Raw genomic sequence first — 143233 nt, forward strand, 5'->3', positions numbered from 1 at the left:
GTATAGAGCAGACGAGGAATATATTAGGTTATCGTTTGATTATTTTTTCTAGCTACTACTATAAATTACGTCAATAAAATTTTGTTTTCTGTCTCAGGGTGAAAATGTAGATGATAATGGCCAAAACTTCCTCAAAGGAGCTGTTGAACTTTTGTGTGTGGACCACCGTGTCAGGGTTTCAGCGGCATGATCGCTTCAATTTTCGGCAATACTCATTGTAGTTAAAAATTCTCAAATTATTGTTACTACGAGTTTCGCTTACTGCGCATTAGTATACTGACCGAAATTCGTCCTGAATGGAAAACGGTTGCGACATATTTGTATCCTTTAATAAAAAAGATTGGTGCTGAAATTAACTTTATGATGTCTCGCTTTCGTATGGGTTTATCATTGTACATTTGGTACCTCCCAGCGGGACAAGTTATGGGATATCCACAAACGAGACCGAAGGTTGTTTTAAATTTTCCTTTACAATCAAAATGTTACTGATGGTATAATCTAGTTTTCATGTTTACATGATAAATTTATCGCATTTGTAGTGAGATACTCCATAGCCGCTGCAACCCTTGATAGAATACTTCCAAGGTATCCCAGAGCCTACCGCCATTGTGTTCAATAACAAAACCAAGATGGTGTTCGTCGAATGTACTAGTGGATTAATAACAATGAGGTAATGCCCTTATTTTCCCTTATTTTTATTTGTTTTGTATTTAATGATAATATTAGTGCATTTGTGTGTGGCGTGCGTGTTTTCTATATATATATATATATATCCTTTATATTTATCTATCATATATATTTGCGTTGCGATAAAGGAGGGGCCACAAAATTACAGTCGACTTGATGCGTGAGGTGCGTGTAGTACAATGCAAGTAATGGGAAAAAACAAAAGGGGGGCAAATATTTGGGGTGGGTAGGTGGAGGAATCAGGTGATTTTGGGGAAGTCAGGAGTGAAGGATAGAAGGACATGGTAGTGGGGGGTGGCGGGTAGGAATAGTAAAGGTGATCTATTTTTTAATTTTTATATAATTACGATTGCACGTACGCGTTTGCCCAAATTAATATATGGAACACACGCACGCGCGCACACACACCGCACGCTCATCGATGATGGTCTTTTTGTGCACTAACTGACCCCCAGCTATATATACCTACTTGTGAGTTCTACTTTGGCTTGCGGAAAGAAGTTCTGCTTCCATATATGAACCACACCGCACTGTAAAAGATGCTTCCTGTTCTTGATTACCGGCACAGTTAACTCTGTTCGAGTCGTAGATGGAACTGTCTTCATGGATGGCGAACCCGTTAACACATTTGCAGAAGCGAAAGGGATTGGTAGGAAACGTTCTCCCCCGTATCTGTTTGCAAACAGATCACAGGTTCGAGTTGCACTTGATGGAGGCACTTCCAGAGAGCGGGCACACCTGTACCGATCGATATTGATAGTTCATATATGCAAGCAGATCGTCCGCCTTGTAGAGGGCGCGAATGAGCCTCATTCCAACTACATCGGTGCCGATTGGCGTTTGTGATCTACCGCTACATCGTGATGCGAATTGGTTCCGGTACTTTAACCAGAATTGTCGGTTATATCCATGATTATTCCTTAAATTTACTTGACCGGTACGTAGTTTCTTCCATTTTCCATTTCTTGAATTGTGTTTCTGTCAGCGAAATTCGGGAATATTATACAACTATGTCAGAAATTACCGTTGCAAAACGTCTATTATTAAAGAAAGATTTGAATGTTTTTTTCGGTATGCATACTTAACCAGTGTCATTTTATATTATTTCTTATTTGAATATTTCTGATTCACGATCATCCGTACACCTCCCGTATAACCTGAAGATAGAAAGCACTAAAACAATGCTTACATGTAAAATTATAAAGGTATAAATTAACCTATAAAATGAACTAAAATATGCGAAATATCTCCTTAAATATTTCTTCAATTTATAGCTACGATTTGAATGAAACTTGTTTCAACGTATGTGTTCAAACGCGGGATATGAATATATCATTTATTTGTATTATTAATTGTGCTTAAACATTTCTTGACAACCAAATGATTGGTGTAGTCCCACAGCCTTTTATAATCTCTTTTAGATTTTTACCATGTATCATCTTAAATATCCCGAAAAGATCCTAATTATAAGTCTATCCGGAATACTCTTTCCAAATAAACTTATTTCATTTTCAGAGATCGAGGCTGGTACAGTCCGAGTGTGATGACTCCTACTAAAGTCTGTTCAACCTCTGATTTAATATTGATATATCCCAATGTCCATATATCGACAAGTGTACCTACGCACACGGGTTTTAAGAATAATTTAAATAATGAAAACAATTATACTATTTCGACTTTTCGATCTTGTTATTAGGTATGTTCTTGATGGAGATTGTGTTAACCGTCGACCCCTCTTTTTTTTGCAATATCGCGACTTTTAGCGCGTGTATATTTTTATCTAAAATCTTAAATTTTTTCATAAAAAACCTTTTGTAACGATAACTCAACGTTCCCTTTATACGGTGTATCATTTTAAGTGATTCAGCTGAATATCTCTTAAAGTAAAAGAGATTGGAAAAAATGTTCCAGACCAAAGTTGTATGGTTTCAAGGGGTACATAAGATGGTGTCATTAGTTTCACCTTAAATAGTTGCTTGAAGGTCACGTAAAGGTCACCTTCAATTTTTTAAATAGAACCACCTACTTTTTATTACATATTCTTGTAGCTTATCTCGAGGGCTTTCCAAAACACTATAAGAAATATTTTTTCATTAAGAACTTTTGGAATTATAAGGCTTGAAAGTTCTAGTATTTTGACATAAAATACAAAATATCTTGTAAAACATTAAGTTTGCGGTAATGTTACCTTAATACTTTTATGCACAGAATAATGAGACGAATCAATTGATATGAAAAAAAGACAGTTGCTTTTAAGAAAAAGTATGCAGATGCGTGTTGCAAATTACATATTTTTTCTTAAAGGAACTATGCTTTTTTTTATACCACGTGATTCGTCTCATTATTCTGTGCATAAAAGTATTAAGGTAACATTACCGCAAACTTAATGTTTTACAAGATATTTTGTATTTTATGTCAAAATACTAGAACTTTCAAGCCTTATAATTCCAAAAGTTCTTAATGAAAAAATACTTTCTTATAGTGTTTTGGAAAGCCCTCGAGATAAGCTACAAGAATATGTAATAAAAAGTAGGTGGTTCTATTTAAAAAATTGAAGGTGACCTTTACGTGACCTTCAAGCAACTATTTAAGGTGAAACTAATGACACCATCTTATGTACCCCTTGAAACCAAACAACTTTTGTCTGAAACAATTTTTCCAATCTTTTTTACTTTAAGAGATATTCAGCTGAATCACTTAAAATGATACAATCACCCCTGATCTATGTAGACGTAAAATCTTTTGGGTTTAAAAATTGAATCTGAAAATGTCAACGTAACGTACAATATCAGGACTATCATTATAAATAACAAGCAATTTTTTGTAAACTATTAACTCGTTGATAATATATGCGTCTTTTTGCGATAGCTGGTTTTTCATATCTCCAACTGTGATTAAAAGGTTTTTTCCGATGGACGATGATTCTTGGTGGAAACGAATTTTTATTACTTTTTTCCAACTTTTTTCCTCGTTGCTAGCGCGCGATTCCATCTTTCCCACGTCATCGTATATATAACATTTTGTTTGATAGGCATGTTGACGAATTGAATTTTTTTTTCTTGAGACATTAAGAACGAACTTGTGCCGTCATTTTTTGTGGCCATCTCCATAAAGCTGTACTGTGTTCTGTTTTTATAGTTTTTTATCATTTATTATTCGCAATGCGACAGCTTTTTTTGAGTAACCTTTACTTGACGTAATCACACTGTCAGTCCTGTTCTATTTTTATGTCAATCCTTATTGACAAGATTTGACACGACTGACATCCTATCATTTTTTTAAATAATTATATAAATGTTACATATTTAGCACGTTGCCGTGTAACTAGTTTAGGATTCTTACTCTCGATTCTACAGCTCTTATTGCGATGTACAGCTATTATTACGTCCACAATGATATCTAACCTGTACTTCATAGGTATATTTATGTGTTTACTGAAGAGTACGTTTGTTGTTTAAATGGGCTCAAAGTAATTTGTTTGAACGGCGGAATCTCCTTTTGTGGATCCCGATACAGCGTATTGTTTAATAATGCAGCTTTGATCGGTAGAGGCCCAGTACTCTCATCATCTATGCACTGGGCTACGACTGCCCAGCCAATAATTATTTCCATAAAAAAAACTTGATTGAACGTCGCCGCTAGAATCCAGCACTTTTAAATAAAAGATAGACAAACGTTGATTGCATAAAAATTATAAAAAAATATTGAATAGTCTCTCATTTATTGTCAGTTGTTTATAGGTTTTGATAATACGTATTAATTTTGAAAGCACTCTAGATATTTATAATAATTATCAAGATTTTCCCTCTTGATTATTTAGTATTGAATAAATATAATTGACTTTTTTTCCTACTGTTATAAAAGACGTACATTTCTTATTGTTACGACACATTTTATTACAAAAGTCATATTTTATAGTATTATTGTAAAATAATTACAAATACGTATGTTTTATAAATAAGACGGCATATTTACGCAGTAATATGAAAAATGTAGTCGCAAAAATACATTTCTTTTCTTATCACAATATTCGATTAGCTTTCCGACCTTAATATATTAAAGTGCATTATCTATACTATTATTATAATTAAGAATTTTACATACTTTTCAGGCTCCAGAGTATTCGTTGATCAACAGCCTCTCGGAAATCCAACAATTCCTTTTCGCATAACGACGAATTTAAAAGACCGGAAGCTCGCGAAGCAACAGCATAAGCGGGCAGCATACGGTTAATAATGTCATTGTTGTTGCTGCTGTCATTATTCAATCTATGACTTTGTTGTGCGGGGGGGTGCACAGAGTAACGTGGAAAAGTTTATGCAAGCGCACAAAAATAAACGCAAGTTGCCGTCGCGACATAATGCGACTTTAACACATAATAGTCACTTTTTATTTCCTTATTGTAAATTAGTAAACATTGGTACTGATACTAAAATTAATCTTGAGATACACAAGATTGAAGCTATTATTATTTATACACGTCAACAAATTTTGTTTCAAGGTTTACTCTCTTTCCTGATATATATAAGAAAAAGGGCACTTTTGGAATGCAGATAACAGAACCGCGCGAATGGAGCCGAGAGTCGAGATTCGTTCGAGATAATTGTTAACGCACTGTCGATGAATTTCATTTGTTACGTGCCAACAGTTGCGCGCAATTCAAAGTTTTATAACGTGATCTCTGATTTATCTCTGATTTGCACAAGAATACGTCGTATATACACGATCAGTGAGATTCGACGAACGAAAAAGGACTGGTATATATAAGTGGAAGTAACGTGGATTTGTCTAGTGAAAAACAAAGCGTCCTTGGCGTCGATTTATTAAATTTTTTGTCGAGATGTCGTAAATGTCACTTGTGCCACTGATGTATTATTTTATATTCAAAATTCAATCATATTGTTAACGAGTTTCCAGTATGTTGAGAAAGCAAAATTGAATGGCAAAATAAAAATACTTGAGCAACTTCCAAATACCTATATGTCAATATTGCACAATATTATATCTCACGAGAAGCAAAACGACAGACATTAATCATTTCTTCCGAAAGTCCAAATCTTTAGAAACAGATTCGTACCGATCTTTATTCTTAACAAAATATTAAGGGAGAATATTAGAAAAGATTATTGTTAACATTTATTGTCACATATATCTTTGTAATATCCTTATAAATATTATCTATTTGAATATACATTTATTAGACTTTTATTAATATTTAAGAAAAACACGGTCTCTTTGATTAAGATTGATTTCGATTTACTTTGAATGCTCGATTGAAAAATAACAAATAGAAATAATTAAGACGATTTATCCCGTCTCTTTTGCGACTGAAAAAACACACCACGCATTGTGCGCCTATATAAATTATGTATAATAATTTATATGCCGCGCAAGCAAATATGATATCTATATACTTGAAAAATGATATTGCGTCATTTTTCACAAATGTCAACGTCGCATGTACATACATATACGTGTCCAATTAATAATAACATATTTCCTAATCTCTCTCCTCTCTCTCTCTCTCTCTCTCTCTCTCTCTTCCCCATCTTCTATTGCTTGTTAAACTTAAAGAGATTGGCTTTTCTGATGCTGTTCTTAACTGGATTTTTTCCTACTTAACTGGCCGTTCTCAAGCTGTTATTGACGATGCGGGTAATCTCTCTGAATGGTTATTTACTTCGTCTGGGGTCCCTCAAGGCTCCGTTCTTGGTCCTCTGCTTTTTTCTTTGTTCATCAACGACATATACAAAGTTTTGCGTTATGCATTTCATATGATTTTTGCAGATGATATACAATCTATCGCCTTTGCTCACCTGCTGATATTCTCAGTGCTCTAGAATTAATTTCTAAGGATGCCCAAGCTCTTTTTAACTATGCTAATAAGAATGGACTTAAACTCAACCCGGCTAAATCCAAAGTCATTATATTTGGAAATCAGCGTATGTCAATGCAATTATCTTAGTAATTTACCACCTATCCTTGTTAACAATACGCCTCTTCCATTTGTGCATGAGGTGAGAAATCTTGGGGTTATGTTTACTTCCGATCTCTCTTGGGCGCGACATATCTCATTGATTTCACAAAGGGTCCATCATGTGTTGCATAATCTCAAGTTTAACAAGGGTTCTCTTTCCACCAATCTTAGAATCAAACTTGTCTCTACTCTGATTATGCCTCACTAGACTACTGTTGCCTAGTGTATCATGGCCTGAGCGATGGGTTGGATACTAAATTGCAGCGACTAATTAACTGCTGTGTTCGTTTATTTTTAATTTAAAACGTGACGAACATATTACGCCTTACAGGCGTCAGTTGGGTTGGCTTTCTGTTAGGAATAGACGCTTATATTTTCTGGGATGCCAGATGTATCGTATTTTGCATTTGTCTTCTCCTACATATTTACGTGAGCTGTTTACCTCTCCTGATCCTTCTCTTAGAAGGTCCGATCGCTTGGCTGCTTCCTTCACTTCATCTTTCCATATTCCTGCTCATAGAACTGTCACGTACAGAAATTCATTCCAGCTTTCCGCCATATATTTTTGGCACTCACTTCCTAGCAGTATTACATCAGCATCTTCCTTAGCATCATTCAAAGGTCTTCTGCGTCTATTCTTATTTTCATCTGAATTCGAGTGACCACTTCGCTTACGGGTAACCCATGCCATGTTCCCTCTATTTTTGTCTTCGTTACATTTAGTCTTAAATTAGTTTTTAAGTTGCGCTAGTTATAAGTTCTTGTTGAATGTTTGCGTTGCATGTAGGCTGAGAGTGAGCCTGTGTATGCTTGGCATTATTATTATTATTGTTATTATTATTGTTCTGTATTTCGATTTTTGTATTTTACTTTTTGCCCTTTAGCAGTTGCTCGGGCATATTAAACTATATCTATCTATCTATCTCTCTCTCACCTAATATAACTGGTTTCGCTAAATTCATTATTGTTTTTGCCATGTCGATTTTTCGCGCATTGCACATCAGGATAATGTGATGCAACGTGTGCATATACATATGCATATATATATTTATAAAAGAAAATTTATAATTTATAAATCAAGATATCCGTAATTTACATTCTTGAAAAATTCGAGACGATGGAAGCGATTTATAACAGCGAAGGACAATCGTCAAATAATTGTATGCAAACGTGTTGCCGAAATCCGACGATATATTATATCGTAAAAAAACGGTTGAAATATTATTCATATTAGGTGCTTTCCATTTACATCAAAACTCGCATAATTCTCATCACTCGTGACTTCGTTCCAATCCTTTTTGGCAATTAATGAATAATGAAGACAGAATGAGACACGTCACAAGTGAGAATTAATTATCAGAGTTTTGATGTAAATGGAAAGCATACCTACAAAAACTGTAAGACAAAGGGAACGAAAAATTGATTGATACGACTGTACATCTAGATATAAACAGTAAAATTGCTAATACATTGGAAAAATTTTATTGCCTAAATATGCCGTTTTGTATTTATGAAACGTTCGTGTACGTAATAAATCATGAATTTCATTGCATTAAAAATTAAATATTTAGATATATTTTATATTGGCGATTGAAACATTGAAATTAATAATATATGTCGATACTCTTTAATAATTATAATCTTTGAATCCCCAGGGCTCCGCATTGATAATCACAATAATTTGCTGCTAGGGTTAATAGTTTTAAGTAACATTAATTAATTATCAGTGACATACAGTGAAAAATGTGAAAATTTTATTCAGTATATAGAGACTCGAACCTCCACTTAATTCTTATATAAATGAAGAAATAAGCAAATGTTGACGTCAAGTTAAGTTAGCGATCTTCTACTTTTATATAAAGAAACGGCATACGTTTTGTATTAAGGAAATTATTTCTTACAATAAATGATTTGTGTATATAGCATGTATCGCAAATTAATATCTTTGTTATACAATTAACGCATATTCAATTTAATTAAATCATTATTATCCTTAACCAAAGTAGTATTAAAAATTTTAAGTTCTTGTACTTCTTTTTCGCATGCACTACGCGATTCCTCTGATTCAGCCAAACGTTTCTCTAAATCTTTCTCATTTTTCGAATTGTATCCATTTCCACCTTTAAGGTCTGAAGCTCATTAGTCAAAGTAATATTTAAAATCTCAAGTTCTTCTATTTTTTTTTTCGCATGCACTACGCGATTCCTCTGATTCAGCCAAACGTTTCTCTAAATCTTTCTCATTTTTTCGAATTGTATCCATTTCCACCTTTAAGGTCTGAAGCTCATTAGTCAAAGTAATATTTAAAATCTCAAGTTCTTCTATTTTTTTTTCGCACGCACTACGCGATTCCTCTGATTCTTGTAAACGTTTTGCTAATCTTTTTTGCGGATGGCACCCGTTTTCACTGGTCCCCCCGTGGTATTTGAAACTGTTGGAGCTGGTGCGGTCGATGCTGGTCCCCCCGTGGTATTTGAAACTGTTGGAGCTAGTGCGGTTGATGCTGGTCCCCCCGTGGTATTTGAAACTGTTGGAGCTGGTGCGGTCGATGCTGGTCCCCCCGTGGTATTTGAAACTGTTGGAGCTGGTGCGGTCGCTGCTGCTCCCCCCGTCCGTGGCTATTTAATATAAAAAAGAAAAAAATAAATATATCAAGTATTATATAACAATTATAACACAATAATTAAATATCTATACTTACATCAACACATTGTTTCCCATCTTTGAAGCACTTGCAAAGGTTTGTGCATTTATTCCGTGTTTTACACACTTGCATTGATTGTTGGTGTAACAATTGGTATTGCACTGGCAATAATTCCGCGGACCAGGCATAATGCACAATTTTATGCTGTAACAGAGAGAGATAAGTAATATATCTTTTAATTAAACCCTGAATATGAAGAATTAACAGATCTATGTGAAAAACTAAAGTTATGAAAAAATCGTTACAAGTTTTCAAGACCGTACACATGACGCTTAAATTTTTTAAAGACAATGGTTTTTTATTCATGCCAAAGAAAATAATTATTGCATCTTCTCTTTCATTACGCAAACGCAAACAAACTACACAACTATTAACAAAAAAAACGAATATTGAGAGCTGCAACGAATATGCAGCGAGCGGAAACAATCAAGACAAGGGCACGCGCGCAAGTTATGTCGCGCGGATGTCTTCGCCGCGACGTGCGAGCGAGAGAGCGATCACGTGGTACACGCGTGCACGCGTAATGCGACGTGCGAGCGAAAGAGCGATCACGCGTGTGGTCGAGCGAAGGGCGCGCGCGCGAGGGACGAGATCACGCAGGGCGCGAGTACCCGCGCCGATCCGTCGACGTGTAAATGAGAGTTGCAACGAATATGCAGCGAGCGGAAACAATCTCGCTCGCTGCATACTCGTTGCAGTCGTTAGTAGAATCGAATAATCGGCGCGTGCACGCGTGTACCACGTGATCGCTCTCTCGCTCGCACGTCGCATCGGCACGTCGCGGCGAAGACATCCGCGCGACATAACTTGCGTGCCCTTGTCTTGATTGTTTCCGCTCGCTGCATATTCGTTGCAGCTCTCAAATATTCGTTTTTTTTTACGCGATCGCGCAACGTGGCGGTCGTTGAGGACGAGTCGCGGCGTGATCGCGTGAAAATTTTCGCGAAATCGGTCACAACTCGGCGGTTCGGTCTAAGATGACGGCGTCGGCGACGACGTGATCGCCGGTGTTCCTCCACCTCCGCTTCCTCTCTTTTTTAGGCGTCGCGATGTTGCCCGGGACTCGCGAGCCGACGACGCCGACGTTCGCAAGCTCGAGAGCAGGTTCTGGAGTGCGAGTACTCACCAGTCGTTTCAACGTCCAAGAGCACAGCGACCACTTTCGCCTGTACGCCACGCTTCTCTCTCTCTCTCTTGCTGTGTGAAGTTCTTCGAATGACTTGGAATGACTGCGAAGGCTGCGAAGTGCGAACTGCGATGCGAGCCGCCGCCGCACGCCACAACCGCACGCGATGCTTGCCGCAAAATTCGAAAAATGTCAGGCTGGCCAACCTACCTACTTCACCTACTAAAGGGCCGGTCTCACAGTCTCCGATTAACGTGATTCTCCGATTAAACTCACTCTGCATCTCTTTCTAACTATCCCCCTAGAAAGAGACGAAGAGTGAGTTTAATCGGAGAATCACGTTAATCGGAGACTGTGAGACCGGCCCTAAGGGCCAATTTCACACCTCTATGAAGTTGGCCGGACAACTTCAACGTATCGAACTTTCATTAATTGGAATCGATTGGTGGTCGTTTGGTGGTCTTTGGTAGTCTAGTCCGATCGTTTGGTGGTTAGTCGTTTTCCTGTGAAATAAAAATGAAATTTCCGGTGTGAAGTTAGCCGGACAATTTTTATTTTTCAATCAATTTAACTTTATTATAGCTCATTCGACGCGGAATAGTTTGGTGGTCACGAATATCGTCATTAAAACGTTTGGTGGTCAATGGTTTTCCTAAGAAATAGAAAAAAACCGTACTCTCACGCCATTGGTCGCATGACTCCGTGACGGTAGCTCGGTAATTTGATGAATAAATATTATTTATCAATCAAATTAACTTTCATACGGCTCAATCGACGCGGAATCGTTTGGTGGTCACGAATATAATCAGTAAAACGTTTGGTGGTCAACCGTTGGGGCCCTATTCTCTAACGAGAAACGTATACGCAAACTCTGCTCTACAGAAAGGCTGCAAGCTTATTGGCTAAAACTGTGCGATAGCCAATCAATTTGCAGCCTTTCTGTTAGAGCAGAGTTTGCGTATACGTTTCTCGTTAGAGAATAGGGCCCCAGAGGTGATATGTCCGGCATTATGCGCATACGGTTTTTTCTATTTTCTGGGAAAACGGTTGACCACCAAACGTTTTACTGGTGATATTCGTGACCACCAACGATTCCGCGTCGAATGCGAGCTATAAAAAAGTTAAATTGGTTGAAAAATAAAAATTGTCCGGCTAACTTCACACCGGAAATTTTATTTTTATTTTACAGGAAAACGACTAACCACCAAACGATCGGAATAGACTACCAAAGACCACCAAACGACCACCAATCGATTCCAGTTAATGAAAGTTCGATACGTTGAAGTTGTCCGGCCAACTTCATAGAGGTCCATTTGTGCAAGGGGCTTTGAGCGAGATCTGGCGAGATCCTTGGAACGCAGCCTAATAAAAGAAGAAGAAGAAGAAGAAGTCGGTATGACAGGTTTCATAACCTGAATATAGTCGTCAACTTTAACGATAAATATCTCGCTTCACGGAGCAAAAACGCGACGATTGAGCATAATTTCATCGATATTGGAGGTGAGGACCCTAAACTGGATAATTACCCAGATTTTTGCACAGTGGTTTCTACAAGTTTTGAATATCGAGAGAATTTTGTTAGCAATGAACACATTGGCAAATCCTACAGAAACTTAATGGAATCTCCCGTCTGGAAACCATTTGAATGATATACTTTATTTAAATGGTTACAAAAAATGACAGATGTTGCTCGGTTTCTGCTATCAAATTACATTGATAGACTCCGCAAGCAAATTGCTAAATTGCTACCATGATATTGCTTATGTCTCACTTATATTGGGTTGTCTTTTTCAATTGCAGATATTCCAGTTATATATAAACTATAGATTTATAAGTATAGATTAGAATTAATAATGAAGAACATAAACGAGGGAGCAGATTTGTCAAGCTCGGAAGATGAAACATCTACAAATATTCTGAGAGAAGCAATTGATCAGCAATTTCTAAACAATGATATGTACAGCATGAAAAAAGTCCAAGTTACTCCTTCTGGTGAGTAAAACTAATCTTATTTCTATATCACACTTTCATATTTACCAAATAGATCATAGAAACATTATATGTTAATTACTGTTTAAATTTTTTAAAGAAGTACAAACTAACAAACTGGGCGAAAACTCCTTGAGCTCAAAGCAGGAGGATAGATTCACGAATTTTGGTGTTACTGCCACGTTTCAGAGTTTTATCGCTAAGAAACTAGATGAAATTTTGGAACGGTAAACATTAAAGCAAATACTTCAAACGTTTACAAATATTATTCTATTTTTAATTATCATATGCAAATTCCAATTGTAGAACTATAGAGTTGGAAAGCAGGGAAACTATCAACTATTGCGCCGAACAAAAACGGAGGAGAAGCAAAAGCTCTGGGATAAAACTTCTAAGTACATCGAAAAAATTGTTGACGATCACGAAAGTCACAGAGGACTGTACGGAGCGAAGAGATCCAAAAGAGATTGAAAAGAGATCCAAAAGGAATAGACAAATTGCAGAGGATGATGAGGATGCTTTTTCGAAATTTCGAGAAGCCGCTATCGACCCGGAACGCATATTGAGCAAATTAGAGACAAAAGCTTGGGTCAATAAACGTCCAGAATCGGAATTCAAATATAAAAGATTACAAAATGGCATTTTAATCGAGATGTAGCATTACTTTTTCATTTGCAATTGTATATATGTATATGTTGTATAAATATAGAGATAAGATTATTTTCCATAATTTTCTTATTTTTATTGAATCGTTCTCGACGAAATACATGATCTCTCTCTCTCTCTTTCTCTCTCTCCCTCCCCTCTCCTCTCCCTCCTTTTCTTTAATAAATTTTTAATTTTTAACATTAACAATTTTAATTGCTTTTATTGATGATATTAACCCTAGAAGGATTTTTCTGGATCTGAGAGACCCGGCCAAATTTTCGAGGGACTGGCATCGCGGGGCTATTGACATTATGAAGATGGCCCTGCAACGTAAAAAAACTTTGGTCCTTCCTCTACCTCCTCTATCTTTCCGTCTGAATCAATCGTATATTAAAGTTAGCAGTATTGACCAATACTATTGGTTAATTTTTCTTCCCCGAAGAAATTAGATTGTAATTAAGAAAGGGAAAGACAGATTGCAGCCTTATTCCAAACAGACTGAGCTTGTATATGAGATCGACTGTGTAAATTGCAGTTTTTGTTACATTGCGATAATTTACTCCGCGTAAACGAGTGAATTATCGTAAGTTACTATAGAAGTAAAGGCCATTGTGCACGTAACAAAGTTTTAGTCATAATCGAAAGACCGTAAGAAAATAGACCAATCACAGTCGATTATTCTCCTCGATCTCGAAGAATAATCGAGTGTGATTGGTCTATTTTCTTACGGCCTTACGATTATGACTAAAACTTTGTTACGTGCAATGGCCTTAACGCTCGCGCAAACGTAGTAATTGTCACGTTTTTTAAATTTTGGGATTTTTACTTTTCGGGGCAATATACGAGTTTTCAAATTTTGGCACATTTTTTTTTCAGGACTTTGCGTTCCACCGTAAATTCATAACGCAATATAGATATAAAAACGGAGGTACGTATAACTCTTTTTTCACAAAAATAATTTAAAATTTATCTATAAACGTTATGATGCTATACGTAGTATCGCACTATTCTTTTGACCATGGCAGTAGTTCACCTCTTATTTTACGACGCGATGAATCGCCACTTCGAAATTTGAACTAGAAATCTATTCGCCGTTTTCGCATATTTTGTACATATAAAATCTCATGAATCTTCATAAAAGTGTCAAATAAAATATCGCTAATTATCGTAGCTCTCCGAGAAGTGCCAAAAAGTTACAGATTTGAATAATGTGTTTTTCAAATTGTCTCAGCATCGTATAGGCGGCGCGCGCACGACCAGTCGCCAGCGCGCACCGCGCTTCGGCCAGCCGCCAACCAACGCCGCCATGACAGTCTCGGTAGCGCGACCGGTTCGGGTTCGGAACGCATGGAGCACGTCGCTCCGCGGATTAATCGCGGATTTTGCCCGTCGGAAGTGAGTAACGGGTGCGAATTTTGGTCGGGAGTGCCATTGGAAGTGACGGGCGATCGTGTGAGCGTATCAATTACCGTGTGTCTTCGCGATTGACGTCGTTTCGCCTTTCGCCGCTCGTAACAGTCGCCTGCCGGCACTATGCGCCGTGGCTCCAAATTGCTCCCGGCTCCGGTGAGTACATACAAATTCCGATACCATAGACACGCGAAAATGACCCGTACCGTCTTGCCGAGAGAATCGAGGGCTAGGCTGTCTTTCCGTTAGATGTAGTATGTTCGTGACTCGGACCGTCGTGTCACGATCGCGTTTACCGTGCGTAATCGAAAATCCGTCAGATGAAAGAGGATTAATTGATATCAGATAAACGGTATATCGTATTGATAGCAAGTGAATAGAGTGAATACGCGACAGTTCCGTCAAGTGAACTCCGCGCGACCGCCTCGTCGCGACTCGCGAGCACGGTCGGAGTAATGAGAACTACTTTATCGACGTGACTTTATCGACGTGTGAACGTACGAGAATTCCCATGAAATGAACTCCGTGCGATCGTAGCATTATTTGTAGCTTTGCATTTCTCACAGATTACAGTGTATGAGTTAATTGAAATGGATAGTGATTAGTAATAAGGAGTAATCGCGATGACGTGTTCTAATTAGCCGCGATTACTGCTTGTAGGTTTTTTTGTGGATCGGAAAGGTGAAATCGATGTGGTGTTAATATCACGATCGTTATATTTACCGAATTACGTGTATCGATTAAATTTTAAAAATATGGGATAGTAATCAGCAGTAATGGCGATCATTTTCTGATTAGACGCGATTACTGTGCGTATTTTTTTTTGTAGATTAGTAACGCAAAATCGATGTACAGTTAATATTGCAACTGTTATATTTGTAGAATCGTGTGCATAAATTAATTAAAATACGGGATATTAATTGGTAGCGTGATTGCGATCATTTCTTTACTAGCCGCGATCACTGCTTCTAATTTTTTTGTACATTAAAAGATATTGCTATAATTAATGCCGCAACTGCTTTTATTAAATTACATGCATGAGTTAATTGAAAAGTCTTTTCTGCATTAATTTTTACATATTAGTATTAGATACAATTAACAGTTCATGATATCGCGTAATATTTATAATAATAATTTAATATTATTACGAATTAATGTTAGATGAGATGTACATTTTTATGTTGTTGGAAAAAGTATTATTTTAATTTAAAATAACCGTTTAGAATCGGTAATGAAAAAAATATCAAGCACGTGTCATTTTATAACAGTAAATGCCATTGATAACATACTTTCGTGCTTTGAGATTCTTATATAAGAGCAATTTATGCGTCTATACTGCATCTAACAGAAAATTCGCTGGTGTCACGATTTCTCTCAAACAGAATAAACGGATTAAAAAATATAGATCGGTTTGCATGTAAGTTAACGGAATAAGTGCGACTGTGCGCGAGTGCGTGAAATCGTCGTGTGTCGATCCGTGATGTAATCGGGACAATATCGATTGAATCCATCTTAATCGCGCGCGGAGATGGAATTCAGTGACGTAATTAGTTGCTCAATTACGAACTTGCACGAGCTACGCATTTGCAACGGCTTAGGAGTCCTTGAGGATTGGCGCAATCAACAGCTTCTGTAATGATCACTGCGAGGATTCAAGGTAAGAAATTTTTCTTGTTTTTAGGAGATACTTATATATTTACACGCATTATCAATGCAAGATATTTGAAAGTCAAGAAATATCAATTTTTTTTTAAACACAACAGATTATTAAAACTAAATTTTTTCCCATATTACGTAACGTTTAAACTAACATTTTATTCTACACATATCGATATATAGATATAACACAAATTGAAAAGATATTTATATGGCTTTCTATATGAAACTGTAAATATATTAACAAAACGATAAATTCTCCCTGAAATGATTGAATCGACGAATATTGCTCATGTTTGTAATTTAGAACTAAATTGAATATAAGATATGAATTTATAAATCATACTTTTTATCAAATTTAATAAAATATACACTTTTTCTTTATATTCTTGCCGGATATTAAAGTTTATTATCTCTATTTTGATTTGAAGACGTATATAATATAATAAATATTATATTATATAAAATACTTTGATAAAAATGTATACATATATACATTTTATATACTATATATAATGAAAGCGAAGGAAAGAGTTAGAACTCGAGAATATTTCTTTTCATCTTTTATTTAAAAAGACAATAATAAAGTGTACAAATAATATAAAATTTGGAAACAAAACATTTTCGGTGCAAACTATATCGAAGGATAATCGATTGTATGTTCTTGTCACGGATATGGATATGTCACGAATTACTACTGACGATACTTAAAAAAGTTTACGTATGTACGTAGGAAGTATTCGCCAACAAGCTTGCTGACAACCTAAATATACATATGACGGTCTCATGAATAATCTCTACGTAATTGTAATAAATTATATTAATGTTAACGGTATATCTTCGAGTTATAGACATTGACTTAGATCTGATTTATGCTCGGTGTAATCCAAAGACCAGAAACATAAATTCTACGGAGTAAGCTGACAGAAAATAACAGGCAAGAAATGTATAAATTATTATACATATGTATTTTGTGGCAGAACTTTGGTAAACGTTACTCATTCACGTGTGTTTATTTAGGCCTGACAGTATTGCATATCATACATATTAAATTAATTGTGTCGTGTTAAGTACAGAAATTAAAGATATATATCAAGGCTACTTTATACGCGATAATATTAAAAGTCGTTACTTAAAAATAAAGTTAATAAAAAAAGTCAACACAAGTACAGAAAAGAATCTTAACATAATAAAGTATACGCTTTATTAATTTTTCATTTTTTTGTTAATATATTAATTTCTTGTTTCTTTCAATTCTCGAGAATTTCTGCGAAAATCCCAATAATAATTTTTCAAACATTTAGAAGAACCGATCGTTGACTATTCTTAAAGCGATCGATGTACGATTTAAGGTACAGGTAATTTTTTTCTTGATGACTCATCATGAGATACACGGAGCATAAATCTTCGACAATGAGTCGAGTAACTCGTCGTCTGAAACTCCTTAATCGATGTGCCTCTTACGTCTAACATACACACTCAATATGTATCAGCTAAAATGTAAATGCAACTTGATCGCGGATACGAACTTCATTTAGGTTTATTTAGGGCAGTGTTAAGTAATTACTTCCCTAAACGGTACAGCCCACATTCGCAGCGCACTTACAATATTTCGGCATTTGTAGTGTCGAACGTAACTACCTAGGTTTTGATCACTTGAGGATTCGCATGCTATTTTGCATTGCATCATTAGAAACAAGGAGGATTTATGCAAATAATTGAGGATCCGAATTTCAAACCATAGTAATCCAGAAAAATCAAAATTAAATTCCTTTCAGAAAAGATGTTAGACAAAGAAAAAATTTATAGTTTTCTATTTCATATCAAATAAGTCTATAAAAACACATCTGAAATCTAAATTACTCTATGCCCATTTATTATAATCTTTTTCAAGAAACGTCATAATTGAAACAATATATATGTATATTGTATCTTGAAAAATATGAGTCTTTCAATATAAGTTACGTTACAAAAATACTAAATATAAAATAATAAAAAATAAAAATGATTAAATCTGAGATTTCTTCTGTTTTCCGAAAATTTCTTATTTTGAGACTACTACGATTTTGTATTCAGATCCTTTATTCTTGCGATGATAAGCTATTGATACGGAGTCTAGTTACAAAAATCGATCGCCTGCATTTTCTGACTTTGAATAATTCAGAAGTAGGCTGCGTAGGCATCGTCCAATACATGATATTTGATGAGAAGAAGGGATAAAACTAGACAGCCGCTTTTAGCATTTAAAGTGCGCCATAAACGCGGGCTTAAGCAAATCTTGCACTCGTTGTCCAGGTTCGTGTCGCTCGTTTGATGATCCACAAGGAATTTTGGACGTTTATCGTGATGAAGGGAAACGTTTAACGAACGTTGAATCACGGTAGAGTTTTCTCACAAGGCCTCGAGCGATCGAAGCTCTCGAAAGCGACTGATAGGAGGGGGAGTACCCGGTGCGAATACGACGAAACACTGACGAGTATCTAGACGATCAGTCTTCTTTTTATGTTTAAGATAGATCGAGAGTTCAGAGTATTCTAAAATGTCGAAATATTGCATTAAAATCGCATGTCCGTACGTATATATGTGTATGTGCAGATTTGATGTCCGTGTTTGCTCTAACTTCCGCAAATTTGAAGATATCGATCTATTTCTAATTTTATTATATTTCTCAGTCTTTTCTACCCCTATTTCATATATAATTTTTTTAAATTCGGTTGATTAGACTTAGCTTTATATGCGATCAAAATTATGGATATTTGATCGCGTATAAAGCTGGGTCTAATCAACCAAATCTGAAAAAATTATATATGAAATAGGGGTAGAAAAGACTGAGAAATATAATAAAATTAGAAATAGATCGATATCTTCAAATTTGCGGAAGTTAGAGCAAACACGGACATCAAATCTGCACATACACGAGAAGGGAGATTTTATATTATATTGAATTAATTTTTCGACTATTTATTCACTGTTCGAGTAAAAGAAAAGTGCTTAGCAAATTTTACAGTTATCGTTTATATTTTACAGTTATATGTTTACGTTTTACGTTTATAATTATGGCAATTCATGTGCCGCGTGTGCGAAAGCTTTAAGACATTTGGTTTTTAAACTGATCTACTATTATAAACGGGTGAGCCTATACACTTGTTTTCCTTCCATCATGCCCTCTGTATTCGTAGCTATATAGGGATATAGCAGTTCGTACATGCATGAAGGCATGAAATAATATTGTATTGTAAGCTCGCATTTGGTCCTTTGATGACTAGACCTTGAGTTATAGCGCGTTGAATTCATAATGAGAAAGGCTACAATTAAACTTAGGTGTTTAAAAAATTATGCTGCCGTTTAAAAAAATAAAGTTGACCTTTATTTGACCATGATCTCCACCCAAGGTCAAATATTTTAAAATCAAAATATGTCCTTGATACCATATTATGTACAATCTCATAAAAAACAGGATTTCAATCGCCTAATAATGGCTTCGGAGAAATTCAAGTGCGTTGTTTAAAATGCGACACCCTGTAATATAATTATCTATTAATTAATATGGAATATTGTGTAATCTAATCGCAATTTTACTTCTTGTAAAAGAAACAATGCAAAAGTCATTTTTGTAATTATTTTTAAATTATTTCTCTCATTTTTCCTATATGCAGTATATATCTACGGACAAAGATTGTACTAAAAGAGAAAAATAGATAGAAACATATATTACTGGGTTAAAAACTGGGATAAAAACTTATATTACTGGATTTCTCCCTTTCCCGTTTTATGCAAGAATAACTAATCTCAGAAGTGGTTTTAATCCTTTTTATTGCAATATATTATAGACGTCATTGTGTGTATTTACGTTCGATAAATACATCAAGTAAAAGGGTTTTATTTGACAAATTTTCTTTTGTTTCCTTTTCGAACTGTTAAAGCGCGTTATGATGTAACGTACAATATATGATCATATAATATATATCATGGAGTCTTCGCTTTTACCGCCAACCATAACACGAATTTTATTATCTTTAATATAGATACTCTTTTTATCGCGCTCTCGTTCTCTCTCTCTCTCTCTCTCTCTCTCTCTCTCACCTAGAGATTAAATATATATTGTACAAAATGAAGATCCGTAAATTGTCGATAGAACTATAATAGTGTATGCGCGCGTACGCTGGATCGCGATAGTTTGCGCGTCCCATTTTCATTTTGTTCCGCAAATTTCATATTCCAAAAACTATCTCATAGTTTTTTCTTATATATACCTATTATACGACGCACTGTCCAATAAACAGAGAAAAATCGAGGTGGTAAAATCAGTTCGTCGTTTGCGAAATCTCGTGAAATCAACGGCTACATAATAATCTAGCTTTCCTTTTAACAATTTTTTCGACTATTTTCTCTTACATAAATACCTCATATATGCAAAGCAGGCCTTTACTCTGCGCAAAAACAATACGAATTATTATATAATTAGATATACGCCTAAACAGATATATACAGCTTGCTCGAAATCATCGCTTGAAATCAAGTAATCGTACCTTCTAATATATCACCAGTTAAAAACATTTTATAAAAATATATATAAATATACATATATATATATATATATATATATATATATATATATATAATACGTCATATATGTTTTCTTTCTTTTGTATAATCTCTATACCCATATACATACATAGAAAAAATAACAAGAAGATTAATTGAGAAATAATTAGAAAAATAACTTTTGCATTGTTCTTTTTTACAAAACCTAAGATTGCGATTAGATTATACAATATTCTATATATAATTATATATAAGCAAATTTTTTTAATTTTTTTAAACTTTACTTTTTATTTAAGGATGATCTGGAGGCACTATCCCAACCAAAAGTATGCAGGAAATATTAAAAAGCCCGATATTAATTCTCCAGGGATCCAAAGACAAAAAAATGTATATAAATAGTTACGGCAAATCTAATAAAATGTAAACGACATATATTTAGTGACCAAAAATAACTGCTATTTTTTTTAATCTTGAAAAAAAAATTGTGTAAATCGTTTCAAATTTTGTTGCTATATTTTTGTTTGTTGATAATCTATTTGTGTAAAATATCATTATATTGGTAGGACATTTTAATGTTTACACTTTTCTCTGTAAAAAAAACTCGGATATTCAAAAATTGGTAACTTTTTATCTAAATTGTGAATCGATCTGAAATTTGACCCCGAGCTTTGAAAGAGAATACAGAGTATGATATTAAATTTTCATCAACTTCTTAGCATTTTTACAAACTCTCCAGAACATCCTTAAAAAAAAAAAACAATGCGAAAATGGTCTTTTTCTTCCTATTTTTTAATTCTTCTTATTATTATTTTTCCGGTATATACGAACAGAGATTATAAAAGAGAAAAGAAACATGTATGGACATATTTTATATTTAATTGTATATATTTATATATGTTTTTATATGAAAATTTTTTTATTGAGTTACTTTATAAGGATTTCAATTTAAGATTTCTTCAGTGCAAATGCAGTGGAGAAGCGTTATTCGTCTCAACTGTTTCTTCTTTTCCCTTCTGATCAACTTGTAAATTTCTGTTAAATTTACATTCGAATTAAATGAGAAACTGAGGGATTTATCGTTCATTCACAGAGTTTAATTACTCTACCGACACCAGTTTTTGCAATGTTATATGGAAGGTGCGATAATTTTGAGATGCAATATACAAATTCATGCAAAATTTCGAATCTCGAATTGTTAAGTATTTCGGCGTCCCGGAAGCAGCGGATACATTTTAGGCGTTTTATTTTAATCGCGCTCGCGAGAAATCGGGCTGATATGGTTGATCCGATTTCTCTACACGCTTTCGCACAAACTATATTTCGGCAACGTACGCTCGGAAAAATACGGCGAAATACAATACCATCGTCGGAAACTTATGCAAAACGATAAACGCGAATCTTGAAAAATCCTGTGAAAAATACCACACTCCCTCTTACGTTCATATATTTTTTCTGTTTTGTAATATTACATCGTATCCTTATTCGTAGACAATATTAGATAAGTTCGTAATTATGTTTTGGTGTATGTAATTTGTGTGTGTGTGTATGTGTGTATTTGTAGGCGTGAAGGTATAGTTTTATATAATACGTTATAGTCAATTTTATTATTAATTAATATACAAATAATGGAAGACATGGCAGCACCTAAAAGTGCCGGTCGAAAGATTCTTTTATCTAACACGTTTATAGAGTTTTTTCTTTTTTTTCGTCTTTTTTCTCCTTTTTAATTCGAGTTAACGTTTATCTTCATCTCACGTGACTTAGTTGTCCCTAAAGATAATCCCCTTGTCATCATACAAACTTCTTTCGATAGAACGCATGTCTGAATATTCGTTCGTCAAGATCATCAAAAACTCATATTAACAATGGATCAAACAAACGTCGAAACTTCGCGCATCAAACGAGAATTCTTTCACGTAGGATAAATTCGATAAGAAGAATTAATATTAGATTCTCACACACCACGTAGATTGAATTCGTCTCAAAAACGTTTCTAGTTTACAAGTGACAGGCTCTTTCAAGGGACGTCTATCTATTGGGATACCTAACACACGCTATATATCAAGAATAGCGTATCGACAATTTCCCGCCGCGAACTGCGTCATTGGATCTCATTGACACGTCATTTAAATGTCATTTTTAACGATCTGTGTGTATAATCAATAATAAATTTGTATGTCACTGCGATCCAAAACTTGCGACGTTGCGACACGCGTGTACCCACAAGCGGAACAAGAGGTCGCAATGACATAAAAATGGCTCTGAAATGATTATTAAAAGTCACTTCAGCAACATTTCAATATCACTTTGATGTCATAATCTACTGTTCCGCTTCAGGTACGTAAATGTTAACGCAATATTTCCTACTTAAAATCGAACGAATAGTCAACTAAGCTCAACAAGTAGTTTTTCTAGTTCCACCGTTTTCCACACGGGGGGGAGGGGACGCGTAATCTGTACACCGAGATTACTCTGATTCCGATCGGGGTGCGATATTTCGATGACGAAGTTGGTTGTTAGACCGGTACTCTGAGTCATCCCCTAGAATATATGTACAACTATACGTTCCCTTAACAGAATTTAATTTATAAACAATCGTGCTGTTAATCACTGTCCAGACAGCCAAGTCTGTCGAAAGCAGATCTGCTACAAATTTTATCGACAAAAAATTACAGATTTGAGATTTGATGCCGGTTCTGATATATCATATGATGTTGGCAGAACGCCAATAGAAGTATAACAGAGTCGCTAACATAATCAGACAGCAGATTGGCAGTAGAAATCGAGCAGATTCTGCTGGAACTGTTCAAGCTTTGCGCGGTTTCTGCTGTTAATCTGCTTATACTGCTTGTCAGTAAGCTCTGTTTGCGCGATTTTTACTGCCAATCTGTTGTCTGATCTGATAGCAGACTCTGTTGACAGAACATAAGCCGAATGCGGATGCGCAGTTGATGTCAGTCTGATTAAAATCTGTTATTAACCTGCTGACAGACTGCTATCATTTTGCTTACTGGGTGATAAATTAAATTATATACAAGGTGTTCCAGAATTGGTAATGCAATCAGTAAGGGGGTGATTCTACGTGAAAGAATAAGTCGAAAATATAGAATAGATATTTTCTCTACAAAGCTTTTTCAGAAAAACAGCTTTAATCATTCGTCATGGATATTCAAGTATGGGGTCACGTTGAATCTATTGCATATTGCGATAACATCGAGCAATTGAAGGAAAACATCAGTTCAGCCTTTGAAAACTTAAGGACACAAAATACACTGTGAAAATATTCGCACAAATTTAATACGAAAGGCGCAATATATAATTACGTACGAAAACAAATTAATCCAGTCGTAAAACATAGATGACCAACATTTTTTGCAGCAAGAGCTATAATTTAACAATAGTAACAAAACCTGTTATTCTCGTTGCAAAAAATATAGCTCTTGCTTCAAAAAATGTTAGTTATCCATATTTTACGACTAGATTTGCTATAGTAGCTAATCTTTTTTTTCTGTGTAAAATGGACACTTCCAACAATTTTTAAAATGATAAAATAATAACATTTTTAAAAACTAAACACATTATCTTTTTCATATTTGTAACGTTTATAACTGCAAGTGCGTGTCAAAAGCATGTGAATCTGCATGGTGAATATTCCAAGTTGTCTTTCTGTGTGAAGAACGAAATCTCATGTAAAAAAATGTTTTATTTCACACTTTCGACTTATTTTTTCATGTAGAATTACCTTCTTTCCGTTTATTCTGTAATACCCTGTGTATAATATGTCAAAATTATTCTGCTTAATAATCAAATTATCGAAATAAAAATATAAATTTTATAAATAAATTCAATTTTACCAAGTAATTTAATTAAGTAGTTGTAAACTAATTGTAAGTATATATATATATATAGAAAAGATAATTGTAACGTGGTAGCAACTTTTGAAATTATTTTCAAAGACACGCGGCAACGCGTGTGTTGAGTTTATTTATGCAGAAAAATACCGGGTCGTTATAACACATTCTTTTCGACAATGGCCCCTTCGCCTTTCGCGTGATGTAAATCGCAGAATAATTTGCGATTGTAGCACGAAAGATTTAAAGCGGACGTTATTCAGATTCGAAATCAAGATCCTCGTACGTCAAGCGCAATTTTTTATTAATTTTTAATTTTAAGTATTTTGACAGCTAATTGAGATTAAGAGAACGTTTACTTTCACTTAAATTATCAAAGTTCCTATGTTACTCCACAAGAATTTTCGCTTCGAATTCACGCGAATGAAAAACGTGATCTTAATTTCCATACGCGATGGTCGCGAGTCGCGAGATGCTTTGTACTGTACCGAGACGGCCAAAGGTCGAAGACAGACCCTACAAAATGTCTGCTACAAATTTTGCAAGAATGTTAGCAGAAATGTAATAGGATCTGCTAGCAGAATGTGATTACGAATTATATTTTAACAAAAAAAAAATGCACAAGAACGTTAATCGTTTCCCGTAGTTTTTTAGACGCTCAATACGACCCTATTTATCAAATTGCTTTTATTATGTCACAATTTTAGGAAATTTGCAGTTAAAGTTGCAGAAAAACTATTTTAATATTTTAACTAGTATTATAACGTATAAAAGATTATTTTGGCATATTATACATAGGTATAACTTATGTGATATGTTATTATAAGATATATGTTATTATAAGATATGTGATGTATAACTACGAATAAAGTATGTTCTTAATGTTTTCATCCTTAATTTGCCGATAATTTGTAAATTATCGTTAAAATAATATTTACTATTAATACTAGGTTTATTAATATTGTAATATCAAAATCGTAATTTTGACGTAATATAATCATAAACATGTTAAAATAATAAGTTTAATGAAATGAAAACTTCTCAAACACGTTACATATTGTAGTGCACTAAATATTCTTTTAAACAGGATTATATTCAGCATTCGCAAACGGGAAACCATTATCTTTTGTTCTTGTGCTCGAAAGAAAGTCATTTTTTTATTAAAAAGTGTTATCAACAGATTCCAAGAAGAATCTGTCATTCCGTTTAAATGATTATATCAAGAGACACGGTATAGTGTCTCGCGCCAAGTACACGCGGAGCGAGACCGACCGTGACTCTTTTACGCGACGCGACGATTTGCGAGTACTCGAGATGTTGAGATCTCGATTCCATTATACTCCACATTTTTAAATGATTATAAAATGGCAGGTTTCTCTTGGTTTCTGCTGACAATCTGTTCTCCAGTTTATGTCGGTAAGCTCTGTCCGCGAAACACAAGCTTGATGCAAACGCAGTATTGCGATGTCAATACTATTCCGCTTGAACCTGCTGGCAAGCTGCTAAACACACCGCTAACATTTTGCTTACTGAGACTCCAGCTACCCGATCCTCTAGCTTCCCTCTAGAGAACTTTTAAGATCACTTGAACCGACATCTTTGGTCGGAAAATCGTTAATCTCTATCGGGCTCGGTTTAACCGATATCCCGGTGAAAATTTCCGTTACCGTCTTTGTGTATCTTATAATTTATAAAACAATAGAAGAATAGCGTGTCCGCCAACTACAGCAGCGTCCCAAGTAACAAACTGACGTTATTTTTCGTCATTTTAGCGTTAAAATGTCGTCAAAAACGTTCTTTTGACGTTATTTTGTCAAAGTATAATTTTTTTGTTGTTAGCTTGTTACCAAGGTGTTATACGTGATCCGCGTGATATTTCAACAACTACCGCCATTGAGAATTTGTTATCACTTCGTTACAGTAGTTATCGTAATCTCGAGACGTTTACAGAACGCTAGATTATGGAACGATAATAGACGACGATAATAAAACAATTAATTATAATTGTTGTAGTCGGGATTAAGAGCCATTTTCGTCTCGTTACCGCATGCCTGTTGCATTATTTGCGAGTGCACAAGTGATCGAGCTACATGTTCTCTCTCGCATATCGTATCTTTTCCTCGCTAATGAAAAACATTATCTTAGTTATCGTTTCACGTCAAATAAAAAACGGCGAATGTTACATAGATTATGACTCCTTTCTTTTTCTTTTTACTTCCTTATCAATTATTTCGTTGCTCCAAGCGTCGCGTTTTATATTTCCGTAGAAACCCCGTCGTTCAATCGGTTGTATCGATCGCTAATGCGATTCCGCGAAGATTTCCGATTTCCGAGGTATATACATATAATCGGAATACAGGATAAATTTACAAGGTGAACAGTCTGCATTTCTTTTTTTTCCCCTCCTTACACGCGCCCGAGATAGCGTTATCGCGTAACCTCGGATAAAGCAACGGGCATAACGTTACCCTTATACGCTAGATCATGAAAAGGGGGCTAATTCAAGCTATACGCGCCTTAATTTACGAAACAGACGATCGACACAGTCGTCAACGTATCTTTTTTTTATCAATACTTTTTTCTGGAGCAACATAACGTAATTTTCCGTTTTGTGTGCGTTTGTGACACGGATGGAAGATTTCTTTGCGGAGCGTCGATTCTCAGTGCTTGTTCCGTTCTTCACTCTCTCAGAATCGAAAATCTGACGCCAGAATTCGTTTGTCCCGGAAATTTGATTTTCTTTCTTTATGTTTAAGCGAGTGCGAGTGTAAATATATTCGACTCGCGAAATCGCGTGACGATCGTTTCACGAAATTTTCTCCGTGATGTGAATCTAAAAAACGATTCGAACGAGAGCTTTACAGCTTTACCTCGTCCGTTATTTTGTATCTTTTTTTTTCGAAGAACCAGCAAGCTGACCGATAAGGAATAAGCGCGATAATAAAATGGTACTAGTCGATTAATATTTATATGCAAAGTATTACAAATTGAGTAGACGTTATAGGAAAATTAATTAACGAGATTGATACTTGATATCGAAAATGCCACTATACTATTAAGCCGATATTTATCGTCGCGCTTGACGGATTCCTATTGGTTTTGGCCGATCTCTCGCTTGGCGAGAGGCAAACCCGATCGCGAGTGATAGAACCGTTATAGCTGAGAGCTATATACAATATAATATAATAATAGAGCTATAGTCTTGTGGTGTTACACGCAGCAATATTGAGTCATTGTGTTCTTTTTAGGCATTCCAATTACCGTCGTGGTGAACGAAATCGGCTATCAATCTTCGAACGTTTCGTGGAAACCTTCTGGTATCGTTTCATTGTATATTCCACTCAATCGCTCATTTATTGCTCTGCCATTTTGATTATTCGTGACACAGGTTTTCAGCGCTATTCGCATCATACATTTTTTAATTATGTTTTAGGAGCGATAATTACGCTCGTTTCTCGCAAAGAAACACGCGCAAGTGCGTTTCCTTCCGATTTCAATAAGCTTACGCATTTTAATATTAATCAAAATAAGAAGCACGTATCTCTTCATAAGTAGTAATCTCACGCATGTTAAGGAGATCTTTATTGGTTTATTGGTAATTATTTAGAACGAAGAAGTGATCCTGGCTATACATGAATATTTTGAGGAGTTGAATAAATTAAGCTATAATGCTGACATAACTGATATTTTTAGAAAAATGTTGGATGAAGTGCATTGAGTGCAAAAGGTATTATATTAAAAAATAAGTTAGATGAAGTGCATTCTGAACCCAAAAATATGATGTTTTCATTGTCACTTAAGAAACTTTTCGAACTCTCGTATATCAAAAAATACATTTTCAAAAAATCTGAATATCATCTTTGCAAAATATCTTTAAAATCAAACTTTTGCTTAAAACATTTTAATACCGACTATTATTTTTATCTGTATTACAACATATCGAAAGCTCATCAAAATTGGAAGAAGACACTCACACGTGTTTCCTCGTTAGTGAACAAGAATTTTCCGTTTGTACATGCAAGCACGCGCGTGCATTTATGTATACATAAGAAATTCTAATTCGAGAAACGGCAGCGGTATCGTCCTTAGTGTGTGTCAGTCTATGTGTATTTATAGGGCCGATAAAATTCAAATACGACGGGATCTTAAAGGGAGAGGAAGACATTCTTGAGTGAATCTCGTCTATGAGAGAAATCGACAATTTCGCTGGGATGTTTCGCGAGGTTGCTCGTAATCCGCATAACACTAGAATCGCGGAGACAATACACATTTGTGCCCCCCATTACGAAAGTTTAGACTTGCATAAATGTTACTCGAATATACGCGAACGCCTTTTGTTTTTACACAATTTTTCTTAACTTTAAATGTAAAATGCTTCGACGGCAAATAATGGGATATCTTTGACTTCCGAAGCAATTTTCAGTAAAGGAGCGATTCTAGTGACAATTCGAGTCTTTCGCAGCGTCGAAAATGTCATATACTCCTTCGCGAGTATCGGAGTAAAAGCGCCATAATGTTGCCAACTTTGTCATGCTTCCAAATCTCGTCAAGGCATTATCTTCTTCATTTGATCGTAACTGTTTGATTTAGGGCACGACCCGATTATTATCCGGATGTCGTAAATAAATCTGCCGCTGCGAAATGATCAGAGATGTAAAGCGGACGAAATTTAGAAGCCTGATGAAGGATCTCATTCTCTTGTACGTATGCTCGGAGCGTTAGAGAGATCTTAGATATGTAACAGTTTCAGAAACTAAAGAACAACATTTCCAGTATAATCGACATCGAGCCGAATAAAGTCCGGAAAAATACATTCGTTGATTGTTGGAGATGACGTATCTGTGTATAATGAGTAGAATGTGCCTATATCGCGGATAAATGAAAGACAGAGAAAAGAGGAAATATTTAGGGAAACTATTACGGAACTATTCGGTACATAGAAAAAGATGTATTGCTCAATTTAGCAAAGCTACACGGAAAGAATGGTTTTGCTGAGGTATTTAAAAATTAGGCCAGATACAAATCTGAAAATAATTATCGAGTAAACAAACTGCCCACAGTATGACAACAGATTGGCAGCAAATTTACTTAGATATCGGAATAAATCCGGTATCACCTGTGCCTACATTAAACTCGTATTTTGCTGCCAGAGCTTGACGATATAATTTGACAGCAGATACTCGGCAGAAACTCAGCAGAAAATCTGTCATTTCATAAACATTAAAAAGAAATATATTATTTAAATGTTTAGGAATTAAACGACAAATTGTGCTCAATTTCTGCAATCTACCATTATATTCTGCTAGCAGATTTAATTCTATTTTTGTTGGTATTCTATCGACAAAACTTGTACTTTCAAAATCTGTTCTCGACAGATTTGACTATCCGGCTATTTTATGTTGGACTATCTAAATAATTATATTAAACGCTCAAGCATTTGCTAAAATATCGAAATTTTTGTGGCATTGTCATGATTTAAGTCCCACATAATTATTTTGATAATCCAACATAATTATTTTCAAATATGTATCTGATTTAATCTTGATATACTTCAACAAAACTGTTCTTTCCGTACAGGTATATATGTAAATATTTATAATTAAGCAAATTTGATCTCTGATGAACCCAATCACCTAATCATAGACTATGCTGATGACATTATTTTGATCTAGGGAAAATTTACTGACACAGTCAGAGAGCTTATGCACCAAGAATCTTATTGTCATAATAAAACCGTCGTTGCACATTCAATGTAAAGGACACCAAACTTTGCTGTTGTTACTAATACAGTTCGATAATACAGTAAAATCCGTTTTGTTCGCAAAAAGACTTTGTACAGTAAATCCGATCGTAGAAACACTTAATTCGCTTTGAAACGAAATAGTCTGACAAACACATTTTGCTGTTGCAGCAAAGCTACTATTGCGAGATGGGCATCAACTTGTAAAGCGATATAATTTACAGACGTGCACAATTGTTTTCAACAAACAAAATTAATATTCTCAACAAGTTCCAAATCATATCATTATAACGACAAATTGTTTCAGTGCAACAGAAAAATATATTTAGCCAGAAATTCCATCATATATTTTGTCTTAGCAGCAAATTCGCGTTTTTACGAACAAATTTACCCGGCAAATTTCCTCGATAAGATAAGTCTTGTTGCAATGTCAAATAATTGATTGGTAGCGAACTTTAATAAAAACTGCGATTTTCTTGCGACGGCAAAATTATTTCTCTCATTGTACCAACAAACTATTAGTACCAACAAATCTACTTTTTCGTTCTCTTTCATGAGCGTCATATTGCACAGGACACTTATTGCTTTTAGTCCGGCATCGAGGATAAATTTCGTACATGTGACGAGATCGCACACATAAATATTTAGGATTTTCTCGCATAACAAAATTTATAACTGGATATCGTAACACATAGATAGGCATATATATATTATATCATATAATATACCATATCATATAACATTATATTAATAGTTTATTGATATGGATATGATATGGTACCCCATATACTATATAATATATATATATATATATATATATATATATATATTATATACATATGTATGTATGTGTGTATATGTATATATTTCATCATTCTTGTGTCAAGTAGTGACAATTCGCGAACCTAGTACACTGCTCCTCTCTTCTTATTTTTTCCTCTTTATAACTGTTCCATAGAAACGACAACGCTAAATCCATTTTAAAAAGGTAATTTGTAAACACATGTATGAGTATGTATGTGTATGCTTTATGTGGTTTGCGTGCACGCGCTTGGACACGCGCAATTAATTAATCCCGACAGAGTCACGTAAGCCGCACTGTGATGACGAATAAGAGAGACATAAGACTCAACGAGTAGTTAAAGAGACGGCCGGCGCTACCGCAAAATTTGATCTCCATCTCCTCGGGGTGATAATTTATGCATTTCGGTGGTCTTCGTCGATACAGGCGTTCTCTCCGTGCCGTACACGCCCCAGGCTCGGTTAGCGCCTCGATTGGCTCGATGCTTAGCTGCTTACTGCCGCACGGGCACAACGTGTCGACCACCAGCAATATCAGGTTGGTGTGACGGATCTTTTGGACACTAAACGGTCTGCACCGAGACGAAAAACAAGAAGAAAATGTATTCATCACAGATCACTTAGGCCGGTATTTATAATCGGATCTTATATTTAAGACCATCTTAAGTACAATCTTAAAATGTTATGAACCAATCACAGAGCCGTATTAGCATCTTAAGACATTACTTAAGACAGTCGATTCTCTGCATCACTTTCGAAAATAGAGAGATGTAAGTTATTGTGACACAAAGATTTACATATAACGAAGAGAAATTCAGTGACATTATAAGTATGATAAATTAAAATTTATTAAGTTCTAATTGATTTGTAATTATCAATTTCATAAATTAAAATCAAATACTCTAAAAAATAATACAACACAATTAGGGGAGACCGGGGCAGATTTTTCTTTCTAATTTTCGAAATGCGAATCAGTCATTTATATACAATCACTTTCAGATTACCTTTCACATCCGGTTACGTGACAATTGGTGAGTTTCCCTTTTAGAGGGTTGCTCTGGCCGCTGGTGTTGAGTCGCTCGGGTTGCAGGATATACAAATCCGTTTTCTTCTCGCAGGCGCGCAATTTCATCGGATAATGAGCAGAAGTAGCCCGTGTGGTCGGCGGCGAGGCCGGTGTCGCTGGTGCGACCACCGGAAATCTCACGTACACATTGTTCTCATCCGACGTTACCTCGTCCGTCGAGTCGGCAGGCGTCAGCGACTCGAACTCGTGCGTCTCCTCGTCGTCAGAGAACACTAGATCATCTGGAAAAGATAAACGCGTTTCATCAACGTAAAAACGTGATCTTTAATTTTCAAACGCTATATCGGTTTTCCGTTTCTATTCGATAAGGTATGTCAAGAGCAACTGCAAGTTCTTCCTATATATGTTCTCTTTCAAATCGGAATTTTACTTTACATTCCTCTGACGCCAAATTATTTAAAATCTTTGCATGTTTCTGATGATACGTTCATTTTCACGTGGTACCAATAACTTCGTTTATATACTCGTTTATATAGCTTTTTCAGCAAAATTAAAATCGAAAGCAGCAACGTCTAATAAGTTCTCCATCTTATATATATTTAAATACCGTTTGCCGTACGTTACCGTAGCGTCCATTGCGCATTATCTGGGTAGCGTTACGATGAACGATGTTAGATGAAGGCATTCAATTGTGTGAGACTGTGGCCGAATGGTCGTAGGATCCAAAAATGCAGTCGAGAAAAACGCTCTAACTTCGCAACATAATTTACGAATATGGATGTCGTTCGTCGATGTGACTGTTGCTTAACAGTCAAATCGATAAAAATTCAAGACAATGGTAAATCACTGAGAATATCTTTACCATGAAAACTTTTCCTTATTAGGCATTTAAAAAACCATCCTGCTTATTAAGCAAATCTCGAGTTCAGAGTTAGTTCTTGTCAATCGCTCATAATCAATGGACTTTCGATTTAACGCATTATTGTACTGCAATCTCGCTTGCCTATACCGTCACCTGAATAAAGTCTGGTCACAAAATATTATGATGCATCTTGCTTGTGTTTTGTTAGTAGAACCTGCCAATATAATCTGACAGCAGAAATCGAGCAGAATGTACCATTTCGTAACATTTAAACAAATTATATCATTCAAATGATTACGGAATGGTAGATTTTTTTAATAGTCATTTAATATCTTTTTGTAATATTTAAAATTCATATACTGATATTAATCCGGCAATCTGTCTACTGACGGAAAACTGTTTTATCTATCTATTCTGGGCTTATGTCCCTTTCAGATTTCTGTCTGTTTATGAAAATAACAAATCTTCCTTCCACTTATGATACATATTTTGATGACTAATCTAGAATTAGTTTAGTCCTCATTATTTGAGAAATATATTCTATATAACTGTTTGATAGTTTTGATAACTGTGAAATAATAGATTCTGTATTATTGTTATGTCTTTGAAAATAATCTTGATAAAAATGGTTTCTAAAATTAGCATTATATTGTTGAAAGCACAAGAGTTACTCTAGCTTATTTGCACACTATGGTAGAAAAAAATTCTTACAATATTTTTAAGAATTTTTCATATTTTAAATTTTTTATGAAAATTTCTTTAAAAATACGAGGGTCGGTACGAAAGCAATGCCTCCTAATTTATTTCTTATGAATCTGGCGCCATAAAAAATTTTATAAGTTTTACTGAGTAGTTCGAACTGCTCCTGTGACACACTCACGTAAATGATCACAATACCATTCAACGTAACGCAACTAGAGACTTTAAATAACAACTCATTGAAACGCAAAATTTTCTATAGCGCCAGATTCAAAAGAAAAATATTAGAAGGCATTACTTTCATACCGACCCTCGTACTTTTAACTTCTACAGATTTTATAAGTTTTTATTTTCAGAAAGAGTAATAAAATTATAAAGAATTATAAAGAATTTTAGAAAAGCTGTAGACTCTCTCAGCATGTCTGAAAAATGTCTTAATTTATATTTAAAAAAAATAGAAAAAATTTGTGAAAAATTCTGAAATTTATATAGAAATTCTGAAAAATTATGCGGAGTTCTAAAAGAAATCACATTAATATCTCGTAATTTGTATGTATAAATAAAATGGAATGCATGTACTCTTGCTACATAATTTAACGAAATAAATGCTATCCGCTACCCTTGTATTTATATAATTTATTGTTTCATTTATCATGCAAGTATAAATATATTTTTTAAATATTACCGTCCATCACGTCGTTAGCCAACGCCAATGTCGTCTGCCATAAATCTTGAATATTGAGACTCAAAGTCAAAGTCCAAAGAAAGTTGCCGAATGCCGCTGCCGTCGTTATGATAGAATCAGATAGACTTCGCGGCGCCGATGACTGATTAGATTCCTGAGGGCTGCAAGTCCCTTGATAATCGATGACGGTCACTTTTCTGAGAAATATATATCATATAAAATATCTTAATGTCCCGAACTTGTCAGTTCGATTCCGGAATATTGCAGCAATACTTGCAATCTTTCACCTTACAACGCAACGTAGAGATATTGTAAAGGAATAGAGTTGCAAAATTGCGGCAATATTTGAAAATTGATTTATAATGGTAACCACGTCAAAATCATTATAAAAGTATCGCAAATAAATATCTTTGAGTATAATTCCAAATTTTTTATTTTAAGATATTTATGCGCCCTTCAAATTTGTTTCGGTTAAAGTTCATTCTTACTTTTGCTTATACTGTTGCTTGCAGCAACATTATGTTATGTAAGTACATTGTATTCATTATATATGCGTGCGCGCACAATAACTCTTAGCGCGCAATAACTAAAACATATAACTCTCCCTTTTCTTTTTTTGACGTTATATTAAAAAAAAACGGATATTACAACATTGTTGCAATTTTATATACAATATTGCAGCAATATTACGCAACATTTTTGCAATATAGACGCTTTCTGAGATAATAGAACTATTCTTTAATTTATTAGAAAAAATGCAGAACGTTTTGTGCACAAAGGATCTTGAAGATATAATGGAAGATTTAGCAAATACACTTTTAAAGATAGTAAAAAAAATCAATTAAAGTTCAAACGAAAATGAGAAGAATGATCATATAAATTAACAAGCTCTGTACGGTTTTATTGAGATAAATAACGAATTTAATTATACACAATTTGATTTTCATAGAGTTAACTGAGAGAAAAGTTGCGTTGTCCTAAACATGAATCCGAACATTTCGAACAGAATTCAAAGGGCAATGAGTGTATAACATGCAAGAAAAAAATGTAAATCTACAATTACGGAAAGTTAGAATTATTGGGAAAACAAATCGCACGTAGATTTTAACAAATACATCAAAACTAATGAATCTCGAGATGTTTGAAAGGTTAAATTACGAGAATTGCAATAAAAGATTTTTTGAATTCGTGGGGATTGCTGATATCAGCGTAGGAGTCTTCTATTTTCAGTAGCACACAATTCAGAATTTATATTTTAATCGTGCTCCGTATAAATAAACATTTCATCTATAATTACCTATATATCCTATCTTGCACCAAGGAATCCATTATAGTTCCATCTATCTCGCCGAAGAACTTTCCGGTGTGCTCGTGACGTTCGCTTATGATAATAAATCCATTGTTATCAAGAATGTAACAGTCAAGTTCCTCCGAGGCGCAATTCTTTTTACATCCCGTCATACCGGTACACTAAAAAAGCAAGTTTACTCATCATATTCCGCGCGATTAATTATGCGTGGGGAAAGAATCAAGCATTCTACTCACCGTCGAAGTGATGTTCACGAAGTGAGTCGCCAAGGACGAGTGTTGAAATTGCAAACCCACTACCGCTGCTGGTGCTTTGTGACCCTTCCCGATGAATATGGCATGAGTGGCGGTAACAAGTGGATCGGCTGTATCGGCTAATAATGCAACAATCATATAATCAACAAAATATAATCAAATAAATAATGTAGCGTTAATCGAAGATGTTTCTTACGTACGTTTGACAACATATGACACATAACTTATGTAAAAATAAAATTGTATTGTTTGCATGGACATGTAGCTATAGCTTAATTATGTAATTAAAACCTTCACAACATTACTCAAGGTGATGACCTTGACAACATTTCAAAATTATGGAAGTTGGGGATATAGCTCCCTAAATATTTACCATTCTAAATATTTTTATTCATACTTTTTTATTCATAACTTTTAAATAAGCAATAATCGCCGATTAAGTAATAAGGAAAAGTTACTCAGGGTGATATGTCTTTGATAATAATCAATGAGCTTGACATATGTCAAGCTCAAAGTCATTGGCTTGGTGTCCCCTAAAGTAAATAATTACTCAAAATTGTTCTTTCCGTGCAAGTGCAATTTTGACATTTTAGCAAGCGTTCAATATAATTATTTAGATAGATTGGAATATGAATTTTTTCAGATCTATATTTAACTACATTCTTAGATATACTTTAACAAAACCGCTCTTTCCATACTTCTCGCTCAGAGGATATTATAAATGCGTGTTATATAAAATATGTATATTTACCCGCGTCAAACGGTACGCTGAAGACGAAGCTTTCCGGTTCTATGGAGTGTTGATCCACTGCGCGTTTGTACCACGACGAATCCATGGCTCTCGCGTGCCTTTCAGCGAATCGCCTATGTGCAAATGACGTTAGAATGCAGACCGTGTTTAACTTAGAAACGGGCGCCTAGGTTGATTTTTACATCCCCGTATCAAAGAAATGGAGCTCACTCACAGTAATTTTCACGTCACAGTAATTTTAACGTGCTTCTTTCGTTTTTTAAAATATTTTTTTTGTTTTTCCTTACTTTTTTCAGTAAATGTTGAGTATATTTATATACATATCTATACCTATATCATAATCTACATACATGTTATCCTCAAATACCAATAAATTATAGAACAATTAAAAATATGCAATGTGTAATTAAGAACAATAACTTTTAATTGGGGTGTAAATATCACCTCAAGTGACCATTTATGCAAAAAAATCAATCGGTACTAAATCGCATTACATCTGTCGTTTTCCAAAATGTATTCAAACAACTTAATAACAAACGAATGCTGTTTCACATACGGCTCATAACATTTATCCGATAGTCTTATCGTTAAAAATAAGCTCACGGTTCTTCGGTGTTTCCTTCACTCTGCAGATGCTCGTGCCAGCGCAGGAGTCCGCTTCTGGTGGCAATGAAGCTCCTCGTAACGCCAAATCTACCCTTGCCCTGACTGTAATTGTAAAACGCGCCATGTAAACCGTATTCTCGGTGGTACAATAAACACGCCACCACGGTATGCAATTTTTTTTTGCATATTCAATAGCCGAATTGCAAATCAAACTAATTCACTTTAATCGTGGCACGATCGTGGAGCGATTTCCGATCGATAGCTTACAGCTTTTCCTCTGTCGATTAAAAAGCACAAGGAAACAAGTGCGAGATGTGACATAGAAGCCGCGAAAATGTCGATTTGAGACGCCGACCTTGACATTTGAGATTCCTATGTAAAAAAATATCTCTATCGATTTCAACATTTTGTAGATTTGGCAATTTGAATTAATCGCGTTCAATAATCGTAACATTAATTAAAAATATACAGAGCGTCTAATACCTGACGGTAGAGTAAAAAAAGAAAGTGATTCCTTAATGAAAATTTAGGATACACATTGATACGACAATAAATCTTTACAGCGATCATATACTTTCTTGATGTTTTGATGTCTTTACAATGTTTCCCGATTATTTCTTGCTTCGATTGCAATTAAATCATTTCGCCATTTTGGGAGCAAGCGAATCTCGAGCGTTAATTGTCACTTTATTTGTAGCCAAAACAGCCGACTTGATAAAATATCGCTCTATCTCGCTAACCCCTTGTACTCGTCTTATTATTTTTATTCTCGAGCTATAGATCTCATTCCTGGGAATATGATATATTTTTAACATCGTAAACCGAGTTATTTTACGGCAATAAATTAATTTTATACGGCGATTCAGAAACCATCTCTTTGTTTCGTTTCTTTTTTCTTTTGGTTTAGACTAATCATGTAAAAAATAGGAGAATCAAAGAAGATCAACACGAATGCATCGGGTAAATTTAAATTTACCTAATGAATCTATCTTCTCTCGATCCATCAATTTTTTTACATGGTAAAAGCTTTCCAAAAATAAGGCGGCTATAGTCGACGGCTGCCAAGCATTCACTTTAGCTCGTACATTGACTATAGTCGATGACGAAAGATTATACAATCTTCCATAGTTACTTATCGATATTAAGGCTTATATAATCTTATCTATTTTATTAAATATGAATTCTTTTCTAAACATCTTAATTTATATTTAATTTTTTTGATACCAAACTTCACAAAGATATTTTCCTACCATTTTTTTTCTTTACATATGTCATTTTTTTACAAGGAATCACTGTCTTTCCGATTGCACCGTCGGTTTTAATATAGTCAATTATATATGTAGGCACATGTGTCGTGTGTATAAAGACTTGCCAAAACATACGGTTTTTAATACACTTTTTGCGCGTATATCTATCATCTTTGAATTTCGCAATCACCAAATAAATTCAACGTTCGATCGCAACGTCTTAATACGTCTTTATCCATGTCGAAGATAACAAACATATTTTAAACAACATACGATCATCACAAAGTGAGTATTACCGTGCATTATCGACAAACATGTTTAACGTGTTAGACAAATAATTGTGCATAATGGATTACCTGTGCAGTAGAGCCATCAGTATGGCAATAGGGCTAGCGGTGGAGACACACAATAATAAAATGTAATAAAAATATGCAATAAAAGATAATATTGTGAAATGAAATGTTGGACGGTTGCTCATAGTGCACTTGGTATGTTACAAGGTAGTGATAACTTTTGTCGCACTGCGATTTCTCTTTGTACGATATAATATACCTCCGGCAAAAAATATAAAAATTATACATATATATAAATATATATAATTGTATATAATAGATTGTATATAATAGATTTTACATGTATTTTCTTTCTCTTATATAATCTCTGTTCAAATATACTGGAAAAATAATAAGAAGAAATTTAAAAATAATTTAAAAAATAATTTTTGCATTACTTTTTTTATGAAAAGTAAAATTTGAAAAAACGAGAGAAAATTGCGCATATATAATCATATATAAATGTAATAATCATGTATGAAATATAATTATATATGATTATGTATAGAATTGTATAATATAATCGCAATTTTACTTTTCGTAAAAAAAACATTACAAAAGTTATTTTTATAATTATTTTCCAATTATTCTTCTTATTTTTCCTATAAGATAAGAAGAAAGATTATACAAGAGAAAGAAATCATATATAGATATATTATATGTATATATATTATATCTAAACAATAATTATGTATATTTTTATATAAAAAATTTTTTACCGGGCCTATGTTAAACAATGTGCGAGCAATCTCTCTCTCTCTCTCTCTCTCTCTCTCTCTCTCTCTCTCTCTCTCCCCCTCTCTATCGCCTTTAATATCCCACGCAAGTAGCACGTGTATATGTAGAGTATCTCTTTTTCATATACACATACACTCTCGATCGAGTTCCGAACAATATTCTGACGACCGTCAGAAACTTTATCCGTCTATCAATGCTATAAAAAAAAGACATTGCATTTTCAAGGTTTAGCATTTGCTACACAACTTGTGCAAACCAAGACGCATCACGGGCTATAATCAAGGCGGAATAAGTGGCGGTCGAATTAATTTGCAAAAGTAACCGGCGTTATGCGGTGCGTGAATGGTAAACCGCGTGCTTGTGCATTGCTGTGCTCGATTGCATAATTTGTAATTAATTAGTGTGATAAATGGGTGAGAATGAAAGACGGGACGTGCACTCTTGTCTACTGCCGACACGGAACTTACTTTTCGTTCTCCTCTTTATGCATCCTCTGCGTTTCCCTTTTATCAAATCCGTCCGTCACCAAAGCATCTAAGACCAGTGATTGCACTAATTTTTTGTCACCTGAAACGTCACAATTGTGTTAAATCAGTACTACATCGATTGACACCGCTCGAGAAGTTTGAGATAGGTTTTTTATATGCGCATCTTTCAATTTAAATTAGAAAAATTTTCGTATGCAATATTTCTCATATAAGATAAGGGTACAATTAGTAAGTTATAGATCGCTCAATTAAAATAAAAATTCATATTTTCATCCAAAAGGATATTAAACAAGCAATGAAATATTTAATGGTTACAATTTATTATAAAGAATATTTTACGGGTAATTTTGTTCCATGTCATTATTGATTGTTTAATTTAATTTTTTAATTTTAATGTAATAAAAAATAAAATAGCATAAATAATCCACAATTTTATTATTAAACTCTGGATACTAATTGCGAATCAGTTTTCAAAATGTTTTATTCTTTTCGGAGACGTTATTCATCCTATAAAAATAATATCTAAAAATAAAATATGCGCTTGCGTATTGCAATGTACAATGTTCAACTGAGCATGATATTGATTTTTTCCATGAAATCTTTTCCCTGAAATGCTATTTACTACATTCTGTAAAAGCCTTAAAGCAATCCTTGTAAACATTACACTTTAAGTAAATTAAAAAATATATTTTAATTGATATCTCATCGTTTTACTATCCGACGAACCGATAAAATGTGCAACGTTCTTAATATAATAAATCGTTTTATGCATTAGGTATTTTTCGCAAATCTTTGACTTATTAAGGCTACATTTTCGGTTGTCAAATAAAAAAAAAATTAATTTCATATTTTGAAAGTTAAAAGTCTTTAAAATATATCCTTGAAATATTATGTTGAAATTTGAAAAACTTGCTAGACTATAGAAACCGTTTATCTGACAGATGCGCAGATAGAAAACAAAACGCGTAGCGCATTCCTTCGGATTCGCGTCGATTCGGGTTGGGACAGATCTTTAAATATAAAGAGGACAGCATTTCAATGCCTTCTGTACTTGTGTGTGTAAGTGCAAAATACAACAAGAATTTCAATTTTACAATTTGGCATATCGCGCCTAAGCATCTTCATTGTGGTTCCAAAACAATTAAAATTGCTGCGTATCTATGACGCCGGGATTTTTAATGAAGAATTCAATGCAATTCTCATTGACAACAATAAATGTAACTATTGGTCTGCAAGCCAAATTATTTGCTGATTCTCGCAACAGCCAGCGGTTGAAGACAGTGTCCGCCTAATAAAGTGCTAAAGAGGCTCGAATCCCACGAAAGGATGATTTACACACACAAACGGAAGTTTCAATAAATGAATTTAAAAAAAATTATATCTTACATTAAAATGTTAATAAACAAGCCTATACAAACAAAAAATTGATCAAGTCAAGAGTTTCTTTAAACAAAATTCCGAAAAATCCCCTATTTTTAAGCGCTTCCAACCAAAAATGTAGCCTTAAGACGTTAAATTAATATGACGTGTGTGTACTTACAATAATAAGAATCTTTATCCGGCTTGCTCGCCTGTTTGTGATGCGAGCTGGGACTCCTTGCTCTCAAGGACATCCATTTCCATCCCGGTCGGCGCGTCCGTGCCAGGAAGTGCAGGACGCGTTCCTCCGGGGAGGAAAAGAACTTATCGGAAGCCGAATTATATTCGCAGTAAATCCAATCGGGATGCACTTTCCAGTTGCCTCCCTTGAAATACTCCGTTACTGCAACGCAACATGATAAATTCGCACAGAATCCGACGTTATCAAAAACGCGCCGGTTTTTCTCTATCATTTTAAATTAACACGCGCAATTGTAATGAGAAATTTACCATTTACGATGGCGAGCTTGATTTCTTGCTCAGCCCGTAATTCGAACATGCCGTAGCCTTCCGGTAGGGCCAAGCCTAAAGAAAACGGGGTACCCTCGATCGGCTTGTAAAAATAGTTATGCCGTCTAATCGTAACTCTTTTCTGCAAATCAACAAAGCATCGCGTAATAAAACAGAAATTATATCATCTCTACGATTATGATATTAAGCTCGTAATTGCTTTTTTAAATAATAACTTACCATATCGTCATAATGTATTTTGATTGTAAAGTCCGTTTCTCCTTCTTTTTGATCGATCATGTCGCGTCTCAGCTAAAAAGAATAACATTATCAAAAATCACTATTGTAACATTAGACATTATAAAAAAATTAATGATAAAATAACGGAAATGTCGCACTTACATCGAGCAGAAGCGAGTTGTTCGGGGGAGCCGAAGGGCCATCGTATTCTGCGAGTTCAACTTCCGATAGATCTACACTTATATACGAAGGTTTCAACGTTTCATCGTACTGAAAAAGAAACGTATATTTCTTTTAATTCTTTATATAGAACATTACCTTTTGTGTGCGCGCGCGCGTGAACGAAATTAGAGTGATTGATGGAAAGTATAAATTCACATATATCATTTTTTATCTCGACAAAAGTTAACATAAATTCCAACAAAAGCACTTTAATAATTTCGATAATTTAAAACAAGAAATATATCAGTCGTCTAAGATGTTATCGCGATATTTCGCTCTTGTGAATTATTGATTTCTCACAACTCCTTAATAAAGCATTCTCAGACAAGGTCTTTTATAAACTTTTTTTATATGCTTAATCCTCATAATGCGCTGTATCAATTTGGTCCCAATTTTATTAGATGTTCTGCATATACTATATTTCTATAACAACAGGGTGACAAAACGTGATTGTGAACACTCTCGATCTTTAATAACTCTTTATTTATTAATTGCTTTTAACAGTTTTTTTTTTCGATATAATTCCATTTTGTCCTATAGATTTTTAATAATTGCTCAGGCCAGACTTTGAGCTTGGAGAACCTTATTGATCAATTCTTGAGGAAATTCTTCGAAATTTATTTTAAAGGCGTGTTTGTGACCTGTCGTATCTTTAATTTGTTTATTTCCTCACAGCTTTCGTTTCAAATAGCTCCAAACAAAATGATCCTTCGGGATCTGCATTGATCTGCATCTGAAGACTTAATCAGTTCTTCTTTAGAGGAGAATTTAATTTTGTTCGCGTGAACTCCAAAGTCTTTGAAAACTCCAAAGTTTTCGATGCGTGCGATAGCGCAGAATCTTGAACCGTTAGGTATACGGAACTATATATGTCTTATTGATATCCATTTTGTTTTAAGAGTTTTAAAAGTGTCCTCTTTCACTTATCAAAAAAGGGCACTTTTAATTCTAAAATGAGGTCTAAATTACGTCGATAGTGCGAAAAATAAAAAGTTATTAAAAATCAAAAAATTCATAATCGTCTTCCGTTACCCTCTGTACGTTTAATGATTGAGCACATCAATATAATGAATTTTACTTACTTCTGTGTTTCCAGGCTGCGTGAAACATTTATGTAATATTATGATATTATTCATGTCTCTCTTAACACATAAAAAAATAAAAAAGTAAAGATAAAAAGGGTGAGAAAGAAGAAAAAGAAGAGATTGATAGGCTTTTTTTATTATAAGCTTCTAATTTTGTCGAACTTAGAGATTGTTTTGAAAATTTATTCGTCTTATGTACATATATGCTAGAATGAAAAAGTGTGCTGGCGATAAAATTACAATATATTCGCGAAACTAGTTTGAACACATTATCGTTTTTCGCGAATAAAATACGTTATTGATACTCACGAGAAGCCGCAGGTCAGGATGATACAGAACTCTGCCATTATTGTCAACAATAAACGAATATCCATTAACTCCTAACTGTAACGTAAGAAACACGTTATTAATACGTATATTATGGTAACATGATACTAGCAAAATCAACGAGCAAAATATATAAGTAAGCGCCAATTGCACTAATAATGTGATATATACTAACTCAACGAGCAAAATATATAAACTCGCGGCACGAGTTTCTGTAAGCGCCAATTGCACTAACTTCGAGGCTAGCTTTTATCAAGTAAATTTTCTCTTTACGATATGCTAAATTTTATTCTAAAGATAAATTATTCCTTATATTTAATTCATTTTTTCTCTCTCTCTTTCTCCTCATCTACATTTAAGATGAAATTCTATAATATTATTATTAATATTCTACAAAAACTGTAAAGAGTCGAGTCTTTCTGAAGCCAAGTTATTGGTACAATTAGGCTGAATAAAATGATGAGAAAAACAAATTAATTTGTACCTTGTAAGGCGGCACGAGTTTCTGAATCTCCTCGACAGGTACATCGGTACCGACAATACCCAATAAATTAGCCGTTTTCACCTTAGAATGATAATATACAAGCTGAAGTACACTTTATTTGCATATTACTTCACACACACTTAACATTAAAGTGGCTTTCGCGCAATATTGAAATAAAGCGCCTCCAACACGCAAATATTGTTTTTAAAATATAATTACCGTATAATTCCGGCGATCTAAAATCGGAGCTGTCACAGACGTCATCAATTGGCCCCGATTTTCTCTGCCGTATCTACTGCTCTGAAGGTCAATTGTTATTAATGTAGAAACGCCGCAGAATTATTACGTACATACGACAATGAGAAATTACTTATATTTGTAGAAACATTCCGTAAAGCACGAATTAATTAATGTAATTGATATAATAATTATTTATGTGTAAATTTAACTTCTTACTTTTCCACCTACGTAAGCGGGACTCCAGTGAAGGGGATGGTCATGCTGATAGAGTACCATAGGCCGCGCTAAAACCTTCACGTACTCGAAAACTTTATTATGGATTTCGTCCGCGTTCGTTATTCTCGCGTAAAATCCTACGAGATTGACATCAACAACATCAGAATACACAAAAGCTTCATTAAGTATTTCTTAAGTATTCAATATTATAATTAAGGTATCAATTTTATCTCTCAATCTTTTTAGATTACACCTCATTTTTCTTTCTTAATTCTTAATACTATGTTTCTAATTAAACTTTAAGTTAGTTAGTTTAAATGTCTTTTAATTATAATACTTACAGTGTCTCGTAAAAAGGTACAACAGAAAAAATAGGAGATGAGAGTGAATCTTACACGAAAGAATAAGAAAATGGATAAAGTAAAATTTTTCAAGACTTCGTTTCCTGAATAAATAATTTTGAAACAAAAAAAAAATAATATTCGTGTTTTATATGTCCTTGAATAATTTTTAACAACTTTTTCTTATTGTTTCGTCTCAACAGCGATTATTAATGATGACTAGCAGTGGCACATAAATAAAATGAGTATCCAAAATAATATAACATTCAGTTTTTAATAAAACTAATTGAAAAACGATTTGAGTTGTAGAGTACAAAAAAGAGTTGTGTAAAATATATATCGATATCATTTTTAATAGAATGTCGTCGTTTCATATACACAGTGTCTTATAATCTCAAAATCTCGGGTGAAAATCGTAGAATGGTACAGAACTTTTCTACTCAATTTAATCCGCTCTACCTATCCATGAGCAGTGTTTACATTACAAAACAAATTTGTTGGCCTATAGTACGAGAAATCCTTAGAAATAATTCAAAATGTAAAAAAAAAAACATAAATGTCTTTAACGTTCCAATTTTCAAAATTTATATTTTTCAAAAACGAAGCTTTGTGTGAAAAAAAATTTGATTTTACGTTTTATCTTTTTTCTCGTAAAATTATCCCTTTCCCGATTACGAGACTGGTTACGAGACACCCTGTAGTGCATCTATAAACAGTGTAAACTATCGAGTAACACACGAGTAACGTTACCTTTATTGGTGCAGGCCGTGTTTTGGAGATCGGGGCTCTTGTCGCCACCGATGAGATAAGTAAAGAGCCGCACGGGCATATGCGGCCAATTGTAACGCTTTATCACTTCTGTGGGTGGGCCGTCGGTATCGGAGGTGATCAGCATGATAGCCTGGTTGCACTGGCTCCCCTGGCTGGTGCGATTGTACTTGTGAAGGATCTCGAATGCGGTGCTGAGCGCGGCCGAAATGTTGGTCGCGGTGTCTTCGTGTTTCACGGTGCTCAAGGCCACCTTCATCTCGTGAACGTTCTCGGGCGACGCCTGCACCAGGCTATCCTTAAAGCATTGCACGATCTCTTCGGCATTCTCCCCGTAGCGATATACATTCACGTAATCATCCGGCCCCAGAGTGTCCAGGACGATCTTTGCTGTGGCTATCGTCAATCGTCGATTCCGATCAGACGTATAGGTCGCACTGTCGATCAGGATCGCTAGATCCTTCGGGCTGTTTGCCGCCCCAACGAACCAATTCGACATCCTGAAGTCGTACACGTCGCGAACGGCCCGATGATGCGAGGACTTGGATGCCCCAAATGTACCCTCCATTGGCGGCCATGATATTGCTATAATACATGTAATGTAAATGTATAACGACTAGCCATTTTTGCACGATTTTCTAGCAATATTCTTGTAAAAAAATATCTATGTTGCGAAAGCATATTGTATTCACGATCGTACGATCACATTCGTATTACTTAAATAGTCTTTCGAGTGTTATATTTTGAAAGTGTTATAAATGAAGCTTATATATATAGAAGCTTTCGTTCTTGAGTTATTTATTATAAGATCAAAATTGGCGTGCGAATCGAAGTATGCATGTGTGGAAGAATATTAAAAATACACTCACACACACATTTTATCATTTTTATCAAAACAGATATCTCAATTCTTCCTTAGAAAGTAAAATGTTTTGAACAAAGATTTTACAATTTTAAAGGAAAAACATGTGTTTTTATTAAACCTTAAACATATTAAATAATATCAGAGATTATTTATATGGCTACTTAGCATGTAATTTTTTTCCGCAATTCAAGATTTCTTCAGTTAGTCTGCATATAAAAGTATTAAAATATAATAGAATTATATATAATATTATAGGAAGATCAATAATTTACAAAATATCATATACTTAATTCTGATTTAAAATATGAATAAATATCTTATAAAATATTGATTCTTCGGTGATTAATTCTTGCTTGCTTTTATATACAAAAAAATGAGATAATTCTGCTGTAAAATTTAATTGAAGTAAGCGCAGCGAGAGAACCAATTGGCATCGCGGAAAAACGGCAACAAAAAACTTCGAGATATGCGAGTATCGACTTAACATGCCTTTTTTTAGAAAGGATACAAGGTATATATTTATAATAATATAAAACTTTACACGTACACACATAAATAAATTTGCTTAAATACCTGGGAAACGACGTAAAAATCCTGTCGTCGCTCCATAATATTGCCACGAGAGCGTAGGGTCACTCTCGTAATTATTAACAAACAGCAGATCCAAGTACTCGCTCCATTGAATACCTGAGGCAACGTCACGTTCTGCAAATAAAGGGCTAATTTGCAACAGAGGTGACTGATTGTGAGTCAGATCATCCTTCTGGGAGATGATCTTTCCTTATTTAACCCGTTGAGGTCACATGGGGTCCAATGGACCCCATGTGACCTCTACGTTATTTTTAGGAGGTGTGACCTCAACGGGTTAAACTATAAAGCGATGAAAGAAACGCAGATAACCCTTATTCACGGAACATTTGCGTTTATGGGTGGACATTTTGTTAAATTTGTTGAAGCTATCTATCACGAGGCTCACCGTTGTCTTTGACTCCGCTCGGCAGAAGCACGGCAGACAAACTGACGTTCACTGCTAGGTGGTCGAAATGGCGATTCGTAGTGAGAAACACGTCCTGCGCGGGACCCTTCTCATCGCTGATGAAGCTATTAAGCCGATGTGAGGCGTAATACTTAGGCGATACGTTTCCATCCCTCGGTGCCGATACCGCGGCCTGTTCGGCGCTCTCCACTAATCTCTGTGAACAGAACAAATGAGCTATAATGTATTATGTTTTAAATAATTTAAATAACGCGCTTTCAATTAGCGCTAAACTTGGAACGACCTGTAACCAGTATCAAAAGTAAAAATAAATATCGATAAAATAAATAAAATTCTACTTATAATACTGTTTAGCAAAAAGAAAAAAATCCGTTAAAACAGAGGTAATTGTTTCCTGTGATTTTAGGCACTGTCTAGTAATTTTATTAATTCGGAAAATATATACACCCACGTAACATGGACGGTCAACTTTCTGTATTAAATATCAAAGTTACGTGGAAGGAAATTAATAATTATGATTAGTAAAGCTTAATTATAGCATTGTAATATAACAGATTTATTGATACAGCAAAGACAATTTTTGATCAAGATCAATCCATAGTATGATTCAAAATTTTCAACAAAACATATCTAAGATAACGAATGTTGTTGCATCAAGAGAAATTAAGTCGAGTTTATCGTGTAAAAAAACTATTTGTTCTAATACTAGTGATTTCAAATGTTCTTTGTTACATTATCGAATCTTAGTTATAAATGCTAAATTTGCACAGTAAATTATAGGTTGAATCGATCCATTCATTTTCAAGTGCAAGTTCGAGACTCTTGTACGAAATGGAGACAAAAGTGATATATCCATCAAGAAATCAATCTCGTAGGAAGATTTTCAATTTAAAAATGCATTTTAGGTCAAGAAATTAAGAAAATTTTGGATTTGCGAAATTAATCTGCGTTTTGTAAACTGCTGATTCGAATTCTGTTCTTGACTTACGATCTATGACTTACGATCCACATGTCAATTATTATTATTATATTATTATATTATAAGATACGTAGAAGATATAAAAAATTTATATAAATTTTTATATTGAAAAAAAAAAAAAAAAAAAACAGCGCATAATTATTTTGCTCAAGTAATAACTCTCTTGCGATTTAAAAAGTTGAAAATTTTTTCTTAATATAAGATTCTCAAAATTAACGAATCTACTTCTATCGAAAATGTCAAGAAAATCATTTGTCGAATTTTCAAAGTTTGATATTTTAAACCAAGGTTGAGATTAAAATTACATTAGTACATGGAAATATGGAATTATCGATTTCATTTTCTATTTGTGTCGACAATTTCTCTCTCTTTCGCAAAGAGAACTTATTTATAGCTTACGAAATCAAGGTCAAATTGAAAAATAAAACAATCCTATAAATTTCACAAGGAAATAACACTTCTTTCCAATTCTTACATCACGTAACGAGCACATTTCTCTAATCTAACGAATAACTTAAGATCAAGCGTTAAATACGAAAAAAAGAATATGTACTAGCGTACCATCACGGCATTCATTTTAAAGTCCATCATGTTTTTCACCTCCATGGCCATCTCGCGAACGAGGACGAGACCATCCCTTTTTATGACGTTGGCTTCCACTTCATGATATTTCTAAATGTGAAGCAATAAAAATCGGTGCGTGTGAACAGCGAAGATTACAAGATTTTTGTGTTGAAAAGATAATTTTGAAAAAATGACTTATAAATACATATTATTTTCTCTCACGCTATAAATCTTTGCACGACATTTACAATACCTCTATTGATGGTTTGCTATAGAAAATAAATATATTTATTATGGTTATATAGCTAAATACATATTATATTTCCTTACCCTTTGTATCTCGCTCATTTTGGTTACTTGTTTACCAAACTCCCATAGATCCACGCCGAACTTTAAGGCCCAGTTTTTCACTCTGTAATAATTAATGATATTATTTTAGGTAAATATATATACGTCCGGCAACGATTAAAATATTTGCAATAAGTGATTAATTAAAAATTCTTTTGCTACATTAATTTATAATAATACATAGTCGTTTTATGTTGGTCCATGAAAATAATTAGTCGCAAGTGTAATATGTTGTTAATATGTTCTATTTATTAAAATTATAACACGTGAAGAAATTCTCGCGCGAAATAGCCTTGTGAAATTTATTTTAGAAATTGATTATAAATATTAAGAGAGAAAGAGAAAGAGAGAGAGAGAAAGAGAGAGAGAGAGAGAGAGAGAGAGAGAGAGAGAGAAAGATTAAGTATACTTGTAACTGTTGGCGTTGTCAATAAACATAGTTTTTCACTAATTTCAAAAAATCATCAATTTCAAAAAGTTTCTTTGCATCTAAAAAAATCAGACTTTTAAAATCCTTTCTAAGATTTCGCATATCGCATCTTCCCTCTCGTTTCCGTTTATTCGCACGTAGTCAATAACCGATTAGTGTCACGCGCTTCCTTATTTCCGTTCGTTCTTCCGCTTCCAATTCTTTTCACATAATCTCTCTCTTTCTCTCTATCTCCCCCTCTCCTTCCTTTTTTCTCTTTGGAAGCCGATACATCTTTCTTTTGGACTTTTCCGTTTATATCCGTTATTCGCGCCCTTCTTCATTTTTTTCATCGCCATTCCGCTTTATCCTTAACCCCGTATATTCGCCCTTCTTCCCGTATTGCTCACACCCTTGACGACATCTCTCCTTCTCCCCTCTCTCTCTCTCTCTTTTTCTCACCCTCCTTCCCACTCTTGCGCGTTCCTTTATTTCCCCACCCTACTACCGCATGCTCGTTCTCGCCCTCGTCCACCTCCTCGCCCTCGCCCTCGCGCTCCTTCTGTTCCCTATCGAGTTTTGCTCGTCGAGCTTTATGCACCCCATCCGTCCGATCGCTCGCACATCCACCGCACCGCCACCACTACCCATTCCCTCCCTTCAATCTACCCCGGAGCCAATTTCTTTCGGGCTCCTCATGCGTCATCGAGGTCCGACGTCCGACGAGACGCATGAGGACGAGACCGCGGGCCTAGAGCAAACGTTTTTCATGCCCACGCCACTTAATCGCTACGGGTTTGCGCGCGCGACGAGCAACTTACTCATTGTGAGGTATGTCCTCCTCTTGTTGACGACTCGAGCCTATCCACAACAGAAACAGTAGCCCGAAGCGTAGCAGCCTGTCGTCGATAAGCAGAAACATTATTTCAACGCGATTCTAGACAACGATATTTCTCAAAAAATCCTCTCTCCCCTCTTCCTCTTCTCCTTCGCTACCACCCTCGCCGCGTTCTCTCGACGCGTGGTCTTCCGCGGTGGTGAGTTTCTCCGCGGTAATTTCACGCGATTGGCGATGATCGATCGTCGTAGCCGGGGACCAGGGACGAACCAGTTCGGCACCCGTCGATTTAACGATCCTCGCGCATCGTCCATAGGTCATCACCGTCCTCGGATCACCGCCTCTCGCTCTTCTTGCGTACCGATCTCGTGCACATCTATCTACCGCCCGTACTCCACTATATATCGCAAACTCGCCAACCCTCGTCCCTCGTTGACCTCGCTCTCTCTCTCTTTCGCGCGCGCGCGCGCGCACTCTCACCCTCTCCTCTCGCTCGCTCGCTCGCGTACACGTAATGTACAAGGTCACGAAATCGGATCACGCACAGCGATGAGACCACCCCTTCATCCCCGTCGCGTTTGCCACTTCGCGAACGGCGACGGTCCGCGCCGCGGGTGTCAGAGCGAATCCGGTCGCCAGTTCGATCATTTTAACGGCGACGGCGGCGGGCGGAAGGAGGTAGGCGGTGGCGGTGGCGGTGGCGGCGGCAGCGGTGGTGGCGACGGCGGCGGCGTTCCGGGCTGCGTGTACGTGTACCGTTCCGGAACGTGCGCTCGAAATGTCACTGCCTGTTCCGGAGCCGAGCGCGACCACATGATCTCATCACCACGCGTAGCGAGGACGGCATAATTCTCATGTCTCGCGCCCTTTGCCCGACGCGACAACGCGATTTACTCGTTGCTCGCGACGCCGCCGATCACGCGATTCCGCCTCGCGCCTCCGTAACGTTGTGGAGACGCGGAAAGAGAAAATAGGAAAGGATGAGAGAGGGTAGGAGGGCGGACAGGTGAGCGGGGGAGGAAGATGAAACGAGTTAGAGCAAAACGGCGGGAAAGGGGTTGAAGAGGAAAAAAAGCTCTCCCTCGCGATGATACTGCCTTTCCGAGGCCTGAGTCCGCTCGCGGCTGCCGCGTGATGCGGAAAATCACGCGAGGAACGACGCGGCGTGGTGTCGCGTGGTATCGCGCCCCTATGTCTGCCGCCGCTGTCTGGCCGCCGTCGCCACCCCCGAGAGAAGGTGGCTTGGCGCGCGCGCGCCACGTACCCCTTACTACGTCTACGATCAGCGAGCCAGCTCGTGGCATTTCAGTAGTACGTTATTTCGGGGGCGAGAAAGGGGGAGGGAGCTACCCCGTACCCCCTCCGCTATCCCCGCGGGGACGGGGGTCGGGGGCAAGCGAAGGTGGAGCGTTCCATGGTGGTGGCGGCGGCAGCGGCAGCGGCGACAACGCCGGTAACGCCGGCGGCCAGCGCGACATCGACTTCACCGAAGCTCGTCGAAGCTTCCTCCAGCCACCCCGGTATCCCCGGTTGTTCGCTCCGTGAAGCCTGGAGTCTTGCGCGGGGCGACGCAGAAGGGGATGAACGAGGCAAGGGAGGGGAAATACGTCGTGAGAAAGATGGGTGGTGGTGGTGGTGGCGGCGGCGGCGGCGGCGGCGGCGACGGCGGCGGCGGTGGTGGTGGTGGCGAGGGCGAGGGTGGATGGGGAACAGGGGATAAAAGCAGCGGAAAGTGGTGGAGAAGGCCCGGCGCCGTTCCGCGGAGGACGGGGATAGGGGAGGGGACAGGGGTGAGCGCGGTCCCGACCTTACGCCACGTTACGGGAGTGTAACGCAGCGCAAGCCCGGTATCATTGATTTAACATATATCTATATCTTACATAAAGACAGTGAGAGCTTTTCCTAAAGGCGGGGGAGGGGGGAGAGTAACGTCGCGTTACATTTGTCCAAGCATGGCGGGGACGGCGTTATGCGCACGAATTGCGCAACAACGCGACGAGAGAGAAAGAGAGAGATCTCTCCTCTCCTCGTCAAAGAGACCATTTAATACAAATTGTCGAAAATCGGAGTTTAGCCATATAAAATGATCTATAAAGAATACTCGGCGCGAGAATAGTATATACCTATTGTTGACCGATTACTAACTATAAATAATTTTTTCGAAATAAAATGCAATTGTTGTACAGTAAGATGCATTAATTCGCTGGATCATATTAGCAAGTAACCCGACTTCTCATTACATTTTAATACTTCGATGAACCGCGCACATGTGGATTATTAAAGACACCTAGTGGCCAAGAAGTCAAAATACTATGACTCATTGAATTAATGCACCTCACTGTACATATACCTACCTATATTTTTAATTACAACGAGATAACAAATATTTTAAGTTATATGTTTAATATTTCGAGTAAGGCCCTGCGCACAATGGAACACATATTAGGAATAAGAATAAATGACAAATATTAGAATGTATAAATAATAGAATATTCCTGTAATAAATATTAAATATTAGAATATGTATAAATGCGGGAATATTCCTGTAGGAATAATATTCCTTTATATTTTATTCCTTTCCCTTGTGCGTTATGTCTAATTATTTCTAATTCCGATTCCTAATATTTAATATTTATTTTTATTCCTAATATGTGCTCTATTGTGCGCAAGGCATAAATGTATGTATATACATATATATATATATATTACAGTTAAAACCCGAAATCCGTCCAAACCTGAATTTGCTAGGAAGTTCTATATCTAATAGTTTTAACTAAGCCAGTTCGGCAATAGGCATACTAACTGAATTAATTTAGTTAAAACTAGAATTGACCGAGTGCTTTAGTATGTACCTACACATTCTAATTGAAATAATTTAGTTAAAACTAGAATTGGCCGACTGCTTTAGTAAATTCGCGGTTTAACGGTGTGTTTCTCTTACAATCAAAACTCGTGGAGTTTTGACTGTACTGTAAGATTAGTACTCAATCGACAGTACTAATATTCCTAAATAAAAATTAAGATTCTTGTACTGTGATTATTTCGAAATTTGGTTTTATTGGTGGTTATTTCGAAAATTGATTATATCAAAATAATGGTAAATACCTATTGACAAAAGAGGACTTTCCTATAACCTTGACCTTGACATATTATAGAGGCCACCCTCCTGAGTAACCTTCAAAAGGTTTTACCTATCGCTCGTCCTTTATTAAAAAGTTATTAACAAAAAAGTTTGAGAAATATAACAGTTTATTGTGTCAATGCTAAAGAAAGGAAGAATTTGTTGATATGTATGTATAGACAGTATATATCAGTACACATATCAGCAAATTACTTCCCTTGTATTGACACAATAAACTGTTATATTTCTCAAATTTTTTTGTTAATAACTTTTTAATAAAGGGCGAGTGAGGGTTAAAATCTTCTGAAAATTACTCAAAAGAGTGACCTCTATAATATATGTCAAGGTCTAGGTCATAGAAGCTGGGTCCCCTTTTGTCAATATTTACCGTCTAGTTTTAACTAAATTATTTCAGTTAGAACGCGAATATATATTAAAGCACTCGATCAATTCTAGTTTTATATCTAAATTATTTCAGTTAGAACGTGAATTACCAAGGGGGCTTAGTTAAAACTTGAAATTTCCAGTAAATTCGGGTTTTAACTGTAACATATACATACAATAATATAGGATACCGATCCCGACTTATTCCAATAATCATTTCTTAGGCAATGAAATATCTACAGAGTCTCGAATTAATTATAGAGATTTTAATTTATTGTGGTGTTATTTCTTTTGTGAAATCTCGGTCATCGATCTTGGATTCTCAGATCATGATAGAGTAAGAATCGAACGTTTCTCATCTTGCATTTATATTTGCGCGCAAATGACATAAAGTTTCGTAAAAGTCTGCGTTTAAACTCAATAAATTGTAAAGTCGAAAAATCTTTTGCCTCTTCAATACAAAGAGCGAGATGCACGCGCGCACACTTACCCGGCTGTATCTTTTATAAATCTCTATTTGTATTAATGAACTCTAAAATTGACAAGAAATTAAGGTTGCAAATTGTGGGAAAATATGCAAATCAAAGTTTTTAAATGGTAAATTGCTGAAAAAATTAGATGCAGGAGAATTTGTATAATATTTATTTGTATTTGAATTTATTTTTATACTTTCGTTCGTAATATGCAGAAGCCATATGTAAACATCTTATTTATTTATTTCAACTTTAAAAGAGTGAAAACTTAATTTCATTTATACAAATGTACCTTATACACATACGTATCTCATTATTTCTCGTGATCGTAACTATATACTGGATTTCTTTATTCTTTTCTTCACAAAAGTACCTGTTCTATCTAATAATGGGAAAGAAATTTATTACGTGCGCACAAAGCACTACGTTGAGAAGTTTTCACAGAGTATGTCCGACTTATCGTAATATACAAGTCCGTCGCGTGTGATAATTTGCACTCGCGCTAATTACACTCGTTACTTTTTTATGCAGACCTCTCGTTAATATGCGAAAAAGGACGTCCGAATATAGGAAAGGTATGAAAGGGCTAGAAAATCAAAATGCGAGAACAGATAGCAATTATATACATATTATATGAGGAGTGTATCACATAATACATATAAATTACCATTTTTCACGTACCTGCGTAACTGTGCTATATATATATATCTTAGAAGGTATCTAATATGACTTGTTTACGTTATTCAAGCGCGACGATATAGATTGTACAAGAAAACCACGTGACATACGATAGAAATATTCCTCTGTGAAGTACAGAATTATTTCTCGTCTGCTTTCTCTCGACCAATTACGCATCATTCGTCTTCATAACGGTTTAGTCATCACGCGTTTCTCAAATAACGAGACAATTTCGTGCGTAAATCGATAAAAAATGTAAGAAAGACTTAAATAGTATCACATACTGATGTATTTCTCTAAGTGTTTATAATTTCAAGCTTTACAAATCTACTGTACGAATCGCGCAATTTGCTACCGCCGTATGTATAACACTGTCATCAGGATCACTGAAAAGTTCTTCAAAAAAACTTCATGCTTATTTTCTGTGTCAATTTACAACTTGCAAGCGAGTGCGGAAAAAAATTAATAAAAATGGGATTTTCCGTTAATGAACTTTACACAACTACGCGACCGATAAATTAACTTATGCGTGTTACTTCACATTAACATTTACGGCATTATTTCTGTTACGCGCATATTAACGGTAGGTCGCAGTTCCTGTTGCGCATAATCTTCCGGCAATGGTAGTTGAGATATCAGACGAACCAACAACTTCGTGACGGATCTCTGCTCGTTTTTCTGCAACAGCAGCATATTTCTAGCCAAATGTACAGTCCTCTTTGCAATTTCAGCTTGGCACAACCTAGAGATACGAAAGAAAAAAAATGCCTTAAGCCTTGTGTCCACGATGCTAGGAATCGCTCCGAGATCTCGGGCGGAGAAAGAATTAACCAATCGCATTGATCAATTGTCAAATTATTTAAATATGATTGGTCAATTTTTTCTCCGCCCAAGATCTCGGAGCGATTTCTATTATCATGGACACAAAACTTTAGAACAGTACAAAGAAGCGGCTTGCAATAGTATTATATATATTAGTCGTACCTGTGTTTAGCGGTCAGACATGGAAATTGATCGATTTTATTACACAAGCCTGTTAATCGAGGCTTCAGCGCTTCCAGTTGATAAGTTAGTCCACGATAATCCGGAGCAGACTTTAACAGGCTCTGAATCTCGCTAGTTATCTCCATGTACTCCCACAGGAGTTGTCCTTGATGCGACCATCCGCTAATTGTGCCGCTATATTCGATCGGTACCAGCGGGCTTAACAGTGATTTCAAATATTCGTAGTTTTCTGTAATATAGAATAAGCAATGAAATTGTCTACAACATACAGCGCCAACATGTAAAAAAAGAAAAGAAGGAAGTATCCGATACCATTTATTATAGCATCGGCTGCCAGATGCTCTATAATAATTTCATGGGCTTGGGTCCATTGTTCCGCCTGGATGTAGTACCAAGCTGCTTCGCCATACCTGCAAAAGCATCGAATTTCTTCAAATATGTTCAGAATTGTATTCCAATTAACAAACGTAACAATCAGTTTTTTTTAATACGAATTTATTATACGAGTGTATTTGAATGTAATATTGTTAAATACCTCTTATTGACACTGCTTTTGATGGCCTTAGCCTGGTGAATCCAAACTGATGATATACCAAGCTCCTCCTTCAAAAACTGTTCATGTTTTATATATTCCGGAGTGTCGTCTATCTCTATGTGACGCAACAGCAGGTCCTGTACGGCAGCTCGTCGTCTAGATGAATCTCGTAGATGCAACACTACGAAGATCGCCCAGTGCCAGAGTCCATGCGCTTCCAATTGAGTCGCAAAGTTCGTATGAGTCAACGCAGCGACGTGATCGGAGAGATGTGTGTAACCCAAAGCCACAAGCGTTTGTTGTACTAGCCAACTGTTGAGAAGATTATTTATATATATTTATTATATATATTTATTATATATATTTATATATATTATTATTTATATATGAAAAAAATTGCAAAATCATAATCGTGATTAATAAAAGATCGAAACATCCTTAATTAACACAACTTCTTGAATACACATTTAAACTGATTAATAGTAAGTATAAGGGATTGTATATGAGACTGGAAGGATTGAGGTTTTTGAAGAGAGAAGATAAGTTGAATAGGGGAGATAGGAGGGGAAGAGAAAACGTTGTGTATTTTGCGGACAAAGACAAGATTGTATGATTACGTGGAGGAGTATTCTAGGATTAAGGATTGGTTTAAGGAGTTAGGTAAAAATAAAGAAGAAACATTGAAAAGAATTTGAAACGATGAAATGGATAATGTAAAAGGAAATTGTGGAAGGAGAGATAGGGTATAAAGAGGGATAGGTCGTAATAAGTATAAAGGTAGTACATAAGATATGGATGAGTGTGTGAAGGAGAAATTGTAAACCAAATCCACTTCTTGGCGATGTAAGCTGAAGTTAATGAAATGTACATTTGAACTAATTATTTACACATCATTACTTGCAAATTTGTGCTTGCTTTTGTTGCTTACGCACGTATGCACGTAATGCGAATTTATGTAAACGTTGTAGGTATTTAATCAAATAAAAATAAACAAAAATTAATTATACAGATTTGATTTCATAAGTGTATATGTGTACCTATATATATATATATATATAACTAGGAATAGAGTCAAGTTCAATATGTACTTAAAAATCCGAGTCAAATCCAATAATCAAGTTTTATGTTCTAGGATTCAAGTAATATTCATAGGAAATAATATGTCATACATTATACTTGCGAAGTAATCGATCTCGACTAGTTAACTTCGAATTTTAGAATAAGTACCTGCAAGATGCAAAATGTACAAGCAGTTTCTACTGTAAAAAATCGAATCTTTTACAAGTAGTACTCGAACTCTTAAGAATAAAGTTGTTAATTTAAAGAATGTAATATGTAACGATTTTAAGTAACTTTATACCATATTTTAAATTATATTTTTATTATATTTAATTTCAACGATCGACAATCAAATATTTATAATTATAAAAAAATAATGTATTAAAATAATTGTCGCTTTACAAACGTTTTGATTTGAAGGAACGTAAAATTTCTAATAAAGTACTCAAAGCAAAAGATTCAGACATATTTGATCCAGGTTCCAGTCTACTTAAAAGTACTGCTTTTATTTTGAAGTTAATCATGGAAAGTTTAAAACTATCAACAAATTTGAATTTTTTATACTTATTCCATCGCTATATGTATATAGCTGGAATATTGCCAATACGAAATTACCTCAATCTGTAATCCAAGGGATTGGCGGTGTACGACAGTGGATTGAGGAGCTCGCCTAGATCGTGATTTCCCGTGCAGTACAACTTCAGAAGATGAAAGCAAAGATCGTGTATCCGTTTGCCGTTACTCAACTCGGCATCGTACTCGTTCTCCCTGTACTCGGGTTCGGGAACTGCCGCATATCCCTGAGCCTCCGTCGCATTAAACGACATTTCGTAGAGGTCCAAGGCGTCGGTGATGGAGCAAGTCGGTGGCGACAGGTACCACAGATGAGTGGCGAAGGCCCGCTTCCAGTCCAGGTCCTCGCATACATTGATAGTGCCGTGTTTGCTGGAGATGAGCGGTTCGCCGGCCACCAACATGAACAGCTTTAGACGATCGATCGTGAGATTTTCGTCCACATCGGTCTCCTGCCACAGCGCAAGCTGCTGCTTGATCAATTTCTTGACTGTCGCGCCGCTTCGTAATTGCGCCATCAGTAACGCCAGGCAGTGATCTCCGGCCTTCCGCGCTTCCTGGCAAGCGTCCTCCAGCTTGCAAGCGGAGAGCAGCGACAATATTATCTTTTCGTGTGAGTTTTTAGTTTCACCGTCGATGCTCTTGATCTCTCGTTCAACCGTCTTCTGCACCACGTTCCTCAACCAGTCGCCCACAGCTTCCCTTCGCACCATGACATTGTAGTGTTCCTCATTGGCGTTGTCGGCCATGTCCTGATCAGCGTAATTTCCCCAGAGTGCCACACATAAGGTCCACACGATACTCGCATATTGACGGAACGACCTCTCGCTGGCGCTGCCGCACTGCATCTGCTCGTCATTGGCATCCTCGCTCGGTCTTTGTTCCTGCTCCGCGAGATCCTGTGCCAGCGTGCAATGCAGCTGCAATGCCTCGTTTGCGCTGTCGGTCGCTACGTCAAACGTGGGACAGTCTCCCTCGTGGCCCATCACGCAGTGATCTAGCTGAATTCTCAAGTGACGTTCTATGCTGTCTTTGAATGTCTTCGTGTCATACTCGTCGCCCCCGAGGATTTGCAGGCGTTGAACAATTACCGTCGACGATATGTCGTCAGCGAGACGGCCGGAGAGGTAACGACTCAGCTGACTGAACGTGCTCCGCAGTTGCATCTTCGTTGCCTGCTCTTGTGTGCTCAGGGACAGCAGTGTGAGACCGGCGCCCCAACTCGGGCGAAACGTCCTGCCCATGTATATACCGGCGTCAGCAATGCAGCGAAATCGCAATCTGTTCAACCTGGACTCTTCAAGTGGTACAACCTCATAGTGATACTTCAATACGCTTGTCACTGGTGTGACTACAGGCGGTGGAATAGCTCTCTCGATAATCTGTTTGTCTCTCGCGCCAATACGAGGCAAATGCGATATTCTACTCGACGTAGAAAGCACGTTCTCCGGAGAACATGTGGAGAACAGCGTTTCGTGTGCGACGAGAGTCGTTCGTAATGTCGTAGCGTTGTACGGAGCTTCGTCGCTCTTGGCCTCTGTGACATCTGGGAAATAGCGTATCAAAGTTTTCTGTACGGAGGGGAATATGCCGTTGTTAGCTTCCTCGTTTACATCTTCGTCGTTCACATCAAAGAAGCTCGCTTTCATAAGCTGCAACTTGTGGCTGTCTGTGCCGGTGACGCGAGCGTTATCGCCGACTGGACTGACGGTCATGCGTTTTTCGTAATTGTAATCCCCGGGAACAAAACCGGAACGGCCAAACGGGGTTTCCCCGCCCGGGCTGACGATCATTCCTCGTTCCTTATAACTGTGATCGTTATAGGCAAAACGGCTTATTGGGGTTTTCCCTAAAAAATTGTTCTCGACGATATTTGGATGCTCCTTGCCGTTTCCAATCTTCATACTTTCAAGCGTTCCGTTAATCATCATTCCATTGATCGCCTCTTTATTCGTCGCCGTCGATGGATCGATAGGTTTGCCCTTTTGTACGGGCGCGGGGAATCCCTTCAGTTTCTTTGCTTCCGAAATCGGTGGGATCTGATTGTCATCCTCATCCGAATCGCTGAGACCGTACTTGGAAAAGTGGTCGACTTTGAAGACCCACGAGCCAGTCTCCGGTCGATACTCAAGGAAACGGGTGTCGTGCTTTGCGGACACTCTACGTAACTTCCCCTCGTAGTTCATCGCGGCAAGTCGTTGTGGATCTGTGATCGGCTCGTGCAGTGACTTATCATGTGGCCACACTTTGTCCAGAGTGACCTGTGCTCTTCGGTTCAGGCCCTGCCCTACTGGTGGTTTCTTCTCATCGTCAGGATAAATAATCACCTCTTTATGACGAAAATGTACTGCAACGACAAACGTAATAGTCAATGTAAATATAATCACTCTTTCGAAGAAAGATGTTTATAGATCAATTGAGATAGAGTCGTGTTAACATTCAATTGTAATGAAAGTGAAACAACACAATGCGACATTTATAAAAAGTTACGATTAAATTCATAAATTTATATTACCAATTTCATCGAGATTCAAGCCGTACACGTCAAACGAATCCGGGAAGTATACATTGCCATAACCCTCACGGCCGATGGTAAAGTTGGGCACGACGCACGTCTCACCGCAAACAAAATCGTCTAGTTTATCGAGCGACGGAATGGTGTAATAGCCCGCTCGTCGTAATGTAACTTTAGCCATGTTCACACTCCAGTTTGATTGCAGCATCAACAACGAACTCTCGTCTGTTTCTTGACCGGATTCTGAGAATCAAGAAACAAGAATTGAAACACAGGTAAAAAAATTTCCCATTATGTGAGATTTTTGTTTAATTGATTTGGAAATATTTACCTGCATTCGGCATGGTGAGATTTGCGGAATTTTTCTCGTCAAAAGTAGAATTTAGTGGCACTTCGATCGAATTAATTATTTCCGAATGATTTATACTCGATGTACTATTTTGCGATCTTAATTCGGCCACCGTATTATTCACTTCTTCCGGTACATTCGTTCCAGAAAAAGGCGATCGCTGCCCCTCAAGCAATTCATCGTCCGAAATCTTATTTTTCTGCGGAAGCGTCGACTTTAACCTACGAATATAAAGATACTCAAATTTACATTCTCTTAAGAGTGACTTTTTAAAAGATTTTCGAGGTATTAAAAGAACTCGAAAAAATATATTATTGCATTACCAAGATGTAGACGACCGTCGATCATTTGCAAGTCGATTATTGTCTTGGCTGTGATTTTCCTTGTCATTAACTTCGATGTTGTTGCTGTGCACTACATTTGATGTATCTGCCCTGTCTTCTGCAGTACCATTTCTCGTCACAGATTCTCCATTTTCTATGGGAGATTGAACCGAGGAATTTGTCGCTGACTTTGGCCGTAATACTAAACGTTTTGCGCTTGGCCGAGGTTGAAAAGCTTCTGTTATTACGGGATCTTCTTCTTCAAGGCCATCGAACAAGGATTTCTGAAATAGGTGTTTCGTGAAGAGAATAATTTATTATTCTATCTCTAATAATAATATGAATGAAATATTTTGCAACAACGTTCTATAGTTGAATATCTGAAATCAAACTTGGTAAGTTTACCTTCGATAGCTGCGCAGAACTGACGACTCTCGCTTTGATTTTCGGAGATTTGTTATTGGCAGTAACTCTGTATTGTGGACTATTCAGTACTTTCGATGCTGGATTAGTAGGTTTTAAGAGTTCTTCGGTCTTTCCAGAAGCCTATAAAAATATAGATTGCAACCAAAAATAAATTACGATGCTTCTTAATTTATTGCAGGATAATTATCTTAAATTGGCTAGATACTCACTGGTAAAAGATTCTTCAATAACGGTGAATCGCCGAATGGTGCGGAAACAAGAGCTAAGATTTGTTGATGCACCGGTACCGAACCATTTGCTTTAGCCTGATTTGATACTGCCCTAAAATATATATAAAACACTTATTTAGTACAGTATATTATATACAGTACAGGTAATTCTTAAACACTTAAATAATCAAAGAAAACAGATCAAATTAATTGATCAAGTTGTTAAAATTAGAGATGTTAATGAAAAAGAGTTAAAATTAGAGCATAAACATTGCGTTACCCTCCATTAAGTAAGCCCACTCCTGTTCCAGACATCATGTTAGAACTCGTTCCAAAAGTAGAAGATCCAAATGTTCCAGGATTGTTAAACGTCGTATTGTTTCCTGTATTTCCAAATAGACTACCCGGCTTTTGTTGGCCGAACAATGAAGACCCACCGCCCAAGCTTAAACCAGTATTCGTGCCTATAATATACACATGTACACATATTAACATATATTGAGCGGATAACATATGTAAATTGGGTCGAATATTAAAGAAAAAGTAAGTCACCAAGCCCAGTTGAAGATGCAGGTGTAGTTCCGAAAGAAAATCCCGATGTTTGTCCAGCTGGTTTGAACGACGAGTTAAACAACGAGGATCCAGGGTTGGTGCCGGAATTAAAACCTGTATTAGTTCCGAATGTAGAAGGCGCGGCCGCACCGAATGTAGACGTTGTTCCAAATCCGGTGGTGGTAGTTTTATTACCGAATAATGGCGTAGTGGTGTTTGTGGCCGGTTGACCAAAGCCAGTGAAGCCGGTACTAGTCGACGTCGATGGAATATTAAAAGCAGACTTGTTCTGATTGAACAATCCAATACTCTATGAACAAAAATATAAGTATCATTTTGATTTCTAATACAATATGCAATGTGTATATTTGTATGTACATTACCTGATTAGGTTGCGTGGAACCGAATGCAGATCCGAATCCAGTATTCTGTCCGGTATTAATGCTACCAAAACCCGTTCCAGCAGTCTGGTTAGTACTGCTAGTGCCAAAAAGAGGTGTCGGGGCAGCTGCTATAGATAAAATTTTACACTTCATATTTTATACTTTCCATATTTTATTAAAAAATGTATTTTTATTTGCCTCATTGATAAAATAATGGTAAATAGAAGATCGCGTATTAAAGAAATAAAAATAAAAATGTCGTCTTTTCTCTCCTTCGAATTGTTAACACATACGTTTGTGCGCATGTGCACGTATAGGCGAGTATATTTCGATACTTTTTATAATTATCACATATTTTAATATTGATCATGTATATGCATATGTATGATTAATATATTAAAATATAAGATAATTATAGAAAATATTTAAACAAAATATCTCAAAGTAGAAACACACAGAGTGCATAATACAATTGTGCCAGAAAAAGCAACTTTTTTTCCTTGGCAAAATTGCATCTGAGCAATAGTTTTTAAACGAGAACAATTTAAAGCTAGCAAATGAACACTTAGGGCCGGTTGTTCCAACCTATTGGTAAGCTACCTGATAGTTAAATCACATGTCTATCTTTGCCCAATGTAAAGGATAAACAAAGATATACATATGCTTTAACTATTAGGTAGTTTACCAACAGGCTGGAACACAACCAGCCCTTAAAGTTATGCATGAATCAGCAGTGTTGGTGCTATACGCTATTTTATTATCCCTCTAAAGATTTTATAACAATTTTGTATCTAAATATCACTATTTTAAATACAGCTTATGAAAAATAATATAATTTAACATCTCTTGCTCTACTAATAAGGTTTTCTTGTTGCAAATTAATATTCATTAACTATTTTTTCAGTTGTCGTTTCAGGGACATCAGTTAGAAATATTCATATATCGTGTATACTTGTTAAAATTTTCAGAAATCCTAAAACAGCGTACGTGTCCAGTGTGAGCTAAGATTCATGCGTAACTTAAATAAGAGTTCTTGTTTGTTAGCTTTAAATTGCTCACATGAAAACTTGTTCGGATAGCAGAATTTTACCAGGAAAACCTTTTTTTAGCACAGAGGATCACACGATACGCGCAAATTCTGTGACATTTTGTATGATGCACATATAGATTGACAAACTTTATAACGATATACGTTGGGATAAATAAAATAACTTACTACCAAATGGTTTTGTTTGAGTATTAGTACCAAACAGATTTGTTGTAGGTGTAGAATTGAATGCAAAGCTGTTGGTTGTTGTAGTTGCTGGCGTTCCAAAATTAGTAATGGGTTTTCCGAATAGTCCGGTCGATCCTGATTGGCTAGTGGTACCAAATCCTCCGGTCATTGAACCAAATCCTTTAACAAATAAAATAAGTTAGAGAATTTTCTTCTATTTTTATTATAGAATAGAATATTATATAAGTATTATGCAAAATTTTGCTTTTATGTATGATTTTTTATTATAAAAGTGTATAAAAGTAAATAAAACAATTAAAATTAAAAAAAAATATTTTTAAATCAGGCTTGTAGATCATAAGTAGAAATGTTTGTAGACTATAATATTTACAGTATATAACTGTATAATTACTTATCGTACAATTAAGTAATACTAGTATATGCATAAAATTAAGCAAATAATTGTATAATTATACAATATGATACACATATATGCAATATAATTGTATACATTTATTGTATAATTACACGTTGTTATAATTATTTATGTTTGTTAATCCATATTCGTCTGAATATCTTTTAGTTAATAAATGTCTTATTGCGGAACTTACCTGTCCCAGCTGTGCTAGTACCAGCTGATGTGCTACCGAACGGTGATGTTTGTGCCGACGTCCCAAAGAGACCCGTTTGTGGACCTGTTTGAAAAGAGAAGCAATTATAAATATTTTACTCTTTATTTTGGCTGAAATCAATAAGATCGTATAATATGCCTTTTCTCCCAAGTTGATAATCTTCAAAACGTAATTCCTCGTAAGACTTGGATTCATATTCTTTCATAGATGCAATGCAACAATGACGGGCCGAAATGCTGTGCGATATTCCATTTTTTGACATGGAATCAGTTGTAATGACAGGTGTGAATTTCACTGCAGTGCCAGCTGGTACGGTAGTCGGGTTAGTATTGCCAAAACCTGCACAGAAAGAAATCAAAGTGTTTGAAATTTTAAATGTCATTAGTCTAGGTATACGCAAATGCAATTGCGCTTTTAACTTACCTGTGGTTGTACCAAAAAGATTTGTGTTTGTGGTGGTATTCGCCTGACCAAATGGAGTAGTTTGTTGTGCATTTTGTTGCGGTTGTCCGAACAGATTAGTTCCGGATGTTGTGCCAAAGTTAAAACCAGGTTTGTTTGCTTGACCAAACGCTGAAGTCCCTGTGCTTGTACCGAAAAGATTTGTCCCGGCATTTTGTTGGGTGCCGAAAAGATTGGTACTTGTATTTGTTGTCCCGAAGCCTGCAAAAACATAAATATATTTGTTAGATTTTAACAATATATAACAAATACAGTATCATATAAACCAAAATTAAAATTACACTTATTGCTTGCACATTATATTTAATATTTATTGATTTAATGTCTAATATAAAGTCTATAAAATAAATTACTTCAAATGTACAATACTGCTTAAAAATATACACCCAATGTATACATAAAGATGTTTTGTACCACAGGAAATAATATTTTAAAATAACAGGCATAAATTATATAATTTTGAAATACATCAATGAGGCTAGTTTTAAACCAATTAATAATTTTTTGAATTTGTCTTTTACAATTTGTTATATTTCCAATATAAATAATCCGTATATGATAATTTGCAAAAATTACTGTCCAATATAATGACATTTCGAGTGATCCTTGGATCGCAAAATGTTTTTCTAAAAAAACCTAATGATCGAGAATGTTTCAAATGCATGATATCTTGCACACGCACGAATATACATACAGGAAAGAACTTTTTACATGCAAGTGAAACAGTTTATAAATTGCTACCTCCAAAAGACGGTTGAGTATTAGTTGGCTGTCTAAATGCCGGTGGCGTTGTGGTATTTCCAAACAAGCCACCTGTGGTAGAACCTGTGGGCTTAGAACTAAAGAGTGATGAAGTATTGTTACTACCAAAGACAGGTGTTGCGCCACTACCAAAACTTGTTGTAGTAATGGGTTTGCCAAATGCAGATTGGCCAAATGGACTGTTTTGCGTCGCAGTACTAAATCCACCTTAAAAAAAAAAAGAAATATTTTAATAAAAAGAATCCTTAATCAAATCTCTAGCATGATTTATTTACATAATATACATACTGAACGATGTATTTCCAGTTTGCCCAAACATATTTAAGGTTAAATTATAACAGAATCTTGTTCAAGCAATCTGAAATAAAATTAAGATTAGAAGACAAGGAGTACAGCACTTTTATATTAGTTTATACAATGCATTTGTTTTTCATTATTGTATTATAATTAGCACACTGCATATTATTCTGAAAGAGATAAAAACTATTAAAGTAATCAAGAATTTTAACATTATTCTTACATTGATTAATGCTATTAACCTAAGAATTATTACTTTATGATAAGCTGAATGACATGTTTCTATATGCAGTAATCGAGCTATTAATAATATTGAGACAATTGGAATATCATAAATATATTTTTTTAGTAAAATATAAAACAGTTTCTCTCCCTGACAGATTTCCTAAAACTTATATGTATTTTGTATCTTTTCAGGCAAAAAGATTTGTTGAAAGGCTTTCAATTTTGCTCTATGACTATTTTTTTTATGCAATCCTACATACATAAAGCTTGTATCAGACTACAATGAAGATTGAGGATTGCGAATTAGAGATTAGAATTTAGCCAAAACAAAACGGATCAAGATTGTATTTATCCGATTGATCAAAGTCTAATCTTCAGTTTACAATCTTCAATCTTCAAGCTTCAATACATAGTAATATGGATTTCATATACGCGATATTATTCGTGCATATTGCACTTTCAAATAATTATAGAGATATTTATGTGTATATCTACAAAGTTACATACTTTTCATCAATGCTCTGGAATTAAATAACAAATCGATGTTTCATGAATTATAAAGCACAGAACAATCTGTCGCAAATATAAATGAACAAATCATTTCACCGAGTGCACCGATCAGTACTCGCAGTATAATTCACATTTATCTAAGCAAATCGCTCATTCCCATTTGTTTAGGCTCTAAACATTATAAATAACATTAATCAATAACTAGAAACAAATGGATTATATAAATTAATTAAAAAGAGCTGTAATAAAGATGTTGAGTAAATTAAATTTTAATCTGTTCCATTGTGGTTAAATTCTTATTTGCAATTGTAATCTTCAATTTGCAATCCTTAATTTTCAATGTGTAGTCTGACATGGGCTTTACGTACGTAAAATTGCATGAAAACCGTTTATTTACCTAAAAATACACAAAATACATGTGTAAGTTTTAGGAAATCTATCTGGGAGAAACTGTTTTATATTTACTAAGACGTTATAATTATGATATTCTAATTGTTTCAGTATTTTTGAGACGTACCTATGTCGCAGTTTTTATTACTAGCGATTATTGCATATGGAAACAATGGCGATATTAGAATTCTCGATTAATATAATAGCAGTTTCTCTCTTGGAATAATACACGTGTTAATCATAACACAACGATTTAAGAACAAATAAATCAAATAAATAAAAATAATGAAATTTTATTTCTTTTTAAGCATCATCAAAGTGCATCGCAAATCGCAATGCACTTACCGTATCAGTATGATATAGAGTGCACATAAATGTTACAGATGCATGTTATTTCTTTCAAGATACCAATACGCGCGATATTTCACGTACAAAGTCGTCGCGCTTTCAATCGAAGTAACAAACAAGAAAAAAAGAAAGGTATGAGACAAGAACGACGACGTTGCAGCGTTGTCGAATGTGCATTTGGTTTCTGTGCCTCGAAAATATATAAGATACGTGAATTTCGTAAAAAGTCGTCCAAGTCTTCGCTCTTTTCGCGGTCTCAGCGATAAAAATGCATAATACGCATTAAGTGCGCTTTGGTTATGAACTGGTTAACCCGAACTCCCCGTTTGCGCGAGAAGAAAAGAAAGTTGCAAATTGTCTTGACGGATCGCTCGGCTGAAACGGCTGATCGCTACTTTCGGTCGCGAATGCCCGAGATTGAAGAATCTGCCTACCTGCTTAGATAAAGTTCACTTGAATTCGTGCATGAAGCACGAATATTTCACTTACAACCGTTCGTGAATTTGACACAAACGTATTTCCAGTATTTCCACGCAATTACACAGAAATGGAATGTCGGATGTCGGATAAGCACAAGTTCAAGATTACCAAACTTGCGCGCAGTGTCGACAGTGTGCCCAACGCTCGAAAATAAGTTTGGTTACCCCCAAAACCCATTGGCCCATAGGTTGGAGGAAATTTGGACTCTAGTTAGATCCATAGGTTATGCTAGGTCTACAATGCGAGGTCGTAAAGTCGTGAGTCATAAGAATTGACCAATCACCATCGAATTTGAGGAGAATAATCGACTGTGATTGGTCAATTCTTACGACTCGCATTGTAGACCGAGCATAAGAACCAATCGCTCCACGAGCAGCCTGCGTTCCGAAACGCGTCCAATAGTGCACATCAGTGCCTAACCATTTTTATGTGTAACATACATACATACATACTACATACATACATACATATGTTATGTATGATGTATAGTATAGTATGTATACAATGGACATAAACATACATAAGATAGACTGTGGTATAAACAAGAGGCAATAATTTGTTTTTTTGTTTAGGACTTTAGGATATATCATGAAAAATAAAATATCGACTCATTTGCCAGGTGAATCACCATTTAATACACATGAATTACATGGATATTACACGCACGAGAGCAAAAATTTTTTTAATGAAAAATTTTATAAATTTTCAGCCGTACCGTCATCGCTTTCTCCTTGGATAATCGTGATTTTGTCACTGTGTTTTGTTAACAGTTATGACGGAGATTTTGTTTTTGATGATAACGAGGCTATCGTCAATAACAACGATGTACGCGACACACCGTTCTGGGATATATTTCAAAATGACTTTTGGGGTACCAAATTATCCCATAGGCAAAGCCACAAATCATACAGACCTTTCACCATCCTTAGTTTCAGGTAAAAGAATATCAAGTGCATCCACAGATACATGTAACAATATCTTGCTAAAAAGTTGTGTACAAATTAATTTTCTTTTTTGTTTATCCCTATAGATTACAATTCTGGTTACGACAAGGCTTGGTTTCGCAAGACTATCATATAGTAAACATAATATTGCACAGTACAATTTGCCTGTTGATTCTGTCCGTATACAATATATTTTTGGGGCCGGAAGAACGGAGCACTTCATTTTATGCCGCAGCCCTATTTGCAGTTCATCCAATTCATACAGAGGCTGTAATTATGAGTATAATATTATTATTATTATATACTAATATCTGAATATATTACAATTATGTTTATACCTTCGTATATCAGGTATCTGGAATTGTTGGACGCGCTGAATTATTATGTAGCTTGTTTACGTGGCTATCAATCTTGTTGTACAGCCATACAATATATGCAAAGAATATATTACAGGCATGGGCTGCCATGTTCAGTTTTGCTATTTGCATAACCGCAGCGATGCTATGTAAAGAAACTGGGATCACTGCCATTGTGAGTATCAAAATTGCGCCGCTAAACTTGATTTTTTTTTTTTTTTACGTAACTATAAAGGATTTTTGTCTTTATCTTTTAGGGTATTTGTGCAATATACGACATAGTTATCGTGAACAAGATATATCCGATTGACATAATTAATTCTCTCACATTTAAATATGCTGATAAAAGTTTAAACAATTTTATTAATCTTAGAAATGTTTTATTACGACTCGCTGCACTCGTTCTCATTGCTATAATACTTTTGCTTCTAAGGTTCAGTATTATGGGGTTCTCCACCCCAAAATTTCAATCAGTAGATAATCCAGCGTCTTTTATGGATAACGTATTGCTTCGTATACTCAATTATAACTATATCTATTGCCTGAATATATGGTTACTTATATGTCCCATATGGCTCTGTTTTGATTGGTCAATGGGCTGCATATCTCTGATTACTGGCTATGACTACAGAACTTTTGTAGTCATTATTTTCTGGCTCATGTTTGGAGCATTTATTGTGTATACGTTTATCTATCATAAGGACAAGACCTTAAGGTAATCTTAAAAATCAGAAAAGATATGTATGTTGAGAATGTAGTATGTTTTCTATATATATAGTATATAAACTTTTGCAGATATATAATTATGGGTCTTACAGTGTTGATCTGTCCATTTCTGCCAGCAAGTAATATTTTCTTCAACGTCGGATTTGTTTTGGCAGAGAGAGTATTGTATATTCCTTCGGCGGGATATTGTTTGCTAGTCATTATCGGTTTGCAGAAACTTTCTGCCCGATTTTCCTTGCCTAAGATGTCGTTGCTGGCATACGTAATGCTTATTGTATTACTGTTCGTGCGTTCTTGGATAAGGAGTAGCCAATGGAGAAATGAGAGACTGCTTTTTCAATCAGCATTAAATGTATGCCCTTTGAACGCAAAAGTACATTATAATATCGCGAAAAATGCTGCAGACGCAGGAAATGTTGATCTCGCCAAACTAGAATATCGAGAGGCTTTACGGTATTGCATACAGTATACCTACAAGATCTCAATTTTCTTCAAAGAAATTTTATTGTGTTATACATTTATGTTCTTTGCTACACAGATTAAATCCAAAATATGCTCAAGCTCTGAATAATCTTGGCAATTTACTTAAAGACGATGGGCAGCTTTTGGAAGCTGTAAATTTGTTCGAGCAAGCTGTTAATTTACAGTAAGTCCGGTTAAATATCATTATCTAAGATGAACAGTTCTACTTATAAATGTCTTATTTATTTGAACTACAATGAGAAATTAAAATCTATATGTGTATGCATATAATCTCTTTTTTTCTTTCTGTTTATGACATATTATAGAATAGATATGTATATGGTATCTCTCACACAAACTCATGAATTTTAGAAAGGATTTTTCTACGGCGTGGATGAATCGAGGTATAGTTCAGTCAGCATTGAAAAGGTATGAGGAATCAGAAGCAAGTTATTTCATAGCTCTGCAATACCGATCAAATTATCCAGATTGTTATTACAATCTAGGCGTATTGGTGAGTACTACATAATGGTAAAATATAATTTTTTAATCTATTTTTGAGAATATCTTATTATAATTTACTAATTCAAAATTGATGGCGATAGTATCTAGAACGAAAACAATATGACAAGGCGTTGAAAGCTTGGATAAATACGACTAAGCAAAAATCCACGCATAAACGAGCATGGACGAATATGATACTACTATTAGATGATTTAGGTTTGTGCTTATTTAAATTAATACTGTATCTTTCTGTTACTGTACATCAGTTACTATAATATTAAAAAATATATTTTAAGAGATACTCTATAATTTTAGATAGGACAGAAGAGGCATTGAAAGTGGCAAATAAAGCTTTAAAATTTATTCCGAATCATGCTTCTATCTATTTCAATATTGCTAATATTTTGGGAAAAAAGGGAAAATACGAAGACGCAGAAATCCAATTCAAACGGGCAATATCGATAGATCCTATGGTTCCTATGATCTATGCAAACTTAGGTATATTGAGAAATGCATCAGCGATATTTCATACCAACCTTCTCTTCCCACTGATGTTGAAGAATACAAGTTTGAGAACGCAGGAATTTGATACGATACAATTTGTATCAACGAATACTAAGAGTATTCGATTCATGATATATAAGCTATTACTCATTATATCAAATTCCTATATGTGTTGGTTGCTAAATCTATTATCTCATCGACCAGTTTAGGATTGCAATAGCTGATAATACCAGTCACAACTTTGACTTGAAAAACCAAATTTTTATTTTCATATGCATATCGAGAAAGTTCAAGAAGCATTTTTTTAGATTAACGTATATTTTCTTGGATAAGCAAACTTTCTCACAAAACTCGGCTTTTTTAAAAAGACCAAGTTTATTAAATTTGCTGATATTGAGAAAAAATATGGTTGGATTTGGCATAAAACATTCCATATTTATGTAAATGTGTATACATATGTATATATCAGATATGAATAATTTAAGATAACATATAAAATCAGAAATATCTTATTTAGGTGTCTTATATCATCGTTGGAATAAATTAAATGCGGCAGAGGAGATGTATAAGAAAGCATTGCAATTAAAGCCAGATTTGCATAGTGCAAGAGAAAACTTGCAAAAATTGTATGCATTAAAGGCATCAATAAAATAATTTTGTTACACTTGTATCCTAAATATATTTATAACACATACAACTCCCGTATACATATATGCAATATTTTCTAGGTCTTGTTTCTATTTTTAGGTTTTATCTTAGTTTACTAGGTCTTATTATCGTCATTAATTCCGATATACAAGGATAACTGTATGCTTTAAAATTTCCGACTTTTTTACCGTCAACGTAATTATAAGATATAAAACATTTATTACAAAAATAACTTATGTCATGTGGTATTCTATCGTGTTCCGTTACAACCCAATGCACGTTAAATATTCCGCAATAGATGCAGTGTTTTCCAGAAATAGGTCTTATTCTTTCTATTCTTGGATAAGCAGATGATATTAATACATCGTCATCAGTTACCAATCTGTGAATGAATGAACAAAATGAATTAATTCGTTAATAACAAATGTTAAATAAAATGATTTGTTACCAATAATACAAATATCACAGCTCTATCAGCATAACTTTTACTTTTTTATCATGGTTTTGTTATTTTTGCCAGTATTATAAAAGAAATTTTATTATGAACGCTTTAAACTAGATACTTCCATTACATTAGTGTTAATAAGAGTTACCTGGCATCAGTTAGTACAATCAAGTGTTCGCAGGAACCCTGATGCTGGTACACCCATGGAAAACCAAATCTTGCATAAAGAGAATTTATCTGGGCGTCCATAGTTGCAACTTTAAATGGACCTATATCACGAATTGTTGCCCATTCCAATATGATGTTACTGTAATCAATGTTTGTTGGCACACTAGTATCGTTATAAAATGTATCTTCAATATAGAAGAATCCTGAGGGATAGACATCCTATAATATACAAAATGCAATTAATTTTCTCTTTTTTTTTACATACGACGAACACATGGACCAGGTTATAAAATAGATAAAGCTCCAAATTGAAGAAACAGTTACCTTTGCCATAGGTCCGGGTCTTTGATTCGGTTTTTCACTAATTTCCTTTATAATCGACAAATCAGATTGACATATTATCTTCTGTCGTAATTCATAAAGAGTCTGGCATCCCAATATTGATATAACGCTTTTAAGTTTGAGAACTGGGACACTTATTTTATACTTAAGACGAGAGTGGCTTTTAAATGGTTCATACACCCTGACATAAACTAAAAATTCCTCACTTGGCTTTACGTTGTTATCAGATGATTTTAATTTGTCATGTTTCTAGAAAGAAACAAATTTATTATTTTAATGTTATAGATTTGTCACAGCATTATATTACATTAAGTAATACAGTGACTATAAAATTATTGGTCCTATAACAATTATAATAATTCAATTCAATTTTAGTAAAGCTTTTCAATACTCTGTATATCTTAATATATTTTTCTTGAAAGCAACTACTTACAACAGGAATGCCATTTTGATGTTTTGATTTTTGTAAAGTTTCCTTAGATAAGATCTTTAACACTTTAATTGTTTCCAATGGAACATTATCTGAGATTGTTTCAGGCATTTGAACATATCCTTGTTTCTCCTTTTCCTCCGCATTGGCAGCCTCCATTGGCAACGTTAAATTATCTATGCTGTAAAATTGACACCGATATATGTGTGAGTCTATACTTAATTTTTTAATTTTCATCAGAAAATACAATATTATTTATTACGTACTGTAATATAAGGTACCTGCAATATTGTTTCATTAAAAGAATTCTTGCTTGTGAGAGGTCGGTATCCATAAGTTGAAAAATCTTTTCCTCGCTTTGTTTGCTAACTTCGTGACACATCAATGACTTGAGTAGTTCGCTATATTGTTGAAAGTAATCCTTTATGCAAATTTTTGGCGATGCCTGTCGATCGTAAAGCTTATATATTTGATCCATTATTATCCATATGAATAAGTTTTATCTAAAATCAAAGAGCAAAAATATATGTATGTACAAAAAAATACTAAACATTAGCCAGTGTTCAGTTTAGAGTATTCTATTTACATTTTAAACAAAAATATACTCTTTTGATACTTTTTTTGTGACAAAAACGAAGATGTAAAAAGGAAAAGTCGTCGTTTGTCACTTAAAAACATTTTGGTAATTATACAGTTTAAAGCCATACAAAGTTTTAGTCGTAATCGTAAGGCCATAAGAAAATAGATCAATCACACTCGATTATTTTTCGAGCGCGAGGAGAATAATCGACTGTGATTGGTTTATCTTCTTACGGCCTTACGATTATGGCTAAATCTTTGTTACGTGCAATGGCCTTTAGGGGCCTCACCTTCAATATCGATGAAATTATGCTCAATCGACGGCGTTTTTACACGAAACGCAAGAATTTGGCAGAAAAAAGTGTCGCTCTGCCCCGCGACGCGAGATATTAAACGTTAAAGTTGACAGGAATCAGGTTATGATTCCCGTCATACCGACTACCGACGAGATGTAGCGACTTCTTCTTTATTCTTCTTTTGTTTAATTGGCTGCGTTCCAGCCGAACCTCTGTTAGCGAAGCGAAAGGTAGCAACTGAATGTGATTGGTTCTTACCTTTGGATCCAACTAATCACATTCAGTTGCTACCTTTCGCTTCGCTAAGCAGAGGTTCGGCTAAACGCAGCCATTATGGGCGCGTTCAGCAAACACAACTGTTGAGTCTCGTCTTATCAACAATCTGCGTTGATTGGTTGGTTCTAAAAGTAAGAGCCAATCACGTTCGATTGCTACTGAGCGGTTTGTTCTACTAAACTCGCCCAATTGGCTCCTGCCTCTATTCCGAGGACAATATGGCCAGCTTTTACCATTGAATGTTTTGCCAACTGAGAGTAGCTTATAGCTGCTATAGCTGTGTAAATGCCGGTATTCATAAGTCTTCAAGATCGTCTGTCTTAAGTAATGTCTTAAGACGCCAATACCAATGAGCATCTAGCATAAAGTCGCCATATTAATTTACATACGATGCTCATTGGTCCAGCGGTCTTATGCTATGCATATGCAGCCTATGCATTTTGTGTACGATGGCCTTAAAGCGGGGAGCACACACTTCTGCTTAACGCATAAAGCCCAAATCAAATTAGCGGCTCGCGGCCGCGACTGCGATTGCGATTTCGTCCCTTGACCAATGAGAAAGAAGCTGCTGGCAATTCGAACATTTCTCATTGGTCAAGAGACGAAATCGCAATCGCAGTCGCGGCCGCGAGCCGCTAGTGTGATATGGGCATAATGCGTAAGCATAAGAAAATTGATTGGTCCATACACATGTGCATAAGGAAATAGACCAATCAGTTTTCTTATGCTTACGTATTATGCGTTATGCAAAAGTGTGTGTTCCCCGCTTAACATTTGTAGCCGACAAAGGTAAATGTTATAATATTTTGACTTATTTAATTTGAATTACTTGACAAAAATGATAAGAGTGGCAAATAATTATCACAGCAAACAATAATTTTGTTATATATATAGGTCTCTAACGATCTTTTCGACATTTGGATTATCTTTGCTATATTAACATACATATTAAAATAGTGGAAATTGAGACATTTTCTTTTAATATTAAATTGATTTAATCAATAGTTCTTAATAATTTGATATAATATCTGTATAAATATTATATCGATATTATTTTTAAAGTTATAATATATGTATAATTGGATATTTTGTTAAAGAATGTTCCGATAACTGCTCTAATCGATTCTACATATAGATCTAAATAGGATAAAATATTTGATCGATAGTTCAAGCGATGTAAGGTATAGTATAGATAGCACTGCTCCTCAATAATTAAAGTCTGACAATGTATATTCGAATGTGATTCTTCAAATGTTGCGAAGAAGCGACAGCAAAAATCTTTTTTCCTTTATATGCTGTAAAATATTGTAACAATAAAATTCATGATATAAAGTTGTTGAGTGATAATACATGCTAGAAACGTATACATAACGATGACTAGAAGATAGCTTAAAGAAGAATTTTACATAAAGGATAAAACAGATATAGTTCAATAATAAATAACGATTATAGAGATCTCGGACGCGGTTTTCGCGTTTAGCGAGGATCAAAACCAAGATATAAATTACCGACTGTTTGTCGGTCACCGTCGACGGATTTGGCAACGATTGGTTTTTGCATTGGTCCACCGACTGTTTAAATTACGAGGGAGTCAAGGAAAAATATCAGTTCTTGAAAGAACAGAGTTTTATGTCGCAAACGCGCGCCGACCCCTGCTTCCTGAGCCTGAGATTCAATTCAACGCTCGCTACGAGACTTCTAGCTTTGAGCCAGCACGTCGGTCCGCCCGGAGTGTCGTACTTTTCGGAGGATTGGAAGTCTCTGGAATTCAATAATTCAGTCGATTCACGAAAGGAAGAGGAAAAGTACCTGAACTCCTGGAAATCAAGGACAAGAAGAATGGCTCGGTGAACAAATCTGACAAAGGTTATTTTGTTATGATTGTAGCGAGTATATTCTTCGCAGGCCAATTATTTTTTCGCCGCGGCCTTCACGGCCTTCGCTGTGGCTTTCTTCGGCTTGGGCGTTTTGGTCTTCGCCGCTGGTGCCTTGACGGCTTTCTTAGCCTTCGATGGTGACTTGGGCTCCGCAGCAGCTTTGCCCTTCTTCACGGCGGTTTTGGCGGCGGCGGTCTTGGGAGCTGCCTTCTTCGCGCTTTCCGGGGCCTTTTTGGCGGTCGTTTTCTTCACAGCGGCCGCCGGTTTCCGCGCAATCGCGGTCTTCTCCCGCCCGTCCTTCTTGGTTCCCGCTTTCCACGTGTCCGAGTGAACCAGCGAGGCGCGTTGCGCCTTCCCCTTGGCTTTGTCCTTCGGCTTGTCGGTCGACAGCTTGAACGAGCCGGTGGCGCCCTTGCCCTTGGTCTGCACGACGGCACCGGCGGACACGGCGGTCTTCAGGTAATGCTTGATGAACGGCGCGACCTTCTCGCCGTCTACCTTGTAGGTCGACACGATGTACTTCTTGATCGCCTGGAAGGACGAACCCTTGCGATCCTTGAGCCCTGGCAACTGTTCAAAGGGAATATTTGCGTTATGTTTTTCGCAGTACTTCCAAAGTACTTCCCAATGTTCATTTCTGCAGAGTATATTTGGATTTCCTATTATTATCATAAGTGCTTTTGCACGTGTTAAAGCAACATTAAATCTCTGGAAAAAAAAATTACATATAATTTTACATATATACATACATACGCGCTACACACACGCGCGCACACACGCACACACATCACCCCGAATTATAAATAATTCGAGGTGATGCTAAGGTGATTCTATGTGAGAGTAATTAACTCACAGTTAACGGATCCTAGGTTCATAGTACATGCAATGAATAACATACCTTTGGATTGGATAAGAAACCAATGTGTTCTTTACCATTGTGTTCGAAGGCTTTAGATCGTACCGTGGATAATATCATCACATTTCGTTCTTGTCCCTGAAACGTTTCAACTGTTCCCACAGTTATGCCTTTTAACTTCATAGCTTCTAGATGATGAGTAATGTCTAGTTGCTGTTGTTTAAAAGGCGTTACGATCCCGATATCCTTTGGTGTTATCACGTGTTTTCCAAATTTCGCCTTAATCAGGATACTCACATACATTAGTACCGCCAGTACTTCGGCGGTGTTGCAGACACTGCAAATGTATCACGCTTATGTTTATGCAATTTTGCAGATAAATTAATTATATAAAAATTTGATCCTGTTTTAAGACAATTGTAACAAAGTTTGCATATACTTAAATATATTAACCTTCGGTTTACAGATCTTGTTTCTGTGCCTAAAACTTCTTGGAATATCATAGGAAAATTTTTATTGGGCAATTGTGACCAGTTCAACGCCATTCGTATATCGGCTCCTCCACAGATCTTTAAGTCACCACAATAAAATTGTTTATTTGACACGTGTAAAATATTTTCGTGACTACGGAAATTTTGAACTAATTTCGTTATATAGTTCGGATTATATTTTCCATCCTGCTTTTTATACGGATCACAATCGTCCATTAATCTTTCTAACATGGATCTTCCTGTTAGGGTAATAAATTAAATAGTTAAAAAATATACAGATTACACGACATTTAGTGCATTTTGAAAAAACTTGCCGAGAAGATGCTCAATCCTTTTGCAACAAACAACGGGTCCCAATTGATAAGGATCACCTGCGATAACAATTTGTGCATGAAATCTAGTCTTCTCATCAGATTCTTTATTTGTTATCGCGAGAGGAATCAACATCTCTGGTTCAACCGCTTGACTCGCCTCATCAATAATTATGTAAGAAAAATGATTTTCCCGAAAATTTACATCAATCAATCTGTAATAAACAATACATGATATGTCAAATATCTTCTAGAAATTGAATTTAACAATATAAATTTAATTAAGAAGTATCTCTATATCTAAACAAGGTCCATATAAAGAATTACATATATATAATTAATTTTATTTAATCAGATAGAAATTTTTATAACTATTAAAAGTAAAAATTTTGACTACATATCTAAAATAACATATACACACACAAAAGAAAATAGAATAACATGTCAAATACATACCTTACAGATGATACTAATGTTGTAATAATAATTTTTTTCCGTAACAGTAACTCTTTTGACAAAAAGAGAGTAGATTCTTGAACAAAATTCGCACATGGTTGAATTTCATTCTTCACAGTCGACCTGTTTTTCAACAGACAAAATTTAATTCGTATATTTATATTGTGAGTTTTGTCACCCTTCATAAAATTTATGCCGTAAGCGAAATTGTGTGATCATTACAAGTAAAAATCAAATTTAAAGACAAACTTGTACTTGTGCAATGTTAATTACGGTATTTGTAAAAAAAAAGGAAGAAACGAGAAAAAACTGCAACAAAAATAAATTTTTTACCATTCTCTAGATGGAGCATACATTCGATATATCAAATTTGTTGGAATATATTTTATCAATCTTTTCGTGATTTCATCAGCTGCTGCATTAGATGATGTGCACACCAATATATTTTTCGTCGGAAAGTGTCTCACAATCTATCAACCAAAGAATTAAAATTAAAAAAAAAAACAGAAAAAATATAAAATTTAAAAAATAACTTAGCTCAATGTATTAGATCTAACAAAGAAATTACCTGACATATAGTTTCAACTAATGTCACTGTTTTTCCAGTACCAGGGGGACCAAAAATTATATAAGGTGCAGGGTACGCTGTCTTATTCAGTATCTTCCTCACTGCTTGCTTCTGTGGTTCATTTTCCTTCAAATCAGCATTTGTCCATTCAATATCGCTATATAACACATATGTTACGAGTCATGATGACGATATGATTCCAAATAATAAAATATTCGATTTTAAAACTTACATTTCCATATCTGTGCAATTTGTCCTCAATCGTGGATATACAATCTCAATCCAATTGCATTTGCTTACTATCTTTAATGCATAATGACAGCATCTCAATGACCAATGTCGGTCCACAAACTCTATATTAAATCTTTTCTCCTTCATTTTCAATGTATTTGGATTTCTAAATGATATATAAAATTATTATATTATTTATGTTATATATTATATATGTTAGGCTCAAAGACCGAATATGTCTCTGTTTCTATCATAAGTGAAGGGTACAGAGAAAAAATGATGATCAAAGTCCACTTTTTGTTAAAATTGATCTGATCATGCTTATCTTGTGACATTTTCAAAAACCTTTTATAAATCTTATCTGCTTTCATCAAGAAGTTACAATTCATTTACAAAATAAGGCCGAAAGATGTGCTGGGGAAAAACGATCATAATCCGACGCGCTTGTGAGGAAGATCCAACAAAGCCCAACATACAATGTAAACACTATGCATATTCACTGCCAGTACTTTTTTTAATAGCCTCTTAAGATACCTAAGTCTTGAAATGTAAAATTGCGTTTTTCTCCTGTGTACCCTTCAATTATACTATTATATTACATTACTATAAAGACTAAATATATTTTTTACACAAATGTTAAAATATGTGGGGTAGACGCTGAATAGCTTAATGGTAAAGTAGTTATGTGTTAAACAAAAGACTCAGTTTAACTTTCAAATCTTGCCATTGCATATATAAAAAATTCTAGATAAAGATATTAGTTCACATATTGGAATCAAGTATTCAAACCAAATCCAAAATGACTCAATAATATGTTGTGATACTGCGTTCTTGCAGAATGGCAATACAAGTAAAAAATATAAAAGAAAAAAAGAAATTAAGATACTTTATACCAAGATACTTTACACTTATGATACTTTATAAGGATGCACATATACATGTATATATATATATATATCTGTTAAAGTATAAAAAAAATATTAAAGCATTATTAAAATAAAATTGTAGCAAACTTACTCAGGATAATAGGGCTTTATTGTTACATCATTTCCTACCACTTTCACGATTTTTGCAAAAATTACTTTTTTTGTATTATCTCTGAGCTCTACTTCACAGTCTGGTTTAATTACATGAAGATCACCATTCAAAGATTTCAAGCTGATAATAAAACAATTTTCTAAATCAGATGTTTTAACTGTATGGTTTAACAATCTAAACCGTTTTAGTTCGAGATCTTCTTCAAATTGTATTAGATATAAGCATATTTTCAATATGGTTAAATAATCCCACTGAATTATTGTTCGTACATTAGACAAACTTTTAATGCACTTTTTATAATTGTTATGTAGATTTGAAGAAGAAATAGAGCCCCATTTTGAACAATATATACTTTTCAATGCACTATGTAACTGAGATGGGATAATAATAGATGGCAACGTAAGCCTTGGCATTAATGCAGGTGCCGTAATAGACCTAAAATTTAATAAAATTTAATGATAACTAATGATTTAATAAATAACTAGCTTAATATAAAAGTAAACACTTTTGCATAAATGTGCGCAGTATTAATTTATTACATGAAATATTATTAACAAATTGTTTGTATATTCTGTTTCATTTAAAAGCTATGTTTCATAATATAATATTTAAAAGTTATCAATCAGTTAATTGACCCTCAAACACACATGTGAGTCTCGCTAACCCATGTGCGGTGTTAGTCCAGGTTGGTCCAGGTCTACAATAGGTGTTTTAAAACGTAGTTTCACAAATGTCGGTTAACTTTTAACCCTTAGGTTGATTCACTCTTCGTCTCTTTCTAAGTGGGACGTTAGAAAGAGACAAAGAGTAAGTTAACCTAAGTTTAAAAGTTAACCAACGTTTGTGGAACTGGGCCCCAAGTCCTAAACCTTAATAAATCGACCATTCACAGTCGATTACTCTCCTCAAATTTGAAAGTAATTGATCAATTTCTTAGGCTTAGGTCTTAAAACACCTGTTGTAGACCTGGGCTTGAGAGATGGTCCAGAAAGTGAGATGTTTGAGGGTTAAAAAATTGTTTGTATATATCTTAATATCATAATATAAATTATAACTTTTCTTACATAAAATCTTCGCGTTCCTTTCTCTTCTGCATGATGAAAGTACATATTTGTTAAAATTGCCAAGTAAGATAAAAGCGTCAAATTAGACCTAAAAACAATTTTATATGTACAAAAACAAAAAAGAATATTCAAATGTTTTTCAATTCTGCATAAATATTTATAACAGAATTGTAAGTGGTCAGAAATTTCACATCAAAATATGAAAAATTTCTCCAAGTAAATACTTTTCTTTTTTATACGTTTTGTTTACCCACAAATAGCAGGTATTGTACGATACGAAATAAATATACAGGATACTTACATTCACGTGAGTTATCTGAGGTTATAAAAATGCTAATAGGTTATAACGCAACATCCATAATCTTACATGATATGCATTTTTTATTCTCTTGCTGTCTCTTGCAGCTTGCACATTACACTGTTTTATAAATAAATAGATTAATCGGGGACTCCCAACTGAACTTGATAACCACGAGTCGCTCACGTATTTTGAAACGAAATGAATGGATGTTCAGCGCCATCAGCAGCAGCAGAAAGTGGAAGTGGAAGCCATCCCGTTTGGACCACGTTGCGATTGGGCGCGTTCAGCAGACCAAGCCGCTCAGTAGCAATCGAACGTGATTGGCTCTTACTTTTAGACCCAACAAATCAACGTAGCGTGTTGATAAGACGACACTCAACAGTTGTGTATGCTGAACGCGGCCATTGGCTCTTACTTTTAGAACCAACCAATCAACGTAGAGTGTTGATAAAACAAACTCAACAGTTGTGTCTGCTGGGAGTCAATTGTGTATCTTGAAACGAGGTAAAAATTACAAAAGTGAACAGATTTTACTAGATTTCCACAAATAAAATCGTAGATACGCTAGTAAATTTCCTCACTTTTGTAATTTTCACCTCATTTCAAGATACACAATCGACTCCCTGAACCTGAACGCGGCCATTGACCATACTCATAGCCCCGATGCTTGGAGTTTTCCCACTGGACCAGTCAATTAGAAATTTTTATTTTAAATCAGCCAATTGGCGACGCGGTCAATTGGATCCCACTCATACTCATGGCTTCTGGCAGTTTGTTCGCGTCGCATGTCCCACCGGAGCCTGTGAGTGGCTGTGGTCGGCTGTGGTCAATCGCAACGTGGTCAAGCGGGACGCTCTCGTGCGGAAGCCTTTAGCACTACAATCTAGTTTTTTCTTAAGCCTTGTATACACGATACTAGAAATCGGACCGATACTAGAAATCGGAGTCCTCGGTCCGAGAAAAAGTTACTAGAACTTGAATCGTGTATACAGGCAACGATGCAAGAACTGTGTCCAAGTTTCGATTTAAGCCAATCAACTTGCAGCTCTTACAGAAAAGTAGCAGTTTCATTGGCTTAACTTGGACACAGTTCTTGCATCGTGGACACCGGGCCTTAAAGCCTTGTGTGTGGTTAAAGCCCAAGAAATTGGCCCTAAGCCCGGTGTCCACGATGCAAAAACTGTGTTTAAGTTTCGGTTTAAGCCAATGAAACTGCTACTTTTCTGTAAGAGCTGCAAGATGATTGGCTTAAACCGAAACTTGGACACAGTTCTAGCATCGTGGACATCGGGCTTAAAGCTCTGTGTCCACGATGCAAGAAATTGAACCAAGTCGTGGAACCAAGTTTTGGGAACTAGAAATTGAATCGTGTATGTACACTAGTTTTTTTATATCAAGAAATTGGACAAAGTCCTATTATGATAGTGTCCACGATACAAGAACTGTTGTGTGAAACTGTAATGGAGGATTCACATTGCGTCCGATGTTCGACGTACGACGATCCGACATCCAATAACAGAATTTATTATTAGAGACAAAAATTTCCTATTGGATGTCGGATCGTCGTACGTCGAACATCGGACGCAGTGTGAATCCTCCATAACCTTAAGCTTTGTGTACACGATACTAGAATCGGTCCGAGTTTCGGTTTAAGCCAATGAAACTGCTGCTTTTCTGTAAGAGCTGCAAGTTGATTGGCTTAAACTGAAACTACACAAGGCTTTATAACGCTATCTAGAATCGTCAAAGTACACTATTCGAGAACTTGAATCGAGGACTTGGACCGATTTCTAGCATCGTATGTATACAAGGCTAAAGGCCGGTTTTCACACGCAATGATTAGTGGCGCCAACTGACTGGCATTCATTGGCGCCAGAACCGACTAGCAAACTCACAAGTATTTACACAGTGATTGGCGTATACTATGGAAAATATTTAACATTTATTAAACACACAGTAAATGACAGCAAGCATATAACCTCCAAATTTGAGGTTATATGCTTTGGCCAATAACCGCCAGTAAACGCCACATTACTAGCGCCAGTTTGTATCAAGTGTTTACACTGGTTTACACTTGCATTTTTACTGGCGTTAGGCTGAGTTTCCACTGAGCGCGTCACGCGTCGCGTCGTCACAAGTTAACCAATCCAAACATCCCATTTCATTACATTCTTGTGACGGAATCGAAATGGGATGTTTTGATTGGTTCAACTCGGACGACGCGACGCGTGACGCGCTCAGTGGAAACTCAGCCTTAGTCGACTGGCGCGGCCTGGCGCCACCAATCATTGCGTGTGAAAACCGACCTTAAAGCGAGGTTGTACCGTTGTAGACCAGCAGTACTCATTCTTGCAATCCTATAAAGAACTTGTAAAGAACGATTACTAAGCGTTTTCGATTTTTGTCATTTCTCTGTTTAATTTTTTAGTTTTAAATCAAAATTTGTCTGCACGTAAATATAAAAAATATATACCGTTGCGGCCGTTGCGTTCTTCATCGGACGTTGTCAATGATAGGAACGTTTTCGTGCACATTCACGCAAGAGAATTTTGTTTTTTAAATTAATAGGATATTACAATTACGCGAATATGACGGACAATTTCAAACAGACAAAACACGAGACAGAAGATCAAGAATTGAACGATTTATTGGATAGTAAGTATACTATATTTAGAAAATCGGTCTAACCTTACGGAGTTCTATGTCGCATGAGTTTGGTTCTTGTCAATAAAAAAAAGTTGTGATTCATTGTTATATAATAAATTGTTTTGTAATTTTAAATAAATTAGATATTTCTGACATTAAAGAAATGTAATATTTACTATTATATTTATTCTGTAAGCTATTGATATCTTAAAACTTGGTAATACGTTTCAACATATAATTAGTTACATTAGGCACGGTTACACCCTGCATTTAGGTCGCGGCCTAAATGCAGGGTGTAACCTTGCCCATTATAATTTATGTATATTATAATTTATAATTACATTATAATTATAATTTAATATATAATATATTTATAACATTGATCTAGTGTTTATTATTATATATATATATATTTTTTCAAGTTTTAAATCTTACTGTCTCTTAGGTGCTCTACAAGATTTCGACAAAGTATCTATATCAAATGTTGAAAAAGGCAATGACACAGGTACAGCGGATTTGCAGAAACAAACAGATAAGCATGAAATATTCGAAGATAAATGGACGGAAGATTTTCTCAAACAAACGGCCAATCAGTTTGAAAAAAATTTGCAAAATTTATTGCAAAACGGTGAGATAATAAAAGATGGGCAAAGAAAGCGATAAAAATTGTGTATTGCTATAATTATTATTAGGAGATAGCGAATTGGAGGCTGCTTTGCAAAAGCTTGGACAGACGTCTAGTAGTAATACGACAGATGAGAAAGACATGAATGTGGACTTTCAATCGGCTATTTCACAAGTTTTAAAGGATTTAACTGCAAATTCCGAAAATTTACAGGTAATGGTATCTCATCTTTATGGTATACTCTGTGCATCAATGATACTTAAAGGTAAAATTATAACTGACAATAGTTAATACATTTTAGAGTGAAGCAGATGTGGCGGCTATGCTCGGGCAAACGTCTATTGATGGTGATACTGGTGACATACTACCGTTTATGCAAGGAATGATGGAGAACCTCTTGTCGAAAGAGATTCTTTATCCATCATTGAAAGAACTGTCGGATAAATATCCAGCGTGGCTAGAAGAGCACAAAGCAACTCTGAATCCTTCCGATTTGCAGAGGTATACGAAACAATCAGAATTGATGCAAAAGGTATGTTTATAATGGACCAAATCCAAGCTGAAGCTTTACAATTAATGTATTTATATTTTGTGTAAGGTATGTACTGAATTAGAAAAGGAAAAGGAAGACGATGCGGAAGATATCAAGCAACGTCGATTTGAATGTGTGTTGAAACTTATGACGGAAATGCAAAATTATGGTCAAGCGCCTGATGATCTCGTCGGCGAGCAGTGCTCGTTTTTTCAGTTCGATTCCGAGGGCAATCCCACCCTTCCATTTCCACCTGGAGTAGATTCGCAGCAGGATTGCTGTATTATGTGAAAACATATGAATATGCAGCTATCTGAATGTTTCTGAGATATTATATCTGTTTTGCCTATTTTTACCATCTTTATTTCATGAAGAAGTTTCATCGTTCTAGCTTTCTACGATAAATATTACAAATATATGAATATATGTACAAGATATATATTACGAAATCTATCCTTGGGTTACGCAAGGATTCTTTTCGAATTCTAGGCCAACCTTCTCTTGGCAAGGATTATGTGCAATAAATATAATCTTAATACATTTTAATTATCTTTTACAATATATTACATAGTATATTATAAAGTAGAAATATAATTTTAAGATTCATTTGCTAAGGGATGTAATATGAAAAATTAAAAATTTTCTACTGTAACACTGATTTTTTTCCGTCAAATTTCGGCGAAAGTTTTAAAAGATAAAATTTCTGGCTAAAACTTTTAGAAGTAACTTTATTTATTCCTGTTTATAGATTATAAGTAATAATGTCTTCTATTAATATATCCAATTAAATTAGAAATAGTTTATAATTCAATTAAATATATTTTTTGATACACTATAAATTAATATTAGTTAATATTCCTACAATTCAATATATAGAATTACGATCTATTTTGATATGACCATCGACCATTTCTTCAATACATTATTTTCTTGGATACGGATTGAAAAATTTAATGTTGTGTTAGATGCGAGTTTATTTTTTACATTTTACAATACATTTCTAGATATGTGATAAAATAGTTTTAATCATATATATATATCATGCAGAGGTTTATATATAAATCAATTATTTGATTAATTTTCTCTACTTGGTGGTTTTCAAAAATCCGGCTTATATTCTTCATTAGCCTATGAGATAATTACTTTAAGAAGTATTTTCGAGTTCGTTATATGTCACGTCAATCAAGTATCTGGAAAAATGATTTATTCAAACGTGAACGATGCATTTGCATGGATACTGTTGCTATCCAGGTCACAGTCCAAATTCAATAACATAAGTACGAGAGGGAATTCAGTTTTATTAACATCAATTTAATTGTAAGTATTAATTTTAACTTGCATGTATTTTCATTATACATTCTTTCAAGTTTTCTTAATCTTATAATCCTATTGTTATTGAATTTAAGTGCAATCAGTGTAATCACATGATTGATCTTTCCTTGTATAAAACTCGCTTTCTTGAAACATATTTGTATATACGTGTATAAATACAAATTTACACATACACATTTGTATACGTTCATGTAAGCACACATACGTATAAATCAAGAGAATGAAAGTCATCTTGTATACATACGCGCGCGCGCGCGCGCGCGCGTATGTACGTATAATGAAAAATCACTTTAAAGGTTTTAATTAATAATATGCGTAACATATGAACAGAGAGTCAAAGAAATGGTGCTAAGTAAATTAAATATAAACATATGTAAACAATATCAATTCTGTCAAGGTGTGCCGTACGAGGTATTTCTCGGTGATTGCGTTTGAAGAGTCTGCTGTTGATTCGATGTAGCCTGCGTGGAAGCCATCGTTGTAGGAGCAATAACTCGAGCGTACACGGCACCACTTGCGGTTTTTAATCCGGTTGGCGTGGGAATTACTTTAAGCCCGTGTAATGTTTTGATGTTGAGTAGCTGACTCGGCAAGATAATCGGTTGCTGCGTTTGTTGCTGCTGCTGCTGCTGCTGAGAGGCTGGCTGCTTGCCTAATACTACGTTTCCGCCACTGGTGCTCACTGCAACTCCAACGTTTTTGTTACTGCTCGCTAACACAATAGGTTTTCCCGCGAGCTGAGCGGTAACCATCCGGACAGTCTGAGCCTGTTGCGGCTGAGATTGCTGGTGTTGCGTGCTGACTGCTATTATCTTTGATTGACTAGAAGATGCTTGCGCTTGCGGCACTACCTACAAATATTCATGTAACATTGTTAAAAGAAAGAAAAGTTTATTACACTCATTACTTATTCTAATTTAATCAACGAAGATATTATAATTCCTATTCTTGATAATAAAACTTTTGATATTCTAATAGTAATAAATTTCCAAATTGCTTCTTTACGTAAATATTTTTTTGTACATTTTTTGTATTAAAAAAATTGATAGGGATTTGTTCAAAGATTAAAAGTGTAGTTAGAATTTCAAGATACTTACTTTTTATGTATGTCTATTTATATTTAAATCAAATAATGCGTTTTGCTCTTTTACGAGTATTTATATTATTATTGGTAAATATTTTCTTTTACACAGACTCTACGTTTACACGGTCCGATTTACGCCGAAGTTATAACATCGATGTTAACTACTGACGTTAAATGCCGTGTAAACGCTTTTTTTCGACGAAGTTATTATGATGTAGTAACGTCAGTAGTTATAACATCGATGTTATAACTTCGGCGTAAATCGGGCCGTATAAACCTAGTCTTAGTCAGCCCCAAATGACTTTTGACCTACCTTGATGTTGACCTTGACCTTCAAGAAGTTCAAGGTCATTGACCTTTCCCGTCGCTCGTTGTTCATTAAAAAATTATTAACAAAGCATTTAAACTATTAAAATATATTATATATCCATAAATTATCATATTAGCTACTATGTGTGTATAGACAATACACATGTAGTCGGGGGAGGAGCTACCGCCTCTCCCCCGCAGGCAAGGGTGGGTGGGGGTGGACCTCGACTCGTTTTGAATTGGAAAGTTGACAATCCAACTTTTCATTCGAAGCGAGGTCCACCCTACCTTACCTCACCCCTGCTTCAGGGCGAAACGAGGTCATTGTACGGTTCGAGTTTTCGACTTTTCACACGAAACGAGGTCTGCCTCCACTCACTCCTGCCTACATATGTACTATCTATACAAATATATCAACAAATTATACACAGTGTCAAAAAACTATGTCGTAGTTTCCAAACTTCTTTTATTAATAAAACTTTTTAATGAACGAGCGACGAGAAAGGTCAACGACCTTGAACTCCTTAAAAGTCAAGGTAAACATCAAAGTAGGTCAAGTCATTTGGGGCTGACTGTGTAAAGGAAAATATTTACCATCAAAAGGTTTCAGTGTAGTCAATAAATATGTAAATAAATCTACTATATGTAAAGTGCGCTTACTTGGTATTGAGCCTGTATGATCTGCTTGCCTTGCCTATTAAGCTGATTAGCATGGCCAGTAGTAGTAGCCAATTTCAATCCTTTCTGCGCTAGCAAACTTTCGACAGAAATAATCTGTCCCCCGCTGCTGTTCGTTAAAACTTTCGCAAGTATCTTTTGTTGCTGTTGCTGCTGTTGATGATGAGGCGATTGTTGTATCTGCACGGCAATCGGTTTTCCTCCGATTTGTGCAATTATGCGTTGCATTCCCGGAGTTTGTTGTATAGGCTGTTGTTGATTAGCCGTAACTCGTTGTTGTTGGAGTTGTTGCTGCTGAGATCAGAATAAAATTTAAATAGAAGCAAATAATAAACGTAACAAAAACAAGGTTTGCTTGCAGAGATACCTTCAGTTGCTGTTGTTGTTGCTGTTGTTGTTGTTGTTGTTGTTGCTGTTGTAATTGTTGCTGTTGCGATTGATTATTCGACGGTGAGGATTGTTTGATAAATATAGTTTGACCCTGAAGACCGTGGCTTGTGAGCAACGATTTAATTTGACTCGAGCTAACTAATTTAATCTGTGATGCCAAGAGAGTTTTGCCTGGTAACACATGTTGCTGTTGTTGCTGCTGCGATTGTTGTTGTTTCATATTAGTAGTTTGTAAAATACTTTTCCCTGCTTGATTTGTTACTATAGCTGACTGCTGCGGTGGCTGATTTTGCGCTTTTGTAGACGGTAATATCGTCGTTAAATTTGTTGTAGCTCCGTTTACCACGTTTGAATTATTACTAGTTGAAACAGATTGTTGTGCAGATTGCAATACAGAATGTCCGGACAGACGAATGGTCTGCAGGCCAGCAGACGTCGATACTTGAATTTGGTGATGTGGAAAATTGTGTTGATTTGATTGCAATAGACTTTGAGCAGCGTTTGTCTTGAGTACAGCGATTGGTTTTCCTCCTACAGTAGATGCCTTTTTCACCATTATTGGAGCGAGTGACGATTTCGTATCTATTGCAATGTTATCTCGTTCTGTGCTCACTACATTTGTAATCGTAGCCGAAGAAGTCACGATCGATGCAACAGAAACGGGAGTTTCAACGGTAGAAATTGCTGATGTTATTGTGTTAACTCCCATTTCTACATTAGCATTAACGGAATGTTCAGTGGGGATAGAATGGTCAGTGACAATTTTTTCTTCAATTTTACGCTGCTCTTTCCTGTGAGAAATGTAATAAATATAGAATAATATTTTAAATATTTTTCTCAAATATATTGTAGTTTTCAAATAAATACAAGATGCTTACTTAGGAATAACAGGTTGCATAGGTATAGTTGTCATTCGCCTTTCTTTCTTGAGAATAACTTCTTTGGTATTCGAAGATTGTTCTTTATTTACATTAGCTGATTTGAGAATTGGTTGCACCACTTTATTTCGCGACGTATTGCCAACGCTTTTCTTATTTTTCGCAATACCTTGTAATTGTTGGTGAACCATTTCTACAAGAGATAAAAAAAATATCTTGACATAATCACATGAGAAAATTATAATTGAAAAACTTCAGAAACATTCGAGTTACATTAAATAATATATAAGATAACAGAGATAAATAAATAGATGATAACGAACCAAATTCAGATTCAGATCGTCCTCGATGAAGATAAAGCCACTCCTTTCGACGAGGATAATATCTAACACAGGGATCTGTCTCGTAATGTAATCTATCCAACGCTCCTGATACTACAGAATGGAGATATCCTTCCTTCTCGTCATTGTCTTGCTCTATGATGTACTGCGAATCTTTCAATAACTGACAAATATCAGCACGAGTTCCTTCACCATTAGGAAGTCGGGCAGTAGCATCTCTAACTAACGCTAAAATTGTTACGAAGTTCGGACGATCCGGTACCAACAACGAATGTCCTCGGGCTTTGGCTTGTCCTGAAGCTTAATATAAATAATATAATTAATCTCACATATCTGTAATAATAAACTAATAATTAAAAACATTTTTTTAAATATAAAATGTAATAGGTTTCCTATAAAAAAAGATTAAATACTGGTTTATTTACAATAATGTGTTCATTATAAAAGATGTAAAATATATTTGTTTTATGAATGGCTTATAACACAAAATGATTTAAACTATAAATCAAAATGTTTCGGTTAATTTAATTGCATATAAATTTCTTATACATCTGTATCGTATCATTACTGTGGCGGTCAGCTGTCCGCCACGTGCGCGCGACCGTACATACGCTACACGAATAGTATGACGGGAGGCGCGCGGCGCGCAGCACGGATAGTAGCATAATATCGACCGGCGCGCGGCATGAGTATCGATCGGTCGCGCGCACGTGGCGGACAGCTGACCGCCACAATTACATTATATTGTATATGACTGTATTGTATTTTACTGTATTATATTGCATTGTATAGTATTGTATTGTATATTTTACTGTATTGTATTGTACTTTTGTACACAACCAGTATACGGCTTGCGATTGCTTGTCTGTACTCGTATCACATGTATGTGTGTGCTAATATTTGTTATAACATAATTTATAGTAAGAGAAACTCAAAATTCAGTATTCTTTACATTACAAAGCACAAGTCAAACATACCAACATTATGCTGATAAATTCCTTTGACGGGGCCGACTACGGACGCGTAACCGTGCATGCGATAAGTAAACGCTTTATGAGGCGCAGCGTAACGCATACGCTCTTGTCTTCGAAATTCTTCGCGTTCTTCTACTGTAGACGGACGGACCTTCCATTCTGTGGGAAATAGCGGTCGAGGTGGTTCCCAGTCTGTTCCAGTGGCACTAGCGTCCACATTAGTAGATTCTAGTGCTGGACTTCCGCTTCTGCCACTTTGCAAAATTCCGCTTGTAACGATCGAATTATTAGTCGTGCTGTTATTACTCGAGGAGATTTGAGACTGCTGCGATTTTGTAGCTGTTACAGCACTAGTTGTCGGAGTGTACGGTGACGTCAATACGTCTCTATAAAAGCATTACTTGTTAAATTCTATAATAAAGCTGTTTAACTCATGACTTGTCGCAAAAAAATAATGAGCAAGAGAATTTAGAGACACCCATATAAGCGAACAAGTGAAGGACTTATTGAACAAGAAAAAATGCACTTATTTGCCGTTAATGCCGTTATAATATAATAATCTATAACATAACAATTAAAAACTAAAGGATCAGTGTGTTTGCCGCCGATTCTTACTTGTACATGAGGAATTTTGTACACAAGTCCTGCAATCGGGTATCGGAGTCTCTTCCAGCGCCGATCCACGCATATACACCTCGACCCTTATTTTCCAAATAGGGCACAAGTTCCTGATCTCGTTCCTGTCGCTGATCCAAATCTTGAGAATACATCAATTCGCCTGCGAGAAATCCCAGAGCTAACGGTACTAAAGTAGGCCACGAAGGTACCAGAGAATACCTGTGACATCATTCATACAATTCGTCAAGAAACGTTACCTACAATCGCGCGCATTGCGGCATAGAAAATTATTTGATATTACCAGTCGTTCAAAGGCGAAATAGGATTGCCTTGCCATTGCATTATTGCTTCCTTCATTTCTGCTGCGCTCATTCGGTACTCTCCCTTCGAAGTAAAAGCGTCCCGTAGTAGAGAGAAGAAGCATGTGTGGGTCTCTTGCATTAATTCCGCCCCGTTGTTAACATCTATACCTTCATTGGTTGGCATAGTCATTTTCGTCTCAGGTATCGATATAACTCTCTCATCTTCGCACCTGTAACGTCAATTCGCTCCGATTTAAGTTTTTTCTCATTATTGACTTAATTACATTATTGTCTTATACACAATAGGAAACTCACTTAACATCGTCGAGTATATCAATCCCATCGTCAAGTTGGATCGGTAATTGCATCATGTCAATACTGTCTAAATCAAGCTCTTTCTTAGATTCATTTTCCTCTTCTTCCTCGGTTTCAGCCAGCACATCCTCGTTCACGCTCAAACTTAATTCGGTCTTAACTTTGTCATATTCCGTGTCTTCGACTTCCTTTTTTATCTCTGGTATATTGGCCACTGCTGGTTTGCTACTCTTTTGAGTTACTGGGCTGCTGCAAATGAGAAACACGATTGGAACATATATCAAGCGTTATAATCGTATGATATTTATCTAATGTATGCAGTTAATTGTAATTACATTTTCTTTTTAGCTACTTGATGTGCTTCGTATGTCTCAACGGGTTCCGACTTGATAGGCGTTGTTATTCTATTATAATCTACATCCACGACATTAGATTGTCTGTTGTCGTCCGTCGTATGGGAGTAATCGCTGTTGTCACTTTCATGTTTCACGAAATTGGAGTTTGCCAGTTTCGGCGCGGGCGGACACAACGAGTTTTGTTCCAATTTGATTTTCTTTTTAGAAGACGTGATCTTCATAGAGTTGCTAATTGTAAGTTTCTGTTTTTGACCAATTTGCGATCTTTGTGTGAGATCGGCGAGCGCAATTCCTTGAGTGTTCAGCTCCGGATGAAGCTATATATGTATATATAGAATTTAGTTGGTTATTACTTAAATAAGTAATTACGACAAAACGATGAGATACTATACGTACATCACGACGGGCACGTCGTTTTTTATGCGCGATCAACATAGCACGATAGGTCTCCTCCGTTTGTTCGCGTACAAACAACGATCTATTAGAAGCGTACTCCATTCGCTGCAAGGTAGAAAATACAGGTCTAATTGTATCGTCCTCATGATTGAGTTGTAGGCCTTTAACCGACAATCCTTGAAGACTCATGGTAAAACGCCGTTTTTTCTTCTGCTTAGCGCCAGTCGTTTGATAATAAGGATAATTCTCTTCGTTTTCGGACGTCGTATCGGCGGACAGTCTCGTGCTGGTCCTGAGTTCCGCCAGAACTGCGTTTAGCTCCTCCAAATAACGCAACTGAGTCTTTTCTTCAACTATTATTTATTCTCATGTTAGTATTGTCTTCCCGGTCATTATATACTTCTCTGCCAAATGGCTGAAGTAGAGGAGAATATAAACAGCCGAAAGATATCGAATACAAATCAGACACTCACCCATTATTGGTTTTGATTTGCGCCAATGAAGTTTAGACATCGATCGGTTTACTGGTTGATTGAAACCTTGCCTATACGCATTTGATAATAAACTTTCCCGTGATTTTAGTAGCTGATTCGCCAATTCGTATGATCGTTTCCGCTCCTCGAACAACAATCTTCTTTTCTGCGCTTTGCGAACCAAACCGCGTATTCTTTTGATATCAGGACGATAGTGACCGGAGGAAAGATGATTATGAAACGTGTCCAAAGGCATTACACCAAATCTGCAATACATTTTATTCCGAATGTTCCAATTAAATCGACTTCGGAACACGATCTATATTATTCTCATTTTGCAAAAAAAAAAGACTAATAATTACTACCTGTTGTTTTCTCTATTAAACAACATTTGCAACGATTTCTCCATTTGTGCCTCTATATTGGAGTCTTTTGGAAAAGTAGGCAAAAGATTGTATAACGTTTCTCGTTGACTTTCGGTAAGCCATTCGTTCCAGAAACGTGGGTAATCTAGCATCTCTTTAAATATACTAAAGTGTTCACAAAGATCCTGGGGTAATTTTACTTTAATATTGGCAGCGACGCAGGTTTCCCATCTCTAAAAATCAATTTATTGTTAAATCGATTACTATTATCATTACAAATCGTTATTAATTTAATATTTATCTATTAATTTGTTACTAAAAATTATAATAATAAATTGTAGTAATAGTTATACTTTATAATAAGCTATTAAAAGGAAAGGTACACTTAAAAATTACAAAAATATCAATCATTTTATTTTTTAAAGAAATATGAATTGTTTTTTATACGTTTTATTTGTACATTTTGAACTATACAGGGTGTAACAAAAAGATAAGGACAGACTTTGTCTGCTTGTAAGAGGGGGGAGGGGTTGATATAAGTAATTTGAATATAGAAATACATGTCCGCTGAAGCCTTGTTTCCGTGCTACACAGGGCTGCGGTCAGAATGTCAACCTAGGCAACTCTAAGCTATAGTTTACGTCACGTATACTACAGAGTTACTTAGGTGTGCCTAAGCGTCATTCTTGAATGCATCCCAGCATTAAAGTTGCCTAAGCTTCCTGTGTAGGTAGGTAAAGTACCTTTTCGATAAAAGATAGCGAACAATTTTATTTGCGAAAGCTGTTCCGAATTAAAAATCAGGCCCGCATACCAAATTTTGAATCAATCCTGACTTAATCATATCTGAATCATACCTGACTTAATGTAGAAAAGCAAAAACATCAAAGTAGGCCGATTGATTCAAAATTTGGTATACAAGCTCGATTTTTATTTTGAAACAGCTTTCTCAAATAAAATTTTTCGTTATTTTTTCGTTATATCCTACATAGGAATTTGAGGCAACTTCTTGAGGAAATGAGGAAATGAGGATATACATACATTCCTATTATATTCAAATTACTTATATCAACTTTCCCTACAAGCACACAAAGTCTGTCTGTATCTTTTTTTTACATCCTGTATAAACTAATTTTTAGGCGTCTAAGTGTATAAAAAAAAAAAAAAAAAAGATTAAACTTATCCTTGTGTGGATCAAAATAGGTAATACATCCTGTGTAAATGTTAAGCAAAAATTTCCTAATTTTTCATTTTATTAAATTCTACTGTTTATGTTTTCAATATTCTTTCCGATCTTATCTAGCATAAAAGCTAAATAACATACTAAAACTATATAGCTATAAGTATATAAGCAAAACTATACACTGTTTGACTAAACAAATTTGTTGCTGTAATTATAAATTGTTAATAAAAATAATAAAATTAAACATTAACTTGAAACAGACAGTAAACAATAAAATCTAAACAAATAATACTTTACATTTTATTTTTTTGAAAATCTTCCATCATTATTATTCAAATTATTGATATATTCCAATATATTGATGTTGAATTTTTTACTTGTAATCGTAATTTGAAATAAATAAACAAAAACAGGAAATTATTGCAAGGAACGACACTATGATGCCAAATAACACCAAAATTTTCGAAAAGTTTCCATGAAATCACGTTTTCTGACCTTTGTATACCTTTATATTGGAAAACATTGAATTTTTTTTATATATCATTTAACCTCTTTAAAAATAAACTATAATTTGTTCGGTTTTTTAAATTTTCGATTTTCCAGTAAATTACGATCAAAAGTTGCTAGCAATTAATTGTAAAAAATTGACTTTATTAAAATCAATCAAAATTCAGGAAATAATTAATTTAGGAAAAAAAAATCAAAGCAAACGGTCAAATCAGATGAGAAAAAGATTAAAAAAGAAAAAATGATAAGAATATATTGACTCACAATCAGTGATAAGAGAAAGGAATATAAAAATAAGTAACTTTGTTTCATGATTTCGCTAACTGCACTTTTCCCTTTAAGCATAAATATGCACTTTTCATTTAACGGCGTAAGTAGACACAAAGGTTGTTCCATTTTTCTTAACATTCAGCAAGTAAGAACAAAGAACGACATTTGAGTCGATTTGTGTCGCTATATATGTATAAATGAGAAGCCAACCCAACTATGAAACAAGATATAAATCTTACCAAAGCATCGGGGTTCTCGATGTTTACCATATATTCCGCATTTTCATTTTCATCTTCGTCCTCCTCCGCAGAACTATGGCTTTCGCTGCTGCTTGTGGCATGATCTTCCGCACTATCTTGCTCACTGTCTGTCGTTGTACTACTGCCACTCATACTACTACTACTACTACTATCAGTTCTAGAATCATGCGTTGAAGCTTCTTCTTCATCTTCCTCGGCTCCACTATCACCACCGGCCGAGCATTCATCTATCTGTATCCAACGAGCAAAATATTAACAGTATGCCAACTGTTTATCAACACATTTGAACAGAACATTATGACAGACTGATATTAACTGCATCTACTATATTAATGCTTAAGTTGTATTAAATTTAAGTGTTCCACCAGAGCTTGTCAATATAAATCTGATAACAGAAACCAAACTAAATCTGTCATTTCGTAAACATTTAAATGGAACGTATTATTCAAATAATTATAAAGTAATAGATTCTGCAAGGTTTCTACAGTCAATCTGCCATCATACCCTGTTATATCTCTGGCATTCTATCGATAAAATTAATATCGGATATTCAGTAAAATCTGTTTTTCTTTTTAACAGATTTGTCTATCTGGATAAATATATTGCTTAGGGCCGGTTGTTCCAACTTATTGGTAAGTTAACTAATAGTCAAATATGTCTATCTTTGTCTAATATAAAGGATAAACAAAGAAAATATGATTTAACTATTAGGTATATTGGTATTACCAACAAGTTGAAACAACCAGGCTTTATGGTATTGCTATATAATGATGATTTATAAAGATACGTAATACAGCAAAAAGATAAGCTCTCTCGAAGCAAAGTAACTTTTAAACAATATATGTGATTTATAATTCCTTATTTATATACAAAAATTTGCTCTATCATATTATTATATTGTAAATTAATATACATATTAACTAGTATAGTAGTTTAACTAGTAGTATATTGATTAGTATAGGTATTAACTATACTAGTTAATATCAACTGACCATAGATATATATAATAATTAGATATTAGCTAGTACAAAATAAACCATTACAAATTATATCAATCGCGATCATAAATTGTATCAAAATTAGATGAGTGCAATTATATTAAAAATATATACAAAAATTTAAATTTGGATAGAACCACATAATACGTTGTGTCAAATATATGTCATATTAATTTCGTAGCAGTAGAATGATAGAAACCAACCTCCATTTCCCCAGTTTTCGATCTCGTGCACTTTTTCAGCGATTTGCGCTGCGTCTATCGGGAAATAAGTGTGTGTTTATGTGCCTTTGTGTGGTGTCTTCCCACCCAACTACAACATTAACTTAACACACGGAGAAAAAGACGCGAAAAGATCTATCAGATATTTCTCAACGTACATACATACAACATACAAGTACTTGTACATGTATATAGCACAAATAATGGTTATAAAATAAGTATTAAGTAACGTCGCTATCGACTATTCGTCTCCGAACAATTATAACTTTCCAGCCCTCCTTAATCATGGCATTAAACACGATGACAACAATATTACGCACTGAACGATAACCATACTGGAATGGGAGCACTCAGCACAGCACTGTTGTAAAGGCCGGAACACAATATAAAGGTACTTTTAAGGTACTACTACAGGCAATGAGGCAATAGGAACAGGGAATAGCAAAAGAATGTAGATTTTCAACCTATCGGAAGCCGTCTATCAAATGGGTGCATCCAGATCCAGAAGCACGACCGCTCAGCGTTGATTGGTTGGTTCTAAAAGTAAGAGCCAATCACGTTCGACTGCTACTGAGCGACTTGGTCTGCTGAACGCGCCCATTGGTTACGCGATGACGCGATACAGGTAGAACGACATATCGACGAAAAATGCAGCGATACGAGCATGCATTTTGGCCACTTGCGCCTTGCGCATGCTCGTATCGCTGCATTTCGTCGATATGTCTAATGTCAGATTTTCTAACCTCAATAGTCGTCAAGACTCAAGACGTCAACTGTAACGATTTTATTAGTGCCATATAACCTAAATTAAGTAATTAATGACGGCACGTTAAATATTTCAAAGAAAAAAACTAACGATTAATATCTCGCTTCTCGCTTCGCGAGGTAGACCGCCGCGTTTATCTGCCAGATTCTTTCATTTCGTGTAAAAACGCGTCTATTGAACATAATTTCATCTATATATTCGCGTTCAGGCCCGTATTCTAAATAAATACCCAGTTTTTTGTGAGACAAAAAATGAGCGAAGAATTGTCATCGATCGGTTTAAATGAAGCAAAGCAAAGTTTTGTTGAACTGATGCGTTTGTTAAATAAAACGGATCAACGAAAATTTTTGGCATTTATTATGGAGGAATGGAAACTCGAGCCGTCCATAATTTATAATGATTCAGGTTTGTCAAGACTGGTCAAGACTAAACGCAATACAAAGGTGCAGGCAATAGCTAGTTGAAAAAGTGTTATTTCTGATTGCCGATTGCCGCCAGTTACTGGGAGCTTTCCAGCAAGCGACACACAAGTATTGTTTTACCTTTGTTACTCATTACCAAAAAAGAAAGAACGATGCTTGTGTCACTTGTTGAAAAGCTTCCACTGTCGCCAAAAAAGTTAAAAGTTCGCCAACTCTCTTTCGACAACCACACGTGACAAGCGCAACGTGGAAATAACATTTTCAACTAGCAGCATTTCAACTTATAATGAAACTGAATCACTGTAATTGATCAGGTACAGGCAATAGAGAATAGAAATCCGACGTGTTGGAAATTCTATTTCTATTGCCTATTTCATATTCTATTGTATTGATAGAGTTTTTGATAAGTTGAAATGTGATTCTTTCTGTTGCTTATTTTCTATTGCCTGTACCTTTGTATCGTATTTAGGCCTTTATACTTGTTATACTTGTGTGTTATTCTTTGTATGCAAATTTGTTGTATTTCCTTATAAAATAAAATGAATGAAATGGGCATATAAATTATTTTTCTCTATGGATACTATCTCAATTTTCATTCAATTTTCTTGGTATTACATTATAATGAAGATATGTGACCATTTTATAATAAAATGCTACAAATGACAAATCAAACAAATAAATCTAATTTTATTTGATAAAATAATTGCAATTAACACAGAGTTTTAATTCAATTTATTACAATTTTTTTAAATTAATACATTAACGTTGTTCAGTAAAATAATAACACGTAATACAAATTGATTTTTTCTTATCTAAATAATTTGTTAATAGAAGATGATGCATGTGGCAATAAAAAAATAACGGACGAGTCAGTACTTGTTTTAAATTCTATCGTTTCTGATATTAAACAGAAAATCCCATTTAATGCTATATTGGAATCTGAAAATATTACAACTCCCTTAATAGGAGAGGTATGTCTTGTTATAAGTGAAAGAAATAACTATTCAATTTTTTGATAATGTTAAATATAAATATATTTTTCTAGAATTCAGATTGTGATCCCAACATTACAGTGCATGTAGATGAGTTCCTTTATAGTGATGAAGATATTGACAAGTTTGTAGATAATAATCAATTACAAAGATATTATTGCACTGACTGTAGATCCAGAAGTATACAACCGTTAAGTAAGTATAAAATACAAAAGTGAGTCGATATTTATCTGTTCTCTATTTCTAAAATTTATTACAATTACAACAGAGAGAACTTAAAGATACCTCAGTTTTCTACATATATGTTTCACGGTGTGTTGAAAACTCCACTAGGTATGGAGAACATAAGGTTCAAGTTTATGTCCTCAAAAGGAAATGTTTTATGATTGCTTTGTCAACCATGCATGCATACACCGCGTCTTTCACATGTGATCTGTAGGAAATCGCGACTTCTTACGGCTTCTTTTAGGACCAAACAAATGGTAATCTAAAGAAGCAAAATCAGAGTTGTACGGTGGATAATCCAACATCATAAGTCCATAAAAATAGATCATTTCTCACTGTTTTTCTTTAGTGCAAACGAAGAGCGATGTTACCATATTTACTCAACGAAAACAATAAGCAAACCAACTAATTAAAGTTAAAATTTTAATGTGAACACACAGATATATACTATGTGTTGAAACATACCCGAGAAAAGCAGCTACACATCAGCTGACTTAAACAGTATTATAATGAAAAGTGCAGATAAATGTTGACTCTTCCTCATATAAATACTTTTTTCTTTCATTTCTTGTGATTGTATATTGTGTAAGTGTAATATTATATATTTATAATTTTAGTTTATTTATCACACTCCATGTCACAGGACGGATTATTCTTTATATTCAAGGTGCTACTGCCTACTTTGAAAAACAAAACTATACTTGATATAGGATCGAGATTGGGCGCAGTTCTTTACGGGGTAAGGATAATAATTAGAAATATCTTTTATTGCATATATGTATAATTGTTAATATTATTAATAATCTATTACAGAATAAGCAATAAAAAAGTTTTTTACAGCAATAATTCTCTTAACACTTTAATGTTCATGTTTCACAGGCGTATGTATATACGGACGCTAGAAGAATTATCGGTGTTGAAATGAACGAGGAACTCTGTAACCTCCAAAATGAAATTCTGTGTAAATACAGAATGGACGATCGTATATCTATTTTACACAAGAGGATAGAAGAGGTTCCAGAGACGATCAAACAAAGCGACGTTATTGTCATTAATAACGCATTTGAATTTTATTTGCCCAGAGATGTACAGATAGATATATGGAAATTTTTGAAAAATGCTATAAAACCAAAAACGCTGCTCATCACTCGTCCATCAGTCGAAGCGACTTTCAAAACTTTATCAATCGGAATCTCGGTGGAAAAGTGGTTGAAACCTTTTAAAAAACCACAGTCTGATAAATTCTCTTTCTTACCTGACTACGAAGGTAAATTCGCTGAAATTTCGTGTTATGAAGTTTTTTAAGAGAATCATATAGATATATATATATATATCTTCAAAGAAAATGCGGTCTTATTGAGGATATTAGATTAAAATATTTGTTTATATACAAATTTGTGTTATATATTACTGTAAAATAGAGCGAGCAAAATATTTAACAAATTATCTCTCCTTTTTATTCAACTTCTGATTTCATTTTTCTCATAATATTATGACGCGACGCGTGACGCGCTCAGGGAAACTTAACCTAAAGCTGGATTCAGACAGGACGCGTCAAGCAGCGAGCAGCAACCAATCAGCGAGGCGATATTTTCTACGCCACAGCTGATATCACCTTGCTGATTGGGTCGCTGCTCGCTGCTTCACGTTTAAAGGTGAAATTTCATGGGCAGTGAAAAGCAGCAGCAGATCGTACTGATTGGCTATAAAATAGAGGAGTTCTAGAAACTCGAGGAACTTCTCTATTTTGGCTGCTTCAATTAGGTGGGGGCATCACCAATCAGAAATCGCGATGCCGGAGTCGCTTCTCTATTTATAGGACTTTAGTATTCATGTACAAGACGATATCAAATTCGTACGGTTGGTATCAAATACTTTTGCATTCTGGTGACACTGTAGCGCCGTAGCGGCAGCATTTATTTGTAATATTTGTCTATGTTCATTTCGACATAAAAAATGGCGGATTGCAAGGGTGCGTTTTGTGTCTTCTCTACATTCAGTTGCATCTGTGTGTAGAAGTGAAATAATATCCTTTAAATGCTAAGAGTACTCCGCGTTGCGTGATGTGGCACGATGTGACACATATCGAAAATACGAGACGTTTTCCGACGAGATTTCCACTTGTCACGTTCATAAACCGACGAGCTAACCGTTTCGTGATAATGATTTTAATCTTTTGTTTCTACTTTATTTAGAGGGTGTAGAGGATATCGATCATCCGCCACTCGTCCTGAAAGTCGATCCGCCCGAAGAGTTGCTGGAGGACTCTACCGAGGATTCAACGACTAGCAATTTAGCCGCACCAACTGACCGGGATACGCACGTTTATGGTTAGTCTGAAATATTAATGTAATTCGTATCACGGGGGAATGCACGCAACGATTAGAAATAATCACCTCTGTTACTATACAGTGAAATGTTTATTCATGAAGCAAATAAACTTATGGATTTTGCAGATGACACAAAAAGCCATACAGCGGAATCTAACAACCAAGAATCCACATTGGCAGCCGTTAAGACTCCCAATAAGAAACATAGTGAGTTTATACAATTTGTTTTGTTAAGAAAACCGATGCGACATACATATTAATACATATCGCGCGTTTGCAGGTCCTGTGCTAGCTGTTTCAAAATTGGGAAATTCATTTGGTGTTAATGAATTTTCAAACCCTGTAGCTAGTAAATCAAAGTCGTCTATACTAAGGCCGTCACAATTAAGTGTGTTAACGAATAGTTCGACAGGGGCCACCGACAAAACTGTCTTGCAACCTGCGAAATTTCACAATCCGTTTGTGAAGGCTACTGATAATTCCATAGATGAGGATGAGCCTCTAATGAAGAGCAATAAGGCCGAAACGGACAAAGACTTTAAAAGCGAGGAGAAGCCTGTGGAGGACGTAAAGCTGAAATTTTTGCCTTTGGGTGCGAGTACCAAGGAGAATGAGAACAATGTAAATAATACTGTGGCATCCAGCGCATCTACCCCTAGCTTTGTGTTCGGTCAGAATTTGAAAGAACGCGTTACTGTTTCGGTTTCGAATGACACAGAGAGTTCGAATAATTCTGAGAAAGACGAGACAAAAAGCAAAGAGAGCAATGAAAATGGATCTTCTGAACTTCTGTTCTCGAATGCAGCTGCAAATTGCCGTACTACAGTGAGGCCAGGTTTAACATTAACTCAAGCAGCGCAGGTTTTGGAGGAAGCTAATCGCGCGAACAAGAGGAAATATAATCAAGTAACGTTATTAACTGGCGAAGAAGGAGAAACAAATATTCTTCAGATCAATTGCAAGTTATTTGCCTTCGACAAGGTGTGTAAACTTTAAGAATGATAAATTGTTTAATACTTAACACATTCACCGCTAATGATGGTCACTGGTGACTCTGACACCAAGTTTTTTTTGTTGATCATCAATGACTGTCATGGGGCGACTATTAAATAATTATATCATATTTTTGTGCAACTCATTGTCAGTATTATAAATTCAACACCATAAATCAAGTATTTTGTCGGTTGTCGGTCTTCTTAATATAAAGTTATTTAATCCGGCGTGCATGGAAAGATAGCTATAATAAATAAATACTCTTGGTGGCAAATGTGTTAAAGTAAAATTAGAAACAATGAATATGGAAATAGCATTATATGAATTAACTTATATTGATGTAGCATTGATTTCATAGTTTATTGTATGTTGTAGACTAGTAGCAGTTGGCAAGAAAGGGGGAGAGGTACGCTAAGACTCAATGATCGAGATGAAGAGTCTCGTTTAGTCGGCCGTACCGCCGGGACGCAACGGTTGATCCTGAATACGAAAGTATGGCCGGGTATGACCGCGGAACGTGCTGGACCTAAATCATTAAGACTAACCGCTATGGATGTACTAGACGGGGATATTCGAATTTTCATTGTACAAGCGGCACCTAAGGAGGTCGATCAACTGCACGGTCTTTTATTACAGCGACTTAAACGCGCGCAGGAACGCCATCCTAAGAAATTAGCAACGGACCATTGACAGCCGTCGACAATTCCAGACGAGGCGTCAGCTTAATTTTGTGCAACATAGAAGTTATTAAGATACGAAAGGAGCTAAATCCTTCAGGAATATAAGACTCTTTAGTATGCGCAATAGAACGGCTATGATTTGTGCCTTCCTTCAGAAGTTGCAGCCCTCGGCAGTTTGTACCAGTATTTATCGAAAAAAAAAAAAGGAGATTAAGTTGTAGCACTTGTACGAGTTTGACGCTCTTGTAAGCATTAGATTCTTCGAGAATACAAAATCCGTTTATAATTTTTTTAATCGATATATTCCGTTTTATTTGAAATTTAATGTGATTTTTAAATGAAAGAGCGTTATTTAAAAATAGAGATACTGCGTAATATTAATTGTCGTAACAAATCTTACCATAAATTACAAGTTAATTCTTAAAATAAATCGCAAAAACTTCAACATGTCTATATTTATATCCAACTACTTATTCGCTATTGCATATTGCAATTGCATTTTTTTTCATTTAGAAAGGGTTACATCAATCATAGATCTAAATAAATAATTTGTATGTATAATTTATCATTGAAGAATATATGAGAGTGGCTGGGCAGGTACGAGTTATGGTATTTGTAGCATGTAATATTGCCGTTACTTGTACTCTTGATTTGTATTTAAAGGACGATTTGTGGGAATGTACGATACAACGGCATTATTATTAATATTATCTATAATTACTATAATTATAAGTATATATTGTTTTATTTTAGATGTAAATAAAAGCCTCAGTCTAGTGGTGGAAGAGCTCTAATTGCGCCTTTTGATTTTATTATCCGCGCTACGAGAACAGATTGATTCTTAAATTCGATCTTCGATTTCGGCAATGTTTATCCTACACGAGGCTCGTCCTCTTTGCTCGTTGAATGAACGAAACGGACGGGGCAAATAACTCGCTATTTTATATCATTATCTACACACAATAGAACGGTCAGATTTATTTAAGAAACTATAATCTAATCTATGATTAATAAATTCTGAATTTTTAATACGCAGCGTATAAAGAATGTATCAGTTGAAAATAGAAACAAAATTTTTGTATGGAAATTTTTTCTTTGGCACGTGTGTGTTCTTATATAAACTATCCATGTAAAAGCATGTAATTAATATACGTTCACATGGACTAATGATGACAAAGAATAAATGGAGTTTGAAATAAATCATAAACTGTTTGTGACCCCGCTTTTGGCCGTTCTTAAGGTATTAGTCCGGGAGGCAGCGACACTAATTTCATCCCAATTACAGCATGGCTAGTTTATATATTTTTTTACAGTATTTGTGCTAAAACATAACAAAATGGCCGTCAGTTGTTCCATCACGTGATCAGGATCCGACGAAATACGTAAAAACTAATGGTATACTTGGCTAACTTGGCTTATATCGGCAAAGCTGAAACTTAAAAATTTTAGTTTACTGCATAAAACGTAAGAAAAATGCAATCAGCCACCTTATCTCGTGTTCGGCATGCGTCAGCTACACATGTAAACGTGTGTTAAAAAAATGTAATCTGTAGTCGACTTATACCGGTAAAGCTCTGAAAATTGTTTAAAATGATAGTTTAGTGCATAAAATGTAAGAAAAACGCAGTCAGCCAGTCGTCAGAGTGTTCAAACGCCTAACTGGCGCGTTTAAAAGGGGCTGTGCACAATGAAAGGAATAGGAAACAGGGAACAGATCGAGTTTAATATTGACATATTCATTGTGTGCATACAGAAATAGAAAAAAAATTTCATCACTGTTCCTTAGCGTTATTCCTCTGTTCGTCTATTCTGTGTCAATAAATCTGCACATATATGTTAATGAATTTCATATATTAATACTGTTCCCTAAACCCTGTTTCCCGTTCTCTATTCCTTTCATTGTGAGCAGCCCTTAAATAAGGTGCAGCGCGGCGGAGCATCTTAAAAAAATTTCAGCTTTACCGTTATACTAGCTATTATAACTAATTATATTTTTTTAAACACATTTACATGCGTAGCTGACGCATGTCGAACACGAGATAAGGTGGCTAACTGCATTTTTCTTTTACGTTTTATGCAATACTAATATTTCAAAAAATTTCAGATAAGATATTATTTTTTACATATTTCAGACTTTCTCGTCGTGGATCGTGAACAGGCCGTGGTGCGACAGCTGACAATAATTTTTTTGTTTCTTTTAGCACAAATACGTACTGTAAAAAAAAGCCATGCCGAAATTGGCGTGAAATTATATAGTGTGTCACTGCCTCCCGGACTATATGCGGGCTGGTATTTTCTCACTGCAACGCCATGTCTGAATCATGATTTTAGAAATGAAAGATTATGTGAATTTTAATCTCTTACACGACTTAATTTTAAACAAATTAAATTTTTTATATGCAGCTTTATACGCGATCAAAGATCCATAATTTTGATCGCATATAAAGCTAAGTCTAATCAACCGAATTTAAAAGAACTGCTTTCACCTGCTTTATTACCGAAAATTAGTACCGTTGATTTCCTTATTACTGCTCAAATTTTTCTGTGTGCCCGGACCTTAAACGTTATCGTCAGGTAAATAATTAAATATTGTCGGCGCGGCGGCGAGACCGTTGGCGCGTTTGCATGCGGGCGCTCGACTTTGTTTTTCGTACGCCGCGCCGCGCCGCGCCGCGGCTCGCGACGTCACACTATTATTCACATTCCGATGCTCGAGCCGGCATGCAGCCGAGCGAGCGGCCCCGTGCGTAGCGCTCTATTAAATACATCGCGAGATGTGCTGTGACAAGTATCACGATGATATCGCAGCTACTAGAAAGATACAGTATTCTCTCTTAATCGTCGGATTATCCCGTGTGCGCGACCGACTGACAATGAGTACTGAGTTCCGTCATTCGCGCAAAGTCACGATCGAGCGCATGACACGGTACACGCCTCGCGCGGCTACAGGAATCGGAGTGAAGTGAATGTACGTCAAGATTAATGTATAATACGCCGAATATAATAAGTTTCTTGTGTTTCAATGAATAATGGACTGTTATCGCACACAGGAGCGAGAAGGCGATCGGAGTGCTGGACTAACGTTTGGTCGAGAATCGTCGGACATCATATCGTGGGATTTAATGTGCGAGTACGGAGTACGCGAATCTCGCGGTGATTTAGAATAACGACGCGTAGTTGTGATATATGTGTGATATATGTGTCGAGCGTTTAACTGTGCATTCGCATCTCGCGGAATTTTACGCTGTATTTCGAGCTGTATCGCAAGTGTGTCTCGAGCGTATATTTTCGAACGGTTCGCTCGTTTCAATTTGGCCATTGACACGACTCGCGTTGTATCCGGTAGGTAAGAAGTTAGCCGCGCTCAGCGGGAAAAGCAGCTCGGTGAATATCGTCGGTTTTAAATAATAGAAGCGCGCCCCATAAAACGCAGATCGTTTCCTCTCCAGGAGTATCTGTAATAAAGTGTCGCGATCGTATTATTACAGTTACTTCGTACTCGATCGCGAAATATTGGACAGCGGTTCCGTGAGTGTCCTGTGCAACAGAAGGAGGATGAGGCCTGACAACCCCGTTCTGAGAGGAGGAGAAGGAGGCCTGGCGGAGGCATCGGGCCCCGGCGGAGCAACCTTGGGGTAAGTATTTTATTTCTTATCTTAAAATTAATAGTTCTTTTCCATTTATTCGGGCCGATTTATCTCGGATAAGTAAGAAATAATTTGAGAAAGTAAAACCATCTAAAATATTATAAAAGTTTAGTCTCGTAAAGATTTTTCCCAGAAAATAAATAATTACATTAGTAAATCTAATTAAAAGACGAATTAGACGCGTGTAAAAATTATTTTTTGAAACATTGGTCATTTTGAGCGGCTCTTTAATTTGAATCTTTCGTTTTTGTGTTACAGAATCATCGGAGCTACATGCCTGACTAACTCCGCCCGTTGCGCATCTGGTCGGTGAGTGATAATTAATTTTTTATGACGTGAGATCCAGTGAATACTTTGTCGCGGGACAGAATACATTTTTATATAGAAATATTTTAAAGTTGATAATTTTCATATTAATTTGCACATTTTTAATAACACTTTGCAATAAAATAACGAGATATTTATATGAATATACATGATATATGTGAAAATTTATAAAGTCAAATGTCATGCGCGAGAATACGATAAATTCATTAAATTGATTGTGATACATATTTCGTGAATATATTGCTTCGGAAATTATTGTCCCTTTTGGATCTCACGTCATTCATTCTGTATATCTCACTTGATATTTGAGGTGAGATCAAATAATGTTCGTGATTTATTTCGCGGTTCGGTTCGTGATTCGCGGTTCGCGATTCGGATTGTACTAAAAAATTTTTTTACATTCATTGATTTATTGATTTATTCATCGATTGATTTCTTAATTTCGGTTGTTTCGTACTTCTACATTATAGTATTCAAATTCAAATATTTGCGCTCGAGATTAAACGCGATGATTTTGATTAGAATGTGGTTAATATAAAATTCTTTACAGTCTTTGTATATAATTTTTTTATCGCGCTTTTATACATTTTTTGATTGGAAAAATTAATTACGCGCATATCGATGAGACATCAAATGCAAAATTAAGTTAAATTTTAATTTAATTAATATTTTATTGATAAACGTGATTATTTATCTTTTTTGATATAATTAACGCGCTTTTACGTTGTGAACGATACAATTCTCGTAAAGAATGGAAGATCCACTGCACAAAGTTACTGCTTTCAAAGGATCTTCGATCCTATAACAGAAATTCTATCATCTATTCAGTAAAAGTTACTAAAATTTTTATTCTTTATAAATTGCTTATTTTACTCATCATTGTATACAGTGAGCTGCTGTCACAGCTCACTCCTCGTTTATTATAGCAGCACCGCATATGTGTCTACCGTTTCTCCTTAACGATAACTAAAAGAATAAAATGTGATATTTGTCTATATATGTATATATGTATTTTTTTTAAATTTGATATAAATATATTTCATTCTGCTTACCATATAAGGAACTAACTTAATATCGGTGTTTAGTCCTTTGACGATTCTTTGTTCTGCATTGCTCGAAAGTCCATAACGCAAATACCCTGTTAAATTTCGCAATTTTAAGTAATGTTTATGAAATCTGGAATATAAATACTCACTCGCAAAACAAAGAAAAATAAATATGAAGGAACAAGTATCCATCTTAACTATGGAAACGGCACTGCTAGCTTTAGACAGCGTAATATAGCTAATAATTAGCAGAAGTTCTCAAAGGACAAAACGTTTACAGTCATTTGCAACTATTTCGTTTATCGCTATATGGCTATTAACGATATAATGTTATCAATATGACGTCAGATATATTGTAAACGTTTATTTCTCGTTGTATCGCTTTTATTTATAATCAAATATTACAATATATATATATATATATATATATATATATATATATGTATACAAGGTGTATCTAGATAACCTATCAAATTCAAAATTCAGTTATACTGAACTTGCAAATGCGTCCCAATAACAATTATTTTTCTCTTTTATTTGTCATAAAAAGTATAATTTTACAATAGATACAAGTAAAATTCAAAATTTAGTAGTTTCATGTAATCGCTTTAGATGTATCGATACGTCATTTTCAACATTTGCAATAGCACCGTATATTTAAGACACACTAAGGGCCGGTTGTTCCAACCTGTTGGTAAACTACCAATAGTTAAATCATATGTATGAATTTGTTTATCCTTTACATTAGACAAAGAGAGACATATGATTTAACTATTAGTTAGCTTATCAATAAGTTAGCCTATCAATAAGTAGCTTAGCAACCTGTTGGTAAACTAATAGTTAAATCATATACTATACTTCTTTGTTTATCCTTTACATTAGACAAAGATAGACATATGTTTTAACTGTTAGTTAGCTCACTAACAGGTTGGAACAACCGGCCCTAAATAAATGTTTAATCTCGTTGTCAATCCATCACGTTGAAATTTTGTTTTTGAAATTTTTTTTATAGAGTGAAATTATTTAAGTCGTATTTTCATCAAAATTTTGAAATAAAAGATTTAATTTACCTTTAACTGTTCCAAGATGTTACCAGATATATCTGGTTAATTCCACTGGATAGTTCGTCGATTACGCAATGATGATTATTGTGCGATTCTGCTTTCTTTGCGATAAGAATTTATCACCGGACGATCACATGTTATCAAACATATATTATTACAATTTTAGTAGGAAGTTTATTTAATTGCTCTTATAATTTAAATAATTGATACTAATTGGGTATTACATATATGTGACGTACCGAATAATAATGCAAAAGTAGCTTCTACTGTCTTTATTATAAAAAATGACTTTTTGTGATAAATTATATCATTTCAACTGCAGATGTCTTCGAATAATCGAATATTTTGATATTGTTTTATTTATAATATCAATCATAGAATTATATCAATTATAGATTAACTTAATGTGTCACTAATATCATTATGTATTAAACAAATTATAATTAACAATAATAATAACAATCGGTATCAATATTCTCATTTTACAATTGTTAGGGAATGAGCACTTTTTTATCAATCAGATAATGCAAGAAATTGTAAATGAACGATGAGAATTAAAATTAGAAATTAATATATTAATTTTTTTTATATATGGAAACATTAATATTTTTTTTAAATTTAGATATGAAAAGTTTATTATATTAAAATCTAATTTAATAAGTTAACTTGTGACTATATATAAGACATTTACTACTTAACTTAATTATATTATCTAATTATTATATACAAATATCAATTTAAATTTTACAATATTCTCACTTAAAAAATAAATAATGCTTACTCAAACATTTAGAAGAACCGATCGTTGACTATTCTTAAAGCAATCGATGTACGATTTAAGGTACAGGTAATTTTTTTCTTGATGACTCATCATGAGATACACGGAGCATAAATCTTCGACAATGAGTCGAGTAACTCGTCGTCTGAAACTCCTTAATCGATGTGCCTCTTACGTCTAACATACACACTCAATATGTATCAGCCAAAATGTAAATGCAACTTGATCGCGGATACGAACTTCATTTAGGTTTATTTAGGGCAGTGTTAAGTAATTACTTCCCTAAACGGTACAGCCCACATTCGCAGCGCACTTACAATATTTCGGCATTTGTAGTGTCGAACGTAACTACCTAGGTTTTGATCACTTGAGGATTTGCATGCTATTTTGCATTGCATCATTAGAAACAAGGAGGATTTATGCAAATAATTGAGGATCCGAATTTCAAACCATAGTAATCCAGAAAAATCAAAATTAAATTCCTTTCAGAAAAGATGTTAGACAAAGAAAAAATTTATAGTTTTCTATTTCATATCAAATAAGTCTATAAAAACACATCTGAAATCTAAATTACTCTATGCCCATTTATTATAATCTTTTTCAAGAAACGTCATAATTGAAACAATATATATGTATATTGTATCTTGAAAAATATGAGTCTTTCAATATAAGTTACGTTACAAAAATACTAAATATAAAATAATAAAAAATAAAAATGATTAAATCTGAGATTTCTTCTGTTTTCCGAAAATTTCTTATTTTGAGACTACTACGATTTTGTATTCAGATCCTTTATTCTTGCGATGATAAGCTATTGATACGGAGTCTAGTTACAAAAATCGATCGCCTGCATTTTCTGACTTTTGAATAATTCAGAAGTAGGCTGCGTAGGCATCGTCCAATACATGATATTTGATGAGAAGAAGGGATAAAACTAGACAGCCGCTTTTAGCATTTAAAGTGCGCCATAAACGCGGGCTTAAGCAAATCTTGCACTCGTTGTCCAGGTTCGTGTCGCTCGTTTGATGATCCACAAGGAATTTTGGACGTTTATCGTGATGAAGGGAAACGTTTAACGAACGTTGAATCACGGTAAAGTTTTCTCACAAGGCCTCGAGCGATCGAAGCTCTCGAAAGCGACTGATAGGAGGGGGAGTACCCGGTGCGAATACGACGAAACACTGACGAGTATCTAGACGATCAGTCTTCTTTTTATGTTTAAGATAGATCGAGAGTTCAGAGTATTCTAAAATGTCGAAATATTGCATTAAAATCGCATGTCCGTACGTATATATGTGTATGTGCAGATTTGATGTCCTTGTTTGCTCTAACTTCCGCAAATTTGAAGATATCGATCTATTTCTAATTTTATTATATTTCTCAGTCTTTTCTACCCCTATTTCATATATAACTTTTTAAGATTTGGTTGATTAGACCCAGCTTTATACGCGATCAAAGATCCATAATTTTGATCGCATATAAAGCTAAGTTGCAGTTTGGTGTTAAGCTCATTAGTGACATCGTTGTACACGAGTGAACAGTAGTTCAATAGAGGCGAAATCAAAGCGGTCACCAGTTTTACACGAAGCTGAAGTGATAGGGAGTTTTTGTGAAATTTTAGCTTGTGCAGCGTAAAGTGTACCTTCTTAGAGATATGAGAGACGTGGCTATCCCAAGATAGGTCGGAGCTCATGATGAGCTCATGAGAGAGAGAGAGAGAGAGAGAGAGAGAGAGAGAGAGTGCTGAGTTTTTCTGAAAAATGTTCCAATTTGTATAAAAAAATCTGAGAAAATCTTAAAATTCTGAGAGAAGCTCCAAATTTAGAAATTCTGATTAATAATATGGAAAAATCTGAGATATTTTTCTACCATCAGGGATGACTTTCGAGTTGAGACGGATGAACACGCGATTAATCGCTCGCGTATATTTTACGAAACGAAGCATCGCTATCGAGACACGCGTTATTGCCGCTTACGCATCTCGATTCTATTTTCCAGCCTGGAAAATACACTCGAGTGGCATGGCCAAGTCTCGCGATATTTAGCGCAACTGGCGCAACGATCGTGCCGCGCCATGCCGGACACGGCGTTCAACAGGCCGATATTTATAGACGGGCGGGATTCATTGGCGGAGTTTCTTACGAATATGCAAAAGCTTTCAGGCATCAATAACCAGTTTTCTACTCAGATTTTAGCGTCCGCCCGATGACCGTCAGAATCACGGATTTGACGAACGGTTATTGCAATGATGGCGCGATAATGCGATACCGCGGCGAGGATGACGACGATGAAGACGAAGACGAGGATAACGGTATTCTCGGGCACGGCGTGCAGCGAGCGTCGCGTCGGCTGGTTCCGCCGAGGAAAATCACGGGAATTCTAATGTAAGACCCGAGACCAGCTGTACCGCACGCCTGCCGAGTCTCGCCCGAGTCATCGGAACGGCGGATTCTCCGCCGTCAGTTCTCGGTCGTAATAACGCGTTCTTCTCGCGCTCGCCCGGTGCCCGCGTGTCGCGTCGCGTCGTGTTCTCGGTATCCGTTGCTGTGCGCCACGTTGCGTTGCGTCGTCACGGCGGTGGACCGAGTCGGGAATTCCGACCGCGATGTCGCCGACCGCAACGGCGTGATCCATTATCCTCCGCTTGTTCCCGGAGCCCGGAGCTGAGCTGGGAAAAGGGAATAATATATATACCTTCGTCGCGAGTGGCGGAGTGATAGTAACTCGAAATCGGAGATACACACACACACACACTGTTCGATCCATATAGGTAGTTTCACGCACGAGAAGTTTGTGATGTAGAATGTTTTCTCGCCAGAAATGTGATTCCCGTTGGTAGTCGAGGTAATGTAAAGGAGGACTCGCTCCGGAGAATGAATCGTCCGATTGCCGTGAATCATTTTTGACACAACGCGCATATTTTTGCGTTCCTCGAATTTCCACGCATTCAGGCTATCGCTGCGCCATTATTTCTCCTAATCACCTCGCGAACGTGATTTTTAAAGGGTATATCACTCAAAAGTATTTGAAAAGTAGATCATTTTTAGAATTTTTTTTGTTCATAAGCAAGAAAATTTAAAAACTCGTAGTTTTGCGTATGTATTTTATTATTTTATTATTATTTCTACCGCGTTTTGTATAAATCCAGACAGCACGCATGTCCAAAATCGGGATATAAAAAAACATCTTAAAGACATGTTTAGGACATTTTTAGGACATCTTTAAGACGTCTTATGTCTCAATTTTAGACATGGTGCTGTCTGGGAAAATAACTAATATTTATAGGAAAGTCCTAATCGGGCTAATAAAAAGTTAAAGTTTATTTTAATGAGTGGACTTGTCTTTATAGCTCTCGATCATCACAAAGAGCAAAACAAGAAAAAATGGCGGCATTAAAGAAGAAATTTAACTTTTTATCATGCACATATTTTTTTACATTAAATTGTAATAAAAAATAAAAATAATAATGATAGTTTTGTCATTTTGGTAGCAGCAATAAAGAGATACATATACATGGAATATGTGTATAAAATTTCAAGTTAATTGATTAATTAGTTTTTGAAATGTCGCGCAGCAACCATCGAAGACAAATATTTCGAAACATTGCATCTTATTAAATATTGTAAGTTATTTGTATATGAAACGCGGCTGAAATAATAATAAAATACTAATAAAAAATAAATTACTAATAAATACAAATACAAAATTATAAATTTCTAGGTTTTGTTCGTTTAAGAGAAAAAAATCCTCAAAATTGCCTATTTTTCAGGTACTTTTGAGCGAATACTCCTTTAACGAGTATATGAAAATCGCCGAATTATAATATACATTTCTTTTTTCTTTTTTATAAAATATGCAGATCAATAGAATACAATTCTTTTTTTGCATTTGTCCAATGTTCTGCATTTGGCGGTTACGCGGAGCATAATTTTTTACTTTTATACGAAAAGAGAAAGATTTGAACGTCGGAAGTGTAACATCACAACGCTACAAATATATCGTGAACGATTAGCGTGCGTCAAATGCCAATGGATTAATCCTCAAAGAATGCGGATTAATGCCGAGTAAGCCTTTCAATTCTCAGGACGACTTCGACCCAAACTCTGATTAACTTAATCAGTGAATTCAATCGGTGAATTACTTAAATAATTCATTGTCTCGAATTTAATCTTTTTTTTCTATACGTCAACAACCAAACGTTAATAATCTCATTTATGTTGACAAAATAACGGTATTACTCGATAAGTTAATTGTGTCAAGTTGAGTCAAAGTTTGATCGAAGTTACTCTTAGGAAACAGCACGCGAGAAGCGTTCTTGTTGTCGAGAGGACGGGTCTCTCGCGATTTATAATTTTCCCAAAAATATAACATCGCGCGCATGGTCGCTTCCCACCACCGAGCGTAGGTAGAAGGAGACGAAACGAATTGATATTTCGAAGCGTATTTCGCGCGTTCAGGTGACACGCGTGTCACCTGCGTTTTGTTGCTGACATTGTGCCGGATTCGAACTAGCGCGAAGCAATTATTCCCAGGATACGAGAATGAATAATCGGTGGTACGTCGGTTGGTGAATTGCGAAACGATTGGATATATTTATAGATCCGAGTCTCGCGTGCGAATTTTTTCGCATTGACTCGCGTTCACTTTGACGATCGCTCGATATTTATCAAATATGACTTCGTATATTACACAGCCAATAATACATCAAATACAGTTTATAATCGCAAATAATATCTTCAAAGAAATAGTAATTAATAAGATTTCAAATAAATTCTTCTGATTAAAAAGGTACATTAATAATAACTTATGTTGTAAATTGTTATTTGGGTTTATATGTTATAAATCCATGTGTGAAAAATTTATTAGGGGTATTCAAATACGTTAAAGTTTAACGGTTTGACAGGTTATGTCGGGTTAAAGTCGAGTAAAAAGTTAATTAATTAACTTTGGGCGCGTTACTCTTTAAGGTTATGCAAAATACATAAGTGACTCATTAACCTATCACATTAATTTTTGGGTTAAAAGTGTAAAAATTAACTTTTTACCCGACTTTAACCCGACATAACCTGTCAAACCGTTAAACTTTAACTTATTTGAATACCCCTATTATTATTCACAATTTATAGTTCGTAAATAAGCCTAGATTTTTAATAAAAACTTATGGTCGATTAAGGATGTATTGGAGGTACAATCCCTGCTAAAAGTTAGTTTTTAATAAAATTTACTAAAATGAAGACTTTGCATATATGTCGAACAACTCAAAATATTTTATATATTAGAAAGGATTACCGTTAACAGTTTGAGTATGGTTTTTTGTCATTTAAATAATTAGTATTGTTTAAACAATTAAAAAATAAAAAAATTTTAGCAAAAAATTTTCAAACTTAAAATACAATATCAATGATGTATGCTTTACATATAGAAAAGTTTTAGAAATATCTGAACTTTTTTATTTATATTTACAGCAAAAATGTCGATTCTTCATAAGGGGGATCATGTTAATTTTATCAACTTTAAACTTAAATAACTCTTAAATCGTTTAGCAAATTACTTTAAAATTTTACAGAGTATTTTTAATTTAATTTAAAAGAAACATCTCAAAATTTTAGCCATTTCTGAATATATTTGAAATATCTTAACACATCCTCACTCAGCAAGTTTAGTGGATATGTTTCAACTTTTTTGCAGCATATCAAGAAGACTAAAAGAATCTCACAAATTTTTATCGACTTCTTACTATTTTGAAGATGGGTCCGATACATCCTTAATTTTCGATTAATAGCTCGAATTATCGCTGGTTCGTTAAAGAAAGTTTTAACTGTAATTTATGAAGGTTTTTCTCAAATTTTGATATCGTTTGCTTCATGTGATTTCATGTAGGGTAACTCGAGGGAATATACCAGTGTAGAGAATATGCCATTCGTTATGTTTAACAAAGCAACGGTTAAAAACGCTCTTGTAAATACCATGAAATTGTTCATAGTTCTATATCTGATGTTTTGCACAAGTTTTGTTTATTTCCTGGCAGTATTATAGTTTTTATTTTAATAATATTATTGAAATTCAAAGAAAGTAATAAAAACACATTTTTTACACGTTTTAAAACACATGTTTTAAACAATAATGTCTCGAATGTATTCGAGGAAGACTAAAAAGAAAAAAAAATGTAGTTGAAAAAAGTGTAGCTGACAGTTATAAAATTTACAAAGTTTTAAGATTTCAAGGTTTACAAGATTTTAAAATTTGTAATGTTCTAAAGTTTTTAAGATTTATTTTTCATTTTAATTTCAATTGTTGCAATCCAATATTACAATAATTTTAATATTACAATTTAATTTTAAAATTTTATTTTTTATGTTAAAAACTGTTTGTACTGACTTATTTTAAAGACTAAGATTTGTACTGCTTTTATGACTAAAGTAACTTTTGAAGTTAAATTACTACATATTTGTATATGTATATAGTATATTATTTTATACTGTGTGGCATATTACCTATATGGTTGGGTGATATGCCATTTAGCAACACTTTTGTATTTCTTTCTTTTTAATAGTAAGCAATCAAAATATTTTATTAAAATCATATACAACATAAACATATGACAGATAAAAGAAGAAAAAAGGAGTATGCAAAGATACTTCAAATTTTTGTTAAGTGTGGCATATTCTCCCGAGTTACCCTATAATTGTTTTTAAATTAATTTTCAATTGCCGTTTACAAATTCTATTACGGACGATTTTTATTACGATGTCATTATCATATCATACTTTTTATTGTTATATATTGAAGATGTGTATATGATGAAAGAAGAAGAGGCTGATAAGAAATAGAATAAGAATATGTTATATCCGACATGGACCGCAGATTGAAAGTCAAGCGTACAGAGAGCATGCATGGGACCCCGGAAGATTTTTCGCGAATACAAATTATGAATTATAAATAGTGAATTTAAACGTGATGATAGTATTATTATCGATGCGAAGGATAATAAGATAAAGTTAAATCGTTGGGTGGTCGGTGAAGTGTTGGAAAATGATGTTCACTGGTGGCTCGCATGCGAAGAGGAGAAACGCCGGTGGTGGTAGTGGATCGAGCATTTCCGGGAGAAAATCCTCTGTGGATCATCGAAATCCACCGGCGCGCAGCGTCGGAGCCGAAGGATACACGTACAGGTGAGCTATTCGGTGGGTAAAGGTTTACGTTAAATACTGTGCACGATACTATGAAAAAAGAAAAACAAGAAGGATAAAAAGTAGCAATGAGATTAAGGGGGGATATACCTTTGTGAGGGCAAAATCAAAAGTTATTTTTGACAATTTATTTAAGAAAGACAAAGCGATATTTTTAAATTCGGTTGTACTAACTAACTACAAGTCTCTTGAGGTAAAAGAAAAAAATTTTTTTAATCATTTTGAAATAAAACGGCGGCGCAGTGGCTGATAAAAGAAAACTCCTTTTTTTCCACGGGCGTACTCGTACAGGTCACAATTTTCAACCTAAGACAAAAAATAAAAAAGATTTAGAAATTAGATATAAAAAACTAGAAAAGTACGTAGGATTTTTTCGATAAGTTAAAATTTAACGATTTTATAATCGAAAATCGACCGATCGAAAATACATGTTTTCTCCATATTGACGCTATTTTTTTTAAAATCAATATTTTTGGAAAATCCTACGTACTTTTCTAGTTTTTTATATCTAATTTATAAATCTTTTTAATTTTTTCTCTTAGGTTGAAAATGTATTATTTTTAAAACAACGTATACGCGTTAATGCAGCATATGGATATAGTTGCAATTGTACTACCTGTTACACTAATGCAATTATCACAAATATTATATCTCTTTTTTTATTTTATACATTACGTACCTTCCTAAGTAATATAAACAGTTTAGACTTATATTATTCAAAATTATATTTTGGTTATCACAAATATCACTTATATTTTTGTTTGTACTATATTATTATTATTTAACAAATTCTCTTTAGTTTTGTCTTTTTTTAATTGTCGACTTTTTGCAACAACAATATCCAAAAATTCTGAAAAAAATTCTCTATTATCAAGGTCATAACTACTATTTTCGGGATTTTTTATATATTGTAAAATTGTTATTAATTTTAAATCATTTTTAAATTGTATAGCATTTGGAATTACGTGCTTTATTCGGATAATTGAAAATAAATTTTCGAGGCAATCCTGCATAAATCTTTTTAATAAAACAAATTTGAAAGCTTCTTTTTCTAATAAATAGGTACTTAATTCTATAGCAGATTTTGTGGCAATAATTATTCCTTTTTGAAAAGGTTTCTATGCCTCTGATTTGCCAACTTTTATTTTTGAAATTACAAAGATTACGTCATGTAAAAAGTTTATTGTTTCTTCAAATTTAGTCATATTTAATTTACCTAAAGCTAATCTCGGAGTTCTTGATGACATTATCTTAAACCATTTTGATATGAAACCAATGAACCATGCAGTTGTAATAAAACTGATATTTCCGTTATTATTCCCAATAAATGTTAACGCTGAAGCAACAAAATGATTCAATACTTGCCTCGCACTATTAACTTTCATTTTTTGAAACGAAACGTGCATGTAGTACGAGAAATGTCCTGACGATCGAATGGTTTTAGGACAAGAGTGCCGTCGCTGAATCCCACGGAATTACCGCTAACGACTTCGACACAGGGTAAAACGTACATTTATAGAACCAGAGTCCCACGGAGAGATCTTACAGAGCCGACGATGTCGACGTCTTCGCCGTCGCGGGAGAACAACGTTGGGCGCGCGATAACAAGAAGAAGGGGTGCTGTTAAACATAACAAAGTGCACATCGTGCGGGGCCATAAACTTGTGGCCAAGTTTTTTCGGCAACCGACATTCTGCGCGTTTTGTAAAGACTTTTTATGGTAATACTTTAGATAAATCTTGCGTTCTCTCTTTTCATTAATATTTCGACTTTTATCCCATAGTTTTAGAATTTCTACAATTTTAATCAGATATGTATTTTTCATCGACGAGTAAACGTTCCTTAATCATTTATTTTTTATTCTAGGGGCTTTGGAAAACAGGGATATCAATGCCAAGGTAAAGCATTTAGTTTTTACATTTTTTCTCTTTATATTTATTACTCTTTTGCATGTTACCGCAAAGTTTACTAATTTAACAAGATTTGTAAGAGGTTCTTTTTCCGTTATAGCATGTCAAACGGCAGTGCACAAGAAATGCCACGACAAATTGTTAACTAAATGCCCCGAGAGTGGAAGAGAATCAGAAAATACAATAGTAAGTATCGGTGTTTACGATTAGAAGTTAAAAGTAAATTAAGCTTATAATAAAAATTGAACTTATAAATTTTCATTGATATTATTTTAATTCACACTCTATAAGTGTACCATATGAATATTTAAGTGATGTAACTATTACTAGGCAATTCGATATGATAACGGCGATTTTGCCCATTTGTTTTGTTATTTGAATTATTAAATATTTATTTCGTTACAGTATTTGAGAGAACGTTTCAAGATAGACGTTCCCCACAGATTTCGCACTTACACGTTCATGTCACCGACCTTCTGTGATCATTGCGGCTCGATGCTGTACGGATTGTTCCGACAAGGTTTAAGATGCGACGGTAAGAATGTCGTTCGGGACAGATTTTAACAACCTAAATGGCACAATTAAAAAAGACTTTTATGTAACTTGATAGCTTTAAGTTATTCTATTTGTGTACCGGTTACAACTGATTCAACATGTGATATACGCGAGCATAACGTTTAATTAGAATTTAACATACATACGTGAAAGTAATAAAATTGCATGACATACATTATTACACTTTGCTTACGCATATTCTCTCTCTATCTGCTTTATCCTTGCACACGTATGTATTCCGCGCATTTTACGTTTTTTTTTTTACATAAATCTCACAGTATCTTTAAATCTTACAGTAAGCTTTAAATACTACTTACATCTTGAACTGCAAGCAAGGACTATTATTAATTTGTTCTATTGAACATGTATTCGCATTACTAATTATATCTTGAACTGCAAGCAAGAACTATTTTCTTAATTGTTCTATTGTATATAATAGATATCAATCAGATACTATATTGAAGTTGTAAATTACATAATATGATCTAATTGAAGTAAGAAGCGAAATATATATAAATTATTGTTTCAGTTATCATTTCTTTACTTATTGACATCGTGATATTTATTAGAATTATATAAGTATAATAGTATTAATTAGAAACAAACAGAAGATGAGCGACGATTCTCCTTCTCAGATTCTTTTTTACTACACAAATTGTATTACTAAAAAGTAATTAACATACATCGGAAAAATCTTTATTACGCGATAGTGCCTGTCACATGTGTATATAGATACGATAGATTTTTCAGAAAAATAGTGCTTGTCATTATTTTTCTGAAACAATATTTTCTGAAAAAATTATTTAAATAATATGTTAGAAACCTGATGTGTGCATGTTGATGAAAGTTAAGAAACAAAGAAAATTATTTGTGAATTGTTTAATATATTTTATATATTTTATAATAAATATTCATATTCATATATACAGGGTGAGACAATAACTATTACCACCTTAAATATATTCGCGCGAAAAGCGGCCCATTTCACGCTCGCGTTAGGAAAAAGACTTTCTTGGAAAATGATTAGAAACAAATAATACTGTTTTGAATAGTTAAAACAGATAATAAAGTTTCTCATATGACATTTTTTTTGAAGTAGCACCACTGTTTTGTTTTTCTTAAAAAAGTAGTGCTTTCAAACTTTGAACGGTAGTTATTTTCTCTTTAAAATTGTAAGTTTAGTCAAAACTTTTTTCCGTTATATTTGAGGATTTCAATACTTTTCTCTTGAATAAATGTAATTCCTGTACTTGACGTAATTGATTACATGTACAAATAAATAAAACGTAATTAAAACTCGTTCCTAACAATTCACAATCAATTTCTTCGTTTCTTTCGTTCGTGCGCACGTTATCTTCCCTTAATAAAAATCCCTAATGATCTCGTTAACATGAATGAGTATTATTAAACGTAACGACGCTGAAGAGGATGCGGATAGCTTATTGTTCCGCATTCCTCTCGCCGTTGCAACTACCAGCCATAATAGCCGGCCGTGTGCGAGCGGGTTATTAGAGTCGGGTAGTATAGTTAGGTGCTTGGAAGCCTCATATACTAGAATTCTATTATTACACCGGGTCGCCGGCTTAAACTCAGTTGGTCTTGGCTCTCTGAACCGTGAGAACGGCTTCGCTTTTCGCACACCTGAGAGCCGGAGCTGCCGCGTTTATCCGCCGTTTAACTGCTGCTAAGAGCACAACGCAGTTTGGTTCAGTCGTCCCCTCGACCAACGCGCCGATCGTTCCTCACGAGCTCAATCGTTCGTTACTGTCGTCGAACTATTGTCATTTGGTGTAAACAGAGAATAAAGGTGTAAAAGAAAATGCCGTACTATAACGATGTCCCATACTATTACGGTGCAGGAGCATACGCTAATCACAGCTCGCTAATGACAGGCACGGCACGGTAAGAATAGAGCAATTTTAATCCAATGCAAACCAAAAACATCATCGTTTGTATCCGATATTTATTTTAGCAAGGAAGTTGAAGTTTCTTTCGTATCTTATTCCCATTAGGATAAAATTTGTTCTTTTTTTTTGGACGGACATTTAACGGTGGAAATCTTTCTCAAGGACGTTTGACGGTGGAAATCTTTCTCAAGGTCGCCAAGGTGTACATGTTGCGTTTAAAACTCTAAAATGTTTTGAGAAAATCAGTTAAATAGACAATAATTGTCTGTAGATTAAAAATTCAAATCGTGACCAATAAAAAAAACTTGAGAGTCGATATTGATTATTATCGGTATTGACTTTAATTTAAATTTTTAGTTTTCAAAAAAGTTGTTAAAAATATATCATACATTGTTGTAAAATACATAACGCGAGCGGACAGCGCGTTATAATTGGTGAAAATTTCTTGTCTTTTATTCTTGGCGAGGCAAACGCATCCGCGACTTTTACGATTTGCTAGATCATTTATCATTGCGTGATAGCAATAACGATGAATTTGGGAATTAATTATAAACTAATCTGATTGTGACATCATAGGAAATAACGAATGTTAAATTTATAATCGACAAGTTTAGTGATAAACCTATATAAATCGCGCATATATCCGTTTGTTGTAAAATATTGGAAATATCTATATTTTAAATATTTCCGAATTGGATTCCATTCAATTGTTATCAGGTGTCAGAGATATATTTTAAAAATGTGTCTATATTAAGTAAAACAATATTTGTGTGCTCCATTTTTTAAAACAATTTTACATGAGAGTAGAGAGAAGAAAATATAACTGCATTTCCATCAAAATATGTCGTTTTTATTTGTATTTCAGTATCTTGAAAATAATACATCTTCGCAGCAACATTTTTCTTTTTTGTGTGAGTACTATCTTAAAAAAATGGGATATATATATATTTTTTTTTTTAATTTTTTAGTCTGCCATACGTGATAAGAATAAAGACAATAAAATATATACAGATAAAATAAATATCTTTTTTCAATTTCATACAATTGAAAGAATTTTCCAGGCGTGATTATAAAATAGTATCCATTTACGCGTCGATCGATCAAATGTCTTCATCAAACTGGCCACGTTTACTTTCCACATGTGTGTCTAACAAGTGTTCGTGAAATGTTTCCGTTCTGCAACGTAACAAGGAGCAAAAATAAGCATTTGGCAATGAAATAATAGCTGATGTAATAGCCGATCGAAGGGCTTGTCAATTAATACGAACATATCGCAATGCATATCCCATGATGTTACCAGATGAGACGTGTTTAGGATTTTGTTATATTCTATGTTCTATATGCTACATTGCTTACGTAAGATTTGTTTTGTGCTCTTAAAATACAGGTAAAGTAAAATTGTCTTGTAAAATTGTGCAACAAACACACGTATTTTTTATGCTGATAACTGTTAACAAAAAAAATGCACAAGGGCAAAGGCAATCTAGGCCAGTCATATTAGACTAATTTAGGGGGTTAACCTTCCAATTAATCTTCCCAAGTTTCAACTACCATGAATCGCTTTAATTTGAGGTGCTATAAGTGGGTTTTATTTTGCTTCACAAAATTAACGGGGAATAAAAAGTTATTAACAATATTATCAACAAAAAACGCGATTTTTTGATTTTTTCTCAAATATCTCGAAAACTAAGCAAGATAGGGTAACTAACTATACGTACCTTTTTTGTAGAGCGTAAAATTATCTACAATTATGATCTAAACAACATTGATCGTCAAGTCAGTCGTTTAGCTTGCACGCGTCGTCAAACTCCGAGACTCGGATCCCGAAAATTCTCAATTTCGTCGTTTTTTTTATGTTGCACCGGTGATTTTTTCCGTTATTTCCGGGAAGATTAATTAGAAGGTTTGATGTCCAATATGACTGGCCTAATCGTTTATCGTAGTCTTTTAAGTGCTGAATACGTCTTGGTATCAAATTGCTCTATTACATCTCAATTTTGAGAAATTTGTAATTAAAGTTGCAAAAAAAGTTATTTTTTAGTATTTTGGTATATTATAATGCCAATAATTATATGATATTTTGGCATATTTTAATGCCATATATTATATGATATGTGACGTGTTGGACAAATTCTTTTATAATTAAAATTAGATATGTTATTAATACTCTCAGCCCTTAAAAGGAATTTGTCGTGTCGATTATGATTAAAAAATATTTATAATTGATATAGGATTTATTGCGTCAGTTGTGACTCACAAATGCCATTAACCAAATATTTTTTAATTATATTATTTAAATTTAAGAGTTTCTCCACTGGTCGCTTAACATTAAAAACATTAATCAGATGTCAAAGTTGATAAATTCAAAATGGTCGAATGTTAAAATTGAAGTGTTCGAATTTTTGAAATAATTCATGCATAAGGAGTTTTTATACAATTTAAATTGAATGAAATGATTAAACTGAATTTGTTAATTTTGATATCAGATTAGTATTTAACTGAAAAACCCTTAAGAGTTTGAATAACATAATTAAAAAATGTTTAATGGGTCTTAATGACCTTATAATTTGTGATAGACTTTATATTAATTATGAATATCAAGAGACACGGTAGTGTTGCGCGAGACCGCCTCGTGTATCTTTACGCGAGCGGACAAGTTGCGAGTACCCGAGATTTTGAGATCTCCATAATGACTGAACAGATTGAGTTCTGAGTAGGCTCAATCGATAGCTTGGGTTTGAATTATATAACAAAAGTGTTTTTATTTTTTCTCTACGTACTCTACGAGCGGAGATATTGCGACACAAAGTCCGAATTTGAAAATTTTACATTAATATACGGACTCAAAATGTCACTTTCACACTTTCGACTACAGAGATGGCTCTTGATTTTCGATAAATTCTTTTAACTGTAATCGACACGACAAATCTCTTTTAAGGGCTAAAAGTCCTAATAACATATTTAATTTTAATTGCAAACTTTGTTACATATATATCGTAGTAATAACATGCTAAAATACTTTAAAATAGCCTCTTTTACAATTTTTAACTCGCATTCAAAATTGTGATGTGATAGATCAATTTGGTAAACGGGACTGTATTCAAGAACTACGGAAAACATTTACCATCGTTTTTGTGGTCGAAAAAAGTCATTTTTTTGTTGGACAGTGTAGTAACATTTTCTCATTTGCGATGACGTTAATTTAAGGCTCGAGCTTCTAACGATCGGTTTCATACATGGCTTAATCTAAACGCCTTACTATTTGTGTAAGAAACACGTCGAACGATCCACGAGAAAAATATCCGCCAAAATGGAAGTCAAATTACGTATGCAAATGTAGATTATGGCTACCAATTTCAAATGAGATTATGATGTTTCGCACAGAACGCCTTTTCACACTTCGCTGTCGCGTTTCTCACCGCATCTGTCAACGATTTCGGAATCCCCGCTCAGCCATCTTCATCGTTTCTCGCCGATCTCGGTGAGATCGGCGAGACGAGTGATCGACACAGCGGACATCGATGTCTCGTCACCGAGAATACTTTCGCACAATGGGAACCCTCCTAGAAATCGGCTACGCCGCGATCGGCCGACTATCAAGATCAGATCGCAGGCTCTGAAAGACAATCCGGCATTACGCGAGCACTACGAGAGACATGAGAAGTCGATGGGCGAACTTCTAATGGAAAAATTCCTCATTAAAGACAAGAAGTCTGACGGCGACGGGAGCCAACAGGGAATACGTCTGTATCATCAGATCAATTTAGATCGTTTGGAAGATCCTCAAGAGCGAGAAGCTGTGCAGAAGCGAATCACCCGCAGATTCACGCGGCGCAGGTCTTCCGCCGATTTGCAGCTCGATCCTGAGCAAATACAACGGGAGGCTGCGTACGCGCAAGTGCAGGCGAAGGTCCTGGATAGTCTCGTGGCTGAGGAGCAGGCGCAGATTGAAAACGAGGCGCGTCAAGGTACTTTAGTATTCAGAAAAAGCACGACAGCGAGAGGGCCGATCATCGAGCGCTCCTATTACGCGAACAACGTCGATTCCGACACGATGACTCAGGAGGAAGAGGAAGCGGCCGCGGCAAGGATGAGGAAAGCCATGAAGAAAATGAAAAAGAAAAAACGATTGTCTACCGACAAACTGTCGCCGATTGATAAAATAGATAACAGGCAATCGAGCATCTCTAGCGAAATTTCCACTGATTCGCAGATTAAAGAGGATGATGAGTCAAGACCTCAGATGTACAAGATCGAGGCCTGTAATAGCGCAGGGGATTTTTCGACAATTTGGGTGAATACGAGTTCTGAGAATGACAAGCGCAAATCGACGGTCGAGCAGTTCAAGGAAAAGGTATCTGTTCCCAGGAGATTCGGAACTGGGAATAGGACGGACGTTTCCTCGAACGATACGGACGAAGCGGAAACACAAGTCGTGTTAGCGGTGCGAAAACCTTACGTAAAGGATCCGTCCAGAAATAGCGTGTATTTGACAATGAGAAAGCCTACGGACAAACTTGACGAAAAACTGGACGAAGTCAATAAACTCAATGTGAAAGTCGATGAAGATCAATTGACGAATGGCTTTGTTGACGTCAAAAATAATATTCTTGGAAGCAATGCGTTAAAATGTTTAACAGATAAAGATTCGACGGAGTCGAATTGCAAGATTCAAACGGCAAGTGATATTAATAAGGACATTAAAACGTTAAAGAAAATAGTGTGTAAATCTAAGAAGGTGGAATCCTTGGTAAGGGAAGACATTCATTCCATATCGAATGATGACTCGTGGGATAAACGAGATCCCGTCTCAGCAACAAAGAATGATATGCAAGAAATCGTTATTGGAGACTCAGCGAAGAAAGCCGAGATAGCAGCAAATCCCATACAATCGAACATTTCAGCTTTTGTTTCGACGAACGCATTGAAAAACGACTCACAAATGGAATATCCTCGAGGAATATCTGAAGATATTTTCATCTTGGATACAAAGAATGACGAAAGTCCAAAGGCTCACAATGCGTTCGATGCTACAGAGAAGGTATCTGATCGCCTAGAAGCCGATTCGACTATCAAAACGCCGGAGATTTTTGCCATCGAAAATTCTGTTATTTCCGTTGGAAAGGATAAGCTCGTAGCGAAAGAGAACAGGCCAAAGATCTCGGCGTTGTCGCACGACGAGGACACGATGAAGCGAAGCGTTGTCGAGACCGAAGCTAGCGACAATGTTGGTAAAAACGGAGCCAGCGGTGCGACGCTCACGACAAATAGCGCGACCTGTCGTCTGCCAAAACTGTCTAAAATTAATACGGATAGAAATAATGCCGTAGAAGCGCCAAAGCTTTCGTTACGAGAGACCGCAGAGTATCTGGCGGACTCATCGAAAAGTGATCAGGCCGTCGTTGGGGATACCGCGTTGTCGGAAAAGAAGGTGAACAAAACATCAAACTTGGCGCAAGTTTCCTCTTTCAATGCCTCGAAGAGAACCAGTGGCGTAGACGCGGATAAACCAACTTGTAGAGTCGACGCGATTCGACACGATGACGCAGTCAAGTTGGAAGCGAAAGAAACGACCTTGCCCAAGGAAACAAACGACAAAGTGCGTAGCAATGAATATGAGGAGGCGAAATTAGCGACGGATGTTAAGCCAGCAAAAAATGTCGATCTGACAAAAACATTGAGAGATAACGCGAAAAAGACTGACGGAAATCTCTTAAAAACAATTGATTCATCGAAGACCGAAGCGAAGGTAATCGTCACCGAAGAAACAGCATCAAAAGGAGCAGAACTATTAAAAACTGATACGATTAAAAAAATTAATCGTATTGATGTAGGAAAAGATTTCTCGAGAGATTTACCCAGTCCTAAGAGCAAGGTGCCGAAGCTTAACAGCGCAGATTCAAAGTTTTGCTTCAAAGCGGAGACTCTCTTAAAAAAAGATGCGAACGAAAGCAGTGTGAACTCATCAAAGATTGGAAAGGATTTAGGCGCATTTAAAACAATGAAAATCGAAGATGGCAAATCATTTTTTCGCAACGACGCCAATGACAAAACGACAGTTTTGAAGAAAAGTATTTCTGTTGACTCTTCGAAATTGATGAATGATCGCTTGTTGAATAAAATCCCCAAGGTTTTCCAACAGTCTGTATCTATTGATGAAAAAGCCACGGACAAGGACATATCCGTTAAGAAGACGTCAGAGCCGATAAAATCTTTGAGTAAAGTAACAGAAAAGAAGCCAATGAAGCTCGACGTAAGTTGCGACCTTCAGGACAAAAACGAAGTATTATCGAGGAGTGCCTCTACCGAGTCCATTGATTTTTGGAGCGAGATCAAAGCACCGGGTAGTCCTGAAGTGGCGAGATCGAAGCAACCGAATGGATTTACTTTTCGCGAGGCAACAATTTCTTCTCCAATTTCCAAAGTCGAGGAAAAAATGAACTCGATAAATTCGAAAGTTAATGGAAAGGAAAATGAGATCGACATTAAAATGAGCATCGCGGAGCTCGAAAATTTGACAGTCGGATCCAGTAACGTAGTTGTCGAAGAGGAGAAAGAAAGAAAACTTTCGGAATCTTTAAAAATGAAAGAAGCGGAAATCGCGAAACTTGCGAAAGCGGAAGTCGAGAAAAAGGTGCCGAAAGTACCGCCAAAAAAGAAGAGAAATCTTTCGATAGCAATTGACACTAAGGACACAAACTCGACCGTAAAGAAAGCTTCGTTGAAGCGGAATAATTCCGATACAGCAATTTCCGTGACTACTCCAATCGAAGTTGCCATACCGGTAATAAAGATAGTTGAAGCACCTAAGTTGTCCGAAAAGTCCGACAGTCGGACGGTCGATGAGGAACTCGAGGAACCCAGCACTCCAACAAACGAGCTATCGCCTGATCCCTCTTTAATTAGAAAGATCTCGAGATGGAGTAATCAGGACGATTTGACAAACACTGACGATGTGGAAACTCCGGTCGCGTCAGAGGAGACCAGCGTGGCCGCCAGTCCTAGTATCAGTCCGCAAACCTCCAAGACGAAGCGTGCGATTAAAAAGAAGAAAGCACCGACCAAAAAAACACCATCGGAAAAGAGTGAGCGGGGACCGAAGGAGACTTGTGGCAATGAATTACCAACGACGGCGAGTCAACAGAATACGCTTACTGCCAAACTCGTCCCCGAGAAGCAGCATCTAGCAAAACCTTCGCCGAAAACGTCTCCCAAGTCCAGTCCGAAGAATACACCCTTGCAACGCCCGCTCGACCTTATAAGGATGTTCTACACGACGCCATCCGCATTGCTCACGGCTACGCCGCGAGATCTCTCTAAAGTCAGAAGGGCAAAGATCAAGAGAAGACGGCATCATTCGCGCACACCGTCCATTAGTAGCGACAGCACTGGAAGTACGACGAGCACCGCCACGACGGGGAGTACGGACGAGAATGGCTCGACCCGCGTCGAACCAAACGACGATTCCGAACACAAGAGAATTAATTCGACGAGGAGCAACGATTCTGGATTCGACGGTTCACCGAGAATCTCGAGTACTTACTTTTTGCGATTGCTTGCGCGTCAAAGTTTTGTCGTCGAACACATCCAGCTTCCAAATATATATACATTTTTTTTAAAGAGTCTAATACTTTGACGATGTGTAAGGACCTAAGATTTATGCATTTAAAAATGCCTGATTATGCGTGAAATTTTATTGAAATTATGCAAAATTATGCGGTCTAAAATAAGCTGAATTTTAGTGTGTATGATCTTGTTTCTTAGTATGTACTTTAAATACCATTATTGCTTTGGGACAAACCACTGTCTAGCAGTAGAGATGGAGTTTAATGAGTACACTGAGGGTCGAGGGAAATAAGAAATCAAAATACAGATACAATAATCCATCTATAGAGGCAGTTTATTAAATAAAAAAAATTAAATTTAAGTATGAAATATGCATGGAACAGTTTTCTAACTTGAGTTATAATTGTTATAAAATTTAATTAATGAAATGAAGAACATAAAATAAACTAAAAGTATCTCTTGAGATACAACACAAGCAATACCTAGTAACTGAACTAAAAAAATAAAGGTACAGAAGTGTTGACCAGAATTCACTAGATTCGAATTTGAATGTATGTCGATTAACTGTGATTAAACTACCTCTATCAAGTTAGCCTCCCCCCCCCACCATTGTAAAAAAAATCCGCACCTATTAAAAAATTTAGTGCTATTTATGTGCTAATTTGTTGCTCTAGTCCGGATCTATTTGCTCTAATCCGGCGGGTCTTTTTGTTATTTAAATATTCTATAGACCGTGTCCTACCAGAATATGCAACGTATGATTTTGTTGCTCGTCCCTAACTGCAAATATTTATCTCCGCGTCGACCGTTATCTACGACTTCAATGACTAAAAACTATAAGTAAAAGTTTCTTTTACTTTATAATTTTTAGCCATCGAAGTCGTAGATAACGGTCGACGCGGAGATAAATAATTTGTTTATTTGCAGTTAGAGGCGAGCAACAAAATCATACGTTGCATATTCTGATAGGGCACGGTTCATCTTATCTCATAACATCGGTATTTCCCGCGATTAATTGCGAAACTCTTTTCCCGAAAGTCGAGGACGCAACAACATAATCGCGACAAAATACGTTAATTTTAGGAATTTCCCAAATCATCTTATTAATACGTATTAATGTTATCTTGGAGCAACAAAAAAGCAACAAATTCTGGTGTATTTGTTTTTTTGGATTTGAGCACTCTATATGTGTTTTTAGTGGGGCTAGCTTGACGACAAGCTGCCCTCCCCCCATTTCGATCGCCGTTTCCTGCTAAACGGCTTGAGCAACAAAATCCGGACTAGAGCAACAAATTAGCACATAAATAGCACTACATTTTTTAATAGGTGCGGATTATTTTTGCGATGGAGGGGGGGCTAACTTGATAGAGGTGATTAAACTCGTGAAATTATGATATGTTATGATGAAAATACGGTGTTTTGGCAACATTATGCGAAATTATGCGGGAAAATGACATTATGCTGCAAAAGGTCTCAATTATGCGTTATTGTGCGCATAAATAATCGGGTTCTACTGGTGTCTCAACACTTAGAATAGTGAAAAGAGTTTGTTTCAATAGGTTTTTACAAATTATGCGATTATGCGCGATGCATAAATCTTAGGTCCTTAACGATGTGACATGAGGGTGCTTTTTGAAATATAGTTCGAAACACCGGAAATGATAAAAACTGAATCAAAACTAAACGTTGGTTAATCATTTTCGAGTTACCGAAAAGAGATAGAGTGGGACGTAAACATTTGGAAGTGGGATGCAGATCAAAATTTGCTTAATTAATTAATATTCTCATTAATTCAATATACATTATGCATAGTTAACAACTTAATAACTCACGGAAAAATAATCTCGGTCAAATATTGCTCCGTTTTGGACCACGAGATTTATTATAATTTTCATGACTCTGAACAAATATCTCCATTGTCACAACCACAGAAAATCAAAGGATAAAAAAATGTGAAGCTCTGAAGTCTATAGCAAATTCGATTGCATGCACTCAGTGCGCACTGGTGCACATTAAAATTGTCACAAATAAACGTGTATATATAAAGTTTATGTTTAATATAAACGGATTAAATCACGAAATCTTCAATACTCTTTATTGTGCTATTTGGTAAAATATATATTAGGCATTTTATCAGTCGAGATATTTGCATTTTACTTTAAAGATTAGAAGTTAAATCAGTGTATAACGGCTTTAATATGCACCAGTGTGCACTGAGTGCATCCAATCGGATTCTATAGAATCTGACAATGAGTGTCTGCCATATTCTTTTCAGATAACCTGATGCCTTTTTTTATTTGTAATGGGTATACATGCGCGCGTATTTGTGAATATTGAGTTCCGTGCGCGCTCGCGTATGTATGAAGTGTATGGACATTTGTTCAAAATCATAAAAACTACCACATATCTCAGAATGGATTTGATTTTGATTTCAATTTGACCGAGGTCTCTTTTTCATAAGAAACATGTGGGATTTTTTAATATTGAATTTATAATATAATGATAAATATGTATTTCTACATAAAAGTCTCATATTATATATATATATATATATATATATATATATATATAAAATAATGATCATAATTAGAGAACTATAAGCATAAATCGGACATTAAAACGCTCTAGGATTTTTTGCATTTTTCTTTAGTGTGGAACTACACGTGAAAGCAATTGTTAAGTTGCATCGCCAAAGTTGCTGCTTAAAAAAATCATTTATTATGCCATTTTTATCTATTTATCGTAAAAAAATTTTTTTTTCTGCTTTAGCAAAATATTAAAAGAATATGTGGAAAATGCTAATACTAATTCATACTAATGTGATGATATTAATTTAGAATATTAATTTAGTTTACGTTATGTTTGAATTCTTCAAGTATTTGTTAACAATCCTCGCATTTCCTGGCAATAATTTTGTATGTAGGCGTATGTGTTACGGAATTAGACAGAACCTAGCTGAGTTGTAGTTATTAGTCTCGTCGCAGAGATATTTGCACAAGTGTCCCCGCATGGATAGCATTTTAATTCCTGTTAGTAATATTAACATTTGCCCGCATTTCAACGACTACATGTGCGGAATTACTTTCACGTATGTATATTGATTTTTAAATTGACGAATTATACGCAATGGACATAAAAACTACATCTTGTAAAAGAGGAATTTTGTCGAAGATGCTTGTCGAAAATATTTGTACCAAAACTTATGCACTATATATAGGTGTATTGTAAACCCAGAGGATTGAGTTGAGGTCTTTTGGTTCAACACGCCGGAACATTTTCAAGCTCGTGAAAACTCGTTCTTTACGTCATTCCTTCGCGGCGAGTTTTGTTTTAACTTTAACAGTATCACGTGTTGACGTTCGGGAAATGGTGGAAGCGATAGGTGCGATAGTCAGCGCGACGCCCGCGCACACTATTAGTGCTATTAAAATGACGTAAGGTCGTTGCCGTAATGTCAATGACATTTATATCTAACTATGTAGGAGGGCGTTACAATATATGGGGTATTTTTAAGATGTTTGGTCAAACTTTGTCAGCGTATTTTAGATATCTTGTACCGACAAGAGTAACAGTTATTATATACCAAGGTAAATCGCAAGTGCATTCTTTCTGTGCTAAAAAAGGGAATTAAAAGTTATTTTTACAAAAAATGTAATATTCAAATAAGTCATTTATTAATATTATTGTACAATATATAATTTAAATAGTGCAATTTATTGACTGTCGTATTAAAATATAAATATATAAATATATTTGTGTTAGATTTCATGTAAAACTTGATTTTTTCATTAAACATTTTTGTAAGTATTGCCGCCATTCTGCTTCCACCACTGATGGTATCATATAAGAGTTACAATGATATGATATATATTAGACTATTATATTCTAATGGCACGTAGTATATATATAGTAAAAATCAAATCTTTTGTTTACGCCAGTTCAAGATCAAATAATAAAAATATTGCGTTTAATATTTAGCGAATTATAAGCATAAATATCTTTTGATTAGTTTTCGATAAAACTAAATTCCTGTAGATTGTGACATGGCTTGCCACAAGAAATGCGAAAAACTGACAGGAAATCTATGTGGATTGAATCAGAAGCTAGTCGCCGAAGCATTGCAAGCTCTGAAGAGAAGTGAGTAACGATCTGAATACCTCTCGCGCTGTTAAAATTATTCAACTGCAACATTTCGCAATAAACATATCTCTGTTAAAGTGATACATAATATTTTTCGGATATTCTTTCGTTCTTCGCCTGATTTCATGAAACGGATACGAATTAGGCAGGTAATGCCCGAGTTGTCAAAGTTATTCTTAAAAAAAGTCCCTTGCCAAATTAGTTTGCTGTATGATTAGTTGTTACATGGTAATGGTAAAGAAACGACGTAGTAAATTATCAAATATAATCACAAGTTTTCTTGACGCTCGCAAGAAAAATACTTCGATATTTTATGTAGAGTGTGTGAAAATAATAGATCTAACACTACTTGCGGGTAAGTACAGAGAGCAGTTTCATTAATTATTAAGAAAATCACAAAATAGTAAAGGACGTTTCTATTTGGTTTGATTCTAGCTTCTCACGAGCGGTGTTATACCTATTATCAGATACTCTGTATATGCAAATTATATAACACATACATACACAACAGGCGCGCGCAGATCGTTCATGATATGTTCATCCATATTCTCACATTCGTTGAAACTGAATCGAGAAACTGAAATCAAATTATTCCTGTCTGTCCAGCAAGTTGCATGAAACGAAGAAAAAAATATATGCTTATATTTTAACAAACATATTCTAACGACACGTGTTTAATATTTACTTCTGTGTATATCAGTTATAAGGATAGTTGATTCACTGATTATTATTTATTTAGCACCTTCACAATCATCGGATAATCAGAGTCGGAATTCGGATTCCTCGGATCATTTTCCGAGTGGTCGGATAACGCCGCCGGCGACGAATCTGCCCAGATTCAAGAAATACACCGTGACCGATTTTAATTTTCTCAAAGTAAGTACAAGTCGAAAATCCTGTCAATACTTCCCTTAAAAAGAAAGATGAAACACGTCTGTAATTCCATATTATTATTGTAGATAAAATCTACACGTGCCACTCAAATGCGAATGTTTGACTTTATTAATTATACATATACTTTTTGTGCATTGGTGTAACTTTTTGTTTGTCGCGATGCGCGTCATGCGCATCTATTCAGCCAGTTCCAAAAATTAACCGACTATTCCTAGACTACATTATGTACTTTGTGTGCATATAATCGTGTGCGCCTATCTCGTACCTATTCGCATATACCTCACAAAGGAGATGCCACGATTAAAGCAATTTCGCATTCCAGTAATAATTGCCATTACGCTTCGAATATTTAGATCGACTTTGCTAAAACTAGCAAATAAATGAGAATGACAAAAAAATTTGTTATATCTTATAGAGCTTCACCCGACGTATTAAAGTAACATCTTTTGCAAATTTTAATTTAACGATCGTTAAGAATTTCTTTCTAGCATGTAAGAAAAAGACGAGAAAAGAGGATAGAGTAAAGAAAAAGGAACCAAAACTGAGAAGGAAAGGATAAAGGAAAGAACTAGGAAGAGAAAGAGAGGGAGAAGAAGACAAGAGAAGAAAAAGGGAAGGAAGGTGGGAGGGAGAAAGGGGAAAGGAAAAAGAAGTTGTGAGAAGGGGTACAGATATGGAAGGACAGGGATAAGAGAAGGAAAGAGATGAAGGGAGGAAGGTAGAGGAGCAGGAGAAGAAAGAGGGAGAGGTGGGAAGAGAACGGGTGAGGGAGAGAAGAAGGAAGGAGGGGGAAGAAGAGGGAAAGGAGACAGAGGGCGGGAGGGAGGAAAGGAGAGTGAGAGAAGGAGAGGGAAGAGGGAGAGAAAGGGAGATAGATAGGGGAGGGGCTTCACTCGGCAATTCTTTGCATGCAATACACTATACATTAATAAAAGAAAATAGTGTTTATTCTGTTTCTACATGTTGAACTTGGCATATCTTCAGAGAAACATTCCCACAATATATTCTTGTGAAAATTTTATTCATCTTGTACGTACGAAAACCTTTGTCGACAAGAGCAACAATTATTTTTATTAATTTCTGAAAAATTCTGAAAATTCTGAATTATACGAAAGATAAATTCGCGTAAACTTTTGGTTAATATATTAATGATTATCTCTAAACACTCATTTCGCATTCACGAACATTCGGAGTAATTGATATCAATTCCGTAAGTATTTATTTGATCCTTATTAGCGAACATAGATCCGAAAGATTCGCCGAGTGCAGCTTGGCTTGAAATTGGACTAGAATTAATCTGAATCACGTGTATTTACATCACGTGAACCGGTTGACTCACGCGGTGCTTTCCACGAGGAAATCTTCCAGCGGATGAGAGGACCAATGTCCAATTTCCATGTTTACTATCGATGAACGAGCGTAATGGCCAAGGAATATATTTCGCCTTGCTTTCACGGAGAAACGGCCGTGCATTATCAAGGATTTATTTGCGCGCGAGGATACTTGAAGCAGAATTTGTACGGAATAGCTATGTAAATATAGATTACCAGAATTAGCACATGCGCAACGCATTATTTTTAACGTCCAGATGCGCGTGACGAGACTTACCGCTCGGTTTATAAACTTGGAGCATTCATCTAAATTCAATTACATGTTATTTTAAATCTAATCGAGCACGCGTAATAGTGACAATGTAGTTTTAAGATTTCTATTTCGTTGCAACTATTTATATTTTATATTGAATTATGACGTCACACAAGTTAAAAGAAATTATGTAAAACCAACGTTTTGCATCACATGAAGAATGAATTAATTTCTTTCCACGCTGCAATGCATATTTCACAATATAAATTGATAAAATGTATTAAAGATTCTTCTTGCATTTTATAGGTAGATTAATGAACAGTTAATTAAATCTTGATGAATTATCAATAAAGCTTTTTTTTGTTGGAAATATGTATATGATACATGCTCTCTCATTGAATTGTGTGTATTTATAATTAATACAATGAAAATATATTTTTATCAATATGTTTTATCAATTTATATCGAACAAAAATGGTAATAATGTAAAAAATGATGACATATGAAAAGAATTAACTTATTTTGAGATATTATTTTTATATTATAAAATAACTTATTTCGATATTATAAGCAAAAATCGATTAATCAACTATATGAGAAAAAAAGATGATTCGAACATGTTGAGAGAAAAGAAAGATAAATAATTTTGCTTTATGATATTATAATAATAATTATAATATATATATTGATACAGATTATATATATTATATATATAATCAGTGTTTGCCAGTATCTAAATAAAATTATTTAGATAATCATCCAGAGATATTAAAAAAATGGGATTATCTTTATCTTATCTATATAAAAACAAAGTGTATTCACCTTTATCTTAGATAAAAAATCATGTCATCTTATCTAAAAATTATCTAAGATGGTAGGATTTTCATTCTTCCTGCTATTTCTTTATCGCCGTTTAAATTAAATTGGATTCCAAAACGTTATATGTATAAAGTTGTATAAAGACCTATTTTTGAAAGAAGTAGATTATTTATAATGCAAAAATGTCATTCGAAAACAGATTAACTTCTAGTAGCGGAGAAGAATATTTCTTTCTCAATATTGGAAAAAAGAGGACAATAATCAAACAATTATTAGTGGTAACATCAAAGCACTTTCGTATTTGGAATTTAAGTCGAACACTGTTGGAAAATTTGTGTTAAATATAACATAAATCGCATGTCCACTCAAATTTTTGTATTAATTAATTTAACATAATAATATGGATGTGTTAAATAGTAACACCGATACTATGTTAAAATATTTCAACAGAAAAGAAATGTAATTCTGATCGTAATTTTGAGGTTAATTATGTGTACAATTAACATAACTTTTATGTTGAAGTTAAGATTGTAAGATAAAATCAACACACTTTTTCTGTAAATTTTAACACATTTAATAAATACGTTCAAATTGTGTTACTTTAACATATTCTTTAAATAAATTATTTTAATAATTTTACATTTTAAATTTGTTAAGTTCAATTAACATAGCAGGCATATGTTAAATTTACACATGTATGTGTTGATTATTTTACACAAAAATTTTAATAAGGACCTTTTTTCACAAACCTACAAAAATTTTCCAACAGTGAAGTAATCCAATCTCTTTTGAATTTTCCAAATGTAAAAAATATTTTTCAAATATAATACATCCCTGCCATGCATCGTCGATGACAGTAGAACGTCTTCAGCACAGTAAATAAGTGTACCCCTTTGAAACCGTTTATCAGACAAAACATACAAAAAATTTTAATTTTGGGAAATAAAAATTTGAAAAATTTTTTTTATAATTTTTTATGAATAGTCTCATAAACACAAAATTATCTAGAAAATTTTCTACATAAATCGCAATAATTATTTTATCTTTCATCTAGATTAATTAAAAGCAAAATCATCTTTATCTCATCTAAGATGAATTTACGGATTTTCATCTTATCTTTATCTTACAATTGATGATACAATTTGATGATTTTAAAATCATCTAAGGCAAATACTGATTATAATAAATAATTTTGCTTTATAATTACGCAACCACCAAGCAAGAAATATTAGTTATTTCCGTTAAACGTTTATAAACTGGAATACTATTTTGAATTCTCATTCCGTTCCGCAGGTCTTGGGTAAAGGCAGCTTCGGTAAGGTGTTGCTGGCAGAGTTGCGCGGCACGGAATCCGTGTACGCGGTGAAATGTTTGAAGAAAGACGTCGTGCTCGAGGACGACGATGTCGAGTGCACGTTGATCGAGCGAAAGGTCCTCACGCTGGCGACGAGGCATCCCTATCTCTGTCATCTGTTTTGCACTTTCCAAACCGACTCGCATCTCTTCTTTGTTATGGAATACCTGAACGGGGGTGATCTAATGTTTCACATACAGAAGTCCGGCCGATTCCCCGAGGTGCGCGCGCGTTTTTACGCCGCCGAGATTTGGTCCGGATTGAACTTTTTGCACAAGAAGGGTATCGTTTACCGAGACCTCAAACTTGACAACGTGCTACTCGACTTTGACGGCCACATTAGAATCGCGGACTTCGGCATGTGTAAACTTCAGATCTTCCTGGATAGAACAGCTGATACGTTCTGTGGCACGCCAGATTACATGGCGCCAGAGGTATCATTCTCTTCAAATATAATTTATTTCTCTATTTTTCCTCTGTTTATATTTATTATTAATTATTTAATGGACAAAATCATTTAATAACTCCTGTTTGCAGATAATAAAAGGACTCAAGTACAATCAAGCTGTGGATTGGTGGTCGTATGGCGTTCTACTGTACGAGATGTTGACTGGTCAATCGCCGTTTTCTGGATGCGATGAGGATGAACTGTTTTGGAGCATTTGCAACGAACGGCCATTCATACCTCGGTATCTGAGTCAAGAGGCTACCGATATACTCATCTGTTTGTTGGAGAAGGATTCTGGAAAGCGGCTACCTGCTCACGAAATCGCTGTACATGCTTTTTTTCAGGTACAATTTGTTACGATTTTTTTAGATGGCAGAGAAATGTATCGTGTGCGATTTAGCAGTCAAATAGCATTCCGATTCCGCAGCATTTGCCCTGGGATCGATTGGAGAAGAGACAATTGGAACCACCGTTTAAGCCCGCGCTCGACCACACTTTGGACACAAAATACTTCGACACGGCATTCACGACCGAACGTCCGAGGCTCACGCCAGTGCCCGAGCAGATCTTGACTTCGATGGATCAAGGTGTTTTCCGCGGATTCTCTTACACAAATCCGAACGCGACAGATTAATTGATATGTGACAATTAAATAAAGAATACGTTAGCGTTTAACAGAACAATATTCGTCGTTTCTAACTTTTTTGTGCCATACAATAATGAAGAAGAGAATGTATCACGTTCTTGTTGGCTTGCATAAAATTAATTTTTGCTTTATATTTTTGGAACGAGCGACGATATTATACAATGTCAACGTAATATGTATAAATAATATATACATATATATATATATATATATATATATATATATATGTTTATTTATCGATAAAAGTCGAAAGACAAAGCAATTACTTATAAATTATAGTTTTTATTTGTACATAATATGTGTGTACGCTAATATGATTAATTATATTAAATACAAGAAAAGTAAATATTTATTTATTACTCTATAAAATATATTTCTTGTGCATGTGATACAAGCAATTATATATGTATATACGTATCCGTAAAATATATTAAACAGTTCATAAGTAATTGTTTTATTTTTGAACTTTTATCGGAATATGTAAATACGATTGGAAACTTAAGTAATAATATACACATATCGCACAATGGCTAGAATTTAATGTAAAATTATATTTCTATCATTAATGTTCCTCAAACTATAGTTATCTGCACCTGGACTATAAACGATAAGTGAGAATACATGGATTTTTATATCATAGACATAGAACGATAGATCGATGGATAATGAGAGCATGCAATTGACAATAATTTATTTAGTTTAACAAATCACTCTTGTAGTCGATCGACGTGCTCGTGGGCATTGATTAATTAAGTGTATGCTCTAGTTTTTTACAAGTTGACAATTCGATAAAATATATTAAAAATATATGTAATGGCAATCAAAAATACTAGAAATTTAATTAGAAATGTGTACTTATTCATTAAGTAACCTTAAGCAACCTATTTCGATAGAGAAATATATGCGAAATAAAATGTTAATTTCTGGAGTAAAACTTATTGTATGTATTCAAAAATAAATACAGGATAATTCCGTGAACGATACGTTGAGACATTTGTATTTACAATTTTGCATTTGTTACCATACACAATACCTAACCATACGCAATATATTATGTTCGATTTAATACAACTGTTATTAATTACTATACCTTTTAAGCCCGCGCTACGCACGGAAGTACATCATACAGTTCAATACCAAAATTTTTCTAATTTTTTGGGGATGGCAACGATGGATTTAATTTTTCATTAATGAGCCGAATTTTACAAAAAAAGCTTTCTAAAAAAAAATTTAAACCCATTGTTGCCCATGCATCCCCGAAAAATTAGAAAAATTTTGGCACCGGTTTGAAGAAAATCGGTTAATGAATGAGTAGTTCGCGGTCAGACAGACAGACATTAGATGCTTATTATAATAAATTATTATTAATTAAATATGATTAATTTATGGATGATTTTTGCATCCTTGATGTATTAGAATAAGTAATGCATAATTGGTTCATATTCTGAAGCTTGCTTTTGCACTTCCTATTCTTTTTACTTTCCAATTTCCGTCATTAAATCTTTTCTTCATTATAATTATATTTTTTTCACATTTTTTCTTTCTTCTTCTCTTCCTTTCTCTCTCTCTCTCTCTCTCTCTCTCTCTCTCTCTCTTATTTTCTTCTTTCTTGCTTTCTCTCTCTTGAATCCTTCCTTCTTTCGCGTGCGCGCACGCGCGCGGTTTGTTTTAGCTTATTATTTCCTAGATCTCGTTAGGTTACACTTGGCTCACCGTACATGCTAACTTTAGATCGTCGAGGAATTGGCAAACTGCATGATTTGTTAGAACATCCATAGCAGAGAAAGTGATGGACTGTCATAAAATCCCTGCGGGACCACTGTGGGTTTTCATATAAACATTGCGTCAGAAAAAAGAAATATAAAAATAACAATATTAATTTATTGTTAGTTTTTAATGGACATTTAAAATAGAGACTATGATTTAATGCTACAAGATTATATATCTAGATTAACGATACAAATTTAAGACATCTAATCAATTAAATAAATAAATTAAAATTGTATTAAAATAATTTAAATTAAGATTTTTTAACTTTTTCTCTTCGAGACAATTAATATATTAGTAAAAATAAAAATATATAACAATTAAACAGTATGTTGTTAATGTAAAAATAAATAATATAAAATGAATTGTTTAAAAGAGATTTGTACAAACACGGTTGTATACAGTTCCTACGAATTAATCGCAAAG

The 143233-nt window shown here is 35.1% G+C and overlaps 12 protein-coding genes and 2 long non-coding RNA genes across 29 annotated transcripts; 7 read left to right on the forward strand and 7 right to left on the reverse strand.

The window, feature by feature from the left end:
* Nucleotides 1–7600: 7600 nt before the first annotated feature.
* LOC139811811 (uncharacterized) lies at nucleotides 7601–10719 on the reverse strand. Its single transcript, XR_011731750.1, has 3 exons — nucleotides 10495–10719; nucleotides 9366–9512; nucleotides 7601–9282 (listed from the first exon to the last, which is right to left on the reverse strand). It is a non-coding gene; the product is annotated as an uncharacterized lncRNA (long non-coding RNA).
* A 775-nt stretch (nucleotides 10720–11494) lies between these two features.
* Nucleotides 11495–13213, forward strand: LOC139811098 (uncharacterized). 2 transcript variants are annotated; one of them, XM_071775159.1, is made up of 4 exons: nucleotides 11495–11994; nucleotides 12295–12486; nucleotides 12587–12710; nucleotides 12790–13213. In XM_071775159.1, exons 2-4 carry the CDS (start codon nucleotides 12348–12350, stop codon nucleotides 13139–13141), a joined length of 615 nt encoding a protein of 204 aa, XP_071631260.1. In that variant the 5' UTR covers nucleotides 11495–11994; nucleotides 12295–12347; the 3' UTR covers nucleotides 13142–13213. The 2 variants fall into 2 exon arrangements, with proteins under 2 accessions (XP_071631260.1, XP_071631259.1); XM_071775158.1 differs by having other exon boundaries at nucleotides 11498–11994; nucleotides 12584–12710.
* Nucleotides 13214–19993: 6780 nt separating this feature from the next.
* Nucleotides 19994–52534, reverse strand: Stol (voltage-dependent calcium channel subunit stolid). Of its 4 annotated transcripts, none has more exons than XM_071776275.1 (24): nucleotides 50908–52534; nucleotides 49660–49741; nucleotides 49327–49437; nucleotides 47766–47982; nucleotides 47363–47494; nucleotides 45907–46509; nucleotides 44816–44952; nucleotides 44579–44659; nucleotides 44360–44461; nucleotides 43858–43932; nucleotides 43546–43560; nucleotides 42404–42511; nucleotides 42242–42313; nucleotides 42002–42143; nucleotides 41673–41894; nucleotides 40112–40211; nucleotides 38931–38963; nucleotides 37325–37429; nucleotides 36722–36834; nucleotides 35953–36089; nucleotides 35705–35877; nucleotides 34408–34604; nucleotides 32139–32442; nucleotides 19994–31706 (listed from the first exon to the last, which is right to left on the reverse strand). In XM_071776275.1, the coding sequence occupies exons 1-24, from the start codon at nucleotides 51006–51008 to the stop codon at nucleotides 31418–31420; spliced, it is 3651 nt and encodes a 1216-aa protein (XP_071632376.1). In that variant the 5' UTR covers nucleotides 51009–52534; the 3' UTR covers nucleotides 19994–31417. The 4 variants fall into 4 exon arrangements, with proteins under 4 accessions (XP_071632376.1, XP_071632377.1, XP_071632378.1 ...); XM_071776276.1 differs by having other exon boundaries at nucleotides 44360–44440; nucleotides 50908–52533; XM_071776277.1 differs by lacking the exon at nucleotides 38931–38963 and having other exon boundaries at nucleotides 50908–52533.
* Nucleotides 52535–55055: 2521 nt separating this feature from the next.
* Nup98-96 (nuclear pore complex protein Nup98-96) lies at nucleotides 55056–68941 on the reverse strand. 3 transcript variants are annotated; one of them, XM_071776274.1, is made up of 20 exons: nucleotides 68786–68941; nucleotides 66870–66939; nucleotides 66687–66788; nucleotides 65781–66020; nucleotides 65496–65696; nucleotides 65337–65420; nucleotides 64726–64905; nucleotides 63510–63637; nucleotides 63127–63436; nucleotides 62855–63038; nucleotides 62575–62686; nucleotides 62345–62485; nucleotides 61940–62223; nucleotides 61599–61837; nucleotides 61268–61510; nucleotides 58795–61099; nucleotides 57121–57432; nucleotides 56898–56995; nucleotides 56565–56814; nucleotides 55056–56322 (listed from the first exon to the last, which is right to left on the reverse strand). In XM_071776274.1, the coding sequence occupies exons 2-20, from the start codon at nucleotides 66898–66900 to the stop codon at nucleotides 56130–56132; spliced, it is 5637 nt and encodes a 1878-aa protein (XP_071632375.1). In that variant the 5' UTR covers nucleotides 66901–66939; nucleotides 68786–68941; the 3' UTR covers nucleotides 55056–56129. The 3 variants fall into 3 exon arrangements, with proteins under 3 accessions (XP_071632375.1, XP_071632374.1, XP_071632373.1); XM_071776273.1 differs by having other exon boundaries at nucleotides 64756–64905; nucleotides 66561–66788; XM_071776272.1 differs by having other exon boundaries at nucleotides 66561–66788.
* A 357-nt stretch (nucleotides 68942–69298) lies between these two features.
* LOC139811852 (protein O-mannosyl-transferase TMTC4) lies at nucleotides 69299–72997 on the forward strand. 2 transcript variants are annotated; one of them, XM_071776280.1, is made up of 11 exons: nucleotides 69299–69450; nucleotides 69541–69766; nucleotides 69862–70045; nucleotides 70127–70306; nucleotides 70389–70846; nucleotides 70927–71310; nucleotides 71396–71503; nucleotides 71692–71833; nucleotides 71925–72039; nucleotides 72139–72321; nucleotides 72845–72997. In XM_071776280.1, exons 1-11 carry the CDS (start codon nucleotides 69420–69422, stop codon nucleotides 72979–72981), a joined length of 2148 nt encoding a protein of 715 aa, XP_071632381.1. In that variant the 5' UTR covers nucleotides 69299–69419; the 3' UTR covers nucleotides 72982–72997. The 2 variants fall into 2 exon arrangements, with proteins under 2 accessions (XP_071632381.1, XP_071632380.1); XM_071776279.1 differs by having other exon boundaries at nucleotides 72139–72997.
* Pbp49 (proximal sequence element A Pbp49) lies at nucleotides 72980–75508 on the reverse strand. 3 transcript variants are annotated; one of them, XM_071776281.1, is made up of 6 exons: nucleotides 75230–75508; nucleotides 74627–74863; nucleotides 74364–74541; nucleotides 73913–74179; nucleotides 73569–73807; nucleotides 72980–73357 (listed from the first exon to the last, which is right to left on the reverse strand). In XM_071776281.1, exons 2-6 carry the CDS (start codon nucleotides 74836–74838, stop codon nucleotides 73078–73080), a joined length of 1176 nt encoding a protein of 391 aa, XP_071632382.1. In that variant the 5' UTR covers nucleotides 74839–74863; nucleotides 75230–75508; the 3' UTR covers nucleotides 72980–73077. The 3 variants fall into 3 exon arrangements, with proteins under 3 accessions (XP_071632382.1, XP_071632384.1, XP_071632383.1); XM_071776283.1 differs by having other exon boundaries at nucleotides 74642–74863; nucleotides 75230–75504; XM_071776282.1 differs by lacking the exon at nucleotides 75230–75508 and adding an exon at nucleotides 74947–75098.
* A 1215-nt stretch (nucleotides 75509–76723) lies between these two features.
* LOC139811198 (putative helicase MOV-10) lies at nucleotides 76724–82922 on the reverse strand. 3 transcript variants are annotated; one of them, XM_071775324.1, is made up of 11 exons: nucleotides 82705–82922; nucleotides 82404–82491; nucleotides 81319–81774; nucleotides 80303–80467; nucleotides 80071–80227; nucleotides 79836–79972; nucleotides 79503–79625; nucleotides 79046–79261; nucleotides 78698–78970; nucleotides 78287–78581; nucleotides 76724–78096 (listed from the first exon to the last, which is right to left on the reverse strand). In XM_071775324.1, exons 2-11 carry the CDS (start codon nucleotides 82433–82435, stop codon nucleotides 77422–77424), a joined length of 2529 nt encoding a protein of 842 aa, XP_071631425.1. In that variant the 5' UTR covers nucleotides 82436–82491; nucleotides 82705–82922; the 3' UTR covers nucleotides 76724–77421. The 3 variants fall into 3 exon arrangements, with proteins under 3 accessions (XP_071631425.1, XP_071631424.1, XP_071631427.1); XM_071775323.1 differs by having other exon boundaries at nucleotides 78698–78974; nucleotides 79050–79261; nucleotides 82705–82920; XM_071775326.1 differs by lacking the exon at nucleotides 81319–81774 and having other exon boundaries at nucleotides 78698–78974; nucleotides 79050–79261; nucleotides 82705–82918.
* A 2091-nt stretch (nucleotides 82923–85013) lies between these two features.
* Nucleotides 85014–87159, forward strand: Pex19 (peroxin 19). The gene is made up of 5 exons (XM_071777322.1): nucleotides 85014–85359; nucleotides 85796–85978; nucleotides 86043–86188; nucleotides 86277–86507; nucleotides 86574–87159. The coding sequence occupies exons 1-5, from the start codon at nucleotides 85293–85295 to the stop codon at nucleotides 86796–86798; spliced, it is 852 nt and encodes a 283-aa protein (XP_071633423.1). The 5' UTR covers nucleotides 85014–85292; the 3' UTR covers nucleotides 86799–87159.
* Nucleotides 87160–87221: 62 nt separating this feature from the next.
* Nucleotides 87222–99186, reverse strand: Nfrkb (nuclear factor related to kappaB binding protein). Of its 2 annotated transcripts, none has more exons than XM_071777316.1 (15): nucleotides 98740–99186; nucleotides 97518–97769; nucleotides 95319–95551; nucleotides 94954–95219; nucleotides 94481–94833; nucleotides 94064–94401; nucleotides 93729–93977; nucleotides 93413–93643; nucleotides 93109–93330; nucleotides 92497–92879; nucleotides 91502–91819; nucleotides 91179–91371; nucleotides 90278–91091; nucleotides 89893–90201; nucleotides 87222–88690 (listed from the first exon to the last, which is right to left on the reverse strand). In XM_071777316.1, the coding sequence occupies exons 1-15, from the start codon at nucleotides 98743–98745 to the stop codon at nucleotides 88232–88234; spliced, it is 4626 nt and encodes a 1541-aa protein (XP_071633417.1). In that variant the 5' UTR covers nucleotides 98746–99186; the 3' UTR covers nucleotides 87222–88231. The 2 variants fall into 2 exon arrangements, with proteins under 2 accessions (XP_071633417.1, XP_071633416.1); XM_071777315.1 differs by having other exon boundaries at nucleotides 89893–90204; nucleotides 98740–99182.
* Nucleotides 99187–99455: 269 nt separating this feature from the next.
* Nucleotides 99456–102605, forward strand: LOC139812470 (uncharacterized). Of its 3 annotated transcripts, none has more exons than XM_071777320.1 (5): nucleotides 99456–99966; nucleotides 100857–100916; nucleotides 100991–101132; nucleotides 101780–101901; nucleotides 102042–102605. In XM_071777320.1, the coding sequence occupies exons 1-5, from the start codon at nucleotides 99775–99777 to the stop codon at nucleotides 102465–102467; spliced, it is 942 nt and encodes a 313-aa protein (XP_071633421.1). In that variant the 5' UTR covers nucleotides 99456–99774; the 3' UTR covers nucleotides 102468–102605. The 3 variants fall into 3 exon arrangements, with proteins under 3 accessions (XP_071633421.1, XP_071633420.1, XP_071633419.1); XM_071777319.1 differs by having other exon boundaries at nucleotides 99457–99928; nucleotides 100780–100916; XM_071777318.1 differs by having other exon boundaries at nucleotides 99458–99928; nucleotides 100777–100916.
* Nucleotides 102606–103024: 419 nt separating this feature from the next.
* Nucleotides 103025–105959, forward strand: Ranbp3 (uncharacterized). Its single transcript, XM_071777317.1, has 5 exons — nucleotides 103025–103134; nucleotides 103358–103492; nucleotides 103619–103699; nucleotides 103773–104473; nucleotides 104861–105959. The coding sequence occupies exons 1-5, from the start codon at nucleotides 103119–103121 to the stop codon at nucleotides 105173–105175; spliced, it is 1248 nt and encodes a 415-aa protein (XP_071633418.1). The 5' UTR covers nucleotides 103025–103118; the 3' UTR covers nucleotides 105176–105959.
* Nucleotides 105960–107841: 1882 nt separating this feature from the next.
* LOC139811621 (uncharacterized) lies at nucleotides 107842–119050 on the forward strand. Its single transcript, XM_071775931.1, has 4 exons — nucleotides 107842–108800; nucleotides 109071–109117; nucleotides 114216–114411; nucleotides 118817–119050. The coding sequence occupies exons 1-4, from the start codon at nucleotides 108721–108723 to the stop codon at nucleotides 118845–118847; spliced, it is 354 nt and encodes a 117-aa protein (XP_071632032.1). The 5' UTR covers nucleotides 107842–108720; the 3' UTR covers nucleotides 118848–119050.
* LOC139811622 (uncharacterized) lies at nucleotides 109132–110646 on the reverse strand. The gene is made up of 3 exons (XR_011731684.1): nucleotides 110335–110646; nucleotides 110192–110277; nucleotides 109132–110105 (listed from the first exon to the last, which is right to left on the reverse strand). It is a non-coding gene; the product is annotated as an uncharacterized lncRNA (long non-coding RNA).
* Nucleotides 119051–123267: 4217 nt separating the features above from the next.
* On the forward strand, nucleotides 123268–142111 carry LOC139811614 (uncharacterized). Of its 2 annotated transcripts, XM_071775920.1 has the most exons (7): nucleotides 123268–123584; nucleotides 126974–131124; nucleotides 135191–135292; nucleotides 136035–136171; nucleotides 139886–140380; nucleotides 140484–140738; nucleotides 140822–142111. In XM_071775920.1, exons 1-7 carry the CDS (start codon nucleotides 123502–123504, stop codon nucleotides 141026–141028), a joined length of 5430 nt encoding a protein of 1809 aa, XP_071632021.1. In that variant the 5' UTR covers nucleotides 123268–123501; the 3' UTR covers nucleotides 141029–142111. The 2 variants fall into 2 exon arrangements, with proteins under 2 accessions (XP_071632021.1, XP_071632022.1); XM_071775921.1 differs by lacking the exon at nucleotides 135191–135292.
* The last annotated feature ends 1122 nt before the right edge of the window (nucleotides 142112–143233 follow it).

Source organism: Temnothorax longispinosus, chromosome 4 (genome assembly GCF_030848805.1).
Source record: "Temnothorax longispinosus isolate EJ_2023e chromosome 4, Tlon_JGU_v1, whole genome shotgun sequence".
NCBI classification, from domain to species: domain Eukaryota; kingdom Metazoa; phylum Arthropoda; class Insecta; order Hymenoptera; family Formicidae; genus Temnothorax; species Temnothorax longispinosus.

Coding starts and splice junctions, on each gene's coding strand:
- LOC139811098 (XM_071775158.1), top strand. CDS start 12,348: ATGAAGAACATAAACGAGGGAGCAGATTTGTCAAGCTCGGAAGATGAA. Junction 12,487..12,583: donor AGTCCAAGTTACTCCTTCTG/GTGAGTAAAACT, acceptor AATTTTTTAAAG/AAGTACAAACTAACAAACTG. Junction 12,711..12,789: donor CTAGATGAAATTTTGGAACG/GTAAACATTAAA, acceptor TTCCAATTGTAG/AACTATAGAGTTGGAAAGCA.
- LOC139811614 (XM_071775920.1), top strand. CDS start 123,502: ATGCCGTACTATAACGATGTCCCATACTATTACGGTGCAGGAGCATAC. Junction 123,585..126,973: donor CTAATGACAGGCACGGCACG/GTAAGAATAGAG, acceptor TGTTTCGCACAG/AACGCCTTTTCACACTTCGC. Junction 140,739..140,821: donor CTGTACATGCTTTTTTTCAG/GTACAATTTGTT, acceptor CCGATTCCGCAG/CATTTGCCCTGGGATCGATT.
- LOC139812470 (XM_071777318.1), top strand. CDS start 99,775: ATGAGCGAAGAATTGTCATCGATCGGTTTAAATGAAGCAAAGCAAAGT. Junction 100,917..100,990: donor CAACTCCCTTAATAGGAGAG/GTATGTCTTGTT, acceptor ATATTTTTCTAG/AATTCAGATTGTGATCCCAA. Junction 101,902..102,041: donor TGGGCGCAGTTCTTTACGGG/GTAAGGATAATA, acceptor CATGTTTCACAG/GCGTATGTATATACGGACGC.
- Pex19 (XM_071777322.1), top strand. CDS start 85,293: ATGACGGACAATTTCAAACAGACAAAACACGAGACAGAAGATCAAGAA. Junction 85,360..85,795: donor ATTGAACGATTTATTGGATA/GTAAGTATACTA, acceptor ACTGTCTCTTAG/GTGCTCTACAAGATTTCGAC. Junction 86,508..86,573: donor AATCAGAATTGATGCAAAAG/GTATGTTTATAA, acceptor ATTTTGTGTAAG/GTATGTACTGAATTAGAAAA.
- Ranbp3 (XM_071777317.1), top strand. Junction 103,493..103,618: donor CCGGGATACGCACGTTTATG/GTTAGTCTGAAA, acceptor TGGATTTTGCAG/ATGACACAAAAAGCCATACA. Junction 104,474..104,860: donor AGTTATTTGCCTTCGACAAG/GTGTGTAAACTT, acceptor TGTATGTTGTAG/ACTAGTAGCAGTTGGCAAGA.
- LOC139811198 (XM_071775324.1), bottom strand. CDS start 82,435: ATGCAGAAGAGAAAGGAACGCGAAGATTTTAT. Junction 80,468..81,318: donor ATAAAGCCCTATTATCCTGA/GTAAGTTTGCTA, acceptor TATATCATTTAG/AAATCCAAATACATTGAAAA. Junction 78,097..78,286: donor GTTTCTTATCCAATCCAAAG/GTATGTTATTCA, acceptor TTTTTTTTCCAG/AGATTTAATGTTGCTTTAAC.
- Stol (XM_071776275.1), bottom strand. CDS start 51,008: ATGTTTCTGCTTATCGACGACAGGCTGCTACGCTTCGGGCTACTGTTT. Junction 49,438..49,659: donor AAATGAGCGAGATACAAAGG/GTAAGGAAATAT, acceptor CTTCACATTTAG/AAATATCATGAAGTGGAAGC. Junction 40,212..41,672: donor GGATAAAGATTCTTATTATT/GTAAGTACACAC, acceptor GTGACGTTTCAG/GTGACAAAAAATTAGTGCAA.
- Pbp49 (XM_071776281.1), bottom strand. CDS start 74,838: ATGGATCAAATATATAAGCTTTACGATCGACAGGCATCGCCAAAAATT. Junction 74,542..74,626: donor TGCAGGTACCTTATATTACA/GTACGTAATAAA, acceptor TCAATTTTACAG/CATAGATAATTTAACGTTGC. Junction 73,358..73,568: donor ATTGTACTAACTGATGCCAG/GTAACTCTTATT, acceptor ATTCATTCACAG/ATTGGTAACTGATGACGATG.
- Nfrkb (XM_071777315.1), bottom strand. Junction 95,552..97,517: donor TCGAGAACCCCGATGCTTTG/GTAAGATTTATA, acceptor ATTGATTTTTAG/AGATGGGAAACCTGCGTCGC. Junction 93,331..93,412: donor ATTTCGCCTTTGAACGACTG/GTAATATCAAAT, acceptor ATGATGTCACAG/GTATTCTCTGGTACCTTCGT.
- Nup98-96 (XM_071776272.1), bottom strand. CDS start 66,900: ATGTTTGGGCAAACTGGAAATACATCGTTCA. Junction 62,224..62,344: donor GTTCTGCGCAGCTATCGAAG/GTAAACTTACCA, acceptor CACCTATTTCAG/AAATCCTTGTTCGATGGCCT. Junction 61,511..61,598: donor TCTCACCATGCCGAATGCAG/GTAAATATTTCC, acceptor CTTGATTCTCAG/AATCCGGTCAAGAAACAGAC.
- LOC139811621 (XM_071775931.1), top strand. CDS start 108,721: ATGAGGCCTGACAACCCCGTTCTGAGAGGAGGAGAAGGAGGCCTGGCG. Junction 108,801..109,070: donor CCCGGCGGAGCAACCTTGGG/GTAAGTATTTTA, acceptor TTTGTGTTACAG/AATCATCGGAGCTACATGCC. Junction 114,412..118,816: donor AAAATCACGGGAATTCTAAT/GTAAGACCCGAG, acceptor TATATATTGAAG/ATGTGTATATGATGAAAGAA.
- LOC139811852 (XM_071776279.1), top strand. CDS start 69,420: ATGAAAAATAAAATATCGACTCATTTGCCAG. Junction 71,311..71,395: donor GAATATCGAGAGGCTTTACG/GTATTGCATACA, acceptor TTTGCTACACAG/ATTAAATCCAAAATATGCTC. Junction 71,834..71,924: donor ATTACAATCTAGGCGTATTG/GTGAGTACTACA, acceptor TGATGGCGATAG/TATCTAGAACGAAAACAATA.